Source organism: Schistocerca americana, chromosome 4 (assembly GCF_021461395.2).
Source record: "Schistocerca americana isolate TAMUIC-IGC-003095 chromosome 4, iqSchAmer2.1, whole genome shotgun sequence".
NCBI classification, from domain to species: Eukaryota; Metazoa; Arthropoda; class Insecta; order Orthoptera; family Acrididae; genus Schistocerca; species Schistocerca americana.
Genome location: NC_060122.1, coordinates 849,643,965 through 849,788,143, shown reverse-complemented (window position 1 = coordinate 849,788,143; position 144,179 = coordinate 849,643,965).

Below are 144,179 nucleotides of genomic sequence, written 5' to 3'. Positions count from 1 at the left end.
ATATAGTAACAGAGGTCGATATTTTCGCAGGCGGTTGTCTGACGACAATTTTGTTATAATGTAAGTAAATCGACGAAATATTGTTATTTGTAGCGATCTCTGAAATACTTTTTAGTACCTTCTCAGCAACCCTCTCCTGCTTGCTGTTTATTTGAGTGTCACTGCGAATGACTTTTCTGCTTCCTACCAAATATGTTGGGGTTGGCGTACTTCTCGAAACACGACAATTGCATACAACCACACACGAGGTACCTCACTAATTTTACTGTGATTACCATAAATCAATTAAGTCGAATGCTGGAATGGTTGCTCTGAAAACGAAACGTCCGATTTAGTTTTTAATTTTTTCCTATCCGCGCTGTAGGTTTGGTTCCAGTGAGCCCCTTTTTCCTCTCAGGTTTCTTGATGTTGCTGTCGTAGTCTCAAGTCAGAAAATGGATGATTATTTACGCAACTGGCTACGTCAGTCTATCACTATAGTTACTCAAGTGAACAACGGCTTGTCCTTTTTCGTTTGAGCTACCTAACTCAACAGTTGCTTTCAGAAGGCTAGTTGTCCTACCATAAAAAATATGGTTGCCTGCCATGTACGGATGTGCAAAAATGTGTTAGCTCTGGTAGTAATGCATTTACTAGCATGGTTTTGCACAAAAGAGGTAAAAGTGTACTGTGATTTTGTGTCAGCTGATTCGCTATCATAAGATACAGCGTGCTGTCTTAATTTTTCTCACGACTTACAGAATTTAATGCGTGATGTACAGTTTTGTGCTGAATGGAAATAAAGGGATGGCAGCAGAAAACACAGGAGGGCCGCACTGCCATACATGATTAAACTGTGAACGGATGAATCACAGTGTGTCGAGAATATGGGTACTTGAAACAGGCCGTAGGGGCTTAGCCATCAGGCAACATCACGAGTGAGTTTTGTATGTTGTATTTAGGTGAAATGATGAGAGGTGCAAGGAAAGGAAACAGGTTAAATCAGATTTACAGTTGAGGAGGACAGAAAATTTGTCTGCATCCAATAAATACACTCCTGGAAATAGAAAAAAGAACACATTGACACCGGTGTGTCAGACCCACCATACTTGCTCCGGACACTGCAAGAGGGCTGTACAAGCAATGATCACACGCACGGCACAGCGGACACACCAGGAACCGCGGTGTTGGCCGTCGAATGGCGCTAGCTGCGCAGCATTTGTGCACCGCCGCCGTCAGTGTCAGCCAGTTTGCCGTGGCATACGGAGCTCCATCGCAGTCTTTAACACTGGTAGCATGCCGCGACAGCGTGGACGTGAACCGTATGTGCAGTTGACGGACTTTGAGCGAGGGCGTAAAGTGGGCATGCGGGAGGCCGGGTGGACGTACCGCCGAATTGCTCAACACGTGGGGCGTGAGGTCTCCACAGTACATCGATGTTGTCGCCAGTGGTCGGCGGAAGGTGCACGTGCCCGTCGACCTGGGACCGGACCGCAGCGACGCACGGATGAACGCCAAGACCGTAGGATCCTACGCAGTGCCGTAGGGGACCGCACCGCCACTTCCCAGCAAATTAGGGACACTGTTGCTCCTGGGGTATCGGCGAGGACCATTCGCAACCGTCTCCATGAAGCTGGGCTACGGTCCCGCACACCGTTAGGCCGTCTTCCGCTCACGCCCCAACATCGTGCAGCCCGCCTCCAGTGGTGCCGCGACAGGCGTGAATGGAGGGACGAATGGAGACGTGTCGTCTTCAGCGATGAGAGTCGCTTCTGCCTTGGTGCCAATGATGGTCGTATGCGTGTTTGGCGCCGTGCAGGTGAGCGCCACAATCAGGACTGCATACGACCGAGGCACACAGGGCCAACACCCGGCATCATGGTGTGGGGAGCGATCTCCTACACTGGCCGTACACCACTGGTGATCGTCGAGGGGACACTGAATAGTGCACGGTACATCCAAACCGTCATCGAACCCATCGTTCTACCATTCCTAGATCGGCAAGGGAACTTGCTGTTCCAACAGGACAATGCACGTCCGCATGTATCCCGTGCCACCCAACGTGCTCTAGAAGGTGTAAGTCAACTACCCTGGCCAGCAAGATCTCCGGATCTGTCCCCCATTGAGCATGTTTGGGACTGGATGAAGCGTCGTCTCACGCGGTCTGCACGTCCAGCACGAACGCTGGTCCAACTGAGGCGCCAGGTGGAAATGGCATGGCAAGCCGTTCCACAGGACTACATCCAGCATCTCTACGATCGTCTCCATGGGAGAATAGCAGCCTGCATTGCTGCGAAAGGTGGATATACACTGTACTAGTGCCGACATTGTGCATGCTCTGTTGCCTGTGTCTATGTGCCTGTGGTTCTGTTAGTGTGATCATGTGATGTATCTGACCCCAGGAATGTCAATAAAGTTTCCCCTTCCTGGGACAATGAATTCACGGTGTTCTTATTTCAATTTCCAGGAGTGTATAACAAACCCTACGCACTGTTTTTATTCAAGACGATTACTCCAGTCAACAACATTTAACAGCATGTTATTTTAAGCCCGCAAGCAATGTACGTTCAAGGACAAAGAGCTGCGAACTGGCTGGTATAAACAATGCCGGAATTTGAAAGGGGTCAAATTGCGTCTTTCGAGTGTGGCGGGGGGGCGGAGGAGAGGGAATAGTCCTTTCGGCACAAACAAGGTTCTGGACGCCCACACAGCACAGACACCCGCCAGGATCGTCGAACTGTAAGGGCAGCACGCAGCACACAACCTGCTACCTCGTACAGCTACCAAAGCACATGTAAGGGACTTGCGAATCCACACGTGACAACACGAACCGGTCATTAGCAGTGGGACGGCGGGCACAGACACCTCTAGGCCGTCTTCTTCTCGTGCTGCAGCGTCGACTTGCACGTCTCGGCACGTGTCGTCAGAGGATCATTTGGAAGATGGAAAGGCGCGCCGTGGTCTTGAACGACGAAAGCAGATTCTGCATACACGCAAGCGACGGTCGTTTGCGCGTACGATGTAGACCTGGTGAACACTGTATCACAGAGTGCATTCGTGCAAGACTCACTGGCCCCAACGGAGGCCTCATGGTCTGGAGTGACATAAGCTACAATTTTCCTTCAATATTGGCGTTTTTGGAAGGGACGCTTACCGAAGATCTTTACGTGCAGAATGTTATCAGAACCTTTCTTTTGCCGTTCTTGCAACAGGAAAGTGATGTGTTGTTCCAATAGGATTGTTCCAGTAGGACAATGCTCGTCCACACACTCCCCATGAAACTCAGCGTGCTCTGTAAGACGTGCAGAAACTTTCTTGTCAAGCAAGGTCTCCAGACGTGTCTGCAGTCGAGCACGTGTGGGGTACGATGGGACGAGAAGTGACTCGTGCGACTTGTCGACCAGCAACTCTTACAGACCTACGTCCACAGGTTGAGCAGGCGAGCCATAACGCATCCCATGGCGGTATTTGCCATCTGCACCATCAACTCGATGCCAGAGGGAGCACCTGCATTGCCGCCCATGCAGGCTACACCAAGTACTAACATCGATGTTTCAGGATGGTGCCTCAGAATCACTTGCGCTATTGATGTGCAAATACAGTCATTTCGTGAACTACATATGCCCTGTGCCAACAATAAATCTTGAGTGAATCGGAAACCTCTAACAAGGCGTAAAATGTTTCTTTCCAGTAGCGTTTGCCGCCGAGAACAGATTATTATTGGTATTTAGTACAATACAGTACTGCACACCGTAATGATAAAAGTATAATTACGATCACAAACAGTAAACTTTCACCATGTAATTATTTCTGCTGCAACATTGTACTGTAGCAGTTGGCAACATTTGAACATTCGTCTGCTCTCATGAGTAAAAGAGGTGCGTCTTATAGAACACCGAACTACATTATGCCGTCTAGCAGATGTAATGAGAACTAATGTTGTGAAGTGATGGTAACATGCAGGCACCTCATGGCTAAAGTTCCAACTAATGATACTATAGATATATACAGATGTATATTTATTGATTTATTTTGTTCTGCGGCTGGTCCCGGCGGAGGTTCGAGTCCTACCTCGGGCATGGGTGTGTGTGTTTGTCCTTAGGACAATTTAGGTTAAGTAGTGGGACTGATGACCTTAGCAGTTAAGTCTCATAATATTTCACACACATTTTTGGACATTTATTTTCTTCAAAATATTATGTGATTAAGAATATTGTAAAGTTATGTATTTCTCATCATAAGGGCGCATGGCTAAACAATGTAAGGCATATTCAGAAGGGAAAGTGCTGCAGATGTATTGGTGCAGCAATATCCCGCCTTTTTCAGTAGTCAGAGGTCCAGAACAGTACAATAAAGAGAGCCAAGTTCAGAATGGCTGATATGAAGATGTAGTTGTGTTAGTGTGGTTTTAACTGAGCTAATTATCAATGAGAGCCTCGGAAGACAACGGTAGAATGGTACGTTTCTACGAGAAAAGCAGCTGCACAAATATGTGTAATTAAGTAAGAAGTAGTAGCCTATGATCCGTTAGAAAATATATGCCAGATATGTTATGGCGTGGCGGCCTCTTCAGAGCTTCAAGATACATAGTACTGGTTATGGAGGAAGCAGAATTATTCAGAGCCTCAAAGGGGTATGCTGTGAAGTGCATTTTATAGTAGCATTTTCGATAGAGCATTGGATCTAGCTTACCGCACAAGTTTATTTTTGTGTATGCTTTTGTGAAATTTGGACTTCATACGGCGAAGCCCTATCTGAGTTGTAAAAGCCATGCTCTACTCTGAATTTCAAGTTAGGTAATAAATTCTTAAATTATTCTTAAAGCAAGCGCTTTAAGAGATTGTTTTTGCCACTCATCTCCACTAACTTAGATTTTTCTACGTTTGCAGCAAGTTACCATTCATCACACCAACTAGAAATCTTGTCTCTGACATCCCGTGTCCTCCCTGCAACGGCCACTAAACGAGGACGCATTCCCGTGCGCCGCAACCTCATCAGCAAACAGCCGGAGACTACTGATCAGTGATCATCCTGTCCGTCAGGAGATTTATGTATACAGAAAACAAGAGCGACCGTGTCAGACTTCCGCGGGAGATACTCTTGTCTCCGATGTTGAGCAGATATTTTTCTACCTAAACAGCAAGACTCATATACGCTTACAGTGTTTCATTTTCTAATCTAATTCCCTCAGCACCACCTGATTTAGTTGAACTACATTCCATTACCCTTCTTTTAGTTTTGTTGATAGTCATCGTAAAACTTTCTTCCAAGAGAATGCCGGCCGGATTGGCCGTGCGGTTCTAGGCGCTACAGTCCGGAGCCGAGCGACGGCTCCGGTCGCAGGTTCGAATCCTGCCTCGGGCATGGATGTGTGTGATGTCCTTAGGTTAGTTAGGTTTAATTGGTTCTAAGTTCTAGGCGACTGATGACCTCAGAAGTTAAGTCGCATAGTGCTCAGAGCCATTTTCTTCCAAGAGAAACATCTACTGTAGCAAGAACGACAGAGTTACAACGTCATCTACAAAGCTCGAAGTTTTATTTCTTCTACCTGAACGTTAATTCAATGTCGAGGCTTAAAATTCATGGAGAAGAAATAAAAACTCGGGGGTGCGGTGTTTGAAGTCAGGTAATGGGTTTTGTTTTAACTTTTTTCTCCGTTTATACTTGGTGTGATAGGCATCAGCTGGCCCGCGTGGCATGCAGTTTCCACACGTCACAGGGAGCTGAGGGGAAATCCTTCGCCTGCTTCTCAGTCGCCTGTGATGATGGCCCTCGGCAGGGGGTCTCGCAGAGAACCAAGTTAGCGGGAAGTCGGGCGGCGGGGCAGCCGTGGCTGGCTGCCGGAGCAGCAGCACGCCGACACTACGGCGCCGCCACCGCGAGGGCGGATAGCGGCAGAAAGTTGCCGGCCGGCAGGTGCCCCGCTCCAGACCCCGAAACGTAGCGGCTACAGCCCAAACTTTCAGCAGCCCTATTGCGACCAGTCTCCAGCGCAGATGTCAAAGTCCTGATACGCAAGCGAACTTATAATCTAGAAAAATGTCTCACACTCACTGAAAACAGCCCTTGCTATTCCCCTCATATGGACTGTAAAGGAATAGTTTTGGTATTTATATCGATTTGTCTTAAACTGGGGTAATAGCTTGAAAAAGAAGGAAACACAATATCTGATCAAATGTATCCTGACACTCTATACATTGCACACACACACACACACACACACACACACACACACACACACACACACACAAACTTATCAAGTTTTCGAGGAGGAGGAGATGAGTGAATAAAATCCCATCAACAATGACATCATTTAGAGACAGAGCACAAGATCAGATTAGGAAAAGGCAATCCTTTCAAAAGAACCATCCCTGCGTTTGAGGGAAAATCAGGATGGCAAGTCCCGGGTTTGAACCGTCGCCCTGTAGAAGGCGAGTCCAATGTGCTAGCCACTGCGCCACCTCGCTGGGTTCAGTTTTTAAAAACCCAGTAATTATCTCCCACTGCGACTCATAAGCTTTAAATTCAGCTAAAATATGCGTACAGTCTTCCCCTGCATCGGTGCAGAAACATAGCTCCGCGACATCACCTCCAGCGTCGGCGAAGCTTCTGACAAGGAGGTGCAGTTGAGTGGTGTCGAATAAGGTGCGTGCACTGAGGCGTTAGAGCAGCCGCGAGGCGGCAGTCAGCTGACTGGGTGTCCATAGTGTCTCGCAGGTACATTTCTAAAGTGTTAAGCAAACATGTGTGGGTGGCACCAAGAATGTTGCTGGAGGGGTGGTCTTAGAGGTGTGATGTTACAAAATAGAAGTGATGTTGTTATTCAGTGCAAAAGTTGGAAATTGAGATTTCCCTTACTGTTTTATCAATTACAATTGGCGTAAGAATCATGGATTGACCATTGTCATAAAATATTGCATTATGAGATGTCATTAGTTTTTACTTGCAGTTTCGCGTGGCTTGAGGCAGTCACAACTAGCGTGCTATTGATTAAGAAATTGCATTATCGTCTTTCTAATTACTTCATGATCGTAGATACGATCATACCCGGTTGTGAAGTTATTGTTATGACAAAACAATTTCCTAAGGGACCAGAAAGTTCTTAAGGGCGCAAAAACAACTGTAACATCATACAAAAGGGAAATTCAATATTAAAGCTGATGCAAGAAGACGATAAAACAGTTTTTCTTTTTATCAATGTAACACGCACATTGGACTGCTGATCTTGGTGTCTGTAATATTAGCAAAATGCATAATTAAAATGAAAATAATACTGAGGAGATAATAGGAATGAGCACTGTTAAATGATTCAGTATTCCCAGAAAAAATATTTATTATAACTAAACATATATCGTACCTTAAGCTTAGTACAACAATGACGGTAGATTTTTACGTCCGTATCATGTCCATTCAGCGCTCTTTTATATAGCCATTGTCTTCTTTGAGTCGCTCGTGCGTCGTCACGGTAAGTTATAACAGTTCTTTACACTTCACTCAAACTTAGACATAACACGTTTTTATACATTTAGTAAAAAATTAGATCAGACTGCCACAGATCTGCGTCCGTCTTACTTGAGAAAAACAGTACAAGTCTTTTTTAGCGCTCAAGGCTTCATTTGTTCTCCAGCGAACAAAATAGTGAAGGATCGCATATCTATCCGTATTTTTCTGTTTGCCGCCCAAAGACGACGAATTACATTATTTAGAAAATTCCACAGTCGCCATGCGACTCCTCATTATACATTAATCATTATTTACAAACAAGTATTTGCCTTCTGGCTGAAAGTATTAACTACTCGTATTTGCTGTTTTAATGAAGTCAAAAATAGCGAATATCACAGAGGGACCCTTCCAGCCCTTGCAAATCCGCCCACGTCGACTCTCGATGAGGTAATTATGAAGTTTAAATGCAGAGGAAAAACCAGAATTGCAACAAAGCTCATGTAGTGATGGATGATACCTTACAGCATTGGGAGGGTGGTCGTAAAAATCGCATGAAGTCAGTGGAAAGAATCACTTGTGAGTTCCAAAGTGCTAGCAGCAGTCCAGCGACCAGAATGACTGTGCGTATGGAGTTAAAAAGAATGCGGCACAGTGGTCCAGCAGCTGCTCATAAGCCACCCACTTCTGTCGTTAATGGTACACGACACTTGGGACGGTACAAACAGCAACGTCGATGGACAGTGAATTATTGTATATTAGTGATTTGGGATGATGAATGACGCTGACTTCGTTGGAAAGGTTTACGTTTGGCGAATGGATGTAGAACGCTACATGCCATCACTTGCTAACAGTGAAGTGTTTAGTGCTGTTGACAAGGAATTTCAAATTGATTCCGTATTTCTGGATTTCCGGAAGGCTTTCGACACTGTACCACACAAGCGGCTTGCATTGATATTTCGTGCTTGTGGAAAATCGTCTCAGTTATGTGACTGGATTCGTGATTTCCAGTGAGGGTCACAGTTCGTAGTAACTGACGAAAAGTCATCGAGTAAAACAGAAGTGATTTCCGGCGTTCCCTAAGGTAGTGTTATAGGCCCCTTGTTGCTCCTTATCTATATCAACGTTTTAGGAGACCATCTGAGCAGTCGTCTTAGATTGTCTGCAGATGGTGCTGTCGTTTATCGTCTAGTAAAAGTCATCAGAAGAACAAAACAAATTGCAAAACGATTTATATAAGAAGCCCGTACAGTATGAAAATTGTCAGTTGACCATAAACAATGAAAAGCGTGAGGTCATCCATATGAATGCTAAAAGGAAGCCCTTGAACTTCGGTTACACGACAAACCAGTCAAATTTGGAGGCCCTAAGATCAACTGAATACCTAGGAATTACTGTTACGGGCAACTTAAACTGGAAAGAACACGTAGAAAATATTGTGGGGAAGGATAACCAAAGACTTTCTTTTATTGCCAGAACACTTAGAAAACGATCTAGTAAGGAGACTGCCCATACTACGTATGTCCGTCCTCTTTTAGACTACTCCTGGGGGGCGTGGGATCCCTACCAGATAAAATTGATGGAGTACATCGACAAAGATCAAGGAAGGACAGCACGTTTTGTATTATCGCCAAATAGGGGAGAGAGTATCCCTGAAATGATACAGGATTTGGGATGGATATAATTAGAACAAAGGCGTTTTTCGCCCTGTTCGGTTTAATTTCTTTTATTTTTAGTAGACTTTCCATCAGAAGGGTCCGTCGTACACTTTCCTCCTACTTACCGGTTGTAACCTCCCCACAATGAAATCTACTGACAATAACAATTAAACAAAAATTAGCAATCTGACTCAAATATAAGTTCTTTACAAAAAATTAAAGTCCATTCAGTGATAAGAAAATCTCAGTGATAATGATAATTCAATTAAACCGAAATATCGGTCTTTGGCCCTGTGCAAAAATCAGAATTAAATTCTTACCTCATTGTAACTGCTAGTCAAATTTCTGCTCTTACTCTTGCGCACGGCTTGGAGGAACTGCATTGCAAATAATAATATTCTTTTTTTTTTATTATTTAACTGAAAACTGAAACTTTACTTTAAGGGAAATGGAACGAAATAGTTACTTCAATAAAAAATAAAATTTTTATGTAAAATTGCTTTTGAAATCAAAATTATTATTGGGGGCACTTGTTGAAAATTAATTACAATAAATAAACTTTACATTATCCGATGATTATCTTAAGTAACAGTATACCTCATTCAGCATCTTGACCAGTGTTGCCAACAGACTACAGCACACAACCGCACTGGGCTGCTACTACTGACCGACTGCTCTGCATGACGACTACTAGCGTACTGCATGCCACTGAACAGAGCTACTGACTCGCAACGACTACTGACAGAGTACTGCTCTGCATAGCGACAACTAGCGAACTGCTCGCAACATTCGCGCGGTCAAGCGCATACTCTCTGGTCAGAGACGCTGCAATGCCTCGCCATCGCTGCTACGTTACATACGTGTTTCATAACCCTCCACTGGGGGGGCAAAAATTTGGCAACGATGGTGAGTCATTTGGACTTGCCAAGCGCGGCAAAATTTTTCTTTAATTAACAAACTTCTACAACTTACAGAATATTTAGATGTAGTACATGAATTAAATGTTGTGCACACGTACTAAGTACAAAATATATCAGACAAAGACAAAATGTGAGTACAAAACATAGTAACAAATCAGAAAAATGTATATACAAATTATTTGACAGATAACAAAGTGCACAGGCACTGAAAAAATTCTTTAGCATATTCAGAACAAATAAACAGACTGGTAAGAAAAAAAATCATGATGACAAGTGACATGAGTGCACATGCACTGGAGTTGAGAACATATCAGCAAATGATGAAATGTATATACAATTAGTAACAAATGACATAAGTGCATATGCACTGAAGTATTGAATATACAGAATGAGTACAAATCATATTGAAAAATGAGAAAAGTGCACAGGCACTGAAGTTCAGTAGAAAACATATTAACGCCTAACATAAGTGCACATGCACTGTAGAACATATCATCAAAAAATAAAAATGTATATACAATATAAAAGACAAGAGTGTACATATACTGTACTTCAGAACAAATCGAAAAAAAATGTCTTTAGCATTTTCGCAATAAATAAACATAATGGCAAAAAAAAAATCATGTCCAAAGTGCACACGCACTGAAAAAATGTCTTTAGCATTTTCACAATAAATAAACATAATGGCAAAACATCATGTCGACCAGTGACATAAGTGTACTCGCACTGGAGTTCAGCGAATCGAAAAATGTATAACCCATGAACATAAATGATGTTACCAAAAAATGATTTTCACTATGTGACAAGAATTAGGATAGGAAAGGGAAGGATTGCATCATGGTTGTAGCACTTTAGATTGCACACAGCTGTTCTGAAAGTCCATATCTTTCCACAGAAGTACAACACCAAGTGACACAACTTGAAGTTCTTTTCCCATCAGAATTTATCAGTGTAGCCAAGACACTGAACTGTCGTAGTAATGTTCCATGTTCTCATTTTGGCAGTACACTAGGTACACCAAACAGTGGGACCATAATAATGTCTTCATCGCTCACGGTGGTGGACAGCATGTCGTGTCAACACCACGCTCTTACAAGGCACACCAACGTAGAATTAGTGCAAAACCAAATATAGTGCTCCATGATCACTGGGATAAACAGGACAAATGGACATTGCAGTAATTCAGGGTAGTTAACTCATGAGGTGAAGGACATTAAGTCACATGATATTGACAATTACAGTCTTCATTAGTAGTTTGCGGCATTCATAGCCCAGTTATTGAACATTTCTGTACCAAGTATGTACTATTACAGAAAAATATTCATTAATTGTTTTACATAGAATCAGTAACCTTCTTTTCCTAGTTACAAAGTATAGCATGGTTAATTAATCATTTGTCATTCCAATAGTATTAATCATTAGCCTTTTCCTAATTACAAAGCATTATTAAACAGTAATTAAGATTCATTAGCCTTCTAATTACAAAGCATAGCATCATTTGTCATTTCAATATAGTAAGAATCATATTCTTTTCCAGTTACAAAGTATAGCATAGTTAATTAATCATTTGTCAGTTAGTTAATCATTTTTCATTCCAATAATAATCATTAGCCTTTTCCTAATTACAGTTAATTAATCATTTGTCATTCCAATATAGTAAGAATCATTAGCCTTCTCCTAATTACAAAGCATTATTAAACAATCATTCTTTTCCAATTATAAAGCATAGCATAATTAATTAATCATTTGTCTTCCAATAGTAATAATCATTAGCTTTTTCCTAATTACAAAGCATTATGAAACAATCGCATTCTTTTCCAGTTACAAAGTATGGCATAGTTAATTAATTATTTGTCATTTCAATATATAGTAAGAATCATTAGCCTTTTCCTAATTACTAAGCATTATTAAACAGTCACATTCCTTTCCAGTTACAAAGTATCAACATTGAAAACAAGAGCTAATTAATGGCATAATTAATAACAATTCATCGGGTGACATTAATTATTGGCACTCAGTGGCCAGCAAGTATTGAATAGAATAAAACATAGTCCATCATTCAGTATTATTCAGATCATTACGAAGTCATTATTAAAAATCAGTTAATTACAGTCATAGCATTAATAATCATGGGCATTATAAGTAGTCTCATTACAATAAATCATTGTTCCTCATTCAGTATTATTCAGATCATTACGAAGTCATTATTAAAAATCAGCTAATTACAATCAAAGCATTAATAATCACAGGCATTATAAGTAGTCTCATTACAATAAACAGTGGCAGTTATTAGCTAGTGACAAAGCATTATTTTAAATATATACTTTTTTTTGTCTCATTAAGGAGTCATTACTCAAGTGACATGCTATTCAGAGTTGATCAGTATTATTCAGAATTGTCATAAACCAGTGACATTATGTGGGACTGGTAATACATTTTTTTTTTGTTAGCAATGCATTGCGTTGGCATCGATAATTAATTGCTGAGGCATAACACTATTTGTTTTTGACCTATTGCTGCAAATGAGGATAGGTAACGTCATTCGTCATGAGTCAGCTGTAGCAAGGTTATGCAACAAGGCAGTATATGTGATCACATTTATAAATGATAAACACAAATGGGTAAAAAATAAAAATGCAAGTACAAGAACAGGTATAATAAGTAACAGGTTTAGTAAGTATCATGAAAAACTTCTCCTGGAAAAAATACAAAATGGATTATTGACCTGAAAGAAGAAACGCACACTATGCTGAAAAGTAGTGAACTTCGAATTAACAGGTAGTGAAATGTGTATAAAAATGTGTTCCATAGCTGTCCTTTCCAAAACTTTCCGTCATCCTACTATGCAAAATAACCCCTGCTGTCAAAACAAACTGCAACAAATACTTAAATAACTACATAGCATAAATACATAACTTCAACATTATCCTCATCTGTAAAGAAAAAAAAAAAACTTCATTATCAATCACTTCATTATCCATATTATCATAACTTCAATATTATCATCACCTGTAAAGAAAAACTTCATTATTCATAATACCATATCCTTCATCATTATTCATCAGTATTCATTATTATCTGCAAAAATATCACTTCATTACTCATTATACAACTATTCCTTATCTCTAGCATATTTCATCACTAAAACTAAGATGTGTAGTTCCGTCTGACAGCCTGCATCAATCACCTTGTATTCTGAAAGAAAAAATTAGTTAAGACTGCTATTCTATGATGAGTATAGTATATTCTTGTTAATGCCTGCCAATCCTGATCCATTTACTCTTCCCCATAAAGTTATTGCATCTTCTTTCGTTTATTCCGTAGGTGAAACTCCCATTTCTGTTGAATTTATTTCTTACACTCATCATTTCTTTCTGAAATTGATGAACAAAGATTAATGTCTTGCATTTAAATCATATACCCACTAAATAATGACTGGTTTATGGTGACACAGTTAACCATACAGCATAACATGACAGAAAACGTAATATGTCAAAGACATTGACAGTGTTCAGATGCAAAAATGTACACAGAATAATACAATGCAGCAGAAAAAAATGTAAAACAGTCACGATGTTGAGATGTCATAAGGCAAAAAAAAAAATGTCAGAGTCAACTGGTGTGTTATATCTTAACTATTTCACAGTGCATACAAACAAAACTGGAATACAATCATACATAAAAAAAGGTGGAAAATGTGCACGGTCTGATGTGTAACGACAAGAAAAGCGACCTGCTAACCTTACCTTGCCGGGCACTTGCCAAGAAAAAATACGATAATCATCAGTAATTAGTCATGTCAATATAATTGCATTAGTGAATAGCATCATAGTGTGTTGAATCATAAAGTGGTTTCATTCAATAATCGGTTTAATGTTTGAGATATGGTGATTGCCTTTCGATTTTCTGGTTCTCAAAGTTTCGACGTGTACAACATTGGGGTGCGGGATGCTGCGAATCCGATATGGACCTGCGTATAGAAGTTCAAATTTACTGCACTTACCTTTTAATTTGCTGGATAAATAGTGTGTACGTACTAATATTTTCTGTCCAACGTGAAAGTCTCGGCGTCTACAAACCTGTTTTTGCTGTCTTCTCCGGCGCTCTGCGGCACGTTCGATGTTGTTCAGCGCAATGTCAATTATTTCGTGGTGTCTTAGTCGACGACATTTGGGGAAGTTTACTAATTCTTTAATTTTGTTAGGTGGTTCTACGTTTTTCAGTATAACAGACGGAGATAGCATAGTGGATTCATTTGGAATAGAATTAATTACGTCTTGGAATGAGAGTATGTGTGTATCCCAATCAATATGTTTTTTGTGGCAGTATATTCTACACAGTTTACCAATTTCTTTCATTAATCTTTCACAGGGGTTCGAAGAAGAATGGTACTTGGATATATAGATCGGAGAAATGTTTCTAGTTCGTAATATGCGTGTCCATACGCTACTACGAAATTGAGATCCATTGTCAGAAATTACTTTCATCACATGCCCTACATGAAATAGAAAATGTTTTACAAATGCTTTCGAAACATATGAAACTTCCTGGCAGATTAAAACTGTGTGCCCGACCGAGACTCGAACTCGGGACCTTTGCCTTTCGCGGGCAAGTGCTCTACCATCTGAGCTACCGAAGCACGACTCACGCCCGGTACTCACAGCTTTACTTCTGCCAGTATCTCGTCTCCTACCTTCCAAACTTTACAGAAGCTCTCCTGCGAAACTTGCAGAACTAGCACTCCTGAAAGAAAGGATATAGCGGAGACATGGCTTAGCCACAGCCTGGGGGATGTTTCCAGAATGAGATTTTCACTCTGCAGCGGAGTGTGCGCTGATATGAAACTTCCTGGCAGATTAAAACTGTGTGCCCGACCGAGACTCGAACTCGGGACCTTTGCCTTTCGCGGGCAAGTGCTCTACCATCTGAGCTACCGAAGCACGACTCACGGCCGGTACTCACAGCTTTACTTCTGCCAGTATCTCGTCTCCTACCTTCCAAACTTTACAGAAGCTCTCCTGCGAAACTTGCAGAACTAGCACTCCTGAAAGAAAGGATATAGCGGAGACATGGCTTAGCCACAGCCTGGGGGATGTTTCCAGAATGAGATTTTCACTCTGCAGCGGAGTGTGCGCTGATATGAAACTTCCTGGCAGATTAAAACTGTGTGCCCGACTGAGACTCGAACTCGGGACCTTTGCCTTTCGCGGGCAAGTGCTCTACCATCTGAGCTACCGAAGCACGACTCACGCCCGGTACTCACAGCTTTACTTCTGCCAGTATCTCGTCTCCTACCTTCCAAACTTTACAGAAGCTCTCCTGCGAAACTTGCAGAACTAGCACTCCTGAAAGAAAGGATATAGCGGATACATGGCTTAGCCACAGCCTGGGGGATGTTTCCAGAATGAGATTTTCACTCTGCAGCGGAGTGTGCGCTGATATGAAACTTCCTGGCAGATTAAAACTGTGTGCCCGACCGAGACTCGAACTCGGGACCTTTGCCTTTCGCGGGCAAGTGCTCTACCATCTGAGCTACCGAAGCACGACTCACGCCCGGTACTCACAGCTTTACTTCTGCCAGTATCTCGTCTCCTACCTTCCAAACTTTACAGAAGCTCTCCTGCGAAACTTGCAGAACTAGCACTCCTGAAAGAAAGGATATAGCGGAGACATGGCTTAGCCACAGCCTGGGGGATGTTTCCAGAATGAGATTTTCACTCTGCAGCGGAGTGTGCGCTGATATGAAACTTCCTGGCAGATTAAAACTGTGTGCCCGACCGAGACTCGAACTCGGGACCTTTGCCTTTCGCGGGCAAGTGCTCTACCATCTGAGCTACCGAAGCACGACTCACGCCCGGTACTCACAGCTTTACTTCTGCCAGTATCTCGTCTCCTACCTTCCAAACTTTACAGAAGCTCTCCTGCGAAACTTGCAGAACTAGCACTCCTGAAAGAAAGGATATAGCGGAGACATGGCTTAGCCACAACCTGGGGGATGTTTCCAGAATGAGATTTTCACTCTGCAGCGGAGTGTGCGCTGATATGAAACTTCCTGGCAGATTAAAACTGTGTGCCCGACCGAGACACGAACTCGGGACCTTTGCCTTTCGCGGGCAAGTGCTCTACCATCTGAGCTACCGAAGCACGACTCACGCCCGCTACTCACAGCTTTACTTCTGCCAGTATCTCGTCTCCTACCTTCCAAACTTTACAGAAGCTCTCCTGCGAAACTTGCAGAACTAGCACTCCTGAAAGAAAGGATATAGCGGAGACATGGCTTAGCCACAGCCTGGGGGATGTTTCCAGAATGAGATTTTCACTCTGCAGCGGAGTGTGCGCTGATATGAAACTTCCTGGCAGATTAAAACTGTGTGCCCGACTGAGACTCGAACTCGGGACCTTTGCCTTTCGCGGGCAAGTGCTCTACCATCTGAGCTACCGAAGCACGACTCACGCCCGGTACTCACAGCTTTACTTCTGCCAGTATCTCGTCTCCTACCTTCCAAACTTTACAGAAGCTCTCCTGCGAAACTTGCAGAACTAGCACTCCTGAAAGAAAGGATATAGCGGAGACATGGCTTAGCCACAGCCTGGGGGATGTTTCCAGAATGAGATTTTCACTCTGCAGCGGAGTGTGCGCTGATATGAAACTTCCTGGCAGATTAAAACTGTGTGCCCGACCGAGACTCGAACTCGGGACCTTTGCCTTTCGCGGGCAAGTGCTCTACCATCTGAGCTACCGAAGCACGACTCACGGCCGGTACTCACAGCTTTACTTCTGCCAGTATCTCGTCTCCTACCTTCCAAACTTTACAGAAGCTCTCCTGCGAAACTTGCAGAACTAGCACTCCTGAAAGAAAGGATATAGCGGAGACATGGCTTAGCCACAGCCTGGGGGATGTTTCCAGAATGAGATTTTCACTCTGCAGCGGAGTGTGCGCTGATATGAAACTTCCTGGCAGATTAAAACTGTGTGCCCGACTGAGACTCGAACTCGGGACCTTTGCCTTTCGCGGGCAAGTGCTCTACCATCTGAGCTACCGAAGCACGACTCACGCCCGGTACTCACAGCTTTACTTCTGCCAGTATCTCGTCTCCTACCTTCCAAACTTTACAGAAGCTCTCCTGCGAAACTTGCAGAACTAGCACTCCTGAAAGAAAGGATATAGCGGATACATGGCTTAGCCACAGCCTGGGGGATGTTTCCAGAATGAGATTTTCACTCTGCAGCGGAGTGTGCGCTGATATGAAACTTCCTGGCAGATTAAAACTGTGTGCCCGACCGAGACTCGAACTCGGGACCTTTGCCTTTCGCGGGCAAGTGCTCTACCATCTGAGCTACCGAAGCACGACTCACGCCCGGTACTCACAGCTTTACTTCTGCCAGTATCTCGTCTCCTACCTTCCAAACTTTACAGAAGCTCTCCTGCGAAACTTGCAGAACTAGCACTCCTGAAAGAAAGGATATAGCGGAGACATGGCTTAGCCACAGCCTGGGGGATGTTTCCAGAATGAGATTTTCACTCTGCAGCGGAGTGTGCGCTGATATGAAACTTCCTGGCAGATTAAAACTGTGTGCCCGACCGAGACTCGAACTCGGGACCTTTGCCTTTCGCGGGCAAGTGCTCTACCATCTGAGCTACCGAAGCACGACTCACGCCCGGTACTCACAGCTTTACTTCTGCCAGTATCTCGTCTCCTACCTTCCAAACTTTACAGAAGCTCTCCTGCGAAACTTGCAGAACTAGCACTCCTGAAAGAAAGGATATAGCGGAGACATGGCTTAGCCACAACCTGGGGGATGTTTCCAGAATGAGATTTTCACTCTGCAGCGGAGTGTGCGCTGATATGAAACTTCCTGGCAGATTAAAACTGTGTGCCCGACCGAGACACGAACTCGGGACCTTTGCCTTTCGCGGGCATGTGCTCTACCATCTGAGCTACCGAAGCACGACTCACGCCCGCTACTCACAGCTTTACTTCTGCCAGTATCTCGTCTCCTACCTTCCAAACTTTACAGAAGCTCTCCTGCGAAACTTGCAGAACTAGCACTCCTGAAAGAAAGGATATAGCGGATACATGGCTTAGCCACAGCCTGGGGGATGTTTCCAGAATGAGATTTTCACTCTGCAGCGGAGTGTGCGCTGATATGAAACTTCCTGGCAGATTAAAACTGTGTGCCCGACCGAGACTCGAACTCGGGACCTTTGCCTTTCGCGGGCAAGTGCTCTACCATCTGAGCTACCGAAGCACGACTCACGCCCGCTACTCACAGCTTTACTTCTGCCAGTATCTCGTCTCCTACCTTCCAAACTTTACAGAAGCTCTCCTGCGAAACTTGCAGAACTAGCACTCCTGAAAGAAAGGATATAGCGGAGACATGGCTTAGCCACAGCCTGGGGGATGTTTCCAGAATGAGATTTTCACTCTGCAGCGGAGTGTGCGCTGATATGAAACTTCCTGGCAGATTAAAACTGTGTGCCCGACCGAGACTCGAACTCGGGACCTTTGCCTTTCGCGGGCAAGTGCTCTACCATCTGAGCTACCGAAGCACGACTCACGCCCGGTACTCACAGCTTTACTTCTGCCAGTATCTCGTCTCCTACCTTCCAAACTTTACAGAAGCTCTCCTGCGAAACTTGCAGAACTAGCACTCCTGAAAGAAAGGATATAGCGGAGACATGGCTTAGCCACAGCCTGGGGGATGTTTCCAGAATGAGATTTTCACTCTGCAGCGGAGTGTGCGCTGATATGAAACTTCCTGGCAGATTAAAACTGTGTGCCCGACCGAGACTCGAACTCGGGACCTTTGCCTTTCGCGGGCAAGTGCTCTACCATCTGAGCTACCGAAGCACGACTCACGCCCGGTACTCACAGCTTTACTTCTGCCAGTATCTCGTCTCCTACCTTCCAAACTTTACAGAAGCTCTCCTGCGAAACTTGCAGAACTAGCACTCCTGAAAGAAAGGATATAGCGGAGACATGGCTTAGCCACAGCCTGGGGGATGTTTCCAGAATGAGATTTTCACTCTGCAGCGGAGTGTGCGCTGATATGAAACTTCCTGGCAGATTAAAACTGTGTGCCCGACCGAGACTCGAACTCGGGACCTTTGCCTTTCGCGGGCAAGTGCTCTACCATCTGAGCTACCGAAGCACGACTCACGCCCGGTACTCACAGCTTTACTTCTGCCAGTATCTCGTCTCCTACCTTCCAAACTTTACAGAAGCTCTCCTGCGAAACTTGCAGAACTAGCACTCCTGAAAGAAAGGATATAGCGGAGACATGGCTTAGCCACAGCCTGGGGGATGTTTCCAGAATGAGATTTTCACTCTGCAGCGGAGTGTGCGCTGATATGAAACTTCCTGGCAGATTAAAACTGTGTGCCCGACCGAGACTCGAACTCGGGACCTTTGCCTTTCGCGGGCAAGTGCTCTACCATCTGAGCTACCAAAGCACGACTCACGCCCCGTACTCACAGCTTTACTTCTGCCAGTATCTCGTCTCCTACCTTCCAAACTTTACAGAAGCTCTCCTGCGAAACTTGCAGAACTAGCACTCCTGAAAGAAAGGATATAGCGGGGACATGGCTTAGCCACAGCCTGGGGGATGTTTCCAGAATGAGATTTTCACTCTGCAGCGGAGTGTGCGCTGATATGAAACTTCCTGGCGGATTAAAACTGTGTGCCCGACCGAGACTCGAACTCGGGACCTTTGCCTTTCGCGGGCAAGTGCTCTACCATCTGAGCTACCGAAGCACGACTCACGCCCGGTACTCACAGCTTTACTTCTGCCAGTATCTCGTCTCCTACCTTCCAAACTTTACAGAAGCTCTCCTGCGAAACTTGCAGAACTAGCACTCCTGAAAGAAAGGATATAGCGGATACATGGCTTAGCCACAGCCTGGGGGATGTTTCCAGAATGAGATTTTCACTCTGCAGCGGAGTGTGCGCTGATATGAAACTTCCTGGCAGATTAAAACTGTGTGCCCGACCGAGACTCGAACTCGGGACCTTTACCTTTCGCGGGCAAGTGCTCTACCATCTGAGCTACCGAAGCACGACTCACGCCCGGTACTCACAGCTTTACTTCTACCAGTATCTCGTCTCCTACCTTCCAAACTTTACAGAAGCTCTCCTGCGAAACTTGCAGAACTAGCACTCCTGAAAGAAAGGATATAGCGGATACATGGCTTAGCCACAGCCTGGGGGATGTTTCCAGAATGAGATTTTCACTCTGCAGCGGAGTGTGCGCTGATATGAAACTTCCTGGCAGATTAAAACTGTGTGCCCGACCGAGACTCGAACTCGGGACCTTTGCCTTTCGCGGGCAAGTGCTCTACCATCTGAGCTACCGAAGCACGACTCACGCCCGGTACTCACAGCTTTACTTCTGCCAGTATCTCGTCTCCTACCTTCCAAACTTTACAGAAGCTCTCCTGCGAAACTTGCAATACTAGCACTCCTGAAAGAAAGGATATAGCGGAGACATGGCTTAGCCACAGCCTGGGGGATGTTTCCAGAATGAGATTTTCACTCTGCAGCGGAGTGTGCGCTGATATGAAACTTCCTGGCAGATTAAAACTGTGTGCCCGATCGAGACTCGAACTCGGGACCTTTGCCTTTCGCGGGCAAGTGCTCTACCATCTGAGCTTCCGAAGCACGACTCACGCCCGGTACTCACAGCTTTACTTCTGCCAGTATCTCGTCTACTACCTTCTAAACTTTACAGAAGCTCTCCTGCGAAACTTGCAGAACTAGCACTCCTGAAAGAAAGGATATAGCGGAGACATGGCTTAGCCACAGCCTGGGGGATGTTTCCAGAATGAGATTTTCACTCTGCAGCGGAGTGTGCGCTGATATGAAACTTCCTGGCAGATTAAAACTGCGTGCCCGACCGAGACTCGAACTCGGGACCTTTGCCTTTCGCGGGCAAGTGCTCTACCATCTGAGCTACCGAAGCACGACTCACGCCCGCTACTCACAGCTTTACTTCTGCCAGTATCTCGTCTCCTACCTTCCAAACTTTACAGAAGCTCTCCTGCGAAACTTGCAGAACTAGCACTCCTGAAAGAAAGGATATAGCGGAGACATGGCTTAGCCACAGCCTGGGGGATGTTTCCAGAATGAGATTTTCACTCTGCAGCGGAGTGTGCGCTGATATGAAACTTCCTGGCAGATTAAAACTGTGTGCCCGACCGAGACTCGAACTCGGGACCTTTGCCTTTCGCGGGCAAGTGCTCTACCATCTGAGCTACCGAAGCACGACTCACGCCCGGTACTCACAGCTTTACTTCTGCCAGTATCTCGTCTCCTACCTTCCAAACTTTACAGAAGCTCTCCTGCGAAACTTGCAGAACTAGCACTCCTGAAAGAAAGGATATAGCGGAGACATGGCTTAGCCACAGCCTGGGGGATGTTTCCAGAATGAGATTTTCACTCTGCAGCGGAGTGTGCGCTGATATGAAACTTCCTGGCAGATTAAAACTGTGTGCCCGACCGAGACTCGACCTCGGGACCTTTGCCTTTCGCGGGCAAGTGCTCTACCATCTGAGCTACCGAAGCACGACTCACGCCCGGTACTCACAGCTTTACTTCTACCAGTATCTCGTCTCCTACCTTCCAAACTTTACAGAAGCTCTCCTGCGAAACTTGCAGAACTAGCACTCCTGAAAGAAAGGATATAGCGGATACATGGCTTAGCCACAGCCTGGGGGATGTTTCCAGAATGAGATTTTCACTCTGCAGCGGAGTGTGCGCTGATATAAAACTTCCTGGCAGATTAAAACTGTGTGCCCGACCGAGACTCGAACTCGGGACCTTTGCCTTTCGCGGGCAAGTGCTCTACCATCTGAGCTACCGAAGCACGACTCACGCCCGCTACTCACAGCTTTACTTCTGCCAGTATCTCGTCTCCTACCTTCCAAACTTTACAGAAGCTCTCCTGCGAAACTTGCAGAACTAGCACTCCTGAAAGAAAGGATATAGCGGAGACATGGCTTAGCCACAGCCTGGGGGATGTTTCCAGAATGAGATTTTCACTCTGCAGCGGAGTGTGCGCTGATATGAAACTTCCTGGCAGATTAAAACTGTGTGCCCGACCGAGACTCGAACTCGGGACCTTTGCCTTTCGCGGGCAAGTGCTCTACCATCTGAGCTACCGAAGCACGACTCACGCCCGGTACTCACAGCTTTACTTCTGCCAGTATCTCGTCTCCTACCTTCCAAACTTTACAGAAGCTCTCCTGCGAAACTTGCAGAACTAGCACTCCTGAAAGAAAGGATATAGCGGATACATGGCTTAGCCACAGCCTGGGGGATGTTTCCAGAATGAGATTTTCACTCTGCAGCGGAGTGTGCGCTGATATGAAACTTCCTGGCAGATTAAAACTGTGTGCCCGACCGAGACTCGAACTCGGGACCTTTGCCTTTCGCGGGCAAGTGCTCTACCATCTGAGCTACCGAAGCACGACTCACGCCCGGTACTCACAGCTTTACTTCTACCAGTATCTCGTCTCCTACCTTCCAAACTTTACAGAAGCTCTCCTGCGAAACTTGCAGAACTAGCACTCCTGAAAGAAAGGATATAGCGGATACATGGCTTAGCCACAGCCTGGGGGATGTTTCCAGAATGAGATTTTCACTCTGCAGCGGAGTGTGCGCTGATATGAAACTTCCTGGCAGATTAAAACTGTGTGCCCGACCGAGACTCGAACTCGGGACCTTTGCCTTTCGCGGGCAAGTGCTCTACCATCTGAGCTACCGAAGCACGACTCACGCCCGGTACTCACAGCTTTACTTCTGCCAGTATCTCGTCTCCTACCTTCCAAACTTTACAGAAGCTCTCCTGCGAAACTTGCAATACTAGCACTCCTGAAAGAAAGGATATAGCGGAGACATGGCTTAGCCACAGCCTGGGGGATGTTTCCAGAATGAGATTTTCACTCTGCAGCGGAGTGTGCGCTGATATGAAACTTCCTGGCAGATTAAAACTGTGTGCCCGACCGAGACTCGAACTCGGGACCTTGCCTTTCGCGGGCAAGTGCTCTACCATCTGAGCTACCGAAGCACGACTCACGCCCGGTACTCACAGCTTTACTTCTGCCAGTATCTCGTCTCCTACCTTCCAAACTTTACAGAAGCTCTCCTGCGAAACTTGCAGAACTAGCACTCCTGAAAGAAAGGATATAGCGGAGACATGGCTTAGCCACAGCCTGGGGGATGTTTCCAGAATGAGATTTTCACTCTGCAGCGGAGTGTGCGCTGATATGAAACTTCCTGGCAGATTAAAACTGTGTGCCCGACCGAGACTCGAACTCGGGACCTTTGCCTTTCGCGGGCAAGTGCTCTACCATCTGAGCTACCGAAGCACGACTCACGCCCGGTACTCACAGCTTTACTTCTGCCAGTATCTCGTCTCCTACCTTCCAAACTTTACAGAAGCTCTCCTGCGAAACTTGCAGAACTAGCACTCCTGAAAGAAAGGATATAGAGGAGACATGGCTTAGCCACAGCCTGGGGGATGTTTCCAGAATGAGATTTTCACTCTGCAGCGGAGTGTGCGCTGATATGAAACTTCCTGGCAGATTAAAACTGTGTGCCCGACCGAGACTCGAACTCGGGACCTTTGCCTTTCGCAGGCAAGTGCTCTACCATCTGAGCTACCGAAGCACGACTCACGCCCCGTACTCACAGCTTTACTTCTGCCAGTATCTCGTCTCCTACCTTCCAAACTTTACAGAAGCTCTCCTGCGAAACTTGCAGAACTAGCACTCCTGAAAGAAAGGATATAGCGGAGACATGGCTTAGCCACAGCCTGGGGGATGTTTCCAGAATGAGATTTTCACTCTGCAGCGGAGTGTGCGCTGATATGAAACTTCCTGGCAGATTAAAACTGTGTGCCCGACCGAGACTCGAACTCGGGACCTTTGCCTTTCGCGGGCAAGTGCTCTACCATCTGAGCTACCGAAGCACGACTCACGCCCGGTACTCACAGCTTTACTTCTGCCAGTATCTCGTCTCCTACCTTCCAAACTTTACAGAAGCTCTCCTGCGAAACTTGCAGAACTAGCACTCCTGAAAGAAAGGATATAGCGGAGACATGGCTTAGCCACAGCCTGGGGAATGTTTCCAGAATGAGATTTTCACTCTGCAGCGGAGTGTGCGCTGATATGAAACTTCCTGGCAGATTAAAACTGTGCGCCCGACCGAGACTCGAACTCGGGACCCTTGCTTTCGCGGGCAAGTGCTCTACCATCTGAGCTACCGAAGCACGACTCACGCCCGGTACTCACAGCTTTACTTCCGCCAGTATCTCGTCTCCTACCTTCCAAACTTTACAGAAGCTCTCCTGCGAAACTTGCAGAACTAGCACTCCTGAAAGAAAGGATATAGCGGAGACATGGCGTAGCCACAGCCTGGGGAATGTTTCCAGAATGAGATTTTCACTCTGCAGCGGAGTGTGCGCTGATATGAAACTTCCTGGCAGATTAAAACTGTGTGCCCGACCGAGACTCGAACTCGGGACCTTTGCCTTTCGCGGGCAAGTGCTCTACCATCTGAGCTACCGAAGCACGACTCACGCCCGGTACTCACAGCTTGCCCGCGAAAGGCAAAGGTCCCGAGTTCGAGTCTCGGTCGGGCACACAGTTTTAATCTGCCAGGAAGTTTCATATCAGCGCACACTCCGCTGCAGAGTGAAAATCTCATTCTGGAAACATCCCCCAGGCTGTGGCTAAGCCATGTCTCCGCTATATCCTTTCTTTCAGGAGTGCTAGTTCTGCAAGTTTCGCAGGAGAGCTTCTGTAAAGTTTGGAAGGTAGGAGACGAGATACTGGCAGAAGTAAAGCTGTGAGTACCGGGCGTGAGTCGTGCTTCGGTAGCTCAGATGGTAGAGCACTTGCCCGCGAAAGGCAAAGGTCCCGAGTTCGAGTCTCGGTCGGGCACACAGTTTTAATCTGCCAGGAAGTTTCATATCAGCGCACACTCCGCTGCAGAGTGAAAATCTCATTCTGGAAACATCCCCCAGGCTGTGGCTAAGCCATGTCTCCGCTATATCCTTTCTTTCAGGAGTGCTAGTTCTGCAAGTTTCGCAGGAGAGCTTCTGTAAAGTTTGGAAGGTAGGAGACGAGATACTGGCAGAAGTAAAGCTGTGAGTACCGGGCGTGAGTCGTGCTTCGGTAGCTCAGATGGTAGAGCACTTGCCCGCGAAAGGCAAAGGTCCCGAGTTCGAGTCTCGGTCGGGCACACAGTTTTAATCTGCCAGGAAGTTTCATATCAGCGCACACTCCGCTGCAGAGTGAAAATCTCATTCTGGAAACATCCCCCAGGCTGTGGCTAAGCCATGTCTCCGCTATATCCTTTCTTTCAGGAGTGCTAGTTCTGCAAGTTTCGCAGGAGAGCTTCTGTAAAGTTTGGAAGGTAGGAGACGAGATACTGGCAGAAGTAAAGCTGTGAGTACCGGGCGTGAGTCGTGCTTCGGTAGCTCAGATGGTAGAGCACTTGCCCGCGAAAGGCAAAGGTCCCGAGTTCGAGTCTCGGTCGGGCACACAGTTTTAATCTGCCAGGAAGTTTCATATCAGCGCACACTCCGCTGCAGAGTGAAAATCTCATTCTGGAAACATCCCCCAGGCTGTGGCTAAGCCATGTCTCCGCTATATCCTTTCTTTCAGGAGTGCTAGTTCTGCAAGTTTCGCAGGAGAGCTTCTGTAAAGTTTGGAAGGTAGGAGACGAGATACTGGCAGAAGTAAAGCTGTGAGTACCGGGCGTGAGTCGTGCTTCGGTAGCTCAGATGGTAGAGCACTTGCCCGCGAAAGGCAAAGGTCCCGAGTTCGAGTCTCGGTCGGGCACACAGTTTTAATCTGCCAGGAAGTTACATATCAGCGCGCACTCGGTTGCAGAGTGAAAATCTCATTCTGGAAACATCCCCCAGGCTGTGGCTAAGCCATGTCTCCGCTATATCCTTTCTTTCAGGAGTGCTAATTCTGCAAGTTTCGCAGGACAGCTTCTGTAAAGTTTGGAAGGTAGGAGACGAGATACTGGCAGAAGTAAAGCTGTGAGCACCGGGCGTGAGTCGTGCTTCGGTAGCTCAGATGGTAGAGCACTTGCCTGCGAAAGGCAAAGGTCCCGAGTTCGAGTCTCGGTCGGGCACACAGTTTTAATCTGCCAGGAAGTTTCATATCAGCGCACACTCCGCTGCAGAGTGAAAATCTCATTCTGGAAACATCCCCCAGGCTGTGGCTAAGCCATGTCTCCGCTATATCCTTTCTTTCAGGAGTGCTAGTTCTGCAAGTTTCGCAGGAGAGCTTCTGTAAAGTTTGGAAGGTAGGAGACGAGATACTGGCAGAAGTAAAGCTGTGAGTACGGGGCGTGAGTCGTGCTTCGGTAGCTCAGATGGTAGAGCACTTGCCCGCGAAAGGCAAAGGTCCCGAGTTCGAGTCTCGGTCGGGCACACAGTTTTAATCTGCCAGGAAGTTTCATATCAGCGCACACTCCGCTGCAGAGTGAAAATCTCATTCTGGAAACATCCCCCAGGCTGTGGCTAAGCCATGTCTCCGCTATATCCTTTCTTTCAGGAGTGCTAGTTCTGCAAGTTTCGCAGGAGAGCTTCTGTAAAGTTTGGAAGGTAGGAGACGAGATACTGGCAGAAGTAAGCTGTGAGTACGGGGCGTGAGTCGTGCTTCGGTAGCTCAGATGGTAGAGCACTTGCCCGCGAAAGGCAAAGGTCCCGAGTTCGAGTCTCGGTCGGGCACACAGTTTTAATCTGCCAGGAAGTTTCATATCAGCGCGCACTCGGTTGCAGAGTGAAAATCTCATTCTGGAAACATCCCCCAGGCTGTGGCTAAGCCATGTCTCCGCTATATCCTTTCTTTCAGGAGTGCTAATTCTGCAAGTTTCGCAGGAGAGCTTCTGTAAAGTTTGGAAGGTAGGAGACGAGATACTGGCAGAAGTAAAGCTGTGAGTACCGGGCGTGAGTCGTGCTTCGGTAGCTCAGATGGTAGAGCACTTGCCCGCGAAAGGCAAAGGTCCCGAGTTCGAGTCTCGGTCGGGCACACAGTTTTAATCTGCCAGGAAGTTCCATTTCAGCGCACACTCCGCTGCAGAGAGAAAATCTCATTCTGGAAACATCCCCCAGGCTGTGGCTAAGCCATGTCTCCGCTATATCCTTTCTTTCAGGAGTGCTAGTTCTGCAAGTTTCGCAGGAGAGCTTCTGTAAAGTTTGGAAGGTAGGAGACGAGATACTGGCAGAAGTAAAGCTGTGAGTACCGGGCGTGAGTCGTGCTTCGGTAGCTCAGATGGTAGAGCACTTGCCCGCGAAAGGCAAAGGTCCCGAGTTCGAGTCTCGGTCGGGCATACAGTTTTAATCTGCCAGGAAGTTTCATATCAGCGCACACTCCGCTGCAGAGTGAAAAATCTCATTCTGGAAACATCCCCCAGGCTGTGGCTAAGCCATGTCTCCGCTATATCCTTTCTTTCAGGAGTGCTAGTTCTGCAAGTTTCGCAGGAGAGCTTCTGTAAAGTTTGGAAGGTAGGAGACGAGATACTGGCAGAAGTAAAGCTGTGAGTACCGGGCGTGAGTCGTGCTTCGGTAGCTCAGATGGTAGAGCACTTGCCCGCGAAAGGCAAAGGTCCCGAGTTCGAGTCTCGGTCGGGCACACAGTTTTAATCTGCCAGGAAGTTTCATATCAGCGCACACTCCGCTGCAGAGTGAAAATCTCATTCTGGAAACATCCCCCAGGCTGTGGCTAACCCATGTCTCCGCTATATCCTTTCTTTCAGGAGTGCTAGTTCTGCAAGTTTCGCAGGAGAGCTTCTGTAAAGTTTGGAAGGTAGGAGACGAGATACTGGCAGAAGTAAAGCTGTGAGTAGCGGGCATGAGTCGTGCTTCGGTAGCTCAGATGGTAGAGCACTTGCCCGCGAAAGGCAAAGGTCCCGAGTTCGAGTCTCGGTCGGGCACACAGTTTTAATCTGCCAGGAAGTTTCATATCAGCGCACACTCCGCTGCAGAGTGAAAATCTCATTCTGGAAACATCCCCCAGGCTGTGGCTAAGCCATGTCTCCGCTATATCCTTTCTTTCAGGAGTGCTAGTTCTGCAAGTTTCGCAGGAGAGCTTCTGTAAAGTTTGGAAGGTAGGAGACGAGATACTGGCAGAAGTAAAGCTGTGAGTACCGGGCGTGAGTCGTGCTTCGGTAGCTCAGATGGTAGAGCACTTGCCCGCGAAAGGCAAAGGTCCCGAGTTCGAGTCTCGGTCGGGCACACAGTTTTAATCTGCCAGGAAGTTTCATATCAGCGCGCACTCGGTTGCAGAGTGAAAATCTCATTCTGGAAACATCCCCCAGGCTGTGGCTAAGCCATGTCTCCGCTATATCCTTTCTTTCAGGAGTGCTAATTCTGCAAGTTTCGCAGGAGAGCTTCTGTAAAGTTTGGAAGGTAGGAGACGAGATACTGGCAGAAGTAAAGCTGTGAGTACCGGGCGTGAGTCGTGCTTCGGTAGCTCAGATGGTAGAGCACTTGCCCGCGAAAGGCAAAGGTCCCGAGTTCGAGTCTCGGTCGGGCACACAGTTTTAATCTGCCAGGAAGTTTCATATCAGCGCACACTCCGCTGCAGAGTGAAAATCTCATTCTGGAAACATCCCCCAGGCTGTGGCTAAGCCATGTCTCCGCTATATCCTTTCTTTCAGGAGTGCTAGTTCTTCAAGTTTCGCAGGAGAGCTTCTGTAAAGTTTGGAAGGTAGGAGACGAGATACTGGCAGAAGTAAAGCTGTGAGTACCGGGCGTGAGTCGTGCTTCGGTAGCTCAGATGGTAGAGCACTTGCCCGCGAAAGGCAAAGGTCCCGAGTTCGAGTCTCGGTCGGGCACACAGTTTTAATCTGCCAGGAAGTTTCATATCAGCGCACACTCCGCTGCAGAGTGAAAATCTCATTCTGGAAACATCCCCCAGGCTGTGGCTAAGCCATGCCTCCGCTATATCCTTTCTTTCAGGAGTGCTAGTTCTGCAAGTTTCGCAGGAGAGCTTCTGTAAAGTTTGGAAGGTAGGAGACGAGATACTGGCAGAAGTAAAGCTGTGAGTACCGGGCGTGAGTCGTGCTTCGGTAGCTCAGATGGTAGAGCACTTGCCCGCGAAAGGCAATGGTCCCGATTTCGAGTCTCGGTCGGGCACACAGTTTTAATCTGCCAGGAAGTTTCATATCAGCGCACACTCCGCTGCAGAGTGAAAATCTCATTCTGGAAACATCCCCCAGGCTGTGGCTAAGCCATGTCTCCGCTATATCCTTTCTTTCAGGAGTGCTAGTTCTGCAAGTTTCGCAGGAGAGCTTCTGTAAAGTTTGGAAGGTAGGAGACGAGATACTGGCAGAAGTAAGCTGTGAGTACGGGGCGTGAGTCGTGCTTCGGTAGCTCAGATGGTAGAGCACTTGCCCGCGAAAGGCAAAGGTCCCGAATTCGAGTCTCGGTCGGGCACACAGTTTTAATCTGCCAGGAAGTTTCATATCAGCGCGCACTCGGTTGCAGAGTGAAAATCTCATTCTGGAAACATCCCCCAGGCTGTGGCTAAGCCATGTCTCCGCTATATCCTTTCTTTCAGGAGTGCTAATTCTGCAAGTTTCGCAGGAGAGCTTCTGTAAAGTTTGGAAGGTAGGAGACGAGATACTGGCAGAAGTAAAGCTGTGAGTACCGGGCGTGAGTCGTGCTTCGGTAGCTCAGATGGTAGAGCACTTGCCCGCGAAAGGCAAAGGTCCCGAGTTCGAGTCTCGGTCGGGCACACAGTTTTAATCTGCCAGGAAGTTCCATATCAGCGCACACTCCGCTGCAGAGTGAAAATCTCATTCTGGAAACATCCCCCAGGCTGTGGCTAAGCCATGTCTCCGCTATATCCTTTCTTTCAGGAGTGCTAGTTCTGCAAGTTTCGCAGGAGAGCTTCTGTAAAGTTTGGAAGGTAGGAGACGAGATACTGGCAGAAGTAAAGCTGTGAGTACCGGGCGTGAGTCGTGCTTCGGTAGCTCAGATGGTAGAGCACTTGCCCGCGAAAGGCAAAGGTCCCGAGTTCGAGTCTCGGTCGGGCATACAGTTTTAATCTGCCAGGAAGATTCATATCAGCACACACTCCGCTGCAGAGTGAAAAATCTCATTCTGGAAACATCCCCCAGGCTGTGGCTAAGCCATGTCTCCGCTATATCCTTTCTTTCAGGAGTGCTAGTTCTGCAAGTTTCGCAGGAGAGCTTCTGTAAAGTTTGGAAGGTAGGAGACGAGATACTGGCCGAAGTAAAGCTGTGAGTACCGGGCGTGAGTCGTGCTTCGGTAGCTCAGATGGTAGAGCTCTTGCCTGCGAAAGGCAAAGGTCCCGAGTTCGAGTCTCGGTCGGGCACACAGTTTTAATCTGCCAGGAAGTTTCATATCAGCGCACACTCCGCTGCAGAGTGAAAATCTCATTCTGGAAACATCCCCCAGGCTGTGGCTAAGCCATGTCTCCGCTATATCCTTTCTTTCAGGAGTGCTAGTTCTGCAAGTTTCGCAGGAGAGCTTCTGTAAAGTTTGGAAGGTAGGAGACGAGATACTGGCAGAAGTAAAGCTGTGAGTACCGGGCATGAGTCGTGCTTTGGTAGCTCAGATGGTAGAGCAGTTGCCCGCGAAAGGCAAAGGTCCCGAGTTCGAGTCTCGGTCGGGCACACAGTTTTAATCTGCCAGGAAGTTTCATATCAGCGCACACTCCGCTGCAGAGTGAAAATCTCATTCTGGAAACATCCCCCAGGCTGTGGCTAAGCCATGTCTCCGCTATATCCTTTCTTTCAGGAGTGCTAGTTCTGCAAGTTTCGCAGGAGAGCTTCTGTAAAGTTTGGAAGGTAGGAGACGAGATACTGGCAGAAGTAAAGCTGTGAGTACCGGGCATGAGTCGTGCTTCGGTAGCTCAGATGGTAGAGCACTTGCCCGCGAAAGGCAAACGTCCCGAGTTCGAGTCTCGGTCGGGCACACAGTTTTAATCTGCCAGGAAGTTTCATATCAGCGCGCACTCGGTTGCAGAGTGAAAATCTCATTCTGGAAACATCCCCCAGACTGTGGCTAAGCCATGTCTCCGCTATATCCTTTCTTTCAGGAGTGCTAATTCTGCAAGTTTCGCAGGAGAGCTTCTGTAAAGTTTGGAAGGTAGGAGACGAGATACTGGCAGAAGTAAAGCTGTGAGTACCGGGCGTGAGTCGTGCTTCGGTAGCTCAGATGGTAGAGCACTTGCCCGCGAAAGGCAAAGGTCCCGAGTTCGAGTCTCGGTCGGGCACACAGTTTTAATCTGCCAGGAAGTTTCATATCAGCGCACACTCCGCTGCAGAGTGAAAATCTCATTCTGGAAACATCCCCCAGGCTGTGGCTAAGCCATGTCTCCGCTATATCCTTTCTTTCAGGAGTGCTAGTTCTGCAAGTTTCGCAGGAGAGCTTCTGTAAAGTTTGGAAGGTAGGAGACGAGATACTGGCAGAAGTAAAGCTGTGAGTACCGGGCGTGAGTCGTGCTTCGGTAGCTCAGATGGTAGAGCACTTGCCCGCGAAAGGCAAAGGTCCCGAGTTCGAGTCTCGGTCGGGCACACAGTTTTAATCTGCCAGGAAGTTTCATATCAGCGCACACTCCGCTGCAGAGTGAAAATCTCATTCTGGAAACATCCCCCAGGCTGTGGCTAAGCCATGTCTCCGCTATATCCTTTCTTTCAGGAGTGCTAGTTCTGCAAGTTTCGCAGGAGAGCTTCTGTAAAGTTTGGAAGGTAGGAGACGAGATACTGGCAGAAGTAAAGCTGTGAGTACCGGGCGTGAGTCGTGCTTCGGTAGCTCAGATGGTAGAGCACTTGCCCGCGAAAGGCAATGCTCCCGAGTTCGAGTCTCGGTCGGGCACACAGTTTTAATCTGCCAGGAAGTTTCATATCAGCGCACACTCCGCTGCAGAGTGAAAATCTCATTCTGGAAACATCCCCCAGGCTGTGGCTAAGCCATGTCTCCGCTATATCCTTTCTTTCAGGAGTGCTAGTTCTGCAAGTTTCGCAGGAGAGCTTCTGTAAACTTTGGAAGGTAGGAGACGAGATACTGGCAGAAGTAAAGCTGTGAGTACCGGGCGTGAGTCGTGCTTCGGTAGCTCAGATGGTAGAGCACTTGCCCGCGAAAGGCAAAGGTCCCGAGTTCGAGTCTCGGTCGGGCACACAGTTTTAATCTGCCAGGAAGTTTCATATCAGCGCGCACTCGGTTGCAGAGTGAAAATCTCATTCTGGAAACATCCCCCAGGCTGTGGCTAAGCCATGTCTCCGCTATATCCTTTCTTTCAGGAGTGCTAATTCTGCAAGTTTCGCAGGACAGCTTCTGTAAAGTTTGGAAGGTAGGAGACGAGATACTGGCAGAAGTAAAGCTGTGAGTACCGGGCGTGAGTCGTGCTTCGGTAGCTCAGATGGTAGAGCACTTGCCTGCGAAAGGCAAAGGTCCCGAGTTCGAGTCTCGGTCGGGCACACAGTTTTAATCTGCCAGGAAGTTTCATATCAGCGCACACTCCGCTGCAGAGTGAAAATCTCATTCTGGAAACATCCCCCAGGCTGTGGCTAAGCCATGTCTCCGCTATATCCTTTCTTTCAGGAGTGCTAGTTCTGCAAGTTTCGCAGGAGAGCTTCTGTAAAGTTTGGAAGGTAGGAGACGAGATACTGGCAGAAGTAAAGCTGTGAGTACCGGGCGTGAGTCGTGCTTCGGTAGCTCAGATGGTAGAGCACTTGCCCGCGAAAGGCAAAGGTCCCGAGTTCGAGTCTCGGTCGGGCACACAGTTTTAATCTGCCAGGAAGTTTCATATCAGCGCACACTCCGCTGCAGAGTGAAAATCTCATTCTGGAAACATCCCCCAGGCTGTGGCTAAGCCATGTCTCCGCTATATCCTTTCTTTCAGGAGTGCTAGTTCTGCAAGTTTCGCAGGAGAGCTTCTGTAATGTTTGGAAGGTAGGAGACGAGATACTGGCAGAAGTAAAGCTGTGAGTACCGGGCATGAGTCGTGCTTCGGTAGCTCAGATGGTAGAGCACTTGCCCGCGAAAGGCAAAGGTCCCGAGTTCGAGTCTCGGTCGGGCACACAGTTTTAATCTGCCAGGAAGTTTCATATCAGCGCACACTCCGCTGCAGAGTGAAAATCTCATTCTGGAAACATCCCCCAGGCTGTGGCTAAGCCATGTCTCCGCTATATCCTTTCTTTCAGGAGTGCTAGTTCTGCAAGTTTCGCAGGAGAGCTTCTGTAAAGTTTGGAAGGTAGGAGACGAGATACTGGCAGAAGTAAAGCTGTGAGTACCGGGCGTGAGTCGTGCTTCGTTAGCTCAGATGGTAGAGCACTTGCCCGCGAAAGGCAAAGGTCCCGAGTTCGAGTCTCGGTCGGGCACACAGTTTTAATCTGCCAGGAAGTTTCATATCAGCGCGCACTCGGTTGCAGAGTGAAAATCTCATTCTGGAAACATCCCCCAGGCTGTGGCTAAGCCATGTCTCCGCTATATCCTTTCTTTCAGGAGTGCTAATTCTGCAAGTTTCGCAGGAGAGCTTCTGTAAAGTTTGGAAGGTAGGAGACGAGATACTGGCAGAAGTAAAGCTGTGAGTACCGGGCGTGAGTCGTGCTTCGGTAGCTCAGATGGTAGAGCACTTGCCCGCGAAAGGCAAAGGTCCCGAGTTCGAGTCTCGGTCGGGCACACAGTTTTAATCTGCCAGGAAGTTTCATATCAGCGCACACTCCGCTGCAGAGTGAAAATCTCATTCTGGAAACATCCCCCAGGCTGTGGCTAAGCCATGTCTCCGCTATATCCTTTCTTTCAGGAGTGCTAGTTCTGCAAGTTTCGCAGGAGAGCTTCTGTAAAGTTTGGAAGGTAGGAGACGAGATACTGGCAGAAGTAAAGCTGTGAGTACCGGGCGTGAGTCGTGCTTCGGTAGCTCAGATGGTAGAGCACTTGCCCGCGAAAGGCAAAGGTCCCGAGTTCGAGTCTCGGTCGGGCACACAGTTTTAATCTGCCAGGAAGTTTCATATCAGCGCACACACCGCTGCAGAGTGAAAATCTCATTCTGGAAACATCCCCCAGGCTGTGGCTAAGCCATGTCTCCGCTATATCCTTTCTTTCAGGAGTGCTAGTTCTGCAAGTTTCGCAGGAGAGCTTCTGTAAAGTTTGGAAGGTAGGAGACGAGATACTGGCAGAAGTAAAGCTGTGAGTACCGGGCGTGAGTCGTGCTTCGGTAGCTCAGATGGTAGAGCACTTGCCCGCGAAAGGCAATGGTCCCGAGTTCGAGTCTCGGTCGGGCACACAGTTTTAATCTGCCAGGAAGTTTCATATCAGCGCACACTCCGCTGCAGAGTGAAAATCTCATTCTGGAAACATCCCCCAGGCTGTGGCTAAGCCATGTCTCCGCTATATCCTTTCTTTCAGGAGTGCTAGTTCTGCAAGTTTCGCAGGAGAGCTTCTGTAAAGTTTGGAAGGTAGGAGACGAGATACTGGCAGAAGTAAAGCTGTGAGTACGGGGCGTGAGTCGTGCTTCGGTAGCTCAGATGGTAGAGCACTTGCCCGCGAAAGGCAAAGGTCCCGAGTTCGAGTCTCGGTCGGGCACACAGTTTTAATCTGCCAGGAAGTTTCATATCAGCGCGCACTCGGTTGCAGAGTGAAAATCTCATTCTGGAAACATCCCCCAGGCTGTGGCTAAGCCATGTCTCCGCTATATCCTTTCCTTCAGGAGTGCTAATTCTGCAAGTTTCGCAGGACAGCTTCTGTAAAGTTTGGAAGGTAGGAGACGAGATACTGGCAGAAGTAAAGCTGTGAGTACCGGGCGTGAGTCGTGCTTCGGTAGCTCAGATGGTAGAGCACTTGCCTGCGAAAGGCAAAGGTCCCGAGTTCGAGTCTCGGTCGGGCACACAGTTTTAATCTGCCAGGAAGTTTCATATCAGCGCACACTCCGCTGCAGAGTGAAAATCTCATTCTGGAAACATCCCCCAGGCTGTGGCTAAGCCATGTCTCCGCTATATCCTTTCTTTCAGGAGTGCTAGTTCTGCAAGTTTCGCAGGAGAGCTTCTGTAAAGTTTGGAAGGTAGGAGACGAGATACTGGCAGAAGTAAAGCTGTGAGTACCGGGCGTGAGTCGTGCTTCGGTAGCTCAGATGGTAGAGCACTTGCCCGCGAAAGGCAAAGGTCCCGAGTTCGAGTCTCGGTCGGGCACACAGTTTTAATCTGCCAGGAAGTTTCATATCAGCGCACACTCCGCTGCAGAGTGAAAATCTCATTCTGGAAACATCCCCCAGGCTGTGGCTAAGCCATGTCTCCGCTATATCCTTTCTTTCAGGAGTGCTAGTTCTGCAAGTTTCGCAGGAGAGCTTCTGTAAAGTTTGGAAGGTAGGAGACGAGATACTGGCAGAAGTAAGCTGTGAGTACGGGGCGTGAGTCGTGCTTCGGTAGCTCAGATGGTAGAGCACTTGCCCGCGAAAGGCAAAGGTCCCGAGTTCGAGTCTCGGTCGGGCACATAGTTTTAATCTGCCAGGAAGTTTCATATCAGCGCGCACTCGGTTGCAGAGTGAAAATCTCATTCTGGAAACATCCCCCAGGCTGTGGCTAAGCCATGTCTCCGCTATATCCTTTCTTTCAGGAGTGCTAATTCTGCAAGTTTCGCAGGAGAGCTTCTGTAAAGTTTGGAAGGTAGGAGACGAGATACTGGCAGAAGTAAAGCTGTGAGTACCGGGCGTGAGTCGTGCTTCGGTAGCTCAGATGGTAGAGCACTTGCCCGCGAAAGGCAAAGGTCCCGAGTTCGAGTCTCGGTCGGGCACACAGTTTTAATCTGCCAGGAAGTTCCATATCAGCGCACACTCCGCTGCAGAGTGAAAATCTCATTCTGGAAACATCCCCCAGGCTGTGGCTAAGCCATGTCTCCGCTATATCCTTTCTTTCAGGAGTGCTAGTTCTGCAAGTTTCGCAGGAGAGCTTCTGTAAAGTTTGGAAGGTAGGAGACGAGATACTGGCAGAAGTAAAGCTGTGAGTACCGGGCGTGAGTCGTGCTTCGGTAGCTCAGATGGTGTCGGCTTTTGGCGGCCGTGGTGTGCGGACCTCCGGCGTGTGCTGTGCGCTGCGGTCTGCTGCGCTCCGCTCGGTAAGTCAAGCGCCTGTTGCAGTAGTTACTGCGTTATTTGAGACTCTTGATGGATTCGTATTAGAAGGAGAGATGGATCAGCCTAATAGGAGAGACACATTGAAATTTGTTTTTGACCAGAAAGGGCAGAGACCGAATTCGTTCGAAATTGAGACGTGGTTAGAAGAAGTTGTGAAAATTTCGTTTGAGGATATTATAGGTATTCACCTTTCAATTGTGAGTAGTATTGTGTATGTCAAGCTTAAAAACACGGAATTGTGTGACAAAATTGTTGAATCTAGTGGCGGAACATTTAAGTTCAAACATCACGATGGCAATGTTAGTGAAGTTCGTGTTACGCATGCTGGCTTTGGATTAAGAACTGTCCGTATCTTTGAGCTACCATTTGAAATCACCGCTGAGCAGATCAATTCCGTGATAGCTCCTTATGGGAGAATAATTAGCAATTTTGCAGAAAAGTGGTCTGCTGCTCACAAGTTCCCCGTCTTGAATGGTATCAGGCAACTGCGAGTGGATTTACACAAGCACATACCCTCGTATATAAATGTTTGTGGTTATCGGGCTATAGTGATATATGATGGGCAGCCAAGAACCTGCGCGTCTTGCGGCGGCACAGGCCATGTCCGCTCGCAGTGTATACAACGCCGAGTGGCCCAGCTACCTGCGGGCGAAGCAGTGAGACCCCCGGCCATGTCAACGTTGCCTTTAACTTACGCAGCGGCAGCCGCTGGACAACTCCATACGCGTGACGCTCCTGACGCTACTCGGGACGCTACCCAGGATGATGCAGCTCGCGACAATGAAGTGATAATGGAAGTTAGCGACTCGATGGGGACAACACAGCCAAAGAGTCAAGAAAACGAACCAAATATCTCTGTTCAAATAGAACAAACTCCTGAACCGGTTATAGTCCTTCAGAATGAGCAGTCTCCAGAAAACCACAAGGAAATCAACCCATCACTTGCCAGAGAACAAGACCGAGCGCAAGAAACCCAAGATGTAATGGAAAACGATGAAACCTCCCCAAGAGTCAGTCCTCCAAGGAAACATAAAAAGAGGAGACTAGCTCATAAGGGAGCTGAACAACTGGGACCCCCTTTGCGAGAAAAAGCAAAGCAGATTAGCAACAAACTGCATGAAGAACAACATCGTAATCCGGTTCTGAGTATGCAAGCACCTGACCTCTTGCACGCCAAATCAAATACACCATGCCCCATGTCAACGGAGCAGTCGTCAAACGAGAGGTTGAAGCTGATAGTAAATTTCGATGAAGACAAGGTTTTCCCTGATACTAGAAATGCAGAAAAAGAGACATCGAAAGCTAATCAACACAAAACCTGGGCTGATGAATCGGATGAAATGCATCACGATGAAGAATTGAACGAAACTGGAGGAACGGAACAGACTTCTGCCCCAAGAGATCAACTGAAGGCGATGAATACATCATTGCCGGAACATACATGTGAAAAAGGATTTTCCTCCGACAGCACTTCGTATGACGAATACTGACTTCGGTAATGAATAGGACAATATGAACGCAGCGCAAGCCTACAAAATCGCTACGTTGAACATTAATAAGATACGCTCCTCCCTGCATTTACAACATCTGCAAGACTTTCTATACGCTGCTGACGTTGATATACTACTGTTACAGGAAGTAACAGATATTAAATTAGAGAAGATACGTGGATACAACGCCACAATAAACCCCGGTTACGGTGCAGAGCTGGGAACCGCAATTCTCACGAAAGAAGGCATCCGTGTCACACAAATAGCAAAACTTGAAAACAGCAGAGGGGTTGCAGTGACTGTTAACAATGCCCGCATCATCAACGTTTATGCACCGTCAGGCAACAATAACAGGCGTGCTAGAGCGGATTTTTTTAGAAGGGAAATCGTTCATCTCTTCGGTACACGTCAAGATTATATAATCCTAGCCGGCGATTTTAATTCTGTACTTAGCCCGAAAGACCAGACACCGAATTTCAACAAGTCCGTAGAACTGGAAAGAATAGTCCACCAAATGCAGTTAACCGATACCTGGGAACATACCCATGGCGCACAGGCCGGTTTCACATATTTTAACAGTCACTCAGCAAGCAGGCTAGACAGAATTTACGTGTCGTCCAACCTTAAGAACCATGTACTCCAGTCTGAGGTCTGGCCCACTATGTTTTCTGACCATGCCGCGTACATCACCACAGTAAATTTGGAAAAACAAGAGACTTACCGAGCGAGGGGCATATGGAAACTCAACATTACACATCTCCAAGATGAGGAATGTCGCGTAGCATTTACTAATGTGTGGCAAGAATGCGAGAAACGATTCCCGCGATACAGTTCTGCCATAGCTTGGTGGTTACAATGTGCGAAGCCTAAAATAAGAAGAATGCTGATGGATTACTCGCGACAGAAAAGTTTCTGGATTAAAAAGACGACTGAATTTTATTTTAGCTGCCTTAGAGACCTGTACACCTTGGACACACGATTAATGGAGAACTTTAGCCGGATTCAGAAAGTCAAAGCAAAACTTTTGGCGCTGAAGCGGCGACAGTCAGAAGGTTTTAAAGTCAGAGCGAGACTACACAACATTGTAGAAGGGGAAGAAACGGCTATGTACCATGTAATGCGCGAGAATAAGAGAGGAAACAGAAAAATACTGACAGAAGTTAAGTTACCTGATGGGACCAGGCACACAAAACAGCATGAAATTCAAAACGCTGTTCATAAATATATCTCAGATATGATGTCCACCAAACCTACCGTCGACGAGGCGCGGCGTGATCTTGTTAGAAACGTATCAGGACGAATTAGTACAGAGCAAGTAGAAAATCTCATGGCCGAAATAGAAGAGGACGAATTGAAAGACGCAATAGCACAGAGTCCTAAAAATAAGTCTCCAGGACCTGACGGTATCCCCGTGGAATTCTACCAAGTGTTCTGGCCACAAATGAAAAGCAAGTTGCTATGTATGTACAACGAAATCATGAGTGGCACTGTTGCCGCTCCCAAAGAATTTCCTGAAGGGATCATAGTTCTAATTCCTAAAAACTCACTTAGCAAAGCGATTGAAAACCTTCGCCCAGTAACATTACTCAACAGTGATTACAAAATTATGGCCCGCGTATTAGCAAGAAGAATAAAAATGGTTATTAACTCTGTAACTGGCACGTACCAAACATGTGTAGGCAAAGACAGAAACATTTATCAGAATATATGCGAATATAGGGATATAATATCAACCGCAAATGTATGCCGAATAAAATGTGCTTTAGTGTCATTAGACTTCGAGAAGGCGTTTGATAGGGTCGATCATAAGTATCTTCTTGGTATCATGGAAGTAATGGGATTCCCACCACGATTCGTGAGGATTATTCAACAAATTCTGAAAAACAGTGCAGCACGAATAATGATAAACGGACAACTAAGTAGAGAGATTGAATTGACTGGATCCGTACGTCAAGGTTGCCCAATGTCAATGGCCCTTTTCGCAATAGCAATAGAACCTCTCCTCGCGACACTCACGCATCACCTGCAAGGACTGCATATACACGGCAAGAAAATAGTGTGCAACGCCTACGCAGATGATGTGGGCGTCCTGGTTATAAATGAAGATGAAGTGGCGAAAGCTCTTCAGATTGTACACACATATGAACTTGCTTCTGGCGCCAAACTAAATAAAAGGAAGTCAGGCATCATGAACCTAGGCAGAGGAATATCCATGCAAAATCGGGGACAATTGACGGAAGTATCCACATTGAAATGTTTGGGTATTGAATTTAGGAGCAACATCCAACACACTATTGCCGTCAATTATAAAAAACTACTTGCAAGCATACGAGCATCTGTACAAGGAAACAGTATGAGGCAACTGGACGAGATACAGAAAATCAAACTAGTAAATGTGTATATAACATCCCAACTTAACTATGTTGTCCAAGCTTTTCCGATGCCATTAGAAACAGCCAGAAGAATTTTATCCGCGATAGGAAGCTTTGTATGCCAAGGCAACATTTTCAAAGTGAAGTTCAATACACTAACACTCCCAACAAGGAAAGGAGGTTTAAACCTTGTTGATGTCAGTTACAGGTCACGAGCGTTATATGTGTGTCGAATGTGCAAGCAATGGAAACAGATGCCCGACAGCTTAACGGCCCACTTGCTGAATGAAATTGCTCCAACAAGCATGCAGCCGCCTATAGATGTGAAGCATATACCAGCTGGTCTTTGTCACCTGAAAACTTTTCTCGTTGAGTACAGTTATATCTCCTCGAGGCTCTCAGAACAGCAGTTGAAGAGAGTAAAGGACATCTATACATATTTGATGGAAGCTAAGGACGGAAATATTATTGAAAGAAAATACCCCAACAACGACTGGTCTGCAATTTGGAAAAATATCGACGATCGGAACTTACCCTCTAAGGTGAAAGCAACTTGGTATAATGCAGTCAACAGGAAAATTTCAACTAATTCCAAATTGCACGCTATACATCTCACAAATTCGCCCTTGTGCGCGTCATGTAACCTTCTTGACACTGAAGAACACCGATTCGTGTGTGAAAGAGTAAGAGACATATGGCATATAGTTAAGCAGAAATTAGCGACCGTTAACAGAACATCTCCAACCGTTTTCACCGCCGCAGATTTTCTGACTCCAGACGCAGTGCCATACCTACGAAAAGAAATGCTGTTAACTGGCTAAAAGGGCACACTGTGCACTATATCTTGAAGGCAGAAAATAAAAGCAAAGAAGATTATTGGGAGTATCTAACAACTCAGCACCATCATCTCATGCGGACAAAAGACTACAAAAAAAATTACGCATGCTTCCTAAATAGAATCATGGAATAAAATTAAACAGAGAACAATAGACAGATTAAGATTGGTACGGAATTCAGAGATGTCAGCCTTGCACGATTACAGATACCTGGAACCGGAATGTCTTCGATCCTTTCACGAGACACAGCAGAAAAGAAATCAAGTCCGTGGCAAGACGCACAGGACTATATCCTCATGAAGAAATTAGACATCAAGTTTTATGTATTGTAATTTTTTTTTTTTTTTTTTTTTTAATTATCTTATGCCATACACGGAGAAGTTTTAAGTTCTAAAAAAAAACGTTCTTCAAGGGGTTGCAAGATTTTATGTTTTCCTTATGAAGATGAGAGACTTCACGTATCAGTTTATTTTAATATACTTATCTTTCCATTAGCAAGAGGAAGATTCATTACCTTTAATTAATATTAAGAAGAAACATTTATTTCTCATTGCTGTTAGCTAAGGTAATTTAGACATCCAGCTTACAGAAAAAAAAAATTAAGAAGCCGAAATAAAAATAAAAAAAAAATAAAAAAATAAAAAATAAAAAAAATACAAAAATAAAAAAAAACAAAAAAATACAAAACAAGAAAAAGTGGCCGAGCACTCGCAAAAAGTAAGAAAAATGAGGACTTGGCATCAAAAACATAAAAAAGTACATACAATAAAAAAAGTAAAAAAAAAGTTGGTAGAAGGATGGACTCATAATAACAATGATAAAAAAAAAAAAAAAAAAAAAAAAAAAAGATGGTAGAGCACTTGCCCGCGAAAGGCAAAGGTCCCGAGTTCGAGTCTCGGTCGGGCATACAGTTTTAATCTGCCAGGAAGTTTCATATCAGCGCACACTCCGCTGCAGAGTGAAAAATCTCATTCTGGAAACATCCCCCAGGCTGTGGCTAAGCCATGTCTCCGCTATATCCTTTCTTTCAGGAGTGCTAGTTCTGCAAGTTTCGCAGGAGAGCTTCTGTAAAGTTTGGAAGGTAGGAGACGAGATACTGGCAGAAGTAAAGCTGTGAGTACCGGGCGTGAGTCGTGCTTCGGTAGCTCAGATGGTAGAGCACTTGCCCGCGAAAGGCAAAGGTCCCGAGTTCGAGTCTCGGTCGGGCACACAGTTTTAATCTGCCAGGAAGTTTCATATCAGCGCACACTCCGCTGCAGAGTGAAAATCTCATTCTGGAAACATCCCCCAGGCTGTGGCTAAGCCATGTCTCCGCTATATCCTTTCTTTCAGGAGTGCTAGTTCTGCAAGTTTCGCAGGAGAGCTTCTGTAAAGTTTGGAAGGTAGGAGACGAGATACTGGCAGAAGTAAAGCTGTGAGTACCGGGCATGAGTCGTGCTTCGGTAGCTCAGATGGTAGAGCACTTGCCCGCGAAAGGCAAAGGTCCCGAGTTCGAGTCTCGGTCGGGCACACAGTTTTAATCTGCCAGGAAGTTTCATATCAGCGCACACTCCGCTGCAGAGTGAAAATCTCATTCTGGAAACATCCCCCAGGCTGTGGCTAAGCCATGTCTCCGCTATATCCTTTCTTTCAGGAGTGCTAGTTCTGCAAGTTTCGCAGGAGAGCTTCTGTAAAGTTTGGAAGGTAGGAGACGAGATACTGGCAGAAGTAAAGCTGTGAGTACCGGGCGTGAGTCGTGCTTCGGTAGCTCAGATGGTAGAGCACTTGCCCGCGAAAGGCAAAGGTCCCGAGTTCGAGTCTCGGTCGGGCACACAGTTTTAATCTGCCAGGAAGTTTCATATCAGCGCGCACTCGGTTGCAGAGTGAAAATCTCATTCTGGAAACATCCCCCAGGCTGTGGCTAAGCCATGTCTCCGCTATATCCTTTCTTTCAGGAGTGCTAATTCTGCAAGTTTCGCAGGAGAGCTTCTGTAAAGTTTGGAAGGTAGGAGACGAGATACTGGCAGAAGTAAAGCTGTGAGTACCGGGCGTGAGTCGTGCTTCGGTAGCTCAGATGGTAGAGCACTTGCCCGCGAAAGGCAAAGGTCCCGAGTTCGAGTCTCGGTCGGGCACACAGTTTTAATCTGCCAGGAAGTTTCATATCAGCGCACACTCCGCTGCAGAGTGAAAATCTCATTCTGGAAACATCCCCCAGGCTGTGGCTAAGCCATGTCTCCGCTATATCCTTTCTTTCAGGAGTGCTAGTTCTGCAAGTTTCGCAGGAGAGCTTCTGTAAAGTTTGGAAGGTAGGAGACGAGATACTGGCAGAAGTAAAGCTGTGAGTACCGGGCATGAGTCGTGCTTCGGTAGCTCAGATGGTAGAGCACTTGCCCGCGAAAGGCAAAGGTCCCGAGTTCGAGTCTCGGTCGGGCACACAGTTTTAATCTGCCAGGAAGTTTCATATCAGCGCACACTCCGCTGCAGAGTGAAAATCTCATTCTGGAAACATCCCCCAGGCTGTGGCTAAGCCATGTCTCCGCTATATCCTTTCTTTCAGGAGTGCTAGTTCTGCAAGTTTCGCAGGAGAGCTTCTGTAAAGTTTGGAAGGTAGGAGACGAGATACTGGCAGAAGTAAAGCTGTGAGTACCGGGCGTGAGTCGTGCTTCGGTAGCTCAGATGGTAGAGCACTTGCCCGCGAAAGGCAAAGGTCCCGAGTTCGAGTCTCGGTCGGGCACACAGTTTTAATCTGCCAGGAAGTTTCATATCAGCGCACACTCCGCTGCAGAGTGAAAATCTCATTCTGGAAACATCCCCCAGGCTGTGGCTAAGCCATGTCTCCGCTATATCCTTTCTTTCAGGAGTGCTAGTTCTGCAAGTTTCGCAGGAGAGCTTCTGTAAAGTTTGGAAGGTAGGAGACGAGATACTGGCAGAAGTAAAGCTGTGAGTACCGGGCGTGAGTCGTGCTTCGGTAGCTCAGATGGTAGAGCACTTGCCCGCGAAAGGCAATGGTCCCGAGTTCGAGTCTCGGTCGGGCACACAGTTTTAATCTGCCAGGAAGTTTCATATCAGCGCACACTCCGCTGCAGAGTGAAAATCTCATTCTGGAAACATCCCCCAGGCTGTGGCTAAGCCATGTCTCCGCTATATCCTTTCTTTCAGGAGTGCTAGTTCTGCAAGTTTCGCAGGAGAGCTTCTGTAAAGTTTGGAAGGTAGGAGACGAGATACTGGCAGAAGTAAAGCTGTGAGTACCGGGCGTGAGTCGTGCTTCGGTAGCTCAGATGGTAGAGCACTTGCCCGCGAAAGGCAAAGGTCCCGAGTTCGAGTCTCGGTCGGGCACACAGTTTTAATCTGCCAGGAAGTTTCATATCAGCGCACACTCCGCTGCAGAGTGAAAATCTCATTCTGGCTTTCGAAACAGTTTTAGCAGTAGCTTTGCGTAATGGAGTGAAAGTAACAAATTTTGAAGTGAGCTCAACAGCGACAAAGATGTAGCAAAAACCTCTGTTAGTTCTGGGAATCGGACCAAAAATATCTACTGCGGCCGTATGTCTTAATTTAACAGGTACAATGGGATATAAAGGAGGAATATGTGAAGTGGTGTCTGATTTAGCTTTCTGGCAAATTTTACAAGACGCTAAAACTCGTCGTATACGTTTCTCCATGTTGGTAAAATAACAGTTCTGTCTCAGTATAAGAAAACATTTTCGTGCTCCGTAATGTGCGTAACTTAAATGAGTGTACCAGATTAATTTGTTGACCAGTTCGTCAGGAATGCATAATAACCAATTGTTGATGTCAGGATGAGAGCGGCGAAACAGAATGTCATTGCGCACAGTGTAATGGTTTCTAATCGTAACATTATTCCTATCTTGCCAAAGGTGTTTAATTTCTTTCCACACATTGTCTTTATTTTGCTCTTGTGCTATGTCCTGTAATGATGATGAAATAAAATTTTCAAATGCAACTTGCTGAATGTACATGACACTGAAATTTGTTTTGCAGAAGTTGGTTGCAACGTCTTGCTGATTGTTGCCGAGAGAACGCGATAGTGCGTCTGCTGTAACATTTTGTGTACCGGGAATGTGAACAATCGTAAAATTAAATTCCTGTAAATATAGTTTCCATCTGCTTAATCTGTCGTGAGTGAACTTAGCCGAAAGTAAAAATTGTATCGCTCTGTGGTCTGTGTAAACGGTGGTATGTCTGCCATAAAGAAAGTGCCTAAATCTCGTAAAAGCCCATACAACACATAATGTTTCAAGTTCTGTAACAGAATAATTTCGTTCAGCAGGTGACAAAATGCGGCTTGCAAATGCGATGTTTTTGATTACTATTGAACCATCTTCTTCAATTTCCTGGAAAACATGCACGCCCAAAGCGGTGTTCGAACTGTCAGTGGCAATGGAAAAATTTCTAGTAAGATCTGGGTGCGATAAAAGTGGAGCATTCAACAAAGCATGTTTCAGGATCATGAATTCAGAGTGTGCTTGCTTATCCCAAGACCAAATAGTGTTTTTACCTGTTAATTGGCATAGTCTAGGCGTGTCTAAAGCGGAGTGACGAATAAATTTACGAAAAAAGTTAATTAAGCCCAAAAAACTGCGTAATTGTTTCTTCGTCGTAGGAACACTAATGTCACGTAGAGCCTGAAGTTTTTCCGGATCAGGCGCAATGCCTTCTGCTGAAATTACGTGTCCAAGAAATTTTATAGAAGTTTTGCCAAAGTGCGATTTACTAAGATTAACTGTAAGTCCTTGTGCATGAAAAGTTTGTAACAGTTGTTCAAGAATCATATTGTGTTCAGACCAGTTAGCTTCTGCGATAAGAATGTCGTCTACATACGTCGTAATTCTGTCCTTAAGTTCTGTCGGAAGTATAGTGTTCAAACCGCGAATAAAAGCTGCAGAAGAAATAGTTAAGCCGAACGGTAATTTGCAAAATTGATAACAGTCGCCGAAACAAAGAAATGCTGTGTATTTTCTACAATTCGGATGAAGTTGAATTTGCCAAAATCCCGATTTCAAATCTAGTGTAGAATAAATAGCTGTACCGTGAAATTTCTGTAGAAGTTCCTCTAATGTCTGTGGTCGATCAGTTTCATTAATAATAATGTCATTAATGTGACGTGAATCAAGTACAAGGCGAAGTGAGCCATCTTTTTTCTTAACAATATGTAGCGGGTTTATGTACGGACTAAATGCTGGTTCTATAATTCCTTGGTCAAGCATATCCTGCAATTCTTTTTTAACCTGTTCTCTGTGGATATATGGAATAGGATAATGCTTTGCTTTAAACGTGTCGTGCGGTTTGACTTGAAATTCATACATAAAGCCGGACATAGTACCAGGAATGTTGTCAAAAACTGGAGCTTGCTGTAAAAGAATTTTGTGTAATTGCGTTCGTTCGTCGTCTGTAGTTGCACTGCTCTCTTTAACCTTATCAGAAATCAATTGCATTACGTCGTAGTCAGCTTCGTCTGGAGTATTATAGTTGTGTACGTACGTATCCGTGAACAATGTGGGATTACAGTCTATGTTACGTGATACGGAAATGACCTCTGTGCGGTTAATTGTTTGTTCTTCCGCAGATAAAGAGTGCTGAAATTCTAAAGCAAATTGTATATTTTCATCCTTTAACATTAAATAAGAATTTTGAAAATCGAAAACTGCGTCGTGTTGTACCAGAAAATTCGTACCTAAAATTACGTCTGTTGTCAATAAAGGAACAATCCAAAAATTTGACTGGAAAGTATGACCTCCAATACAAAATGATAAATGCGTCTGTAATTTAACGTCTACCCCTTTACTCGGTACTGCTCCTTTCACTTTTGTTTTGCCTAAAGGTAATGTCGGATAGGTATTCTCTTTGTTGCACTCGTTAAAAGTTTCTTCATTTATTACTGATATAGGTGATCCGGAATCGATTACTGCTGAGAATTTCGATGAACCAATTTTAATTTCGATGACAGGATGTGAAATAGTTTTCTCAACAAATGGTCTTTCCTGTAAGAGAGTGTCTCTGATATCGTCAAAAGTAATTACATTTTCACGAACAACATTTTGCGTGTCAAAGGTAGTGCTTGTATTATTGGAAGATGCGATCTGTACAGTATCTAGTCAGATTCTATCTGACGTGTTATTATTATTAGGAGGATTCTGTGGCATTTCTACTATTTGAACCGTTCTATTACTTCTTCCAGACGTATTACGTTCTGGATGGTATCTACTGTCGGGTTCATTCATGAGAATATGTTCTTGTGAATAATTTTGCTGTTGGTGAGACCGACTGTTATTACACTCCTGGAAATGGAAAAAAGAACACATTGACACCGGTGTGTAAGACCCACCATACTTGCTCCGGACACTGCGAGAGGGCTGTACAAGCAATGATCACACGCACGGCACAGCGGACACACCAGGAACCGCGGTGTTGGCCGTCGAATGGCGCTAGCTGCGCAGCATTTGTGCACCGCCGCCGTCAGTGTCAGCCAGTTTGCCGTGGCATACGGAGCTCCATCGCAGTCTTTAACACTGGTAGCATGCCGCGACAGCGTGGACGTGAACCGTATGTGCAGTTGACGGACTTTGAGCGAGGGCGTATAGTGGGCATGCGGGAGGCCGGGTGGACGTACCGCCGAATTGCTCAACACGTGGGGCGTGAGGTCTCCACAGTACATCGATGTTGTCGCCAGTGGTCGGCGGAAGGTGCACGTGCCCGTCGACCTGGGACCGGACCGCAGCGACGCACGGATGCACGCCAAGACCGTAGGATCCTACGCAGTGCCGTAGGGGACCGCACCGCCACTTCCCAGCAAATTAGGGACACTGTTGCTCCTGGTGTATCGGCGAGGACCATTCGCGACCGTCTCCATGAAGCTGGGCTACGGTCCCGCACACCGTTAGGCCGTCTTCCGCTCACGCCCCAACATCGTGCAGCCCGCCTCCAGTGGTGTCGCGACAGGCGTGAATGGAGGGGCGAATGGAGACGTGTCGTCTTCAGCGATGAGAGTCGCTTCTGCCTTTGTGCCAATGATGGCCGTATGCGTGTTTGGCGCCGTGCAGGTGAGCGCCACAATCAGGACTGCATACGACCGAGGCACACAGGGCCAACACCCGGCATCATGGTGTGGGGAGCGATCCCCTACACTGGCCGTACACCACTGGTGATCGTCGAGGGGACACTGAATAGTGCACGGTACATCCAAACCGTCATCGAACCCATCGTTCTACCATTCCTAGACCGGCAAGGGAACTTGCTGTTCCAACAGGACAATGCACGTCCGCATGTATCCCGTGCCACCCAACGTGCTCTAGAAGGTGTAAGTCAACTACCCTGGCCAGCAAGATCTCCGGATCTGTCCCCCATTGAGCATGTTTGGGACTGGATGAAGCGTCGTCTCACGCGGTCTGCACGTCCAGCACGAACGCTGGTCCAACTGAGGCGCCAGGTGGAAATGGCATGGCAAGCCGTTCCACAGGACTACATCCAGCATCTCTACGATCGTTTCCATGGGAGAATAGCAGCCTGCATCGCTGCGAAAGGTGGATATCCACTGTACTAGTGCCGACATTGTGCATGCTCTGTTGCCTGTGTCTATGTGCCTGTGGTTCTGTCAGTGTGATCATGTGATGCATCTGACCCCAGGAATGTGTCAATAAAGTTTCCCCTTCCTGGGACAATGAATTCACGGTGTTCTTATTTCAATTTCCAGGAGTGTATATGTACGCTGATAATTGTGCTCGTCGTTTTTACGTCTGTCGTAATAGTCATTCCTATACGGTGCATTACGATAGGAATTGAAATACTGTCTTCTTTGTACGTAGTTGTTTCCTTGCTGCCGTACGTTACTATTTCTTGTATCAGGGACTATACGTGCACGCGGCGAAACATTAAAGCCTGGTTGACCTTGTGCATTCCATTGTTGGTTAGGTATGCTAACCGGCTGGTTTTGATGTTGTTGTTGTGAAACACCTCTATTGTTACTAAAGTGTGGTTCCTGTTGCTGAAAATTTTGACGATATTGATAATTAGAATTTTGGCTGTTATTAGAGATTTGATAGTTGTCGTTCCTAAAGCGTCTGTTATCTTTCCTATTGAAATTACGTGTCTGATCATAATTGCTGTACTGTTGTTGACCTTGCTTATTATAAGAAAAATTTTTGTTTACAAAAGAATAATCAGATTGTTGTACTTCCAAGAGCTGTAAAAGATCTCTGAATGCTGAAATGTTTTCCTTTTGCTGCCCCGTTAGAAGTGACACTCGTAATGACCGTGGTAATTTGGAAATGCATAATTGTATAAGTGCGGATTCACTGTACGGTTCACTTAGGTACTGGTTTTGTTGCACCATGTGCTCAAAAAATTGCGTGACACTGGGAAAATTTGTGTTCTCATAATTTGGTAAGCTAATTAACTGGTCTTTAATTCCGCGCTGTGTCGTCTTCGACCAATACGCTGACAGAAAAGCATTCTGAAACTCTTCTACTGAATAGCATTGCCTCGCGATCGGTCTCATACGAGTTGCCGGTTCGCCTTCCAAAAAACTGCAAATAAATTCAAGTTTGTGTGTTACAGGCCAAGTCGGTGGAAGAGCAAAGCTAAATTGTTGAATCCAATCCAGTGGGTGAATCTGCGTTCTATCGTTTTTGAAAACCTTAAACTTTCTCACTGACAGAAAATGTTTGTAGTCGAAATTATCATCTCTGTGTGATGGAACAGGTTCAGGATCGTAAGAGAATCTATTGAACTGTGGTTGATCAGGATTTAAGTCCCGTACTCTCTGTAGATTACCCAAATTATACGCGCTGCGTGAGTCTGACAAATGTTCATAAAGTGGCGTCTGTTGTGGTATGTTATTAACTGAAATACTTTTCATCTCTGTTACTTCTTGTTGTAAACTCGATAACTTTCTACGCAACGTGTTATTAGACGAATCGATCTCATTAATTGTCTGCTGTAAATTTTGAAATTCAGGTGTTTGGTTAAATGAAACCGGTGCAGTATCGTCTGATTTATTGTCATTAGTATTTTCGATAACATCAATACGACTGGCCAATTCATCACATTTTTCAGTCAGTATTTTAACCTGATCATCGGTTTTAGAATCAGACGCATTAATCTGTTTTTGCAACTTACGCGTAGTTTCGCTCAGTTTTTTAACATCAGCTTTGATGACATCGCAATCCTGTGTTAGTTCTAATTGTTCGAATCTGTCTGTCACTGTTTGAATATTTACTGTGTGTGTATCTGTTTTTGATTTAAGATCAAAAATTTCATCCCGTAATTCCGCGTTCAATTGTTCTATGGTATTAATTTTGTCGGACACTGTAGTAATATTATTGTCTACATACATCTTCGCTTTCGCGAACATTTTACGTTTGTCCTCTTGTCTTTGTGCAGTGATTGTTTCCATGACTTGTCGTTTTACTTTGTTTTGATCTTGAATAAATCTGCGGAAACGCGTATCACTGTTTTGTATGTGCTGATTAAAGCGCTCGTTTATCTGAGTGTTCTGCTGTTCGAATTTCGCGTCTATCTTTGCGTCCACTGTGCGCGAAAGTTCTACCGTCATTGCTTTAAACTCGTCCCGTAATTGTGTAGCTTTTTCAGAGCATTGTTTAGCGGCTCCGCTAATTTCGTCTCTGAGTGTTTCTGTTGCGGCTGTTTGCATTTCCCTTAATTCTTGCGCAACAGACTTAATTTCTTCGCTATTTTTTTGTGAACAACCCTCAATTTCCACGCGCAACTGTTCCTTAGTGTCATGGCACTGCACGGCAACGGCTCTAATTTGTTCACAAAGCTGTCTGGAATTGTCGTCTAATTTTTCATTAAGCTGTTTGTTCTGTTCCCTAAGTTGTTTGAGATCTTCGGCATTATTGTCAAGTTTTTCGTTCTGTTGTTTGACCTGTTCACTAAGTTTGTCTTGTTTTTCGTTCTGTTGTTTGACCTGTTCACTGAGTTGTTTAAAATCTTCACTTTGTTTGTCTAATTTTTTGTTCTGTTCACTAAATTGTTGTTGTAGCAATCTTGCCATAATTTGTTCAAAGCCAAAGTTAGCGTTTATACTCTCTGTGCTGTTTAGTGGTGGATCTGGAACTTTCTCGCTTACTGTAACCATTTGGTTATTCTGAGATTTAGAAAAAGGTTTGTCAGTCGGATGTACACTGTCAGACATTATTTCGGAATTAAATGGATCCGTCGTACTCTCACTACACTGACCATTTTCATTCGAAAAATTTGTTTGTATGTTACTTGAATTTTCCAAACCGGTTGTATTAAGCTGGGTAGCGCTCATTACAATAGAGCGTCCCGCGTCATCAATTGTCGTCAAATTAACAGAAGAGACAATTGAGTTCTTTTGTTCATCATTAAGATAAAAGTCATCATTAGTGGTTGGAATGCACTGATTGTTAGTGAACGCAGGATTGTCATCATTACACTGCGTGTCACATGTCCTATCGGTAAAGTTGTTTGAGTCGGTAATTTCATTCATAATACCTCGCGATACACTATTCACAGTCTTTCGCGGCATTTTTACAATAGTCAAAATTTTTCACAAAATAAATAAGCACAATGCAAAAACAACACACAAATACAACAGAGCAAAGAATTGCCGTTGACCTGTAGAAAGACAGTCACAATATTAGTAAAAGCGTTGCGCCAAAACCTAATTATATCTAAGCAATAAGAGCAGATATCTGACTGTTTTTCAAAAGACTCTCAACGAAATTCTATCCTGGACTGGGTGTCGCCAAGTGTAACCTCCCCACAATGAAATCTACTGACAATGACAATTAAACAAAAATTAGCAATCTGACTCAAATATAAGTTCTTTACAAAAAATTAAAGTCCATTCAGTGATAAGAAAATCTCAGTGATAATGATAATTCAATTAAACCGAAATATCGGTCTTTGGCCCTGTGCAAAAATCAGAATTAAATTCTTACCTCATTGTAACTGCTAGTCAAATTTCTGCTCTTACTCTTGCGCACGGCTTGGAGGAACTGCATTGCAAATAATAATATTCTTTTTTTTATTATTTAACTGAAAACTGAAACTTTACTTTAAGGGAAATGGAACGAAATAGTTACTTCAATAAAAAATAAAATTTTTATGTAAAATTGCTTTTGAAATCAAAATTATTATTGGGGGCACTTGTTGAAAATTAATTACAATAAATAAACTTTACATTATCCGATGATTATCTTAAGTAACAGTATACCTCATTCAGCATCTTGACCAGTGTTGCCGACAGACTACATCACACAACCGCACTGGGCTGCTACTACTGACCGACTGATCTGCATGACGACTACTAGCGTACTGCATGCCACTGAACAGAGCTACTGACTCGCAACGACTACTGACAGAGTACTGCTCTGCATAGCGACAACTAGCGAACTGCTCGCAACATTCGCGCGGTGAAGCGCATACTCTCTGGTCAGAGACGCTGCAATGCCTCGCCATCGCTGCTACGTTACATACGTGTTTCACGGTATCACTTCTTCGGGAAAGATAGCCGCATTCAACTAGAAAAAATCCATTAGGCATACACGCTGTCCACGGTAATACTTTATATCGCAAGCAGGATAGGCCGATTGATAAGAGGGAGGTTACAGGTTCCTTTGAGAGGGCACAGCAAATTTCCTTCCCTATCTTTGCCTAATCGGACAAGACAGAGGATCTCTCTATTTGAGCCCCTCGCCCAAATGAACCAACCAACCAACAGCCTCTACATTTATGTAATTTAACGTGTAATCGAAATTTAACACAGTGCTTTTAGTACTCACGCGGATGACCTTAGAGTTTCCATTAATTTGAGGCACTTGCCACTTGAATTGCTTAGAATTTTTTTTCTGTTGGCAATAACATTTTGGCGAAGTTTTGCTAGTGGTATTCATCGAAATGTTGCGTCATTTACACGGGTGCTCTCAGGTGGAAGCATAAGAACTGTATATTATTTCAACTTGCTGGGGAAGATAACGACGTCTCATAGCACGATATCACACCGATTGGGCTTACAGCGTGTGCATCTGGAAACAGGCCAGGCTACTGCCGGTACTGACGGGAATTGGCTGAAGGCTCGTGTTTTTCCCAGAGCAGCAGTCGTTCAAGGCGAACCGGCGCTCAGATGTCTGGCTCTCGCGAGAGAGGCAACTTGGGTAACAAGCCGAGGCGCACCAGTGGTGTCATATGTGCCGCCTTCTGGCGCTTCTCGGAAGATGATGACCCACTAACTGATTCCAGAGTCTGCGTCAAATGAGAAATTCTTCGAAGAGGTAGCTCTGGCAATGTTAAAGGTTCGTCACTATATGTTATATTCTGTAAACTCAAAGACAGCGGACAAAAAAGCAGGTACAGATTGTCCTTAAGAGAAGGAATTTTGCGAAAACATGCCAATTGCGGGGCAGTTTGAAATGAAACAGTGCAGTAAATGTCAGTCTTTGCATTCCAGCAGCGTATCTACAATTCTTTTTCAGTTTTTACCGCTGTGCTTAAAAAAGTGAATGGAAATAAGCGAAGAACATTTGGCACTATATTCACCAGCTTTTTCCCCTAGAATCTCGACTCGTATTCTGTCGTTGGCAGGGCATTGTCTGCACACGAATTATAGTAAGTTGACTTGCGATGAGTTTTCTTCTAATGTTACAGAGTGTCAAGCGAGACATTGGCAGTGTCTTGAGAGTTGTCTTCATCCGAGTGGGCTCTATGTGCGAGATAGAGGGCCTGCTAAGAGGAAGACTCGTCTCAACGAGAAGTTGTGGGCTCTCTTATTTCTTAATTCTTTTATTCCTTTAAAATAGGATATTAACTGTTATTCTTTCTGTACATTCCTGTTAGTTGATCGTGACTGGAGGAAGTAACTCTAGCCGTGGCATTTGTCTGCCACCTATGATTTATTTATATACTCGTGTCAGAAGCCTACCTATGCAGTACACACCTGTACGAAAACATCTACTGACAAACAGTCGGCACGGATTCAGAATAGAGAAGGGAAACTCGTTCATCCTTGGGAATTAGTTCACTGGTGATCGCTCTTTTTTGGTAACCGTTCATTTTTACTCGTTCACCGTTCTTTTGCGCTTGGTATATGGTTCTTATGAAAAATTTAAAATTAGTAGCATAGTTGACTGAAGATGGAAGGTGCCAAGAGGGGGGACTTGTCTCCCTCCGGGAGTACAGAGTTTTTATTCATAACAGAATTCTCAGACACGTGTGATTTTTGTGATTCCACAAAACTTCTCGTTTGGCCAACATTAGCGTTAGGTGGGTGATCGCAGTGAAATAATATGAGGTGCCGCACGAAAAATCGGCCCCGAGTGCAGACTGCTCCCCAATTACGCACGAGTTGTTGACCGCTACGAGCAGAATAGATAAACATGTAGTAATTAGACAGTGAAGAAATAACAAATAAGCTAATGCAAACAACAGCTTCGATCGGTGGTCGACAATGAGCAGTCTAGTACTAGGGGCCGATTTTCTGTGCGCCACCCTGTACCACTGAAATAATATTGTAGGAGTTATCATATTCTCTTTACAAAATACGACATCAGACACTCGATTATGGAGCACGGGCTTCATTCGTTTGTAAGTCGGTCTGCCTTCCATAACAATGAACATGTTCTTTTACCTTGGTTCAAAAAAAGACGGAAAATGGCTACTCGTGTGTGCCGTGCCGACTTCATTTGCATGTGTAATAACAAAAAAATCTTGCCTTTTTACAAGTATTTCTTCTGCTGTTTATCGAAATAGTGAAGTAAGCTGATATGCCGTTTTTTTGAAGAGATGTATGTATTACATACTAGGTAATTTTATGTAATTCACGTAATTATAAAATACACTTTAATTACAGGTCGTGGACGTTGAATAGAATACGAAGAGAACCAGAAGTTCAGGTACCAAAAAATATTTGAAACAGATCTACAATGGGCGTGCGAAGCGAACGAAACGAACAGCAACTCGGTACTGAACTAACTAGGGGCAGTCGGCAGTGGAACTGCGACGAGTGGCCAAGTGCAGAAGGGCGAGTGCGGCCGAGAGAGACCGAGACAGGGGGGAACGGGACCGAGGCTGGCACGAGACCGGCCTAAGTGCAGTCGCGGGAACGAGACCGACCGTTTCCCGTTTCCGGGAATTATAAGTAGAAAGCCGCGACCGAAGTGAACTACGAAAGACCTCTCCTTAGAATTCGTTCCTCGCTCGTTCCGTTCACCTTGGTGAACCGTTCCTTTGGACCCGTCAGTTCCCGAACGACCCATCTCTAATTCAGAACACACCACTCTTTCGAAACACAACGATCTCTTTGTTCACACGAGCTAATGACTGCAATTCACCGGTCAGTTCAAGTTGACTCCACATTTGAAGATATACAGAGGATTTTTGACACCGTTCCTCACAAGCGACTTCTAATGAAATAAAGCGCTTATGGAGTGCCGTCTCAGTTGTGAGCCTGAATTCGCGATTTCCTGTCGCAAAGGTCACAATTCGTAGTTACTGACGGAAAGTCGTCGAGAGAAACAGAAATGATATCTGGCGTTCCCCAGAGAAGTTTTATAGATCCTCTCTGCTGTACCTAACCTTCATGATCGATTTAAGAGACCATCTGAGTAGCTTTCTTAGACTGTTTGGAGATTATGATGTTATTTACCGTTTCGTAAAGTCATCAGACTATCGAAATCAGTTGCAAAATCATTTAGACAAGATAACTGTACGGTACGAAGAATGGCATTTGACTCTAAATAATGAAGAGTGTGAGGTTATCCGCATGAGTACTAAAAAGAAACGCTTATACTTCGGTTACAAGATAAATCACATAAATCTAAAGGTCGTCAATTCAACTAAATACTTAGAGATTACAATTACGGACAATTTGAATTGGAACAATCACCTACATGACGCTGCGGGGAAAGCAAACGAAAGACTATGCCAAGTTGGCAGAACTATTTCTAGGTGCAACAGGTCTGACTGACCGCACTACACTTGTCCAGCCTCTTCTGGAGCGTTGCTGTGCGCTGTGGGATCCGTATCAGGTACGGCTGAAGGAGGACATCGAGAAAGTCCAATGAAAGGCAGGTCGTTTTGTATCATCTCGTAGTAGGGGAGAGAGTGTCACGGATGTGTTACGCGAATTGGGGTGGCAGGCGTTAAAACAAATGCAGTTTACATTGTGGTGAGATATTTTCACGAAATTTCAATCACAAATTTTCCCATGAATGCGAAGATAACTGTTTGGTGCCCACTTACTTATGGAGAAAAGATCATCATAATAAAATAAGAAAAACCATAACTTGCCAGGAAACATTCAAGTGTTAAAATAAGAGAAATCAAGTGTTAAAATAAGAGAAATTATAACTTTCCATGAAACATTCAAGTGTTTGTTTTTCCCGCGCTCTGTTAAAAAGCGGTACGATAAAGAAACAGGGCAAAACTATTTCGATAAACACTCTGGCAGGCACTTAATTGTGAATAGCAGAATAGTGATGTAGCTGTCGATGTAGATATACACGGTATATACTTGTTAAATTTTTTTAAAAACATAAAATTGAGTAGTGTCGTCAACCCAATTTGTAAATCAGATGATATTTGTCTGAGCCACAGCTAGGGCACTACCATCTGCAAGCGTTGAACAACTAAATGGGCGAAGAGGCCACGGTCACAAGTCAGTGCTTCTCCACGATCACACTTGGTGGTATCCTCCGATGTGAAACCCCCTAGATTAAGGGAGGATTCCACGCTACCACGCCAGCACTAAGAGACCTCCAAACTCCGCACTCTGTATTGTGGTCTGGTCGGAAGATCCTTGTCTGAAAGGAGTTTCGTTCTCAGTGTGCAGCCGTTCGTGATCGGCGACAATTTCTTGACGAATACTTGAGGTTACGATACTGAAAAGACAGTAAATCTCGACAGAAGTAGGTTTCAGGGGCCCTGTTTTGAGCACGAATGCAGGGGCGCGCGGAGGAAACCTCCTGGTGTGCAGCTGACAGCGTTCAGCCGAGCAAATAAATTCATATAAAGTGACTGACTGAAGGCACAACCCTCGTTAACGGTAGAGAGTGCACATATCTACCTGCTGATTCTTCCAGTCCAGAAGCACTTACTGGAAATATCAAAATAAGACTTTCTCAAGGCCTAGATTTACATTTATGCGTAAATCCTGCGAAGAGGAGTTGCTGAGTCAACTAAGTGTGGAGCACAATGTCGAACGCTGACAGAAACGTTGTGAAAATCGGAGTATAGCTAGGATCTCCAGTCTAAATGTCTGATTATTGCTCTCTAATTTCTGTTTCTCAGTTAAACATTTTGATTTCTGTCTCCATTCGAGGTATTCCAGTCGTTCGTCGTTTTTGTTATGATGGTTGTTGCTTTCGGCTTCTTTTGGTGGTGAACATCGCTTGTTAAATTGTTGACAGTTACTGAGCCTGAAGGTCGAAGAGTGTAGTGCGCTTTCATAACTAGGTGATTATTCCAACACTATGGGCCACGATGGGCGACCAATGGATGCGGGCCTGATTTTATATTGCCACCTTGTGTGATATTGTAGCCCCTTGTGGAAGGGTGTGGGACTGTGCCAGAAGATGTGTACGTAGGGCAATGTCGAGATTAGCATCGGTAACGTCTCTATACTTTTCTGCCGCTTTTGCTATTTCTATATATTGGAAAGCTGTGTTGAGATTTTTTTGCGAGCCAACTCCTGTCGAATAGCACAATACATTTTCGATCGTAAAACTTGGAAGTAAGAAAAACGATTCACTTTTCTTCTGACTATAAAGCTTACGAGGGTTATTCGGAAGGTAGGGAACGATCGGTCGCGAAATGGAAACCACAGTGAAAATCCGATGAAGTTTTGCACAGGTGTGTTGGGTCGTTCTTTTTAGTTCTGAGCACAGAGGGAGCACATAAAGATACCTCTCCCGCCAAGTACGAGGGCCTGGTGAGAAATTTCGCCTGAAGCTAGGCAGCCAACATTATATAGCTGTCGTGCACTTTCTTCATCAACATAATTCACAGCCGCATTTCTTTCAATTACAAATGTCTGATTGCCGAAAATACAGCCCGTAATTGTCTCCCTCTGAGTTTCATCTCTGGTAACATGAACCGCTGGCTATGAAGACATTTTGATACAGACAACGAACTGTAGGCCAGCGTAGAGAATCGACGGAAAACTCTACCTTCTATAACGAGGGTATTAGGAAGTTGGGACAAACGTCTAAGTCGGATCGGCGGCTATGGAGATAAGTAGCTGGAAGTTGTAGCTAACTGTTGCAAATAAAACGGTTTTGATTTTCGCTGTCGTTTCCATTTCGCGACCTGTCTTTCCTTACTTTCTGAATTGCTCTCGTACATTAGAGAAGGTGTGATCCTCAGCAACGCAATCCCATGTTGGGCACAAGGCTGGTAGGGAGTTCTTGTGTTAGGGTATTCCATTTCTCCAGCAGTGCGGTTGTCAATAGTGGGAGACCGTTGTTGGATGTGGACGTGCTGCAATAATCACAAACATACACGGTGCGATTTACGTACCCCAAGATGGAAACATGTAATGTACGTCGAAAATGATCGTTTACATGGTCCAGATGTTACGGTGCGGGGAGTCATAGTGTTTCGTGGGTGTACTGACCTACAAACCTCTGAACACTGTACCCTCACCAGTCAACATCATCACTGATCACTCACGCTATTAAGAACCATGTCTCGCCTTCTGCAACGTTCCGGGGAGCATCATACATTATTCTACGAGGTTTCGGGACTGCAGCCGGATCATGTTGACCTCTTGCCATAATATTTCGTCTGGCAACCCTCCAGCCATCTTCGAGTGATTGTCCGCCATTGGACACTATTAGTTCACTGTGTCGGGTAGTTCACGACACTGTGAACTAACAGGTCCAGTGGCAGACACTCATCTGAAGATGGCTGGACGGCTGTCAACCGAAATATTGTGGCCAGAAGTCAACATGATTCGGCTGCAATCCCGAAACCTCGTAGAATATTTAGCATGCCGGGAAAACTTCAAGAACCAGCATCATACAGCACAGTGACTTTGGTGTAATTATTGCCACTGAATAATATTATTGCACATTTCTTTCAGCTACCTCCTGCACTATACCGCAACTGTTCTATGTGTGGACTACGTTTCATCGAGTTATGTTACTTGGCAGTGGCACATCACGAGGCAGTGAGTTGCTTCATTTCGCTTTGCACACTAGTGTGTAAGTGAACCTGCATTTGATCCCATAAAAATAATACTGCAGCTAAAGTTTGATTGTACAAAGAAGTAGTATTCAATTATAATATGCTTGTTGAGCAACATCTTTGTGTACTCATTCTACTTCAACTAAAATAATATTCAAGCCTAAAAATTGGTGTTTATAACACAGTCTATTATAATCTGCCTTTGATGTGACAATACTATCATCTCCCTTAAAACGAAAGCTCATGCTCTTTCTCACTTTGTGTTCAACGTTAGTTTAGTGAGTATCACGCAGTTACAGGCGTGATAGTTTCATTAACTTTCCTTACGAGTGATTCTGTTGTTATGTCTATAATTAAAGTGTTCCTATCGACAAAAAAGACAATTTTTTCTCAGCATCTTTAACTGGATAGTCTCCATCACAAACATAAAGACAGCAATGTGCTCCTCGAGGAATTCTTGTATCCTGACGTCCGTAGTATCTTTCCCTTCTCTAACCTGTTTTACAGGTGTGATCATAACCCTTTATTTGTAGTTTTTATTATCCCTAACGACTTTTGCTGCTTCACTAGAATTATGTGGTTGGCAGCGTCAATCGCCTTGAATAGGTCTATCAATATGCGTACTGCTTAGCGCAGCATGTATTACTTCCGTAAATTTCACTGTAGCTGTTCTGTACCACTACGTGAACTTAACTGCCTTTCTCTAAGGAGACTATACATTTTCAGGTACAGTATTTCACACTTAATCTCATAATTTCTTGCATAAGGAACAAATGGGTTTTAGGATAGGACGCTCCACAATAGATGCAGTTTTTATTCTACAGCAAAGAATATAAAAACGGAGAGAGTATAATAAAGACACCCACATTGGTTTTGTTGACTTTAAAAACTCTTTCGACAATGTCAATAGACAGAAACTTTGGGAAATAATGACGAATCGCGGATATGAAAATCATCTAGTAAATGCGGTAAAAAGTTTATATCGGGACACAAATATCACTCTAGATCTCAGTGATAAAACAACTAAGGAGATACCAACTAACAAAGGCTGCTGCATCTCTGCAACTTTGTTCAACATCTGCATTAATTAAATAATACATATATGGAAATCAGAATTTCACAAAGGCATCTACCTAGACAGGAACATTCTCTTAAATAATTTACTATATGCTGATGATGCAGTGATCCTAGCAGATAAGGAAGCTGACCTTCAGAACGGAATATACTTGGTAAAACAAGTAAGTTCAAAATTTAAGATGGAAACTGCAAAAGAAAAAATTAAGACAACGGCCTCCATGGAGAAGGAACCAAACAGAACCAAAGAGTGAAAGGACAGAAAATTTTAGAGCAAGTAAACCATTTCAATTACCTAGGATGTGAAATGGCATATGGCTAAAGCAGAGATATTGAATTTAAGCTTAGTAAATTCAGCCGGGTATGTGGAACAATTAACAGAAACCTAAAAAACAAAACCAGGAGAGACACTCAAATTAAATTTTACAGAACTGTTGCAGTTCCCACACTGCTCTATGGAAGTAAGACCTGGATGATTACCAAGAAGCAAGAAAACCGCTGCCAACCGACCGCGTGGTGAAGAATGCCGGGCTGGACATAATTTTAGTAGTTTTAATTTGTCTTGGTACCACGGTACTATAGTTTTAACTTTAATGTTGACTGTGCCTTACTGTGGCATGTTATAGTAATTTTATGCTTCTGAAGAAGACTAGATTTATTTAGCCGAAACCTGGTGAAGACCAGAAAATTTGCGCAAGTGAGGCTAATTCTTCAAAATATTAGTCTATCACAGTTGTTGACGAGGCTGCAATATGATAAAAATTCTTACGAGAAATGAATTTCCTTAGAGGTGTTAAAAGTTGCACAAGAGAAGACAGGCTAAGAAATCAAGACATCAGAGAAGAACTGCAGGTCTTTAGCCTCAATGATAAAATTCGAGATTACAGAAGAAAATGGAACGACTATCTACAAAGAATGGAGAGAGAAAGAGACTTCCCTTAGATGATGACAATGATGAATATCACATAACTTATGAGAAGGATTACAGCAGGGAGACAGGCTTGTAATTTTCTGTCTTTTCCATTACTTTTCTTTAGCAGAGATACAGCTTTCACTTGTTTTAGATAGTTCGGAAAGTGCCTCAAATTAAGGTATCTTTTACTATGTTGCTGTATGCTATTTATTCATTCATTCAGCGGACAGCGTGACACTTCATCTGTGCTTTCTTTTCATTTTTGTGCTGTGTTATTGACATTAACTTTTGTTGATGGTTAAGTATGTGTTGTATTAGCCGTGTCTCCATCTGAAGATGCCAATCCTGAAGAAAATATTTATTTGTGAATTTTAATGCTTTCCATTGATCATTTATTGGCCTATCATAGTCCTTTGCTTCAAGTATTATGTTTCATTCTATTTACACCTTTATTGTTTTACTGATTTTTCACTTTTATTTTCAGCATTAAAATATTGTTCTACCGTATGAAAAGTTTTACTTCCCTTCTGTAGTTCGATATATGGATCAATATTAATTGCAGATATCGGGAAAATTATTGTCTCCATTCCGCATGGCAAAAAGGATTCTCGACATAAAGATATGATGGAATATGATGCATACTGACACATTACAGCCGGTCGTTAAAGCTCGCTCCATATGCGAGTGGAGTTAGACAGGGAATTCCAATCCATTGTACCCTTTGACGTATCTGTATCGTGAACTGTGCGTTTATACGTAGGTGATATACAGTGATAAGACACAAGACGCCTACTACCGGCCGTTGCTATTCCTACACGAATTCCGGGCAGCAGGTGCGTTGTAGGATCCATAATTAATTATACGCTCCATGTGTTTGTTATAAGATTCAATTGATCTTGGAGCGTTTTCACTAAGATGGCAATTGGCAAGAAACCTTAGCAGAATTTTCCGGTCGGTACTGTCGTATAAGGAGGGAGGGAGAGGTGTAACGAACCTAAAGGACCGCGCGCAGGACCAGCTCTGCGACAATATGCAGTGCACCGTCAGCAGCCCTCCCTACGAGAGGAAATTTAATGTGGCTTCGTTGATAGGCGGCGATACAGGACTAATCAAATCCGAGGAAGTTAGTTCCGCGAGCTTAACGTCGTTAGCCCCGAGACGTGGCCCGGTGAGGCTAAATCAATGGCGACGCGACGCGGCGGCACGCGGCGGACGAGTGCGCGTCAGCCGCGCCGCAGCTCCAGCTGCCAGGCACTCAGTCGCTGAGGCCTGCCGGGGACTGAAGGAGGCGACACTGGGGGTGGCGCCAGGGAGCACTCCAACAAGCACACGGCTTAGCGGGCGCGTGCACCTCCAAGGCACGACATATGCTCGTGTTAAATGGCAGTTTTCGCAGATTCTCACCATAAATACCAGCAACAGCTACGTAAAAGTAATTCTGTTTTGTAAAATTGTTGTGAGTGTCTCTTCGCAATGACGCCTCGAAATGAGTGCACTCACTTTTCGTTATGAACCTCTGGGCCGTTACATATTCATATGGTGGTATAAATATCCCAAAACCCAGGCGATCATTGTAGGCAAAACCACCCCTTCCTTCCGCCTCCTCGATTTCTATATCACCATCCATGGCCGTCCTATCGCCCTCACCCCCACCCTTAAGTCCCTTGGCGTCACCCTCCACCGTCGCCTCTCCTGGACTCCCCATCTCCGGACGATCGAAGCCGAGGCACGCTCCCGACTCCGTCTCCTCGAGCTTTCTGGCCGTACGTGGGGTCTGGACCCGTCCACCATCCTCCACACCTATAAATCCCTCATTCGCCCTATCCTCTGCTACGCCCACCCTGCCTGGATCTCTGCCCCTCCTACCTTTTACAAATCTCTTCAAATCGTTGAACGCCATGCTCTCCGCCTCACCTCTTGTATCCGTCTCCACTCCCCCACGCGGATCCTGTACGACCTCATTCCATTCCCCAACTCCTCCCCTTCCTCGAACTTATACAAATCCTATACACCTCCCGTAAACTAGATCCCCCTCACCCGCTTGTCTCTCACATCCTCTCCCTCCACCGTCCGCTGCCCTGCCTGTATTTCCACGTCCCACCTGCTCTCCATCTCTCCATACCCTCTCCTAAGGTGGCTTCCGCCAGCTCCCCCTCCCTGATGATGTCCTCCTCCCCTCCATCTACCCCTCCTACCAACTTTGATCCTCCCTCCTCATTCCTGTGTTTGTTCCTATTGGCACCCTCTCTCCCTTCTCTCCCCCTTCCCTCCCTTCTCCCTTTCTCCCCACTATTCCCCAGGGCTTCCCCTACCCCCATACCTCCATTCCTCCTACCATCTCCTCTAACATTGGCATCTTTGATCTCCCCTCTCCCCCCTCCCCCCCACCTTCTTCTTCCCCTCTCAGCTGGTTCCCGGACTCGCACACATTAAGTGGACATTCATGTGCCGCAGATCATCGCCATCAGTTTCTCGTGTGTGTGCCATCGTGTTTGTGGTTTAGTGTACCGTCTACGTCGTCAGAGTTTGTGCGCAGTGCCGGCAGTTTTTTTTAGTGTGTTTTTCGTCGAGTGTGAATGGCCTTGTGTTATTTGCTTCTGTGTCTACTGTTTTTTTGCCCGCCACTTTGTTCAGTATTTTATGTGTCTTCTTTGTATTTTCATTGTCATACCTGTGGCTGAAGAGCAGCGTAGTATGCTGCTGCCAGCCCACCTTATGTAAAGATGTTTAAATAACAATAAAGGGAAAAAAAGATAAATCTCCCATCCGCCCCATTCTCTATTATGCCCGTCCCTCCTGGATCTCCACCCCTCCTACCTTCTACAAGTCCTTTCAAATCCTGGAACGCCATGCACTCCGCCTCGCCTATTGCATCCGCCTCACCTCTCCCATGTGGCTCCTCTATGACTTTATTCCTTTCCCACACCTCCTCCTCTTCCTTGAACATACACAGATCCTTTAAACCTCCCGTATGCTTGATCCCCCTCACCCGCTTGTCTCTCTCATCCTTTCACACCCCAATTTGCTGCCGTGCCTGTACTCCTGCATCCCACCCGCTCTCCATATCCTTGCCCAAGGTGACTTGCTCCAACTCTCCCTCCCGGATGATGTCCTCGTCCCCTCCATCTACCCCTCCTACCAGATTTGATCCTCCCCTCCCTCCTCCTGAGCTTTCCCTCCAGGGCTCCCTCTTACCCTTCTCTCCCTCCTAAATTCCTTCCTCTCTCCCTCTCCTCCCCCGCACTTCCACACCCAACCTCCCCTCTCCCCTCCCCCTCACTTCCCCTCTCCCACTGGCGTCCTGCCCACCTCCCCCCTACCGTCCCCTATTCCCTGTGGCAGGCCCCATCCTTTTTTCGTGCAATATTGGATGCAGTGCGCCGAAGATGGTCGTCAGTGTTTTCTGTGCAGTGTTTCTCCGTTACAGTGCAATTGTGTCTCTTCAGCGTCCTCCACCGTTCTACAGTGTACTCATTGTGCCTTCGTGTACGTTTGCACTTGCTTATGCAGTTCAGTGTCTTCGGTTCGAACGTCTTCGTTTTTATCGTTATGTGTGTCACCTGTTGTTTCATATTCATATTTCCTGTATCTCTGTGTACATGTTATCTGTTCTATGGCTTTCTGTGGCCGAAGAGCGCCGTAGATAGGCCGCTGCCGGCCTACCTTTAGTAAAAGGTATTAAAATAACAACAAAGGAAAAAAAAGGTAAATATCCTAAGTCAACGTAGCAAAAAGTCTTTTATTGGCACCTAGCTTCCGTTCATTGATGAGCCATCTCCAGATATAAAATGCAGAGGACTGCATGAGAGAGGTGTACAATACCATAATGCTTTTACCGTTCACCTTTCACTATTTTATGAATACAAATAAAGTTTTTATTTAATTCAGTGTGTATGAACCACTTTATTGGTATGTTTCATATACTGGAAGTTGAAATATGAACCGTAGTTCGCTGTTGTTCGACCCTGAAACACTCCCTCATTAACCTACCGTTATTGACTAGTGGAATATGACATAACAGTTTAAAATAGTTTGACCGTGTGCAACTGATAAAGACTGATCGATTAATATTTGCACGGGAGTTGTTTCGTCCCCAATCCTACAAAGCTAATTAGGCTTTCAGGTAGCAATAATCGGTACATACGTTGTGGTTAATGTCCTATATCTTTTGTCTAAGAGCACGAATAAGGTAGTTACTCCCTTTGTCTGACTAAGTAAAGCGGTTAAGAATTTTTAACATTGTACAGCCCTGTCAGCAACTGTGATAATTGAACATGCAACACGTCAGCCTCAGTTGCAAATAGAAACGAAACAAAATAGAAACAAAACGAGTGACACTCGCTTGTGAAGAAGGTCAAATTATTTTGGCTGAAACCTGGATAAAGTTTGGTTTCTATTTGCAACTGAGGCTGACGTGTTCCACGTTTAATAGCGGTCAACTCACCGCAGGCCACCTACTAATGTCGACACACGCTAATATTCTTCACGTAACACTGAATGCACAATCCTGACTGCAGTCCAAATCGTGGGTATCCGGCGCGGTTGTCGCGTAACCACGGTGCACAAATGAACTCTTAAATACATCAAACAAATCACTCAATTAAAGCCATTTCTGTATTTGCTGGAGGTCAGGCCCAAGGCGTTGGGTGAAACACACAGCCGTTAAACAACTGTAAACTCGGTCGGCTGTCCTGCCGAGATCCCCCCTGCTGTCTTGGCAGCCAACAGATTACTTGCTCAGTCTCAACACTGACCACTCTCTGGCGCACCGCGTGCTCGACTATCGATAGTAACTACTCCGAGCCGCGTGAGGCAAAGATATATTGTTCTCATTACGTAAGGGGCGGTTGACCCCTTACAACCATTATATGCAATTTTCTGTATTTTAAATCTGAACATGGGTCGTCAATAAACTCAAAGCGATATTGACTTAGGTAACAGATCACCTGTCTCCAATAACGTCGAAAAAATTATATATGCTTTAACTTAATGTTGTAATACATCTAAAATAATTCGTAGTTCGTTATCTAGAGCGACCGTATCCGGCTGTAGCTCACGCTTTCATTCTTCTTTGTATCTCTTCTTTAGTATGTTATAGTTTTTCTATCGAGCTGTATTCTTAAATAAAACACACTATTTGTTTCTTGTACGAAACAAGTTTGCACTTTTATTTCAACTTGAACATTTTTTCTCGCATCAGTTTTTTTAAGTGTACTTCTCCTTAATACGTGTTAACAGAAACAGATTCAAATATCTTGCTTAAAATTCTTTTGGGAGTCCAGGCGTGTCACTATAACAACTACTTATCCGGTTTTTCTTTCCGTCATCAGTCCTGTGACTGCTTCGGTGCGGATCGCCACGAATTCCTCTCCTGTGCCAACCTGTTCATCTCAGAGTAGCACTTGTAACCTACATCCTCAATTATTTGCTGGATATATTCCAGTCTCTGCCTTCATCTACAGCTCCCTCTGGTACCCTGGAAGTCAGTCCCTGATTTCTTAACAGATGCCCTGTCATCCCGCCGCTTCTCTTCGTCAGTGTTTTACACATATTCCTTTCCTCTCCGATTCTGCGTAGAACCTCCTCATTCCTTACCTTACCAGCCCACCTAATTTTCAACATACATCTGCAGCCCCACATCTCAATTGCTTCGATTCTCTTCTGTTCCGGTTTTCTTACTGTCCATGTTTCACAACCATACAATGCTGTGGGAATAGGGGACAGAATGTCACTGAAATGATACGGGATTTGGTATGGACATGATTAAAACGAAGTATCAAATTCACTATGGAGACTGAAGCGGAGGGTAAGTTACCTTTCCTTGATGTCTTGGTCAAGAGAAGGGCTCACGGCACCCTAGGTCATGGGGTGTATCGGAAAACAACGCACAATGATCTGTATTTGCACGCAGACAGCTGCCACCACCCTTCACAGAGGAATGGGGTACTTAAAACTCTAGTACATAGGGCGCGCGTTATCTCTGACGCAGAGAGTCTACCCCAGGAATTGGAACATCTGAGAACTGTATTTCGAAAAAATGGGTACTCAGAGTGGCAGATTCAACGTGCTCTCCGCCCAACCAGTACAGCACAACCTGTGGAGATGGATGAAGTCACGAGGGAGGAGGTAGGCACTGCGTTTATCCCATATACAGGCGCACTCTCGGGGAAAATAGCCCGCATTTTGAAGAAACACCGGGTCAGAACTGTGTTTTGTTCTCCGAATAAAACTCGTGCACTGGTGGGGAGCTCCAAAGATGACCTCGGTTTGAGGAAGGCCGGCGTGTACCAGATTCCGTGTCAATGTGGCAAGTCGTATACTGGTCAAACGATGCGTACCGTCGAGCCACACTCGACTGATTTATCCGAGCAAGTCAGCGGTCGCTGAACATTGTTTGTCGGAAAATCACGCTATGGAGTATGAACGCACGAGGATTCTGGTACAGACGTCGAGATACTGGGACAGCGTTGTTAGAGAGGCCATCGAAATTCGCACCAATGACGACCTCATAAATCGTGATTGTGGCTATAATCTTAGCAAGGCTTGGGAACCAGCGGTTGGGTTAATCAAGAGTAAACCGAGCAAACGTATAGTTGTGACGACGACGGCGGACAGAGCCATCACTCCAACGTCATCTCAGACGCCGTCGCAATCTGTTCCACCGTGCGACCGTGGGGCGGGGCGCGGACGGCGGAGGGAGAGCGCCGCGGGCGGAGGGTATTTAAGTCGGCCGCCGCCGCGACCGATCCCAGTTCCCTCTGAGCAGCCATAGCGTTCGGATCTCCGTGCCGGCACGTTCACAGGAGCTCAGTCCGTCAGTTCACCTGATGATGGCGACATGTATGATCGCCGAAATATTGTGCCCGTTGGACACTGTAGACCGGCAGTACACCCGTGGATATTTTGCTTACCAAATACGCCGGGAGAAACTCAAGAATCACATTGTGAAGGTTGTTCGATGAACCCTTTGCCAGGCAATTAAATGTTATTTGCAGAGTATCTGGGTAGATGTAGAAGTGCGGTAGCAGGAAGGACTTGGCCAGGTGGGGTCAGGGCTATAGACACGAAATAAAATAACGATAAAGCCTGAGTTGGTCGAGTCTTGAATAAGAAAAATCACGACAGCAGTACAAGAATACGCGCCTTGTGATGATGAGATTGAACGAGTGTATAACGAGATGAAAGAAATTATTCATATCTTTAAGTGAGCGGAAAATTTAATTGTAATTGGGAATGGAATTCGAAAATGGCAAAAGGAAGAGAAAGAAAAATAGTAGAACACGGATTGAGGGAAAAGCATGGAAGTGGGAGCCTTCTGGTACAGTGCTGCACAGAGCTTAATGAAATCAACGCCAATACTCAGTTTGAGATTCATAAAAGAACGTCTTATATAAGGAAGAGACCTGGGGACGTCAGAAGATTTTAGATTGATTTCGAAACCATGTGGAGGACATTTCCAGGGGTGGATGTGAACTGTGACCGTAGTTTATTAGCTATAAAATGCAATTTAAAAGCCAAGAAACTGGAAAAAAGGCAAGGAATTACGAAAATGGGACTTGGATATGTTGAAAGAACCAGAGATTACTGATATTTTCAGAGCATCATTAGGCAACGTTAGACTGAAGTAGGGATAAAAGTTTAGTATGCGACAGTGCACCGAATTTCCGGTCCACGTCGCGTATCGACATGGAGGAGAAGTCAGAGGTGGTCGGGCTACGCCGCGTCCCCAGACAGCCGCCTGCATGAGGGGACACCGCATCCACCGCTGCTGGCGTGTCACGTGCTGTCCTACACTGACGCTAGAGCGCCAGTAAATACGGCGGCCACGCACTTTCCGGTCGGACTCGCTAGTCCACTGAAGCCTCAGGTAGCAGAGTGTCTGACCTCGCCAGTATTACGATTTCGATTGTCGTTGCTCCCTGCAGTTGGTGTGTACGCTTACCACGACATTGCACTTGTTTTAGATTGGCCTTTCATTTTGTCAGCACCACCATCGTCGATCTCAGGAACCCCCTGTTTGTTTCACAAGCCTCTGCGATACCGACTTTGCGACTGTCCATCAACTATGTTCTAATAACGCAGACTAGGAGACAGTAAAATGAATACAGTAGAAAATGGGTGGGTAGCTTTGAGAGGTAAAATAGTGAAGGCAGCTGAGGATCAAATATTCGTAAAAAGACAAGCCCTAACAGAGACCCTTCTCTTTCTGTTTTGAGGTACTGAATTTCATTGACGAAAGGAGAGAACACAAAAATTCAGCAGACGAAAGGGAGTACAGATGTCTAAGAAATGGAAGCAGGAGGAAGTGCAAAATGTCTAGAACACAAATGCAGGGCTGTAGGAGTATGAGGATACATTAAAGAGATCTTTGGAGGAAAGAGAAGCAACCATATGAATATCAAGAGCTCAGGTAGAAAGCCAATACTACGCAAAAAAGAGAGAGTTGAAAGGTGGAAGGTATGTATTGGGGGCCCCTTCAAGGGAAATGACTTGTAAACAACATTGTTGAAAGGGGAGAGAAGTAGATCAATATGAGACGGCAGATATGGTAATGCGAGACATATTTGACAGAGCAGTCAAAGACGCAAGTCGAAACAAGGCTTCTGGTGTAGACGAAATTACCTCAGAACTTTTGAGATGCGTGGAGAGTCCAGCCATGGCAGAACTTCAAAAATGGTTCAAATGGCTCCGAGCACTATGGGACTTAACTGCTGTGGTCATCAGTCCCCTAGAACTTAGAACTACTTAAACCTAACTAACCTAAGGACATCACACACCCGAGGCAGGATTCGAACCTGCGACCGTAGCGGTCGCGCGGTTCCAGACTGTAGCGCCTAGAACCGCTCGGCTACTCCGACCGGCATGGAAGAACTATTCCGCCTGGTGTGCATGGTGTATGAGACAGGCGAAGTATCATCAGACTTAAAGAAGAATGTAATGAATAATTCCAATTCCAAAGAAAGCAGGTGCTGACAGGTGTGAATATTACCGAACTGTCTTATTAAGAAGTCACGCTTGCAAAATGCTGACACAAAGTATTTACGGAAGAGGGGGAAAATTGGTATAAGCCGACGTCGGGGAATATTATTTTGGGTTCCAATTATACGAACACTTGATTCAATACTGACGTTACGACTTATCTTAAAATATTCATTAAAGAAAGACAAACCTAAGAATTTGTATAGAGAAACCTTTGGACATTGTTGACTAGAGTACACTCTATGAAATTCTGAAAGTAGCGGGGATAAAATGTACGGAGCGAAAGGTTATATACAACTTTCACAGAAACCTGGCAGTAGAAGAATAGGAAATGGATGCAATAATTGGGAAGGGGGTTAGACAGGGTTGTAGCCTATTCTTGATGATTTTCAATCTGTACATTTACCGGGTAACAAAGAAGCCGAAAGAAAAATTTGGAGAAGGCATTAAAGTTCAAGGGGAAGAAATAAAAGCTTTGAGGCGTGCCAGTGCCACTGTAATTCTTTCAGAGATAGGAAAGAACTCGGAAGAGCAGTTGAAGGGAATGAATAATGTCTTCAACAGTGACTATAAGATGAGGATCAACGAAAGTGAAATAGTGGTAGCTGAATGCAGTCGAATTAGATCAAGAGTGGGAAATAGATTAGGAAACGAGACACTAAAAGTAGTAGATGAGTTTTGGTGTTTTGGCAGCAAAGTAACTGCTGAGACCTGAAGAAGACAGAATGCAAAATGTAGACTGGAATTGACAAGGAAAAGCATATCGGTAAAACCGGAATTTCCTACCCTGTAACTGAAATCTGTTAGGAAGTGTTTTCTGGAAGTCTGGAATGTAGCCTTGTAAGGACGTGAAAACTGGACGAAAGGCAGTTCACACAGAAAGAGAACAGAAGCTTTTGAAATCCCATAGGTCTGCTACAGAAGAGTGCTGAAGATTAGGTAGACAGATAGAGTAAGTGATGAGGAGGTAGACCAACTTAATCGAAATGAAGAGGAAAGAAACTTGTGTCAGAACCTGGTTAGAAGAAGAAAACGGTTGGTATGATAAATTGTGGAATCAACGGATCACCAACTTAGTACTGGAGGAAAGTGTAGGGGGTAAAAATTGTAGAAGGATATCAAGACGTGAATATATTAAGCAGGTTCAAGTGTATGCAGTTTACAGTAGTTACCCGGAGATGAAGGATCTTGAAGAGCTAGCTGTCCTGCGGAATTCCATCAAACCTATTTTTGGACTGAAGATCACAACAACTACTCCACCGCGTATGCTTTTTCCAGAGTTCTTGATTGAGTACCAGCAATGCTGTGCTCCAAATGTATACTCTGAGAAATTTTTTTCTCGAAGTCAAGGCCCATGTTTGACACCTTTTACGGTTCATTTTTTCTTTCTGGATGAGGTATCGAACATATTGCTTCTCCCTACTTACACCTCCCGAGGAGATCACGAATGTAAAATTAGAGAGATTCGAGCGGGCACGGAGGCTTTCAGACAGTCGTTCTTCCCGCGAACCGCACGCGACTGGAACAGGAAAGGGAGGTAATGACAGTGTACGTAAAGTGCCCGCCACCACACACCGTTGGGTGGCTTGCGGAGTATAAATGTAGATGTAGATGTAAATAGATAATCTACAAATTCCGGAACGGGTTGGCTTTTTGCGTCGATGGCTTAACTGAAGGTGACTATTCCATTATGAATATTACGACTACCTATTGGCTGAAAAACAAGTTAGTGCGGTTACTATCCGACGGCAGTGCAGTGATGGATGACAACTGAAGGTCTACAATCCATTTCTGACAGGAAGAATGGAACAATGGCTAGCTACTGCTGTGTCCAGAAAATTTTGCAGCGTAATACCACTAAGACACTCTATTTGCACGGTATATTGCTGGGATGATTCGGAAGAGTTCAAATACTGACTGCAGACGTCGATGTGTACAATATATAATTTGGGTTCGATTTCGAGACAACGACAAACGTTGTTCGCCATCTAGAGCTACTCCTGCAAAATTAGAGTGACATTTGATGTTTCGTGACATGAAACAGGAAGCGGCAGAATGTTTTGTTACGTATTGTTTTTGTTATGAATGCGAGCACCATACTGCGAACACAAGCTGTGTCTCTCTCTCTCTCTCGCGTACCATCTGGTTAGCGACCCCTGGAGGCGATGGTCTTCCTGCTCGGAAAAATAAATTGTGAATGGGGACGGAATGAGGATGTGGGGAGAAGGTAATAAGATATTGGGATGCCGAAACAACAGGAGGCGCTAGCCCTAAGGCTCCTAAGCGGATCTTTCTTTCTTTTTCCTTCTTGCAACCCTTGTTTTGAGAAGAATAGCCGAGGGCTAAAGTTTCTTGTTATAAAACTCGCTGTTCAGATGCGAGATAAAAAAACGATTTTTAACACGAAAATTTCTTAAATTAAGTTTTTGTCTATCCATCCAAATGCACCATGACTCAAGAAGGTTTCGTTATTCGCTTGAACAGCTAAGCGAATATTCATTACAAGCATTTTTCTCTCACATACTACACATCCGGTTTATTGCTTTCAAGTTTCTCTAATGTATGTATTTTTCATTGAGTATGCAGACACAGTGACCAAAACACGACTGACGTTCGGAAGTCGTAGACTCCCTACGTCCACCCTTGGTTTTGTGCGGCTTGCCTTTATCATCCAAGTTTAAATGTACAACTTTCTAATGCCTAGAAAATTAATAGGATGTAAAGCTCTGAACTTTTTCAGATGCGCCGATTACAGAGAAATGACAACTTTTATTTACTTTTTGTGTAATTTAGGTTGTATTACATAGCCTTCCTTGAATTCCGTTATGCTATTTAAAATTGTTACAAGACTCTGAACCCACCATTTAAACGTTTCTATGGTCGTAGCTTATTTTCGGCCAGAGCCTATTACAAGATGAATACACATCAGTGTACGTCGCTCCTTTATTGTCTTTGAGTGTTGGTAACTAACGTTAATACTGTGTGGAAATAAAACATAGAACCTACTTCTCCGCTGTGTCACCACGACCTACATATCCTCTGTGTCACATGTGGAACTTTACATCAAACGATAAATATGTTTAATACTTGGATTTGCTCGCTTCATCTACATCTAAGTAGTTCTATGTAGTTCTAAGTTCTAGGGTACTGATGACTTCAAAAGTTAAGTCCGATAGTGCTCAGAGCCATTTGAACCATTTGAGACAGTTGGTGGACGAATGTGTCACCACTACCGACACAGAGGAGTCCACTTGAGCAGCGAGGTGTGAGACTCTGGTCCCTCGATAACCTCGAATGAGAGTGTCCACACGTCCCAACACTGTTACATATCTACATGGATGCTCTGAAAATCACATTTAAGTGCCTGGCACAGGGTTCATCGAACCACCTTCATAATAATCTATTATTCCAGTCTCTTATAGCGCGCGGAAGAAACAAACACCTATATCTTTCCATGTGGGCTCTGATTTCCCTTGTTTTGTGATCGTTTCTCCCTATATAGGTCGGCGTTCCTCCGCAACGAAAAACGCCTATGGTTTTAATGTGCCCTCCCCAAAATATGTATCATTTCAATGACACTCTCTCGCCTATTTCGCGATAGTACAAAACGTGGTGCGTTTCTTTGAACTTTTTCGATGTAGTCCGTCAATCCCATCTAGTAAAGATCTCACAAAGCGCAGCAGTATTCTAAAAGAGGATGGACAAGCATAATGTAGGCACTCTCTTCAGTAGATCTGTTGCATCTTCTTAGTGTCCTGCCAATAAAACGCTTTCCCCACAACATATTCTATATGTCCCTTCCAATTTAAGTTGTTCGTAATTGTAATTCCTAGCTATTTGGATGAATTTACAGCGTTTAGAGTACATTGATGTAACATGTAATGGAAGTTTAAAGATACCTTTTAGCACTCACGTCTGTGACCTCACATTTTTCCTTATTTAGCGTCAATTGATAATTTTTGGACCATACAGACTTCCAGAGGCTGTAACTATCTTTACCCATCCCCCCAACAGTACTCTTATCAACTGCAACATCACCATACATTGCACACAAAACTTTATGGGTGTTCACCAACGGTTTGTTTTTGTCCATAAAATAATTCAATAACAGCAAGCTGCTTGTAACCTGAGTCGTGTGTAGACACCATTTTGCACTGTACTACGGCTCTGCCATCTGCCAGAACGGTTCGAAACTTCACCTGCGCACAGAACAAACATCAAATGTGAAGCACCAACAACGACTTTTGTCTATGTGTATTAATGGCTTTTTTTTTTTAAATTGGGGCATTACTTATTGAACGACCCTCGTAATAGCCCGCAGGACTATAGAAGATCCGGAGAAGAGGCATTTTCGTTAAGAAGATCAAAACTTTTCGTAAGAAAACGCTTTTGGAATCTGCTTCACTTTGGCTTCTAGCAGCTAAAAGTGAAAATACGTATCAGTGATTTCACTTTCCCTACTGTGCTCTAAAGAGTGGTAATTTTCTTAACTGAGTTCCTCATACATGTTGGAGCCTACACAAAACAATGGCTGGTTAAGTTCGTTACGGACATTCTCCAAGTGGGTAACATTCCTCCCTCACTTCAAAGAGCAAAGATCATCGCAGTCCTGAAAACTGGTAAACCAGGCGATGGACCAGAGAGTTACCGCCCCATTGCCCTTCTCAGTATGGTCTATACATTACTAGAAAGACTGCTCCTCAACAGAATGGGCGAAACTATACTCAAAAAAATCCCTATCGAACAAGCAGGATTCCGTCCCAATCGCTGCTGTACAGATCGAGTCCTATCACTGACAACATATATAGAGGTGGGGTTCCAGAAGAAACTTAAAGTAGCTGCAGCATTCATAGACCTAACAGCAGCCTATGATACAGTTTGGAAACAGGGACTCATGTACAAATTAATCTGTGCCGTCCCCTGCAAAAAGATAACCAACCTCATTGACGATATGTTGTGAAATAGAACCTTCCAAGTAATGATGGGGAATGAGAGAAGTAAACAGATGAAACTCAATAATGGACTCCCACAAGGCTCTGTCCTTGCGCCCCTTCTTTTCAGCCTTTACATCGCTGTCATGCCTGCAACCAGATCGCGCAAATTTGGTTATTCTGACGACTGGGCTCTGGCAACAGCCCACAGAAATATAGAAACTGCCGAAGATATCCTTACAAGCGACCTAGGCGACCTAGGGATTCTCAGCGATTATTTTAGAAAATGGAGGCTACAACCTAGTGCTACAAAGACAGAAGTATCTGCCTTCCATTTGAACAACAAAATGGCCAACAGAGAACTACATGTATATCTAGACGGGAAAATACTAAATCACAACAAACACCCAAAGTACCTTGGGGTTACCCTAGATAGGACACTAACATTCAAAGAACACCTGACGGAAACTGCAGCGAAACTTAAAACACGCAACAACATATTGCAGAAGCTCTGTGGTACCACTTGGGGCTCCATAGCATCTACCTTAAGAACATCCGCACTTGGCTCGGTGTATCCAGTGGCAGAATACTGTGCCCCAGTGTGGCTCAACAGCAAACACACACACACACACACATGGTAGACAGCCAACTTAATGCAACAATGCGTATTACATCAGGCACAATCAGGCCAACTCCTACAGTGTGGCTGCCCGTTCTCAGTAACATAGCCCCTCCTAACCTACGCCGAGAACACGCTCTGGTTAGAGAATTTCAAAAAATCATGACCAACCCTCAATTACAAATCCACGAAGATACTCACGACATCCAAGGAAACCGACTCCGGTCTAGGCATCCTCCACTAAAGACCGCACAGGCGCTGCACCAAACCAACTTTAAAATAAATGACCGACGGAAAATGAAATGGGACAGCAGAACAGCACTAAACTGCCACAGTATGCCATGCACCTTTAGTAAACCAAAAGGATTTGACTGCCCTCGCAAAGTTTGGTCAATTCTCAATCGCATCAGAACCAACTGTGGGAGATGCGCCGACTCCTTACACAGATGGGGTAAACTCCCTTCGGCCGCTTGCGACTGTGGTGCTGAGAGACAGACGGTCAAACACATCGTGCAGGAATGCCCACTAAGGGCATATGAGGGTGACCCACAGAATTTCCTAATGGCGACCCGGGAGGCAATCGGCTGTATGTTATCGAAGCTGGAAGTTTGTTTGTGAATGCTCTTCTGTGAGTGTAAATTTACAATTGGTGGCGTCCTTATACAGGGTGTTACAAAAAGGTACGGCCAAACTTTCAGGAAACATTCCTTACACACAAATAAAGAAAAGATGTTATGTGGACATGTGTCCGGAAACGCTCAATTTCTATGTTAGAGCTCACTTTAGTTTCGTCAGTATGTACTGTACTTCCTCGATTCACCGCCAGTTGGCCCAATTGAAGGAAGGTAATGTTGACTTCGGTGCTTGTGTTGACATGCGACTCATTGCTCTACAGTACTAGCATCAAGCACATCAGTACGTAGCATCAACAGGTTAATGTTCATCACGAACGTGGTTTTGCAGTCAGTGCAATGTTTACAAATGCGGAGTTGGCAGACGCCCATTTGATGTATGGATTAGCACGGGGCAATAGCCCTGGCGCGGTTCATTTGTATCGAGGCAGATTTCCAGAACGAAGGTGTCCCGACAGGAAGACGTTCGAAGCAATTGATCGACGTCTTAGGGAGCACGGAACATTCCAGCCTATGACTCGGGACTGGGGAAGACCTAGAACGACGAGGACACCTGCAATGGACGAGGCAATTCTTAGTGCAGTTGACGATAACCCTAATGTCAGCGTCAGAGAAGTTGCTGCTGTACAAGGTAACGTTGACCACGTCACTGTATGGAGAGTGCTACGGGAGAACCAGTTGTTTCCGTACCATGTACAGCGTGTGCAGGCACTATCAGCAGCTGATTGGCCTCCACGGGTACACTTCTGCGAATGGTTCATCCAACAATGTGTCAATCCTCATTTCAGTGCAAATGTTCTCTTTACGGATGAGGCTTCATTCCAACGTGATCAAATTGCAAATTTTCACTATCAACACGTGTGGGCTGAGAGAATCCGCACGCAATTGTACAATCACGCCATCAACAGAGATTTTCTGTGAACGTTTGGGCAGGCATTGTTGGTGATGTCTCGATTGGGCCCCATGTTCTTCCACCTACGCTCAATGGAGCACGTTATCATGATTTCATATGGGATACTCTACCTGTGCTGCTAGAACATGTGCCTTTACAAGTACGACACAACATGTGGTTCATGCACGATGGAACTCCTGCGCATTTCAGTCGAAGTATTCATACGCTTTTCAACAACGGATTTGGTGACCGATGGATTGGTAGAGGCGGACCAATTCCATGGCCTCCACGCTCTCCTGACCTCAACCCTCTCGACTTTCATTTACGGCCCCATTTGAAAGCTCTTGTCTACGCAACCCCAGTACCAAATGTAGAGACTCTTCGTGCTCGTATTGTGGACGACTGTGATACAATAGCCGGCCGCTGGTGGCCGAGCGGTTCTGGCGCTACAGTCTGGAACCGCGCGACCGCTACGGTCGCAGGTTCGAATCCTGCCTCGGGCATGGATGTGTGTGTTGTCCTTAGGTTAGTTAGGTTTAAGTAGTTCTAAGTTCTAGGGGACATATGACCTCAGCAGTTGAGTCCCATAGTGCTCAGAGCCATTTGAACCATTTTGTGATACAATACGCCATTCTCCAGGGCTGCATCAGCGCATCAGGGATTCCATGCGACGGAGGGTGGATGCGTGTATCCTCGCTAACGGAGGACATTTTGAACATTTCCTGTAAGAAAGTGTTTGAAGTCACGCTGGTACGTTCTGTTGCTGTGTGTTTCCATTCCATGATTAATGTGATTTGAAGAGAAATAATAAAATGAGCTCTAACATGGAAAGTAAGCGTTTCCAGACACATGTCCACATAACATATTTTCTTTCTTTGTGTGTGAGGAATGTTTGCTGAAAGTTTGGCCGTACCTTTTTGTAACAACCTGTATAAAAACTGTCATTTATTGTTGTTTGTACATATGTGATTTTTTTTTTAAATCGTGTTGTTTCTGTAATTTCTACTGTGATGTTATGAGCCATACGCTAAATAAATTAATAAATTCTTAAGTCCTTGTTTAATGCACGGAAAACCCGCTTGTAGTGTAAACAAAGGCAGCGGGCTGCCTCGTTACAGAAAGCAGGCACTCTTTTTCTCACAGAGAGCAGGTAGCGCCGTGTGTGGTGGGGGTGGCGCTCACGGCTCGCAGTAAACAGCGGCGTCGCGCAAGGCTACGCCCCCTCAGGACGCGGTGCAGCCGCGCCCCCTGGACATCCGTCAGCCGGGAGCTGTAGGACGCCGCCGCTGCTTCCTCTGTGGCGGCCCTCTGCTGGCCGGCCGCCGCGTGTTTTGCATAATCCCCGCTCCCAGATATGAGCCGGCCGTGGCAGGGGGAGGGGCCGCCGTGGGGCGAGCCGACACGGCGAGTCTGCACACAGCGCGGCCAGCTGCCAAGTAGACGTGGCCGCCGTGTCTGGCGGTGCAGTCTGCAGCACAGTGTGGTGTGCCAACACGAACTTTTCCTCGTTGTAAATATTCCATTGTCCTTTTCCAACTCACAGAGTCTGCAACAATACCTTTTTCACGTTTCCGTAATGTTTCACGGTGTGCCCAAATGGATTTATTCACTTCACTTTCCCTCTCTGTTTATATTACGTATTAATAGTTCTCATGAATACCAGTTCTTTTATCTTTTATACTGCAGGCAGCTTTTTGCTTTCTCATTTTTATGGCCTAATAGCCTTTTCCCTGCAGATTCGCCCATGTAACAGTTCGCCACATCTATTTTCCTTCTCCTCCTTCCTCTCTCTGTCCACCTCCCATGACTGTCTGTCTTCTCCTTCCCAGTATTCTTTGCCATCACTCTATCCATATCCGCTGCACCCTCTCTCTGACCATTTTTTCGCCCATTCCCTATGAACATATCCTCCTCTCCCTCTCTTTTTCCACCTGCGCCTCTTCCTTTTCCACTTTCCCACCTCTTTACGTTTTCCACTCCCTAATGCATCACCCCCCCTCTCTCTGGCCGTATCATCCTACTCCCTATTCTGCCCATCTCTTGTCTCAACCTGTCCAAAGCTATGCTCATCGGCACGTGTAATCCCTGCAATACACTTCAATAAACTAGCTCTGTGCTAACCTCACAACAAGCCTGTCATGCAGGACAGACCACACCTCAAGGATCTGAAAATCATGACAAACAGGCTGCCTCGCAAATCAGGTGGGCAAAGCAGGCTGATACTGCTACAGCACAACTTACCTATCGTGCAGAACAACCGTTTCTTGCTTTTGACATGTATGCTGCCTTGCAAAACATGTTCGTCTGGCAGGCCAATACTGTTCCCAAACAACATGCTTGTCATGTAGGGTGGCCAAGGACTGAAAAAGAAAACGTTTTTGGCCATATCTCCGACTCCTACTGGAGATGGGAGTCTATGAAACCAACAGTGCTGAAACATGTGGTGCCAGCTTTTTCTGTGCTGAATTTGGTTGAAAGCGAATAAAAAGGGTTTCGGAGAATATCCTGGACATACATGCACACACATACACTCCACGTATATAAAAAATCAGCATAAAGACAGCAGCAGTATGATTGATTAACAATAACAAAGAATACGAGTTTCCGAATGCCTATCCGCTGGACCAGTTTGCTATAGACTATCTGATAAGATTAGATGATGATCATCATCTCATCATCACCTGATAAGATAAGAATCACAAAATAGAAGCGCTAGGAGTTAAAACCACAAATAAACGGATGAATGAGTATAGGCATAAAAGGACACATCATGTCACAAGACTTAATCAAAATAACATGCCTAAAATAATAAATTATCGACTTATAGCAAAAATATCAACAGGTAGACCAAGCAAGTGGTGTAGAGGTCAGATAGATACTAAACAGGAATAACAGAGGTACCGAGAAAGAGGGCGTCAAAGAACAGCAACATCATAAAAATACAAATATATTTTCTGAAAATACGTGAGCACTAAACTTCGAATCATAAAAAACAGCTCTGTCGATGGTCGATATGGCTTCGCCAGTAAGAACTCCCGACAGAGAGCATACAGGGCAGGTTACTTTACATGTACATGAGATGTGTGCAGTGTATAATTCTGTGTCTTAAAACCAGACTAGGTAATTTATCGACAGTGTTGCATTGTAATTAATTTCTTAAAAAGATTCCAGTAGCAACCACTGACAATTTGAAAACAATGGCAATAAGCTAAAGAATGAATAACTGGCTAAAAATGCCCTTGACCGTTTGTGAATCAGCCTCATCCTAGCAGGTAAAAGAGCTCACTGCGCTCCTACGATAATCTCCGGACACTTACCGAGCAAATTGAATGTGTTTGTAAAAGTGAAAGTAACTTAAAGCCCCTTTAAATCACCACTGGTTGTCGTAATCTGTACACTTGTGGTACAGGCGTCATTTACTTCCATGCATAGATCTAAGAACTATCACCTACGAGTGGGTATGTAAGTGACATCTTAATTCTATTAATGGACTTTGTAAGAGTTGACAAGAAACTAGCATCGTTCCATTCTAAACGTGTTTATGTTCCGCGCAAGAAATTCTATTTAGACACTAACATGTTGTGCAACATTTTATGGTATCAACACTCTTTTATATGCTTTGTACTTCAGTACCGCAATCTCACTATAATTCTTTCAAAATGGTTCAAATGGTTCTGAGCACTACGCGACTTAACATCTGAGGTCATCAGTCCCCTAGAACTTAGAACTACTTACACTTAACTAACTTAAGGAAATCACACACATCCATGCCCGAGGCAGGATTCGAACCTGCAACCGTAGCGGTCGCGCGGTTCCAGACCAAAGCGCCTAGTACCGCTCGGTCACAACGGCCAGCTATAATTCTTTGATCCAGAAACATTACATAAAATGAACATAAATAGTTCTGCATCTACATCTACATCGATACTCCTCTACGTGGATACTCTGAAAATCACTTAAATGCCTGGCAGAGAGTTCATCCAACCGCCTTTAGAATAATTCTCTATTATATCAATCTCGAACAGCGCGTGGAGAAACCGAACATATATGTTTTTCCGTGCGAGCTCTGATTTCCCTTATTTTATTATGATGATCGTTTCTATCTGTGTAGGTCGGCATCAAAAAAATAATTTCGCATTCGGAGGAGAAAGGTGGTGATTGAAATTTCGTGAAAAGATCCCGCAGCAACGAAAACCGTCTTTGTTTTATTGGTGTCCACTGCAAATCCTGTATCATGCCTGTGGCACTCTCTCCCCTATTTCGCAATAACACAAAACGTGCTGTCCTTCTTTGAACTATCTCGATGTGCTCCGTCAATCCTACCTGGTAAGCATCACAGACCGAGCGGCACTACTCCAGAACAGGACGGACAAGCGTAGTGTAGGCAGTCTCTTTGATAGTTCTGTTACTTCTTCTAAGTGTTCTGATTAAATTATAAATGAACCCCATTTGTCTTCCATTAAATTTTTTCAGCGTTCTGTTGCACTGTTTCGTATCTACATATGCTTTATATGTTACCTTCATCGAAATTAACCTTGTGTTATGTGCCTTTTACTCCGTAAGCTAAAACAAGTTTGTGACAAATTGTCGCAGAAGTTTTACATCATTATATTTCTCTGATAAATGTAATTTTTCTTTATACAATCATTAATACACGCAGAGGTTAATTTAATAAGCAAAACGTTGTCTCATAAACTAGTTCAATCGAGATAGCACAGAATAGCTCGTCACTCCAAAAGAAATGCACACTACTTTTTTAAAATTGATCTTTTATTCTACATGTTTGAAAGTTTTACAGTGTGTAGATACATCCCTTAGGAACAATATTTTCATTTCTCCACATAATTTCCATCCCTCTCAACTGTCTTACGCCACCTTGTAACCAGCGCCTGTATACGCGCACGGTAAAATTCTGGACCTACCTGTTGGAGCCACTGTTTGACAGCGTGCGCAAGGGAGTCATCATCTTCAAATCTTGTTCCACGAAGAGAGTCTTTCAGCTTCCCAAAGAGATGATAGTCTCATGGAGCCAGGTCACGACTGTAATGCGGGTGTTTTCAGTGTTGTCCATCAGAGTTTTCTGATCGCTTCCATGGTTTTGTGACTGACATGTGGCCGTGCATTGTCGTGCAACAGCAAAATGTCCTGCTTTTGCCGATGTGGTCGAACACGACTCAGTCGAGCTTGAAGTTGCTTCAGTGTAGTCACATATGCATCAGAATTTAAGGTGGTTCCACTTGGCATGATGTCCACAAGCAAGAGTCCTTCGGAATCGAAAAACACCGTAGCCATAACTTTTCCAGCAGAAGGTGTGGTCTTGAATTTTTTTTCTTGGGTGAATTTGCATGATGCCACTCCATTGATTGCCTCTTCGTCTCTGGTGAAAAATGATGGAGCAATGTTTCATCACCTGTCACAATTCTTCCAAGAACTTCATCTTCACCATACTCGTACTGTTCCAAAAGTTCGCTGCTTACCGTTTTTCTTGTTTCTTTGTGAGCCACTGTCAACATCCTGGGAAGCCAAATGGCACAAACCTTTTCTAACCCCAACGCTTTCAGTATTCTGCAAACTCTTCCTTCCCCTATCCCAACGTAGAGTGACAATTCGTTCACTGTGATGCGTCTGTAAACAGTCACCAATTCGTGAACTCTCTGCACATTGTCTGGAGTGTGTGCAGTACGAGGCCTTCCGCCGCGAGGACACTCCTCAATATTGCCGTGCCCGCTTTCATCACGTAACCTACTGGCCCACCGACTAACTGTACTGCGATCGACAGCAGCATCTCCATACACCTTTTACAACCTCTTGTGGATGTTTCCCACTGTCTTTTTTTCACAGCACAGGAATTCTATGACAGCACGTTGCTTCTGACGAACGTCAAGTGTAGCAGCCATCTTGAAGACATGCTGTGACGGCGCCACTCACTGGAACAGGTTGAAAAAAAAATGGCTCTGAGCACTATGGGGCTTAACATCTATGGTCATCAGTCCCCTAGAACTTAGAACTACTTAAACCTAACTAACCTAAGGACGTCACACAACACCCAGTCATCACGAGGCAGAGAAAATCCCTGACCCCGCCGGGAATCGAACCTGGGAACCCGGGCGTGGGAAGCGAGAAGGAACAGGTTGAACTAAGTTTGAAAACAAGCGGGAAGGATGTATCTACATACTGTAAAACTTCCACACATGCAGAATGAAAACTGTATTTTTACAAAAATAGTGTGCATTTCTTTTGGAGTGACCCTCGTATTACTTATGTTTACGAAACAGTATAATACAGAATACATTCACTAAATGCCAACCTTTTTTTTCACGGCCATGAGTCTGTGCCTCAGCGGTAACCTTCATCGCCTTCATTTATCTATACTGAAAATCTTCGCTTCATGTTTTTCAACAAGATGCGTATTCACTTCATAAACACCATGAGAATTTCTAAAATAGCATTCTAACAGGATTAGCACACCACCAGCGTGAAGCGCCTAGCTTTCTTCCTAAATGAGAGCTGAAGCAACGAATTATTGTATGAATAGTGCTCGTTACCCTCTCCGCGAAATGCTTCATTTTTACTCGAAGTACTGTAGCCTATCTGTCACATCTGTAGTCTTCGCCATTCCACCAGTGATTACCAAAATTCCTAGCTGCAGCAGAGTGTAACCCCTCGTAGGGCCTTTTCCAGACCTTAATATCGAACGTTGATAAGTGACAATATCTACATCTACATCACGCTCCGCAAGCCACCTAATTGTATGTGACGGAGGGTACTTTTCGTAACACTAACTGAGCCCTCCAACTCTGTTCCACTCGCGAATAGCGAATGGGACCAATGATTGTCTGTAAGCCTCCGTATTGCCTCTCGGCAATTTCTCCTCGTGGTCATTACGTGAGACGAATGTGGGGGGAGGTATCATGTTGGCCTACCCTTCCCGGAGAGTGCTCTCTCGAAATTTCAATAGTAACTCTCTCCGTGATGCACAACGCCTCTCTTGTAACGTCTGCCAGTGGAGTTTGTTCAGCATCTCCGTAACGCTCTCTCGCCAGCTAAACGATCTACTAGATCTACCGTAAACAGTAACGGCGCTGCGACACTTCCTTGGGGTACACCGGAAATTGCCTTCAAATCTGTCTTCCGTTAACAGCGACGAGTTGAGTTCTATCTGCAAGGAAGTTTTGAATCCAATCACAAATCTGTTCCGCTACCCAATAAGCTCGTTTTTTTTTTTTTCACTATACGGCAATGTGGTCCGTGTCAAATGCCTTCCTGGAGTGAATGAACACAGCATCAACGTGAGTACCACTATCTACGACGCTATGCATCTCCTGGAGGAACAGACCGAGATGAGTTTCGCAGGATCTCAGTTTGCGGAATCCGTGAGGTAATTTTCCTTCCCCAAGAACGTCATAAGTTTTGAGCATAAAACATGTTCCATAACTCCACAACAGATTGACGTCAACGATATAGAATTGTAATTGTGTACATCTGTCTTATGGCCCTTCTAAAAAACTGGAAGGTTTTTCACTATGTACCCTTGGTTGCTCAAGCGATCTACTGTAAACTACTGCTAGGAGGAGAGCAAGTTCCTTCACATAGTCTTTGTAGGATCTTAGAGGTGTCTCATCCGGTCCTGCCGTCTTTCCACTACTAAGCGACTGTAGCTGCTTCTCTATTCCGCGATCGCTTATCTCAGTATCTGCCATTTCGACGTTCGTACAACGATTGAAAGAAGGGACCGTGTTACGTTCTTCCGCGGTGAAACAATTTCGGAAGACCGAATTCAGTATTTCGGCCTTCTCTCTGATACTTTCCGTTTCGGTGGCAGTATGGTCACTGAGTGAATAAATAGATGATTTTGACACACTGATTTTGGTCAAAACCTCTTAGGGTTTTCACTCAGATCGGTTGACAAAGTTTTACTATCAAAACCACTGAACGCTTCTCTCATTGCTCTATCTGCGCTAATTTTCTCTTCGTTCAGCTTTTGTTTGTCAGGCAGGTTTTTACTCCTCTTGAATCTGAAATGAAGTTCCATTTGCTTATATAGCAGTTTTCTGACACGGCAATTAAACCATGATGGGTCTTTCCCATCCCTTAAGAACTTGAAAGGTCTCTGTTGGATTCCTTTCATGTTAATTGCTTAAATCTGTTGTCATTTATGGCATAAAATCCTCTTCTAAATTTACTGTGGTGTTTCTGACTATCTGGGAGGAGACTCAGCAGTGGAACGTGTTGCTTTTACACATAAACAAGAACGATCTGACACACTACTACACTTTAAAACATAGTTTATATGTAATTCATGTCACACAGTCTCATACGGAACCTACATCCGCTTTCTTTTATATACTGTATATGACAAGATACTGTCATCCCCCTTCCCTTCTGTGTGAGAGGATGAATGAGCAAATGTATTTCTAGTTATATGCTGGATGGTAGCAGACAAGCCTGTCTGCTAGAGAACAGTAGGACCAACGTCGGAACAGGTAGCTACGCTTTCTAAAAGCAAAGAGGTTTCTATCCTTATTATGGCCCAGTCCGTCCCTTGTCATGTTGGTATAGGAAGCTGCCTCTCTGGTCACTTCCGTTTTGTGTACGGAAGCACCCTTGGTAGGAGCGCAGGTCAGTCTGTCCGCGGCGAGCGTCTGAAGTGGTAAGATCTCCGGCTAAGCGCGTGTCGGCTAAGTCCGTAGGACAATGGATTTCTTAAGTTCAGCCTAACTGAAAATTTAATCACCTTTATTTCAGGTTTAGGTCTAAAATATCTAATGTTATCTTAAATTGCAACGCAGTGTAATTCGAGTGTGAAGTTCAGAATATATTCCGGTAGTTGCTTTGTCACTACTTTGTCAGTAAAGTGGAACCACGCGTTGATCAGTAACTCTAACTAAGATCATCAATCTTAAATGCAAATGTGCGTGAGATTATAACGTCTCGTCTTGACAATATTTTTCAATATAGCAACTTTTCTTTATGTTCAACCCACGTGGGGTGTACTTTGTGAGACCAGTACCACGTGCTTATACAATTGTTTGACCCATCAGGTTAATAGTAAGACGATAGTAACCAGTTCGAGGTTTTTCGTTTGTAAATTGCTTTTCGATCTAATTTATTTTAATTATCAAAATTATTGTGGAGTTACACTCTTTGTGTAAACCAAGTTGAACACGTGAAGCATGTGGTGTAATCATCAAAGTAGCCCTCAGCTGTTCTTTTCGGGAAGATTTCACAGAGAGTTAGTATGAATTTAGTACACCAGTGTGTGGTAATTACATGATGGACAGGATTGCGCTACGAACGTAACTTCTTTGGGTGAAAATTGAATCGGTTGGTTGTGGTTAATTTCCTCTTGCATATGTTTCAACGTTCTTCGTGTGTTATTCTATGAATGCAGTGTTGTATGCAGTCTCCCAATCTTGGCTCCATATTTGATGTGTTCTGTAAGACTACAAACTCACATTTTCACAGTCGTAAATAAGCCACCAGCTTAATTATGACCCAAGTTTAATATGCTGAAATTTCAATGATCAATGTTGAAATAAATTTCCAAATATAAAGCGATTTATTTCTTTTTATTTAAATTCTCTTATATATATATATATATATATATATATATATATATATATATATATATATATATATATATATCACCGGTTGTCGTATGACTATTAAAAGATTATAATTAATGTTAGTCTGGTTGGGAATTTGGTAAGCTAGACTGGATACCTGGTGAAACAGTTGCTCACTAATGCAAGGTTAACTTCCCCAGACAACTCACAGCTTTTAACCCGCTTTTATTGTCTATCAGCACCGCTTTCGTAGCAAATTAAAGCAACAACGTTACAAAGTACTCAGAACATATTTGTCTAGGGCATATTGCACGCTTCCTTTGAGTTTTTTTCCATTTGTTTCCACATCTCCCTCCTGATCATCTTGATGCTGACTGCTCAGATAGTCTGAAATGTGTATCCTGTCACTCTTGCTAAACAAAAATATCTTCCTACCTGTCTTAGCATCCTTTGTAATACCCATCGTCATAGATGCTATCGCAGCCTTATGATCACTTATACCTTCGCCTATGTTAACTTATTCGATAACTTCAGGTCTGTTTGTCGCCAGGAGGTCCAAGGCGTTACCCTCACTTGTTGGTTTTCTAACAATCTGCTCAAAAAAATTTTCGGACAAGACATCGTGTACAATGTCACACGAATCCCTGTCTCTGGCACCAGTTTTAATAGCATGACACTCCTAAACTACAACAGGCAAGTTGAAATTACTCATTATTCAAAGGCATGATGAGGAAAATTACTAACAACATTCTGCAAGTTCTGTCTGAAACGCTCTACTACTACAGCTCGTGACCCAGGTTGCCTATAAAAACATACGACTACCATATTTTACCGAATTATAATACTTAACTTCACCCAGATTATCTGACAAATCCCCGATAACCTCGCTAGATTTTATCGAATTCGCTATAGCAATAACACGCCGCCACAATTTGCGGCTAACCTCTTCTTACGATAAATATTCCAATCAGGGCTTAGGATTTCGTTGTCATTAACGTCTGGTTTGAACCAACTTTCTGTTCGTAATACTATCTGAGACGCCCGCTAAACCCGCAGGGCAGAGCAGGTGATTAGGATTGTGAAAAGGGCCAAATAAGGTGTCTGTCAGATTGACTCAAAATTGTGATTTATTGTAATTTAATAACACCTTTAAATCAAAACAGCACGTAGCCGAAACTTTAGAACTACGAGTTTCAAAAAAGGCAATTATTTCACGGCTGATGGTCTCCAAACAAGAAATCTTAAAAGTCAACAAAATAAAAACGCAGTTAAAAAAAAACAAATAAAATAATTGAAGTATATGTGGTATCACAGCTAGGCTGGAAATCCTCAAGGCAAAAGTAGATAGAACAAACATACGCAAGGTACAATACAAGCGGCTGAGGGCCACAATTAAATCTAAAAATTTTAAAATATATTACCATAATCTTTTAAGGCAGAGGGCCGCAATATTTTTGCTTAAAGGGTAATTTCAAGAATAAGGTTCTAAGCGGCTAAAGGCCCGCTATTGATTTTCCAAAATTCAAAAGTACATAAAGTTCAATAAAAACAAGAATCTTTAAATCATTGGCTATGATAGGTTATAAACAGAGAATTAAACACTGGTGAGAAGGACAATAAAGAGAACGGCACCTGGAAGCCTCCAGGGAGGTCGGTTTGCCCTCGTTCTCTTAGGTGAGACAGGTGGTGAGCCCAACTGCACTTGATCCGTCGGAACCCAACCAGGAGACAGCCACGGGCCGACCGACACAACGACTTGTTTGCCACCAATCAGTACATGAGAACTCAAACACCAAAGGTTACAAACGTGACTATCCACAATGAAATATGTATCAGCAGCCAACTCCACACCATGTTGGACAGTGACAACAGGTGAGGAAAGGTCGCTGCCTGAAATTACGTTAGGTGGCCAGAGCAGGTAACAGGAACACTAACAGCCACAAGGTAGAAAATTACGCTGGTACACTTGAATTTGAAATACGGTAATATAGTTAACTTTACGCCAATGGAACACTGCCTGGACATACGCCAGTGACCAGGGCAGGTAACCAGAACACTAACGGCCACGAGGCAGAAAATTCCGCTGGTGCACTCGAATTTTAGTCAACCAAAATAGTTAACTGCACCGCATGGCGGCTAAATTTCAGCAATAGAAACACTCAGTGTTGCTCACAGGAAAACCTCCCCAACAGCGAACCACTGAAAGGAACCACACAACATGAATGGATGGTTGAAACCACTACTCTACTTTGACGTCCTGGGTCGGTGAACCACGAAGCTCGTAGTGATCGGACAGCTCCACACACGCTCCGACACTGCGCAGGGGCTGCCAGCGTACCCAGCCGACTGAACAGCGCGGAGATAACTTCCCTGGTCCGCCGCAACCGACCGACTCACTGCAGACCCACTAGCCAGAAAATATATGCACAAAACCAAAGATGATATACGGTGCGAATATCGATACACATCGCTGCTGCCACACGTAGAAGGAACCACGACGTAACCGCAACAAGGGCGGAAAACCAAACACACATAGACAGCGAAGTACACGAAAGCGCATAGTTGGGAGTGAGTGCGGCTCACTATCTGGGCATTATAACCTTCAGTAAACAATACTAACTCTGAGACCTTTTCTTGGATGGTCATGCAGTGTATTAAAATCATATTAACTCTGATCTGCGGCGACGAACGTTCTCTGAGGTCCCTGTGGCTAATTTATCAGACAAATCTCTAACCTAAAAAAGCCGCATGTGCACGCCACACGTACTCCGCTACCCTAGTAGCCGCTTCCTGCGTGTAGTGCAGGCCTGACATAGTAAAGGGAACCCTACAATTCTGTACCCGATAGCGGGGGTCGGGAAATTCGCACCGGATACCGTCGAAGAGTCGTCTGCGCTTCTGATTTAGACCTTCCACTCTGCTCCAAACCAGAGGACTGCAATCAACCGTGGGTACGATGGTACGAGTAGACAGCTTAGCCTGCACTCCGCGTGCGTTGCTAGTTGCCTTCACGAAATCAGCCAGCCGCCGAAAGGAGCCGAGGATGCCCTCAGAACCCAAGCGACAGGCGTCATTCGTGTCGATATGTGCCACAGTTGGATTATAATTTCCCCATGTTCAGTACCTACAGAGCCAACAGTATGACGTTTCATGTGTGAACAGTTCGATTCAGTTGTCAATCAAAGCACCTTTCCCGTGAGTACTGCATACTTATAAACCTCTTTTTCTTGACACTGTTAGTACGATGTTTTCACTTGTCTGTGTATTCTCTTTCAAAAAGCGGTGCTTCGCTAATATCTTGTATCGGTAAGTACATCAAAACAAGATTTCACGCGTTATCTGCATTCGATTCTGTTACTTACCACCAGTTTACTCATGCATTTTCGGCGTTGTCTAAACAGACAGAAAGAGCATCTTAAGATTACGAAACGGTAGACGGTCTCGAAAATAGACAGTGTGCTCGAAACATTTAGGAAACTATCCTTGTAATTCTTTCACGGCCACAGTGAATTCTCCACACATCACGTTTTATTTAACGGCTGTGAGCTTCGGGAACAATACTGTGGCAGAATATGTCTCTTGTGGGACGCGATTTTCTTTTTAGATGCATCCCCATCAAAACAGAAAGAAGTTGTTTCTCTCCTTGCAGTGTCTTGCTGTGAGCAGTGTGCAGTCATGTCCACTTCAAATGCGACGTCTCTAATTATTGTTCCTGCACTCGTTTTTCCTTCATAAATTCAAAGAAATTAAATCGAAAATTCGTTCCAGCCTTGACCATTGATTTAACCAACATACTTTTCAGTGACATACGAAGTCTCCACAGTCTTTGTTCACTTCAATAGGAAACTGTTACAACTGGCAGTGGAATAATCCGTGCGACGTCTGAAATGTTACTGTTCGTAGCAAGAGTTTCCTGAAGTGCTCGATACCTGCACCTATAGCACAAGGTGCTACTTGATGTATTGAACAACGTACCACGTCTGTCGATCGTTGCAATATTTTGATACTTCATTGTTAAATAAATCTCTGAATTATTTCTGCATGGTACTGTAATATCGTTTCATAACAAATTCGCAGTACCGTTGCTTATTTTACTGCATAACGTATGTTGGGGTGTTCTCATCCCTCTCTTTTGTCGTTACCATTCATTTTAAAGGGTTGTGACAGTAGATCGCTAAACTGCCTCTTTTTATGCAAACGTCCTCTGGATTTATGAGTGTCCTTCATATCACGAACATACAATGAAGGGAGAACCGCGATGACATCGGGATTCCGCCGAACTGGAGAGAGTTTGTAACGGAACTGAAATGATGGTGGGCTGACAGTAATTTGGAGCCCGCGCGTCGGAAACGGGCGCGCTGGTGTGAGACTACCAGGGAGTGCACCCTGATGCCATCTATTGGCGAAACTGGGAATTAGCGCTGCCTGTCAGGCAATGCACTAAGCTCTCGGAGTCAAATGTATTCTTTTTCTTGGTAATTATAAGTTATTACTGTATAATTTAATGTTGTAAAGCGCTAGTAGTAAATCATTATGACTGGTATGAACTCCAGGGTAATAAATATAAATATTCTTAAATACTAAATGATTTCGGTAAAAAGGTGGTAGGGGAACGCCCCCACTCTTGGTGATACGAGCGTAGCTAGGGGTAGCTGGAGACACGGGGACTGAACAATGGAATGACCTGGGGATTGTTGACGTGATCGGACGTGCGTAACTGTGCTCACGCAAAAGTGATTGTGCAACAGCGAAGAGGCGAATATCGTCGCCGTTTGTGGAGTAGAACGCGACGAATGGTTGTCGAAGCCGTCTCTATGTCACTGGGGCTGATTGTAAGAGTTCCTGCGCCCAGATTTTATGGCGGACGTGCAGTAGCTTATACGAGTGCTACAGCTCGTAGTTCCAGCCGCCATTGAGGGCATGAGGCGTGAAGAGCTGCGTTAGCCACATGCATCTCACCACCAGCACCGACACGTCTACCCAAGGCAAGACTGCTTGCAATTGTTAAGTCGAACTTTGTATACATGTAAAAGGAGAACACCAGTTTTCTTTTATGCAAGTGCAGAGGACAGAATATAGTAATGGGTAAAATTACGACACATGTTGTTCATTGTAAAGTGTAGTAACCTCAAACAAAGTATAGTGAAATCAGACTGAGGCCACCATCGCCTCTTTCATTTACAATTCTTTTGGTTGTCCAATACTTTAGCGTATAAGAATGTTGAAAAGAGCAATGGTCACACCAGAATGAGTCGCCTATTTATAGTTACTTAAAATTTTCTGAGTAACCTTTCAAGTAAAGTCACTTAACTAATTCTATATCAATGGTCCAAAGAGTAATAGCCAAAATCATTATATAAGTTGAAGGATAGAATTTTGTTAACCTAAGTTGCATAAATTGTCTTGGTAGTAATCAGGAGAAAGGAAACTGGCATTCTACGGATCGGAGCGTGGAATGTCAGATCCCTTAAACGGGCAGGAAGGTTAGAAAATTTAAAAAGGGAAATGGACAGGTTAAAGTTAGATATAGTGGGAACTAGTGAAGTTCGGTGGCAGCAGGAACAAGACTTTTGGTCAGGTGATTACAGGGTTATAGATACAAAATCAAGTAGGGGTAATGCAGGAGTAGGTTTAATAATGAATAAAAATTGGAGTACGGGTTAGCTACGACAAACAGCATAGTGAACGCATTATTGTGGCCAAGATAGACACAAAGCCCATGTCTACTACAGTAGTACAAGTTTATATGCCAACTAGCTCTGCAGATGATGAAGAAATTGATGAAATGTATGACGAGATAAAAGAAATTATTCAGGTAGTGAAGGGAGACGAAAATTTAATAGTCATGGGTGACTGGAATTCGTCAGTAGGAAAAGGGAGAGAAGGAAACATAGTAGGTGAATATGGATTGGGGGGGGAAGAAATGAAAGAGGAAGCCGCCTGGTAGAATTTTGCACAGAGCATAACTTAATCATAGCTAACACTTGGTTCAAGAATCATAAAAGAAGGTTGTATACCTGGAAGAATCCTGGAGATACTAAAAGGTATCAGATTGATTATATAATGGTAAGACAGAGATTTAGGAACCAGGTTTTAAATTGTAAGACATTTCCAGGGGCAGATGTGGATTCTGACCACAATCTATTAGTTATGAACTGCAGATTGAAACTGAAGAAACTGCAAAAAGGTGGGAATTTAAGGAGATGGGACCTGGATAAACTGAAAGAACCAGAGGTTGTACAGAGTTTCAGGGAGAGCATAAGGGAACAATTGACAGGAATGGGGGAAAGAAATACAGTAGAAGAAGAATGAGTAGCTCTGAGGGATGAAGTAGTGAAAGCAGCAGAGGATCAAGTAGGTAAAAAGACGAGGGCTAATAGAAATCCTTGGGTAACAGAAGAAATATTGAATTTAATTGATGAAAGGAGAAAATATAAAAATGCAGTAAATGAAGCAGGCAAAAAGGAATACAAACGTCTCAAAAATGAGATCGACAGGAAGTGCAAAATGGCTAAGCAGGGATGGCTAGAGGACAAATGTAAGGATGTAGAGGCTTGTCTCACTAGGGGTAAAATAGATACTGCCTACAGGAAAATTAAAGAGACCTTTGGAGAGAAGAGAACCACTTGTATGAATATCAAGAGCTCAGATGGCAACCCAGTTCTAAGCAAAGAAGGGAAGGTAGAAAGGTGGAAGGAGTATATAGAGGGTTTATACAAGGGTGATGTACTTGAGGACAATATTATGGAAATGGAAGAGGATGTAGATGAAGATGAAATGGGAGATAAGATACTGTGTGAAGAGTTTGACAGAGCACTGAAAGACCTGAGTCGAAACAAGGCCCCGGGAGTAGACAACATTCCATTAGAACAACTGATGGCCTTGGGAGAGCCAGTCATGACAAAACTCTACCATCTGGTGCGCAAGATGTATGAGACAGGCGAAATACCCTCAGACTTCAAGAAGAATATAATAATTCCAATCCCAAAGAAAGCAGGTGTTGACAGATGTGAAAATTACCGAACGATCAGTTTAATAAGTCACAGCTGCAAAATACTAACGCGAATTCTTTACAGACGAATGGAAAAACTGGTAGAAGCGGACCTCGGGGAAGATCAGTTTGGATTCCGTAGAAATGTTGGAACACGTGAGGCAATACTAACCTTACGACTTATCTTAGAAGAAAGATTAAGAAAAGGCAAACCTACGTTTCTAGCATTTGTAGACTTAGAGAAAGCTTTTGACAACGTTAACTGGAATACTCTCTTTCTAATTCTGAAGGTGGCAGGGGTAAAATACAGGGAGCGAAAGGCTATTTACAATTTGTACAGAAACCAGATGGCAGTTATAAGAGTCGAGGGGCATGAAAGGGAAGCAGTGGTTGGGAAAGGAGTGAGACAGGGTTGTAGCCTCTCCCCGATGTTATTCAATCTGTATATTGAGCAAGCAGTAAAGGAAACAAAAGAAAAATTCGGAGTAGGTATTAAAATTCATGGACAATAAGTAAAAACTTTGAGGTTCGCCGATGACATTGTAATTCTGTCAGAGACAGCAAAGGACTTGGAATAGCAGTTGAATGGAATGGACAGTGTCTTGAAAGGAGGATATAAGATGAACATCAACAAAAGCAAAACGAGGATAATGGAATGTAGTCAAATTAAATCGGGTGATGCTGAGGGGATTAGATTAGGAAATGAGACGCTTAAAGTAGTAAAGGAGTTTTGCTATTTAGGGAGTAAAATAACTGATGATGGTCGAAGTAGAGAGAATATAAAATGTAGAATGGCAATGGCAAGGAAATCGTTTCTGAAGAAGAGAAATTTGTTAACATCGAGTATAGATTTATGTGTCAGTAAGTCGTTTCTGAAAGTATTTGTATGGAGTGTAGCCATGTATGGAAGTGAAACATGGACGATAACCAGTTTGTACAAGAAGAGAATAGAAGCTTTCGAAATGTGGTGCTACAGAAGAATGCTGAAGATAAGGTGGGTAGATCACGTAACTAATGAGGAGGTATGAATAGGATTGGGGAGAAGAGAAGTTTGTGCCACAACTTGACTGGAAGAAGGGATCGGTTGGTAGGACATGTTTTGAGGCATCAAGGGATCACAAATTTAGCATTGGAGGGCAGCGTGGAGGGTAAAAATCGTAGAGGGAGACCAAGAGATCAATACACTAAGCAGATTCAGAAGGATGTAGGTTGCAGTCGGTACTGTGAGATGAAGAAGCTTGCACAGGATAGAGTAGCATGGAGAGCTGCATCAAACCAGTCTCAGGACTGAAGACCACAACAACAACAACAACAGTAATTACCAAGCCAACTCACAGAAATTGAGAGAGTATTTGCTTTGTAGAATCACCTAGCATGATCAGAAATAGTAATATTGAGAATTAAGTTTAAATTCAACTCAAGCCGTTTCACTTTGAAACGAGCCAAAAAATTGATTTATTCTTTTGCTCCTTCAGAGCTGGCGACCGTAGTTATAAGTATTTTCAGGAGGATTCGACGGTAAGTCTGCTGCTCTCGTCGTGCTGATAGGATTATCCACTGCTGCTAGCAGTGGTGAGTGGATACATAAGCTCACTACCAAGTTAAGTGGGTCAGGTAGGCAGTGTTACCGTGTGAACTGTAGGGCACTGTAGGCCGTGGATCGAACCCGTTCAATCATCACAGCTCTTTGGGAAATAGTCCTGTTAGGAGTGTACTAATCATTAGGTAAATACTGGCGAGTAACGGTCAAAAATGTATACGCAAGTGAATTTAGCAAGGTCCATGTAGCACCTAGTTAATGTGGTGCAATGGCGAGGGTAGGAGTGGAGTACAAGTGAGCTGAGCTTGTGGCAGCTGTGCTGTCTTCAAAGATTAATAACGTGAATTCACTACTACCTCTTACCATTAGGACTGAGGTATTTACGGTTAAAATACATAGCAGTAAGCGCAAAGGCGTGACAGCTACAAGTCCGTATTGGCTTTATACATACGGAATTAGGAAGCGGGTCATTCCGTCAGTGGAGGGGGTTAAAACAACCGAGTCAGTTGAGAATATACCCCATTTACTGATGGAAAGATTCGGCGGTTCGGTCGCAAGTTGCACGGACCGATAAACGCCACACTGCGATACTGAATGAAATGTCTCGCTGTGGCGACTACTCAGGCAGTGGAACGAGCAAAGTCGAAACGGGCCGAACCGTGACCCTCTCAGAGGGCCCACGTGAAATTTCGCAAGCCGTGGCCGGCCCTGTTTTTCTGCATGTTCTCTGGTGTTGCTGCAATTGACAACATCGTGCCGCCGAAAGAAGAAAGTCCGGTGGAATTAAGTTGGGAGGCCAAGCAGATAAATCCACCCCTCCTCCACGACAGTCCATCTGAAAGGATGCCTTCCCTGCAGAACACGACGTGCAGGCAACGTAGTGTGTATTGGACATCCAGCGTGTTTGTACGACATAAGTAATCTGGTTCATAGCGGCACTTCACCTGTGCTGGAGTGTGGGTTCATTACAACAGAAGTGAAAATAATTAGTTGGCACCATGCGTGCCAGCTCTACGAAGATTGTGTTTTCTTGGATTGGAGCTTCCTGTTTCCTGAAGCGTCACAATAAGATGAGCAAAATTCTGTCGGAGAGGAGGGCTCCTGTCAGGATATCGCTCCCTGTAAAGTTGCTCTACCTGAGTAGCATTATAAACTCCTTCCACCTTAACAGAAAAGTAATTATGGTGCTGATTTTAATCAAGGACTACCTTTACTGTACACAACATATCGTTTAAAGGTACTACAGCGCTGTACTGTATGTGCCCGAATTGTAAACAAGAAAACATTACAGCTGTTAAAGCAATACAAGCTAATTATAACACATAAAAACTTTTTTGCCGTTACAAAACTGCAGTCACAATCTGTCAAAAACCTCAGGAACTACCATAGGGATTTTGCTTTAGTTCCCTGTCATAGGAAGAGCGATTCACGAGGGAGGTTAGTGTATGTAATTAACAAATATTTCCTGTTAATTGGCTGATCTACGATCAAATGCATTCCCCTCTCGCTGTGAAAACGATGTTTTGCCACGCTTATAAAATTACCCCAGCTTTTCATGAATAATATGTATTTTATAACAGCATCCAAGCAAAACGAGCAGATTTGAATGTAGTCGAATTGAGTCGGGTGATGCTGAGGGAATTAGATTAGGAAATGAGACACTTAAAGTAGTAAAGGAGTTTTGCTATTTGGGGAGCAAAATAACTGATGATGGTCGAAGTAGAGAGGATATCAAATGTAGACTGGCAATGGCAAGGAAAGCGTTTCTGAAGAAGAGAAATTTGTTAACATCGAGCATAGATTTAAGTGTCAGGAAGTCGTTTCTGAAAGTATTTGTATGGAGTATAGCCTTGTATGGAATTGAAACATGGACGATAAATAGTTTGGACAAGAAGAGAATAGAAGCTTTCGAAATGTGGTGCTACAGAAGAATGCTGAAGATTAGATGGGTAGATCACATAACTAATGAAGAGGTATTGAATAGAATTGGGGAGAAGAGGAGTTTGTGGAACAACTTGACAAGATGAAGGGACCGGTTGGTAGGACACGTTCTGAGGCATCAAGGGATCACAAATTTAGCATTGGAGGGTAGCGTGGAGGGTAAAAATCGTAGAGGGAGACCAAGAGATGAATCCACTAAGCAGATTCAGAAGGATGTAGGCTGCTGTAGGTACTGGGAGATGAAGAAGCTTGCACAGGATAGAGTAGCAGGGAGAGCTGTATCAAACCAGTCTCAGGACTGAAGACAACAACAACAACAACAACAACATCCGTGTGATTCTGATACACATGTGGCCTAGGGTGAATAACACGATAAAACTCTGGCCCCACCCATTCCAACTCACCAGGGCTTCCTCTCCTTCCCCCTACCCCCCCCCCCCCCTCCCTCCCAACACACACACGTCCGTGCCACCCTTCTTCCTATCTGCCATTCTTTCCCCACTTCCCTTTTCCCCACAATTAATAGCATCACAAAACAGCCTTCTCTTCTGTCCCAACAGCTACTCATATCCTACTGCTGCTAAGCTTCAGTTCTCCATCCTCATACCACGACATTCCTACCTTCCTCACTGGGTAACCTTTTACCCTTCAACAAAAACTTCCTGTCCCAGAACAGGCCTGCCGTTTCATAGGAAAGTGCTTCTTTTAAATGTCAGTGTTTCAACATCAAATTTTACATGTATTTAAGTGTGGGCTTATTTTTTATTGTTATTTTTTATTGTTACTGTTTTTAACCATCAGTGCAAGAGATCATACCTCTCCTATATCTAGAAACTTCCATTTTATTTTTCACTTCCAAGAAATTTTAATTTCAACGTAAATATCTCTCCTATTTCATTCCTTGCTCCTTTTCCATATCGTTTAATTTTTATTGTCAATTGACTAAAGAGCAGGTTGCCTGTACCGCTGGCTGACCACACCCCTTCTGCCCATATTGGGCGTGAGGGATGGAATAACAATAAAGAAAAAATTTAACTCTGTACAAATTAGACTGTAAATACGGGACTGTCGCGAAAACGTTTTCGAATTTCTGTGTGTTAATTTAACATTTAACAGCCACAGTTCTCGTGTTTCCGTTTGTGTTCAAAAGTAAATCGATTGTGCGATATATTACAAGTTCGTAAAGGGAGCGAATTATATAGTCTTACCTGTGGTGGTTTAGTATTTGAATCTTTGCATGTTAATCTAATTTGTTGGACACACTTCTAGGGTTTTCGTCAATGTCTACAACAGAGTTTCATAGCAAGTGTTGACAGTGGTTTGTTTGTGTAGTGTAGTTTTACACCATCGTTCTTATGGATACAGACTGTGTATGCTGTGTGCGGAAGCGAGTCTAATTGGTGACACTTTACTGTCAGTTCCAGGCTGCACTGGCTTCGGTACCCAGTTTGAGGCTGCAGTGGATGGGCATCAGTGTTGCGAGTCGGCCATAGGGATCCAATGAACGTCCAGCATGACTCACGAGTCCGCCTATCAGTCTGTACTGGTGGCCAGCCCGGTTACTACTCCCATTGGAGTTGACCCCTCACCTGTGTTCCAGTGGGAGGCCGCCTCGAGGCATGGTAAGCTGCGAAACATTTCCCCGGTTAGTTCGACAAATGCGTTCTTCCAGGTGCTGCGTGTGGCTGACACTGTCCCTCAGCCAGATGTAGTCGTCCTCTTTAAGACGATGGCTCTCAACCTGCAGGATCTAGGCAGTCACAAAGGTTGGGATTATTCGTGGTTGGGGGCTCCAACATCAGGTGCGTTATGGGCCCCCTAGGGACATGGTTGCCAAGAAGGGGAAGAAATCCAGCGTGCACCCCATGTGCATACCGGGTGGGGTCATTCCAGATGTGAAATGGGGCCTTCTGGATGCCATGAAGAGCACAGGATGCAGCCAACTGCAGGTGGTGGCTCACGTCGGTACCAGAGTGACCTGTGTCGCTTTGGATCAGAAGAGATTCTCTCTGGTTTAAAGCGGTTAACAGAAGTGGTAAAGACAGCCAGTCTTGCTTGCGAGATGAAAGCACAGCTGACAATTTGCAGCATAGTCGACAGGACCGATTGTGTACCGTTGGACCAGAGCCGAGTGGAGGGTCGGAATCAAAGGATCGGACGGTTCTACGACTATGTAGGCTACAGAATCCTCGACTTAGGGTGATGGGGTTTCGGTTTCCACCAAATAGGTCAGGAATGCATTACACGCAGAAGGCAGCTACACGGGTATGAGGGGCTGTGTGGCGTGGACTGGTTTTTTAGGCTAGAGGACCTCGTGGAAACCAAACAGGGCTCCAGTTTGAAAGGGCGCAGGTCGAACACAGGAAGAACGTAGATCCAGGTACCATCGGTATAACATTTGTAAATTGTAGCTGTGTTGGGAAAGTACCAGTGCTCCAAGCGCTAATAGAAAGCACTGATGTTCAAATAGTTATTGGCATTGAGAGCTGGCTAAAGCCGGAGATAAGTTCAGCCGAAATTTTTGCGAAGGACCTAACAATGTTAATAGATTATAGGCGGTAGCCAAGCGTATTTCTTGCTGTTAAAAGTATTTTATTTTGATGCGAAATTGAAGTAGGTAATTCCTGCGAGTTAGTATGGGTACAGGACGTTCTTGGCAACCGGACTGAAATAATAATTGGATCCTTTTACCGACCTCCCAACTAAAATGATACAATTGCTGAAGGGTACAAAAAAAAACTTGAGTCTAATTTCAAACTAGTAGCCAACCCATAAAATTATAATTGGTGGCCACTTTAATTTACCCACTACATGCTGGAGAAAATACATGTTTTAAATCGGAGGTACACGTAAAACATCATCCTAAATTGTGCTAAACGTAATCTTTGAAAATATTTCGAGCAATTAGTTCATGAGCCTACTCGAATAGTAAACGGCTATGAAAACGCACTTGACCTCTTCATAACAAAAAATCCTGAGCTAGTAACGAGCATCAAAACGAATATGGGGTTAGTGACCACAGGGCTGCCATAGCGAAACTGAATACCCTAGCTCCCAAACCCTCCAAAAAAGTAAATATTCCAGGATTCGAACCAAGATCAGCTTCTTACATGAGTAACTTAGAAGTAGATATTCTTGGAGTAGTGAAGCAACTTGAATCATATAGTAAAATGAAGTCTCCTGGATCAGACTTAATACCAATTAGGTTCCTTTCCGAGTATGCTGATGCAATAGCTCCACACTTAACAATCATATTCAACCTCTGGCTCGAACAAAACATTTGTACCCAAAGACTGGAAAGTTGCACAGGTGACCCCAATATTCAAGAAAGGCAGTAGAAGTAATCCAATAAATTACAGGCCTATATCATTAACGTCGATGTCCAGCAGGAGTTGGAACGTTTATTGTGTTCGAACACTATAATTACCTCGAAGAGGACGGTCTATTGACACACAGTCAACACGGAACTAGGAAACATCGTTCTTGTGAAACAACTAACTCTTACTCACATGGAATCTTGAGTGCTATTGACAAGGTGTTACAAATTCATTCCGTATTTCTAGATTCCCAGCAGGCTTTGGACGCTATAACACGCAAGCTGTTTGTAAGGAAATTGCGTGCTTATGGAATATCGTTATGTGACTGGATTCTTGACTTCCTGCCAAAGAGGTCACAGTTCGTAGTAACTTGTGGAAAGTCATCGAGTGAAACAGATTTCTCTCGTTCGTGTTATAGGCCCTTTGACGTTCCTTGTCTATATAAACGATTTAGGAGACAATCTGGGCAGCCTTCTTAGATTGTTTATAGATGATGCTGTCGTTTATCGACCAGTAAAGTAATCACAAGATCAAAACCAATTGCAAAATTATTTAGAAAAGGTATCTGTATGGTGTTACAATTGGCAGTTGACCCTGAAGAATGATAAGTGTGAGGTCATCCACATGTGTGCTAAAAGGAATCCGTTAAACTTATGTCACACGATAAATCAATCAAATCTGAAGGCCGTAAATTCAACTAAATACCTAGGAATTACAATTACGAACAAATTAAATTGGATAGAACACACATAAAATGTTGTGGCGAAGGCTAACCAAAGACTGCGTTATATTGGCAGAACGCTTAGCATATGGAACAGACCTATTGAAGAGACTGCCTACACAATGTTTGTCCGTCCTCTTTTAGAATACTGCTGCGCGGTGTAGGATCCTTACGAGATAGGACACATCGAGAAAATTCAAAGAACAGCAGCACATTCTGCATCATCGAGAAATTGGGGACAGAGTGTCACAGACATGATACCGGATTTGGAGTGAACATCTTAAAAAAAAAAAAAAAAAAAAAAAAAAAAAAGGCGTTCGCCGTTCGGGGGGGGGGGGGGGGGGGGGAGGGAATCTTCTCACGAAATTTAAATTACGAATTTCTTCGTCCGAAAGCGAAAATATTTTGTTGGCATAGAATGTTTTGTTGACGGAGAAACGATCATCATAATAAAATAAGGGAAATTAGAGATCGCAAGGGAAGATACAGGCGCTCGTTTTTTCCGCGCGGTGTTCAAGAGTGGAGTAAAGAGAATTATTCTGAAAGTGGTTCGACAAACCCTGTGCCAGACAGGTAAGTGTGATTCGCAGAGTAGCCATGTAGATGTAGATGTAGGTGAAAAATTACAATAGCGAATGCGAAATTACGCGAATAATTTAAAATTAAAACTCAAATATTCTCGAAAATCCTGGAATTCCCGGAACTTATGTCTTGGCAGTATCGATGTCGATAAAAGGCAAAAGTGGTCGAGATTATCGATTTTCATGACGGATGAACCGTCTGTTAAGTTTGCACTGAAACCTGGGTGCACTAGCTAGAATTTGTTTATGCGCTAACATACAACATATTCAGTCTTAGTTTCGTAGTAACTTTACTTGATACCTCCACAACTATAATAATAATAATAATAATGATAATGATAATGATAATAGTAATGAAATAGAAACACAAAGAAAAACCAAAATTTTATGATACGCTGATAACTGAACCATTTATTTAATTTCCATTCGCGAAAGAGATATAAAGCGCGTTTGCGCTTAAGAGGAGTGCAATTAAAGAGGTAATGAAACATTTAGCTGTTTTAATTTCTGGTACACTATGTGATGAAAGGTATCCGGACGCCTGGCTGAAAATGACTAACAAGTTCGTGGCCCCTCCATCGGTAATGCTGGAATTCAATATGGTGTTGGCCCCCCTTAGCCATGATGACAGCTTCCAATCTCGCAGGCATACATTTATTCAGGTGTTGGAAGGTTTTTTGGGGAATGGCAGCCCATTCTTCACGGAGTGCTGCACTGAGGAGAGGTATCGATGTCGGTCGGTGAGGCCTGGCAAGAAGTTGGTGTTCCAAAACATCCGAAATGTATTCCATAGGATTGAGGTCAGGACTCTGTGCTGGCCAGTCCATTACAGGGATGTTATTGTTCTGTAACCACTCCGCCACATGCCGTGCATTATGATCAGGTGCTTTGTCGTGTTGAAAGATGCAACCACCATCCCCAAATTGCTCTTCAACTGTGGGAAACAAGAAGGTGCCTAAAGCATCAGTGTAGTCCTGTGCTGTGATAGTGCCATGTAAAACAACAAGGGGTGCAAGTCCCCTCCATGAAAAACACGACAACACCATTGCCTCCGAATTTTACTGTTGGCACTACACAAGCTGTCGAATGACGTTCACCGGGCATTCGCCATACCCACGCCCTGCCGTCGGATCGCCACACTGTGTACCGTGAATCTTCATTCCAGACAACGTTCTTCCACTGTTCAGTCGTCCAGTGTTCGCTCTCCTTACACCAAGCGAGGCGTCGTTTGGCTTTTACCGGCGTGATGTGTGGCTTACGAACAGCCGCTCGAGCATGAAATCCTAGTTTTGTCGCCTCCCGCCTAACTGTCGTAGTACTTGCAGTGGATTCTGTTGCAGTTTGGAATTTCTGTGCGATGGTCTGGATAGATGTCTGCCTGTTACACATTACGACCCTCTTCAACTGTCTGCAGTCTCTTTCAGTCAACAGACGACGTCGGCCTGTAGACTTTAGTGCTGTACGTGTCTCTTCACGTCCCAACTTCACTAGCGCATCGGAAACACAGGACCTAGGGATGTTTAGAAGTGCGTAAATCTCACATACAGACGTATGACACAAGTGACACCCAATCACCAGAGCACGTTCGAAGTCCGTGAGTTCCGCCGATGCCCCATTCTCCCCTCTGAGGATGTCTAATGACTACTGAGGTTGCTGATATGGAGTACCTGGCAGTAGGTGGCAGCACAATGCACCTAATATGAAAAACGTATGTTTTTGGGGGTGTCCGGATATTTTTTATCAAATAGTGTATAATATCCTTTCTTAACTTAGATATTTAGTACTTGGTTATTTTAAATATTTTAAATCGCATTATCGTTCAATTCTGTCACTTTTTAATGAAGAGCTAGTGTAATATCGTCAGTATTCGTTCATTTACTTAAACGTTTCCAAAGTCAGAAACACGAAACATATACCTTCCCACATCTTTTGACTCGTGTGTGCTTTCACAGGCTATAGTAAATTATGGAAAAGATAAAGGGAATGTATTCACGCTTCCTCTTAACTGATCAGGTATTTTGAATACAGAAGAGGGACAAGGGGCCTGGTTACGGTGGAGGTTTGAGCGAGTACCGCCAGCCGTGAACGACCGTCTGCCGGGATATCCCGCGGCCGATCGCAGTGTGTGAGGTTGGTAGAGTGTGATGACGTCACTCCCGCACCTCCCGGCCACCTGGGCAGAGCAGGGCTACCAGCTCCCTGCTTATGCTAATAGGCTAGCCGACTCGCCGCAGCAGCGACCGGGGAACAAGGAAAGCCACTCGTTATCCGGGGAAATCAAGGGTCTGTCGGAACCCCCGGAGTCACAAATTGGAAACCCGCTACCATAAACTTTTTGGCATCTTAATACATATCCATACCACAGGTGGCCACACGGATTCTTCTAATGATCTTGAGTTATACAGTTGTATCTGCTCTTAACGAATTAACGGACAGTAACGGAATTATTCCGGCACCATATCGATCGAAAAATCAGTAGCCTAATCACGTAACATTTATCCGCCTCCATTTATCTATATTAACACCAGGAATACGATCGTAATTAGTGTTTTTTTTCTACAGAAATTATTGCCCAAACTACAAATTATATCCATGTTCTAACCGTAGAAAGAAGATATAACGTACGGAGCATGTGCAAAATAGAAATAGATATGAGATTTCAGCTACTTGTACTTTTTCGGAAGTGAATAAGAAATGTTAATAGTTGGTCTTTGCTCTGTAGATTTCAACAGCGAACAAATGTTACGGATGATACGAGAGACATTCAATAAGTAATTCAACACGTTTTTTCTAAAGCAAGTTGGTTTTATTCAGGATTCCAATACAGCATATACTCATTTGGCCACAAAACCATATTTTTCAACATAATCTCTGTTCAATGGAACGACCTTACGCCACCTTACCGGCAGGGTCTGTGTTCCCGCGTCCTACCACTACTGGTCGACGTCGGGGCCAACGTCTTGATGCATCAACAACCTCCCCTTCGCGCACATACTGCTTCTCGTGGAGTGCTTGGCTTCTTTGAAAAATTAAATGATAATATTTGAGAGAAGTTACTGGTGACATAGATATTTTTTTACGTATGTGGACTGAAGCAGTAAGGGAAAATTTGCAAATGGTTCAAATGGCTCTGAGCACTATGGGACTTAACATCTGAGGTCATCAGTCCCCTAGAACTTAGAACTACTGAAACCTAACTAACCTAAGGACATCACACACATCCAGGCCCGAGGCAGGATTCGAACCTGCGACCGTAGCAGTCCCACGGTTCCGGACTATAGCGCCTAGAACCGCTCGGCCACAATGGCCGGCGAAAAATTTGCACCAAGGCCGGGAATCGATCCCAGGTCTCCTGCTTACCACGAAGTCACCTTGGCACAGTGCTTCACACAACTGCCGCTTCCGTCTGTAAACATAAAATCGTATCTGTATGAGACCAGTGAAGTCTCTCGAATTGTCTAATTTTATTTGTATAAGTACCTGCGACTGAGTTTCAGTCTGGATCCTCCATTTACGTCCGATGCTGAAGTGCTGTTCCACAACATGGAGAGCGTCGCCAGTTCTGTTTGAGTGTGAGGGGGCCTTTAAGGTAGACTGGGACGGCAGTGAGAGTTTGGACCGAGGAGCGAGGTGTGTCAGGGTAATCTGTGCAGCTGTGTGAACCGGTGTGCCGAGGCGGCTTAGTGGCCATCGTACCTGCCTACTAAGCAGGGGACCCGACTTCGATTCCCAGCCTTGCTACGAACTTCCACTTACTGTTTCATTCTATATACACATAAATTTGCATCATTGTGTCAGACAGATGGAAGACGGTAGGAGTGAGTTACAGGCTGTAGGGTACACGAGGAAGGAACTTGTAACTGAGTGGCGTTTACTTGTGTGTGTGTGTGTTATCGTAAATACTAACATGAGAAAGTGAACTGACAACCAAAGTGAGCTACTGAACTCAAAGCCACATCAATTATATGAAACTGAAAAGAATCTTGTGTCTGTGGAAACTGATCTCATTCATAAGCAAATAAACAAGTAAACCAGTAATTTCATGCTCAGTAGACATGGTAAGTACATAAAAAACTGTAATTTCGATCTGTATAAGAATGTAACGTAAAACACACGAAAATTTCTGCACCGACATATGGCACTAAAGAAACTGACAGAACCTACATTGAGCAAAGGAAACGAAACAATCACGTATTATGAATCTTACCCTTAAAATGAAGTACTGGCAGAAACAGCAACACAGCAAGACAACGCAACAGCTAAAAAAATACTTCAAAAAACTAGTTACAGTTGGTCAAGCGAAATTGGGTTCATAATCTTCAAAATGAGAAACATGATTCAACCTTTAAGTTCTGAAATTTCAGTTAGGAAGGAACTTATCAAAGAAAACAGTTATAGACTCTAATATGAAAATTGTCCACCCCCGGTAGCTGAGTGGTCAGCGCGACAGAACGTCAAACCTACGGGTCCGATTTCGATTCCCGGCTGGGTCGGAGATTTTCTTCGCTCATAGACTGGGTGTTGTGTTGTCCTAATCATCATTATTTCATCCCCGTCGACGCGCAAGTCGCCGAAGTGGCTTCAGATCGAAAGACTTGCGCCCGGCGAACGGTCTACCCGACGGGAGGCCCTAGTCACACGACAAAACAGAAAATTCATTTAATTTAATGACTTCCATGGTACAGTAAATTAACTCAAAAGATGAGCCAACAGAATAATGATCAAAAACTCGATTGTGACAAGGGTTAAGTGGTCTAACAATATAAGTCTATAAAAATAAAACTAAACATTTTACGTCATCATATAATACCTTGTCCTTCATTTCAAAACCTTTTTTATGCCTGTATGCTATCCGACCATTGTTCTGAGTCATCATTCCTCCTCGTAATAAATCTGCAACTCACATCGTTCTAAAAATTCGTCCAAGCATCACACTGCACACTCAAAGAAAAATCCTCCTGCTGCACACTGCAGCTATCCCCTACTGTCTGTCAAAGATTCAACGACTCCACAGTGCTGCCATCGCAGACACAGATACTGTTACCTAACAACTGTTTCTCTTAACACAATTCTGGAAATATATCACTCTCCTTTACAAATATTAACAGGTACAATAACATTATCAAAAAACATCCATCTTGCAGCGTCGAATGGCGTTCTGTGAGTTCCTTTCGGCTACACAAACGTCTGTGACGCTTTTTGTTGTCATGGACAAGGAAAAGTTCGTTTACATTTTTGAGGTGACGAGCATGCTGAAGCTTTTTCTTCAGTTTCGTAAGGGTAGCAAAACACATTTAAGAATTGATCGTTTCACCATGAGGGAGGACATCAAGCAGAATAAACTCTTCAGAGTCCCAGAAGATCATCGACATGACTTTACGGTTGAATGTGCGGCTCTGAACTTTTTCTTCGGGGGAGAGGTGGTACGCTGCCACTCCCTGGACAGCAGTTTGGTTTCCGGTTCGAAGTCATAACCCATTTTTCACCGCCGGTGACGATTTTTCGATAGCAAATTGTCACCACCAGCCTCGTAACGAGCAGGCAATTCCGCTGTGATGGTCCTTCTTTGCTCTTTGTGGTCTTCTGTTAGACAACGAGCAACCAGCGGGCACACACCTTTCAGTGTCCCAGTTGGTGGACGAATGTGACAGCACTACCGACAGAGAGCCGTCCACTTGATCAGCGAGGTGTGAGACTGTGGCCCTGGATCACCTCGAATGAGAGTGTCCACACGTTCCAACACCGCAGGAGTTACAGCTGTGTGCGGTCGACCAGCTAGCGGGAGCTCGTACAGGTCTGCGCGACCTTGTTACGACGACAGAGGCTCACCGTGCTTTTGTTTACTGCCAGGTCTCTACAGACATTCTGCAAGTGGCTGTGAATATTTCTGATTCTCCGGTTTTCCGCCAAAAGAAGGTCAATGAGAGCTCTCTGTTTGGGACGTACCTCCGCTACTGAAGCCCGCTTAACTGCTATACATAGCGCCGCCACAGATAGAATCTTCATGAAACTATAGGCGCTGAAGCGGGAATATTACACCATGTTCCACGCAAATTCCGCATTTTTTCAATTAAAACTGCTCGGGAGAAAATATGTTGAATTACTTATTGAACTAGGAGCTGTAGATGTAAAAGACTACAGTAAACACAACAAATAATTGACATTATTTGATGCGAGTGCTACTCTGAGAAGAAGAGGGTGGCAGAGGAGAAGAATTCGTGGAGAGGCACGTCAGACCGGTCAGAGGACTGAAAAAAGAAAAAAAAACGTTGAGGCATCTGATGTGGAACCGTCTCTGTGACTCGTTTAACGGTTGCACCGCGAATATCTGGACGGATATACTATGATGTATCTGTGCATATCCGCAACAACAGTTACTTTCTGGTGCTGCGTTAAGGACAGCGTCATTTTTCCAATTACAATTACTGACCACTGGGAACAGAGTATCGTAATATTGGCTTGAATGGGCAGTGTCCTGGACAGGATAGGCGTACTGATGACACCCCCGCGCTGACCTCTTCTGCCTGGCTTCCCACGTTCTCTTGTTTCGAATGAAGTGACATTGCTTGCTTATACAACAATCGAAAGCCGACCGCGATCGCCGAGCGGTTCTAGGCGCTGCAGTCCTGAACCGCGCGACTGCTACGGTCGCAAGTTCGAATCTTGCCTCGGGCATGGATGTGTGTTAGGTTCAAGTAGTTCTAAGTTCTAGGGGACTGATGACCTCAGATGTTAAGTCCCATAGTGCTCAGAGCCATATGAACCATTTGAACAATCGAAATCTGCGGCCGAGTGACACGGCAGCTGTTCTAGGACACTACTTTAGACTCTCGGATCCATAGTTGGGCTCCTTGTCTGTTTTTGGTATAAAACCAGAGCTTGTATTAGTAAAGTTTCTCTTAAGTATATTTAAAAGTGCACCAAGCATTGCCCGTTATACTGAACGGTCTAGGACGTTTTGATTTAATGTTGTAATGAATGAACGTCTACTAGATAAGCGAACTGTTCGATTAACACTTAACCGTATAAACCACTAACAACAGTATGCCAGATATGACAATTGTTTCTACACGACTTCAGTTTGGTTGCTAAAAAGGTCCTTGGAGAATAACCAAAAACCCTTTTCACTAATCACCACAGAAAATTCTAATTTCTGTAATGTTACAGTCTTCTTGCACAAGGCGCGACGCTTAAATCCGGACATATTTCAATTTGAACTTCCCACGATATCGTAGTTCCGCCGGAGGTTGCGATTGGCGTTCTAGAAAGCCATACGCATCTAGTAAACAGTCAGAACCTCAAAATGGCCGAGATGTTACGGAAAAGTGCAAAGTAAAGCCCAAGAACCGGAATTATCGAAAGTCCTCGCCCTGGGCGTTCGATTCTTCGGGCACCCGAGAACAACTGTTTATTGTGGCCAAGTATAATGCTTTGGAGAAGTCTGGGGAAGGTTCCGCTAATCCGGCGAGGAAACCTCATACGGGGAAACGCGTATCACGAACTGCAGCAGTCATGGAATAGGCTCAGCAGCTGATTTCGGAGGACCCGGAGCAATCGCTGAGGAAATCGGCATCAGTATTGAATGGCAGCGAGCGAAAAATGCGTCGGATGGCAGAGGAGGACCCCATACGAACCATTTAGTCCAAAACTGGCTCTCGGATAACGCTGACGTGTTCTGGTCAGAGGAGTTCTGGCCCCCGAAAAGCCGGGATTTGAGTCGCCTCGACTACTAAGTTTGGAGTGTAGTCGAAAGAGTTACCAATAAGACGAGGTACCCTAATGGTGCATATCTACGCACAGCTATCGAAGCAGCATTCGCTAATATGGACCATGCTTTTTTGAGTGCATGCGATCGCTTCAGGACAAGATTGGAGGCGGTCACTGCGGCTGAAGGAGGTTACATCGAGTAATGTTGCTCTTGAAAATACCATTAATAATAAATAAAACGATTTTTGTTTTCATTTGTATTTCGTTTTAAGAAATTTGCTTTAAAAATAGAGTTTCATTTGCCAGGATTTAAGCACCTCGCTTTGTATGTAAATGACTTCGTTCTTTGAATTTGTTATAGCTGTGGAACCCAAACAAAGTCTACGTTTACATTCTATGGCATGTGAATTACCAGATTCGATTACAGCAGAGGAAAATCTGCGTCTGGCGCGAGCGAACCGTCACAGCTTCGGTATGCATAACGGATTAAAAAGGTTTACATTTGTGTCTGCGGCTTCCTACGCGCACGAGTAAGTCGCATACATTTCAAACAAGCCGATGTTTCGCATTTATTAAAAATGTTTCGCACGTATTTGCACAAATTTTTCATCTGATTCTCCGCTGTTTTATAACATGCGAAACGAGAGGGGTCTCGGACGTATCTCTGGTATTCCACTGTGTCCCGAAACTCTACGACAAAATTAAGTCACCCTGCAGTTCTTGCGGCCTGGCTGACGCACTAAACAACACAGACATGTGACTGATTGGGCTTCACACTTTTAAATTACTCCTTGTTAACTAAATACAGGAAAAAGTTCCAGCAGGTCGTTGTCGAACACTTTTACCTGTCACTTCGTCTTCCCCCCACTCCTACACCTAGAGGCACGAGGGATATCTTACCCCACATTACTTTTATATAAATAATGAACCGAGTACATACAAAATATGATTGAATTTGTTTCTGACTCTCCTGAGATAAGCTCTTGTGTCACCCCATTTTCACTCCCTCCTACACTCTAACGGGAGACAGGGTATTCTTGCCCTTACAGTGCTGGTTTTCAGATGGTAAGTAACGTGTGTACGAAGTTTTGTTGAAATTTATTCATTGGTTTAGTCGGAGATGTGGAACGTACATACTTACATACGTTATGTTAAAAAATGACGAAATTCCTCCAGATGTATTAAGGTGTTGGTTTTATTGGCAACTAGTTTCGATGTTGTTACAACATCATCTTCAGGCCCATACTTGTTGACAGTAACCGTATGTGTCTAACACTAGTAGTGAATGGTGAGATAGGCGTGTTCCATGCGGAAGGCAAGTATGGGCCTGAAGATGATGATGTAACAACATCGAAACTAGTTGCCGATAAAACCAACACCTTAATACAGCTGGAGGAATTTCGTAATTTTTTAACATATATTAATATTATACTAGCTGACGTCCCAGGTCATCCGTTGCAATTATGGATATACGAAGATACTTACATACAGTGACGCATGTGATTGCAGCAAATCCGCGTTTGATGCGAATGCGGCTAGCATTTCTCTTAGCGCTCAGGCTTCTAACAATACCATTTCTCCCATTTCACGCTGGACAAAAACAACTGACGGGCGGCCATGCTAGCCATACCCACAGACTAGGTTCACTTTACAGATGCCACCGCCCCAGACGTCTGGCCCACTGCAGAGATTAGAATGGACGCATGGACACACAAACTGGATGCTAGAACATGTAAATACGTTGTTCGTCTATAAATCTCCGCAGACGATCTAGACGTTCAGAAAAGCAATACACTCCTGATTGCCGTCGAAATGGCGTGAGAATCGGCGCACGTATATGACAGTAATTATGTACCCACCCAGGACCTGAAATCATTCCTGTCTGCACAACTGTCACACTACCGAGTGAAAGTTCTGCGACTTAGACACAGCTTCGAACAATCTTCGCTAATTTGGGGTGGATGCCCCATGGTGACCTCAGTATGTGTTGGAATTGCCAACGAGTCGCCATAATCATAGTACAATGTTAGTGTCCGTCCCAGTTGATCAGGCGAACATAGAGGTATGCATAACTTGAGGCGGCGCATCCTAACCCTAAAATCGTCATATACAATTTCTCTCTGTTGAACAATGCCTTAACAGCAGTACAAACAACTTTGCTCTGCTAGGAAGAAGGTTATTGTGCCTCTTGGAATGAAATACTGACACTCTATTGCCCAGTAATTGTCTTAACTAACTGCCAGCTGGTCGTCTGCGTACCTTTCCTGCATATATGGTTTAGCTCCATATTTGCGTAAAAGTTAATTCTTACAAGGTACAAACAGTAATGCAGCTGAACTAAGTTAAGCGAAAGTTGAAGCGACTGTGATCAGTTAATCGCGTTGTAGAAGTTGTGCACTTTAAGAGAAGCCGCTAATGAACCTCTATAGACTGACAAACAGGAATTCATGTAAGTTGTCGTTGACTCTACTCTAGAAGATTGTATCCTTTAAAAAAATATATACATAAGTAAATAGGAGATATAAAATAGAAATTGTCTGCGAAATTCGATTTATCCATCACTTGTAGTTTATCCGACTGTGGAAGTGAGTAACAATAACTATAGGTCTGTGTTTATTTACAACATCGGGTAAACAACATATTCCCTGCGACCGTCGTGTGTATACACGGAAACTGGGGTGGTCTCACATCAAGAGGTCCAGACATGGAAAACGACTCCCGCTTGTGCTGGCTGAAATGGTTCACTGTATGACGTAATCGTAGTAAGTCTTTTAGTATCTTTTCTTTAAAATAAAATATATTTATTATTATTAATACACCGAGCGAGGTGGCGCAGTGGTTAGCATGCTGGACTCGCATTCGGGAGGACGACGGTTCAATCCCGCGTCCGGCCATCCTGATTTAGGTTTTCCGTAATGTCGCTAAATCGCTTGAGGCAAATGGCACAATGGTACCTTTGGAAGGTCGCGGTCGACTTCCTACCCTATGACTTCACTGTTTGGTCCCCTCCCCAAAATCAACCAACGAAGCAATTATTACTATTGTTAATCAATATCTTTAAACGACTATATGATAATCCACGGATTAAATGTCACTGTGCATTTATTACCACAGCTTATGCAACAGACTGTAAGTGCCGATAGATCCGTAACAAAAGTTTCAGTAGTAAAACAAATTCAATGCTTTTCTTGTGAGCTACATCAAACATATTCTTGCGTACAGATTTTTTCTGGAGTCTTCAGCCTCTTATTCCCAGATCCTCCTTATGGCTCAGTGTGAAAATGAAAGCTCTGAACCATACCTGCTGTGACTCTGCTGACTAACTTCAAACGCTGCACGCCGACCAAGGAGCACCTCAGACAGAGGAAACGCAGCAAAACAAACAATACGTACTAATACGTAACACTGTTCCCCAAAACATGGATCTGTGCGCCCACACATCTGTCAATAAACAGCACGATTACTCATTTATGTAAGACGACGAGGGTGCAGAAAACTTTGCACTTCTGAATTACAAAAGGAAAAAAAATTCTGAGTATAATTGTGAACAGTTCTGTACCGTCGCAAGGTCGTAGTTGTTAGTATCACTGATCATGTTTTCTCACTTATCCAATTCTTCGTTACCTAGGTTAGGCTGTGTATGTATTAATTTTTTTACGACTGTCACGTACAGCTTTCCAAAACTGTAATTTGAAAGCGTCGTAGAAAAAAAGTTAGAAAACTTTTGATTCCATCTGACGCGATTACAACGGAATGAGATTTCGTAATTGAAACAAAAAATGTGGTCTGGTAGTAGTATTTCGCCGCCGTGGGTGCAGAGAAGACGAGGGCTCTGGTGACAGAGCGCGTGGCTGCGTGACTGTGCCCAGTTGGGTACGCTGGCGACGTGGACACGGTCGGGTGTGAGGGACCTTTGCATCGGAGTTCACCTGCTGTTTCTCTGATAAACTGCAAGTTAAGTTGGTTAAAGGTTTAGATGTTAATTGAAGAATTTTGGTTTGTGCAACCAGCGTCTTTTCTGCCTTGTGGCCTCCTGCTTTCGGATTTCCTGTCCCTGTCGCCGGTGTAATTATAGACTGTGATCTTTTGACTTCTTATTAGTACTGTCTGGGAGGAAGTGTATTTTTGGGCAGGGATTATGGTTCCTGATTTGATTCCTCCTCCTCCCCTGGCCTCGCGTGAGGTCGATGTGATTGCTGAATGTGAGGCGTTGTGGGTCTGTTAGTCCGCTTCTAGTCTGAGCATCCTTCGGGAGACAATTGTGGCTGCCCTTACTTTCGGTCGGTTAATTGTTTCTGTCCCAGGACATTTTGGTGGCAGAACATGGTATTGAAGTTGTTAGTTATTGTAAAATGTTAAATGGTGGTATTTTACTGATTGTTTTTGGCCACTGTTTAAAAAGGTTAAGTTTGCCTTTCATTGGTGGGTTTTTTAAAATTACGTGGCTTTACAATTGTTAGTTATTGTAAAAGGTGAATGACTGTATCTTTACTTTGATTGTTTTAATGTACTTGGCATCCTAGTTCTGCCTCCCTGTTAGCGAGCCCTTGTAATTTCATATCTTGTTGTGCCAAAATTTAAAAGAAGTGGCTCCCTACATGTTCGGTAGCAAAATTGTATGCAAATTGTTTTTGTTTAATTACTTGGAAAGTTTTAATTTTGTTATTAAATGATTTATCAAAGTCTGTTTTAAGTAAAATGGCTTGGCTATTAACGGTAAAGTAAAGGTTTTAATTTCATTACTTGGAAAATTTTGATTTGTTATCAAATGTCTTATGAAAACGGGTTTTAAGTAAAATGGCTTCGCCGTTAACTATAAACTAAGTTGTTTGGAAGAGGCACTCATGGCTGCTACCTTTTCGGATCTGTTCCTGGTCCAATGGTACAGAAATGACTGTTAATGGTTGAAGTAATCAATAAAAAATTGTAAGTTGCAACTCGACAGTAACCAACTAATTTTGGCCCTGTTTCCCAACTGGGGGTTTTCCTTGATTAATCGTAACAGCCGTCTCAATATTAAATCGTATTGAAACCCGTTGTCACAGCTTTAGCTCAAATGTGCTTAGTCTCTTCTTTAGGTTTTAATCTGATAGTTTTCGTTTCCTTAGCTCTGTCGGAGACTGTCGGATTCTGCATAACTGTGAGGAAACAGACTGTTTCCCTGACACTACGGACCGCTTGAGATACGTGCTAAGGTGAAACGTAAAACACACTCCTTGAACGTCAGCGTTTCCGATTTCACACTCTTAACTCTATAAGGTCTCGTTGGAAGTTGCATACGTGTGTGAAATTTAATACCTTCTTGTGGTTTCCACTGTCTCGCGCGGCGTATAGATCCTTGTTAAGAGGCCTGAGTCATTAGGAAATAACATCGAAAAACAGCTGGATGCTTTCGCTTTTCGCTATCGGGCCAATTAATGTTGCAGCCAATTACGGTCCCTCCAGCGGGCCTGCGAGCTGGAGCGGCAGTAGTTTTCACTTTCTTCCTTTTTTTTCGCCGACACCGACTGCCGGATGACGACAGATAAGCCGGCAACAGATGAGATTGTCTTCTCGTTTATCTGGAAAGAAATTCGCCTCTTCGTGGCCCAGGTGTTCGTGCTGGCTGCCTAATTAAGATGATAATGAAACGTCCAAAATAAACGTATAATTCGGTCGCAAATTTTGTTCACACAGTCGGAGAAAAGTCCGACAATTAAGTAAGAATTATTGTCTGCGCAGCAGATAAATTTCTCTGGGAGGCACCGTAGCTACTGGGATGCTGTGGCTTCGACGCAAGCAAGACAGTATCTTCGTCACCCAAAGCAGTAAGAAGCTTTGTCGCTCGTTGTACCTACTGCAGTGTCACTTCCACAGCTATCAAATTTACAGCAGAATAGCCCACGCAGAGTAATCGTTTAAACTGTCCCCGCGACGGTTGTGGATTACACGCAGTTACAGGGCCCTGTGTTTTTACAGTAATTGTTTTGAAGCAGATATAAAAGACGACTCATTTTTGAGGTCACCATCTTTCCAGATAAAATGATTTTAAAGTTTTTTGTAACAACCCAATACATCTTAAAGTGCCCAACAGGCTCAGCGCATTAGTACACATAAAAAATCATTCACGAAATATGGAGCGCTAACAAAATGTGGATACGTCACTTAAATAAGTAAACAGAGTTTCGTACTAGTATTTCGCAAGGCGGTAGCGATAGTCCATGGCAGTTACTAATCGCCAATACTAGTCCAAATACAATTAATTATTTTAGTGACATTGGAACTAATAGAGTCGTTTTTGCCTTAGAGACATCTCAGAGTAGTTCAAACAATCTATTCAGCAGTATTATTTAACTATTATTTTTTAATTTACCTTGTTAGTTGGTGTTTTAATGGCCACCATAAAGTTACAGTCATAATTACCGTTGTTCTCGGTTTTTACTTTAAGCTACACTTTTTCCATCGATGCACTTTGTCTAGCATGTTGTTCATCTGACTACCTGACAACAGTTGTTCGTTTCTCGCCGTGAAATGTGACTACAGCTGTTTGTAAGATGTCTGCTTTTTGTGCGTCTTCGGTTGTACACCCATTTCTTCCAGATCTTTCTTGATATTTATTTAGCGCGTTATTCTAGCTTTCGGTTTTGAGTTAAAAAGTTCAAGGCAGATTTCTTTCATTTGCATTCCTTGATTCTACTTCCATCGCCATATAACCAAACTCCAAATTGGCACATTTTGTCCTCTTCTATTTTAGATTATGTTTCTTGCTTCGATTTCTGTTGTGTAGACCCATTTTTTTATAATCTTGACCTTCCTTTTCACCGGGATTCCACTTGTAAACATTTCTCAGAGAGGATGAGATATGTAACATTATGTGATTGCCTTATCATTTTAAATCATCAGTCGCTCGGCAACGGCTACAGTTAGCAAATAATGTTGCGAGAATGAAAAAGGTGAACGACCTGTGACGTAACTTTTTTATTGTTGGAGCGCCGTCAAGAGATGCAGTGAGTTATTGACTTTGAAAACCGCGGCGTGAAACCGGACAGAAGAAGAACACTTTTACACATTTTTTTTGATGTACGAGATATTCTCGATGAAAAGTACTCATTCTTCTCTTGTCTCTTGTAACTTGTGTCGGACGCGCATGTCTTGCCGCCGTATTATTAGCGTTAAAAATATTATTTTAGTGTAAAGTAAAAGTGCAATACTAAAAGTGCAATACTGCATAGCAGTAGATTTATTGTGCGACGTGTATGTGAAAACGTCAAAGGAATTGTTTTCATTACGAGAAGTGCCAGTCAAAACGGCATCCATGTTAAATTCTTCATTGTAGTGTAAGTTCACTATTAATTGCCATAAATTCGGAGCTAAATGGAACTATTCATTTAGTGTAGAATCTATGTCCCACCTTCATGAAGTTATTTAATTTTCTTTATGTTTCTGCCAAATAGAGAGTTCAGTCACGAATTCTTTCATCGAGTTCGGACGGAAATTGCATGCGGCGAAATATTTTCTCCGCGCCATATTCTACTGGTAAATGCATGATAAACTAGGGCCCCTTAGGAAATTCATGTTGAGCTATCCAAAAATAATTATCTTTTGAATAGGCATTTACTCTCCTATGCACTGCAACTTCCGACTGATCAGACGATCCAACAAGAAACAGCTGCACACGGTCGGCGTTCGCAAATATATTTCCACCGCTGATTATAGCTATATGTTACAGCACAAAAGTAAACATATTGTTATAATTAGCGACTACGAACGGGGACATTTATAACTGTATGTTTATGTATACACATTACGTAAACATATCGTTATAGACAACTGATTGTATATCAACACACAGGTTTTGTTACTAAGTTGAAATGAATTTCAGATATTATTATTATTGTCCTTTAAGCTTAATTTCAGAGAGTTTTGAATGCCTAGGAAAGTGGTCTGAATAGGAGCGTCCTGAAAACCTGTAATCTGGCCTGGTTAAATAGATACGTACAAGAAATATTTCATCTAGAAAATGTACTCGTAGAATTGAAAGGAAAGTACAGATTTCTAATTCTTAGCTTTTGTGATTATATACTGCACAAAACGACGATAGAAATCGTATTTATTTCTGTCATTACATATCTTCACCTTCATTGCTTTGAAATACGTCTTATTCCTATGTGCGAGGTCTCTTCTTTTGGCAGCAGAGATACAGAAATGGAAAATGAGAATAGCTCCTCTCTCCTCGTGTACACCGCTGGCATCTCCCCCGGGGTGAAGTGTAATCAAACTTGAGATTTCAGTAAGCGAAGGTTATCCCCCTCAGTCATGGAACGACACTCCAGGGCGATAGTCCTAACCATCAATTACTACAACTAATGTCCGCACGGCAGAAACTTTGTGTGATAACCCTAACGCTTACAACGCCTCGTAAATAAACAGTTGTTACTTAGCTCCAGGGAAATCTCTAGCGCCATGTTGCATTCCCATTGGGTTGGAATGGGGATGCATGTAGTATCGCCTAACTAGAACGGTAGGTAAGGCAGCAAATGTTTTGAAACGTTCCAGCGCCCAGCTTTAAAACTAATTAGATACATTACGCAGTACAGTAGAACTATCTATACATTTTCGTCCGGAGTATTCACGTGCATCTCCTAAACAGCTTCTTCATGTTTCGATGTAAAACGCGCCTGTGTAAGAAAACTGCGCACTTTATCGTTTGATGTAAATAATTAGAATTGAGTAAAACGTACTGTAGCATCAAGAGGTTAAAACGGTGCTAACTGTGAAATTACTTTCTTCTACAAATTTTTATTTGTGGACATCCACAAGTCTTCTGCTACATGTTCATGGTAAACAAATTCGGCGTAGATGTAAAATACTTTTGTTGATGGAAGTGTTGCACAGTAGAAGTCGCCATACACTACCACACTTTCTGTGTCTCATCCCCTCATCGGGTCAATCTGAAATAAAAAAAAAACCTGTTGTAACCTACTCCATTAATGTTCGTGGTAAACAACATGAAAAGGATGTCTAACATGGTACGGAGAGGAACTGATGTACAACCGCATAAGAATGCCGAAAAAATGCAGAACCAATATAGGTAATAAAAAAAACTAACGGCAGTCCAATGCGGGAGATGTTCACCTTAACAAGGAATTAAGAAAAAGCTGCATGACTAATAACAGAATAGGTAGAACAAAGCAAGACACACATGACATAGAATGCTATCATAAATAATAGCATAAGGCAAGGACCGAAAGACACAAAATCGCCATAAACTATATCCAACAGCAGAAAAGTCAAACATAACAAATGACAGGTTGTGAACCAGTGAAAATAAAAGGTACAACATCTGAATGATAAAAAAATTAAAACATTTTAAGAAATTAAAAAGTAAAGAGGTTTTTAAAGTAATAAACCATTTGATGTTATTGCAATAAAAGAGATCCAGAACGCAGATGAAGGGCCCTTGGCAGGGTTGTGAAAAAGGAGCGTAGAAGACAGTAAGCTGACTCCGAAACTGGTTACTGAAGGCTTTGTACAGTTATTCGGGATATTATTATGGTTGAGCTCAACTTGTTCGTTAACGTCACTGTCAGGATTGTTAATCGTACATTTGAAAAATCGATCTCTTCCAAAACATTTAAAGGTAGGCCCTTATCATATGAGTAACACAAAGATTCTCCTCAGTATTCCGTATTTTATGATTACTTAAAACTAAATCCACAGACATTGCTGATTTGGACTTGTGAAGGATACAATGGTCCTTAAAACTAGTCTGGAAAGACCTGCCAGTTTGTCCAACCTAGCGCAAGTCTCATTGCTGACACATAATACAATAAATCACTGTTCCACTAAACGGTTTAGGTTCCCCGTATTCATTGCAGATAAGACATTGGCCATTATTACGAAGAATAAACAAATCCGGAAAAATATTTGAATCCCTCAACTATTTTCCCTCTTTCTCCAAAATCGTGCTCCCACAGGGAATGCTGACATACTTCCCTCCAGAATCCTGTGCAATCAGTGTGCTGCCCGCCACGAATTCCTCTGCTGTGCCAACCTTTTTATCTCTGAGAAGCACTTGCAGCCTTTATCCTGAAATATTTTGTGCACGTATTTGAACCCCTGTCTTCCTCACAGTTTTTCCCCCTTACAGCCCCTCTACTACCGTCGAAGTTATTCCCTGATGTCTTAACATTTGTCCTGTCATCCTGGCTCTTCTTGTCAGTCTCTTCCATATGTTCGTTCCCTAACAGATTCTGCGGAGAACCTCCTCATTTCTTACCATGAAAATCGACCTAATTTTCAGCATTCTTCAGTAAAACCACATTTCGAAGGCTTCAGTTCTGTTCTGTTCCTGTTTTCCCAATGGCATGTCTTATTACCATGCAATTCAATGCTCCAATCGTATATTCTCATCAATTTTTTCCTCAAACTAAGACCTGTTTTTGACACTAGCAGACGTCCCTTGACCAAAAGTGCCAATTTTGCCAGTGCTAGTTGCTTTTTATGTCCTCCTTGCACCGTCCGTCGTAGATACTGTGGTACCTAGGTAGCAGAGTCCCTTAACTTCGTCTGCTCCGTGATCTCCAGTTCTGATGCTAAGTTTTAGCTGTTCTCATTTCTGTTACTTCTCATTACTTTCGCCTTTCTTTAGTTTACTCTCAATCCATATTCTGTACTCATTACACTGTTCATACCATTCAACACAAGCTGTGATTATTGTTCACATTCACTAAAGATAGCAACGTCATCAGAGAATCGTATCATTGAAATCCTTTCACCCTGAACTGTAATCCCACTCTTGAATCTTTCTTCAGTTTCTCTCTTTGCTTCATCGATACATAGACTGAACAATAGTGGCGAAAGACTACGCCCTTGCCTTACAACATCTTTAATCCGAGCACTTCGTTCTTGATGTAGTCTTATTGTTCCATCTCGACTCTTGTACATGTTGTATATTACCCGTCTCTCCCTACAGCTTACCGCTATTTATCTCAGAATTTCGAAGAACATCTTGCACCATTTTTCCAGGTCGACAGATCCAATGAACGTGTCTCGATTTTTCTCCAATGTTGCTTCCATTAGCAACGGCAACGTCGGCACTGCCTCTCCGTTGCCTTTACCTTTTCTAGAGCCAAACTGATCGTCGCCTAACACTTCCTCAGTCTCCTTTCCATTCTCCTCTATATTATTCTTGTAAGCAACTTGAATGCATGAGCTGTTAACTGTGCGATACTTCTCTCACTTGTCAACTCTTTCTATCTTCGGAATTCTGTGGACGATGTTTCTCCGAAAGTATGATGGTATATGGCCAGTCTCTTACATTCTATAAACGAACTAAACAGTCGCTTTGTTGCCACTTTCTCCAATGATTTCAGAAACTCCGATAGAATGTTACATATAGCTCCTAGCTTATTTGACCATAATTCTTCCGAAAATCTTTTAAATTATGATTCTAATACTTGATCCCCTATCTCTTCAGAGGTTTTCAGTGTTCTCTTTCCACTTATCCGCTCTCTCGTCTGAATTTAACAATGGAATCCACCTTGTATTCTTAATGTTACTGACCTTTCTTTTAAATTCGCAAGTGGTTGTTTTGAGTTTTCTCTATGCTGAGTTCGTCGTTCCGACAATCATTTCTTTTTCGATGTCATCAAATTTTCATGCAGCCGTTTTGTCTTAACTTCCCGGCACTTCTTATCTATTTTGTTCCCAAGTGACCTGAATTTTCGTATCCTTGTATTTCCCTGAACATTATAGCACTTCCTCCTTTCGTCGATCAGCTAAGTATTTCCCCTGTTATCCATAGTTTCTTCGCAGTTGCCTTCTTGTAGCTAAGATTTTCTTTCCTACTACTGAGATTGCAATTTTTAGATATTTCCATTCCTCTTCAACTGTACTGCCTACTGAGCTATACATTTTCTCAGTACCTATAGCGTTAGAGAACTTCAAGAGTGTCTCTTCATTCCTTAGGGCTTCCGCATCCCACTTCTTTGTGCATTGATTCCTTCTGTCCAGTCTCCTAAACAGCAGCCTAATCTTCATCACTACTAAATCGTCATCTGAGGCTACACCTACTCCTGAGTACGTTCTACAGTCCAATGTTTCATTTAGGAATCTCTGCCTGATCATGACGTAATGTAACTATAATCTTTCCGTATCTTCCAGGCTTTTCCCGGTATGCCCTCTCCTCTGGTGATTCTTGAACGGAGTATTCGCTATTACTAACTGATATTTATTTTGAACTGAATTAGTCTTCCTCCTCTCTCGTTCCTACTATCAACCCCATATTCTCCCATAATCTGTTCTTCTACTCCCTCCCCTACAGCCGCATTCCAGCCAGATTCTCATCTCCCTCTACGTACTGAATTACTCGTTCAATATCCTCATAGACTCTCTCTTTCATCCTCTTCTCACGACTTCTGCGTGTATACCTAAACTACGAGAATTTTTGTATTTTTGTCGGTGTTGGTTTGCTGTCGATTCTGATGAGAAAGACTCTATGACTAAGCTATTCGCTCTCTGCTCCGCCTTTCTATCCATGACGAGTCCTACTCCAGTTACACCATTTTCTACTGCTGCTGATATTACCCTATATTCGTGTGACAAGAAATATTTGTCTTAGCTCCATTTCACTTTACTGAATTCCTCTACATCCACAGTGAGCCTTTGTGTTTCCCTTTTCAGATTTTCTATCAGACTTCTGACATCCCAATCCCAGCCTCGTAGAATGTTATTTTTTCGTTGATTATTCAACGTGTTTCTCGTGGTCACCTCCCCCTTGGCAGGCCACTCCCACAGATCCATATGAGGGACTAGTAGGGAATCTTTTACCAATGGAGTGATTATCACGACACTTTTCTCAACACATATTATGTGTTTTTAATGGACTGGTTTTCATTGCCTTTTGCATCCCCATGACGTTCATCATTGCTGATTCTTCCGCCGTTTAGGTGTAGTTTCCCACCCCAAGGGTTAGAGAGGAGAGTGCCCTGAACCTCTGCCCGCTCCTCCGCTCTCTTTGACAAGGCCGTTGCCAGAATGAGGGCGATTTCTCGTGCCGGATGTCACTGGCCATCATTTATGATGATTTTCATTCAAAATTTAAACGGTGGCGGCGTTCGATAGGATGTTTTGCTTACTAGTCAAATACGCTACAACTTTTTGCTGGTGTGTGTGATTCAAGAATGTATAAACATAAGATATTTCAAGAACCTTCCAGAACTATGAAGTACAGTCTAACAAATAACTGCAGTTGGTCGGATTTGAACTGACGACACGCAGTATGCTAGTCAACGACGCTTATCCCTTTTTTCTTTTCTTTATGACAGATAGGAAAGGAATCTCGGCTGACGAATCAAGTGTCGTGGTCTTTTTTTATCCTTTTTCTTACGATACAGAAGATACTTGTACCGGCAGGAAAGGAAGGACTCCGTCAGCTCTAGGTTGGTTGAAGACGAGCTGGGCAGTGGGCAGGCCATGGCGCCCTCCACCCCCTCTCCCCCCTCCCACCTCCCCCCCCCCCCCCCCACCTCTGCCTGTCACTGTGCTGGTCCTACACATGGGACTGGCCTTTTTGTGTAATTTCTCGGTTTTTAATTTTTTAATAATTTTTTGAATCCTTGCTATGCACTTTCTATACAAAAGTAAAAAGAAATGAAACAGAATCTGAGTTCATCCTACGTGGCTTCCGCCACTTAAAAAAAGGAAAAAAATTCTTTTCCAGTCGTTGCCTGCAACAATTTTGTTTTCTTTTTGTTAATTAAAGAAGAAAAACAAGACAAAGAGATGTCACAAAAATGAAATAAAATACCTAACAATAATAATGAATGGGACCATGACGAGCATACCACAAGGACCGGTTAACTCAACCGATAACTTGACGACGAAATACAGGGTCCCACAAACTGGCAAAGAAGTCGCGACGCTGTGGCATGCGCAAACGCTTCCGATATGCAGTGGCACTGTACTGGTGGAAGGCGAGTGGGTTCCTATAGCCTCCTCCATCTGCAGTGTAATAAACACAGAGCCCTAAGAGCCATGCAGTTGTACACTGCTGTCCAAAACTAAAGCAAGAAACCACTTGTTTCAGTTGTTAATTCTCAGCATACCTTGCTACATGGACTGTACCTTTTTGGAATGGTTGTTGCATATTCGACTCGCTGTGACAAATCAAACCAGCTAATGGGAAGTGACAGTAAATTTTTCCTTTTAGAGACGTAGAAAGAAATTTATTTAACTTAGCAAAACTACTGAAGGCCAATGTTAGTCTCTCCCTCACGAGCCTCTTGTTCTCTACAAGAGTCGTCAGAATCAAGCCTCATCGATGGGTTATGATACTGCATTATCAATTATGCCAATCAGCGGTAATATGATTGTATTTCCATTTTATGTAATTGATTTTTCATTCCTACTTTCAAACTTGCTGGATCAAGTTCTTTCATTCGTCTCCACTGCGGGCAAACCCTACAGTACATTTTATCGTCGTCATCATGAAAACGAATGTGGTTAAAATATGATCCATTATTTCTTCTTCGTTTTCTCACTTCAGAGACCTGTATTCGTATCGTGGGACTGCTGAGAATATGGATTATCATTGCCTGATTCGTCTGTTAAATCTGAATTCACAACTATTTTGTCAGTGTATATTCCATTTGAAGCACTGACGTATAGGTTGGATCATTGCCTCATTCGTCATGGGCAGTTTCTACAGGTTTGGTTGGTACTGTGTGAAGTTTTCTTAAAAACTGTGAATCCCAGACGAATTGGTATTTTGTACTCACGGTTCTGTTCCATGATTTCGCTCATTGCTTATTCAGTGGTCCATTCTCCTGTATTCAGATATATTTGTTTAATTACACTACTGGCCATTAAAATTGCTACACCAAGAAGAAATGCAGATGATAAACGGCTATTCATTGGACAAATGAATTATTGTAGAACTGACATGTGATTACATTTTCACACAATCTGGGTGCATAGATCCTGAGAAATCAGTACCCAGAACAACCACCTCTGCCCGTAATAACGGCCTTGATACGCCTGGGCATTGAGTCAAACAGAACTTGGATGGCGTCTACAGGTACAGCTGCCCATGCAGCTTCAACACGATACCACAGTTGATCAAGAGTAGTGACTGGCGTATTGTGACGAGTCAGTTGCTCGGCCACCATTGACCAGACGTTTTCAATTGGTGAGAGATATGGGGAATGTGCTGGCTAGGGCAGCAGTCGAACATTTTCTGTATCCAGAAAGGGCCGTACTGGACATGCAACATGGAGTCGTGCATTATCCTGCTGAAATATAGGGTTTCGCAGGGATCGAATGAAGGGTAGAACCACGAGTCGTAACACATCTGAAATGTAACGTCCACTGTTCCAAGTGCCGTCAATGCGAACGAGAGGTGACCGAGACGTGTAACCAATGGCACCCCATACCATCCCGCCGGGTGGTACGCCAATATGGTGATGACAAATACACGCTTCGAATGTGCGTTCACCGCGATGTCGCCAAACACGAATGCGACCATCATGATGCTGTAAACAGAACCTGGATTCATCGGAAAAAATGAAGTTTTGCCTTTCGTGCTCCCAGGATCGTCGTTGAGTACACCATCTCAGACGCTCCTGTCTGTGATGCAGCGTCAAAGGTAACCGTAGTCATGGTCTCCGTGCTGATAGTCCATGCTGCTGCAAACGTCATCCAACTGTTTGTGCAGATGGTTGTTGTCTTTGCAAACGTCCCCATCTGTTGAATCAGGGATCGAGACGTGGCTGCACGATCCGTTACAGCCATCCGGATAAGATGCCTGTCATCTCGACTGCTAGTGATACGAGGCCGTTGGGATCCAGCACGGCGTTCCGTATTACGCTCCTGAACCCAACGATTCCATGTTCTGCTATCAGTCATTGGATCTCGACCAACGCGAGCAGCAGTGTCGCGATACGATAAACTGCAGTCGCGGTAGGCTACAATCCAACCTTACACGATGTCCTTACACGAGGAATCACAACAACGTTTCACCAGGCAACGACGGTCAACTGCTGTTTGTATATGAGAAATCGGTTGGAAACTTTCGTCGTGTCAGCACGTTGTAGGTGTTGCTGCCGGCGCCAACCTTGTGTGAATGCTCTGAAAAGCTAATCATTTACATATCACAGCATCTTCTTCGTGTCGGTTAAATTTCGCGTCTGTAGCACGTCATCTTCGTGGTGGAGCAATTTTAATGGCCAGTGGTGTAATATCCATTGTTTTCCTATGTCTTTGTTGGTTAATCTTTGTGAATATTTTGTACATTACCAGCTCAGTTTGATACATCTTCAATTGAAATATTATTTTTTCATACGTAAGGTGTTTCACTGATTCATTCGATTTCACAGTATCTTTTACATAAATGACAATAATATGCAGGCATAAATTTCACCTTCTGCATCAAAACTAAGCGTTTTCTTTTAGCTCCAGCTGTTAAGTTGCCGGTTCATGTGGTTTCTCCCTGGTGATGATAGCTAACTCGCTCGCTCTCCCATTACCTAATGCAAGTGGAGTCAACTTGGCGATAGTACAGCAGAATACGACTTTAAGCACTCCAGTTTCAACAAGTACAACTGAGTTTGTGCCGCGTGATTTTTGTCGACAGTGCGTCAGTACAGCTCCTGCAGCTCATAGTACTCGACCATGACAGCAGTGGTTTGAGGATACTGTTTTTTATGTGAGGGGGAACTCACAGGCTGCCCGCGTGTGCTCGTTCTAAACCCCTTTGCACTGGACCCTCAGAGGTCTTCTGCCCTCATGGTGTCGTTTGTGTTTCAAACCATACAGTATTCGATTGATACACGTCCTTCATGAGGGTGATGTACGTGTTGAGACTTGTGAATTTCTTTGGGGCGTGGAAATGGGAGATAACAATTTCCTTGCACGTCTAATGTTCAGTGATTGGCTACGTTCCGCTCAAGTCTGTAGTACCTACCCACCACCTTTTACACATTACAATAACAGAAATTTTTCAACTGGATGGAAAGAGTTGTCAATTAGGAACTTTTTCAGTTCGTTTTCAAATTTTAGTTTGCTGTTAAACATCTCATATTCTGGGGAATGTGATCAAACATTTTAAGTGCAATATCATACATCCATTTTCTGTGCCAAGCGCAACCATAATGGGGAGTAGTGAGTGTCATTTTCCATCTGGTACTGTAATTATGTACATCATCGTCATTTTTAGCTGCGGTGGATTACTTACGAAAGATTCATGAGGGAATGAATTTGCTGTGAAGCAGTAGTCGCAATGTCCAACTTCTTAAACGGATGTCTACAAGATGATGGTGGGTGAGCATCATACATTTTCCTCACAGCACGTTTTTGAGCTGTGAAGACTTTCATACTTAAAGATGAATTACAACAAAACATAATTTCACATGACATTATTCAACAAAAATCTACAAATAACAATCGCAATACGAGGAATAGTTAATGTAGAGTAAAAAAAAATGCAGAAATACATTTGTTTAGGTTACATATTTAAGTGATCAAAATTAGAAGATCACAGGTTAATGAAATCGCGAGGTAAGTCACTGCATATGTGAAATGCTGGTAAATTAATAACCGGCGTAAACCCCAGAACGTTGAATGCAAGCTCGCTAATGTGCACGCATTGTAAAGGTGCCTGATGTCAGTTTGTGAGACGGAGTTCCAAGCTGTTGTACTCGGTCGGTCACTGCTGTTTGTGGATGATGGCGCAGTTGCCACACGATGAGGTCCCACATGTGCTCAACTGGACACAGACCTGGTTATGGAGCAGGCCAAGGCAACATGATGATGATGATGATGTTGATGTTTGCTTTGTGGGGTGCTCAACTGCGCGGTCATCAGCGACCGTACAAAGTCCCAAGCATTACCCAGTCTAAACTAGCCACTGTCACGAATGATGATGATGATGAAAGGACAACACAAACACCCAGCCCCGGACACAGGAAATCCCCAACCCGGCCGGGAATCTAACCCGGGACCCGGCGATCCAGAGGCAGCAACGGAAGCCACTAGCCCACGAGCTCCGGACCCAAGGCAACACGTCGACACTGTGTACAGCATGTTGGGTTACAACAGCCGTACTATGAGGAGCGTTATCCTGATGGAAAACATCCCCTGGAATGCTGGTGGTGGTGGTTTGGGGTCAGTGGAACGCACGCTACAGGGCTCTGGACTGTCCTTGAAGTAATCGATTTTGAACAGTTCTTTGTGACACAGTGGTGCCAACCGCTGCTGCAGATGCAGTGCGATGCGCCCGAGCAATATGCCGAACACAGTGGTCTTCCCTCCCGGTAGAACCATGTGGTCGTCCAAAGACGTTCTTCTTGCGAACGTACATTTCGTGACCACCGTTGCTAGTAATCATGTAGAGTTGCAACATTTCTGCCAAGTCTTTCTGCAGTATCGCAGAAGGAACATCCGGCTTCTAGTGTCCTATTACATGACATCTTTAAAATTCAATGAGGTGTTTATAATGGCGTTTTTGTCGCCGTAACTAAGCTCACGACCGTTACAGAGTGTATTTAAAGTAAACCTGATCTGTATCCTCATAGTCGCACACTCTTATGCGACAGGCGTGAAATGTGAATTTACATCATCTCTCAGATGCAGAAACACTTCATTTACGTCGCACAACTCCTTCTTGGTGCTGTAATTTTTTTTTCCGTTCAGTGTATGTCTAAATACTGATTTGTCTGTCCCCACGATTTTCAAATGTGGCTGTACTAAGTCGTTGTATGACTTACGACATGTGCTTTCTCCAGTTTAAATTCTCATCAATATGGACACCTAAAATTTTGAATTTTTCAGTCTATTTATTATGTCATTTTCCATGTGTTAGTGGAACAGTGAAACGCCACAGCATTAGAACACGGCGCACTCAGCAGTCACGTACCGTATTAGAACACTAGACACTCTCTCCAAATATCATGTGTTTTACGCCGTTTCCCGGGCAAAGAGTTGAGGTCCCTTCTTTTTTTGTCGGAACATGTTTACACGTGTCTTATACATTAATATTTTGCAGATATAGTTGTTTCCAAGACTGTAAGAACATGCCGAAAACTTCATTTTTTAGTGGTAAGGAACAAAGACATACCGGCACGTTCATGTAAAAGAACACTTCTTTTAGCAGACGATGACTGGTTGTTGTGTGATGTCCTTAGGTTAGTTAGGTTTAAGTAGTTCTAAGTTCTAGGGGACTGATGACCATAGATGTTAAGTCCCATAGTGCTCAGAGCCAGGTGTGTTCGGATCTCTCGTTGCGCCAATGGCCTTAAAAACCTATTAATCCCAGGGAATGTACTGGAAAGGAAAATAGGAAGGAAGGAAGGAAGATAACGCTTTCACGCCCCGTAGACCGCACAGTGCTTCGAAACGAGCACAAACTTGGATTACGAAAGGATGGGGAAGTATATGTGCCGTGGCCGTTTCAGAGCAACCACCTCGACACTCTCCTGGAGCGATTTAGGGTGCTCACCCACGATCATCTTGTACACGTCTGTTTAAGTAGTCGGGCTATCTGACCATTCCTCATGAAGTTTATTGTAAGTAATCCACCACAGTTCAAAAGTAACAATGACGCACAACATTACAATACCGGACGAAAAATGACATTCATTCCTCCACATTAAGGTTGCTTTAGCACAAAAAGTGGTGCACTATGCTGCAACAAAAATTTTTTTGATCACTTACCCAGTAGTATAAAATGTCTGACAGAGCCGGCCGGTGTAGCCGAGCGGTTCTAGGCGCTTCAGTCTGGAGCCTCGCGACCTCTACGGCCGCAGGTTCGAATCCTGCCTCGGGCATGGATGTCTGTGTTGTCCTTAGTTAGGTTTAAGTAGTTCTAGGGGACTGATGACCTCAGATGTTAAGTCCCATAGTGCTCAGAGCCATGTGAACCAATTTTTTGTCTGACAGACAGCAAAGAAAAATTTGATAAACTGAGAAAGTTTCTCCTAGACAACTCCTTCTATTCTGTAGAAGAATTTCTCTTGCCGTAATATGTAAAAGCTGGTGGGTACGAATTACTAATGTCTGTATATTTTTTTTCTTTTAGTTAAAGAAGAACGCAATTTGAAACTTTTAGAATGTACAAATTAATTAGCATGTGAATGTAAAATGACTCGTTGCAAATAATTACGGTCTATCGTGGAAAATGATCCATGGAACATGTAACTAACTAATTAACTAACTGGAAACCTAAATGTGGATCGTCGGACGGGGATCTGAACAGTATGCGAGTCTAGTGTGCCAACCACTGTGGCTCCTCGCACAATGGAATTCGTTAAAGCCCATCTCAGTACGGCTCCCACTGCAACAGCTTGGAGTGCACTGCGGTAGCCGGCCGGGGTGGCCGAGCGGTTCTAGGCGCTACAGTCTGGAGCCGCCAGACCGCTACGGTCGCAGTATCGAAACCTGCGTCGGGGATGGATGTGTGTGATGTCCTTAGGTTAGTTAGGTTTAAGTAGTTCTAAGTTCTAGGGGACTGATGACTTTAGAAGTTAAGTACCATAGTGCTCAGAGCCATTTGAACCATTTTTTTTTTGAACTGCGGTGCCGCTATATCGCCAGCAGTAAACACAGTAATTCCAGACAAGTGTGGAACAATACTGACTTTAGTCGGGGTATATTTCGTGCATCCGGTGGAGGCCACATTGAACATCTATGAAAAGTGAATGAAGACTTTGGTTCTAAACGGAACTATCGAAAGTGTCCCAAGTTCTATGAGTATACTTGTGAAGCATGTACCCCTGCAAAATCCGATGGTTCTTTTAAAAATAAAAGGTTTGTGGTTCTCCGAGGAATTTCAAACTTATCGCAGGAGTTTGTAGTGTTGTAAAATTGGAAGACGTGTGCATGTACGATTTTATAGTAGAGGATGCCAAGGAAGAATACTGAGGGGCGAGTTTGCTGTTTTGTGTCTGTAGAAGTGCTCGCAGACAGACGTCCCTTCCACTGGACGGGGTGGGTGAGTGGGGCCACGAGGGGGCCTAACCGATCGCCACGGCTACACGGCTGCCCATTTCCGGCGCGGCCTGCTCCATAACCCGGCCTGTACTCCCGCGGGGGAGGGGGTGCCCGGCCGCCGGCTCTGGTAGTAGGAAATTGCATTAGAATGCAAAATGCTCTCCCGGAAACAACCTCTCTCTCCTGACCCTTATGATTAATGTTCATTAGGTTCACGGCAAGGTTGGGGGAGCAGTACGGTTCGGTTTACGCGTGCGTGCGGGTCAGCTGCGAACGAAATGCGTGGAAGGGACGTTCAGAAGCTGGCCGACTCTGCGGCGTAAGTGTTTACCGATAACTGACGCATTAGCGAGCATTACTTCCTGCTGCCGAGTGGGAGGGTAACTGCGCCAGTAACAGCACGTGAAATGCTGGAACAGAATGTCAGACCGTTGCAGTGCGAAAATAACTACACGATCCCTCATAAAATTCGGCGCTCTTTATCGAAGTGGAACGAAAAAACGGAAGTTACTATTTTACCTGGAACAGCACGGCGCAAAATACTTCAGTTTTACCATCTGGCCGCATCACGTGGATGTCTTAACTCTGCCGCTACAGGAATTGTATTAACAATGTGGTTGTTAGTAGAAATATAGTCTTTTTCATAAAGCAGGAACATAATTTATAAATGTGCTGTGTCTAAGCCTGCCTACAGCAAATTAGTGAACAAGCCTCCTATGTTGAACTTGTTGTAACTGCAGGAAGGTGTGTCGATTGAGTTGCAGCTTCTTGTTTTATGGACACTTGGAGATATAGGAGCCACGTTGCGAGTACTCACATATAGTTACATCTACAGGACGCAGTTTAAAACGTAACAAGTCTCCACAACCTATGCGTTATCTTCTCTAAAATATTGTTTCTGACTTTCTGCTCCTCATGCCATAATGAATGGATACACGAAATGGTCAGTCTGCCTGTAATGCGGTTCTAATTAAAATAAAAGTTCACATGTTAAATATCTATCCAGAATACCGAAAGGACACACTATGAACATACATCAAGAACTGGAGTGGCGAATGAAAATTTGTACCAAAGCTCGGAATCAAATTCGGATCTCCTGCTTCCCAGACAGGTGCACAAGCCGCTAAGGTATCTTGATACAGATATTCCAAAACATGGACAGCCTCGGCAATTGTCTTCGTGTGTAAGCGGGAATTTACAGTAGACTGGATCGAGGAAGGAGGCGTGCCAAGGTAATCCGTGCAGTTACCTGAATCGCTGTGCAAAGGTGGGCTAGTGGCTTAGGCCCCTGCCTCGTAAGCAGGAGACCAACGTTCGATTCCCGACCTCAGTACAAATTTTCTCCGCCGTTTCAGTCTATGTACACGAAACCATATGTATGAGACTAGTAAAGTCTCTGAAGTTGTCACTTCAACGTAAATATTATATGGAAAACTTCATTGACATATTGGAGCACAAAAAGATGATATTGTAAGTAGGCTGTTTAGGTTTTTTTATTGGTAACGCCACCTCTGTATAAAAATCACTGGCTGTGCTGTGTGCAGTCTGTGTCTAGTTTGCATTGTTGTCTGCCATTGTAGTGTTGGGCAGCGGCAGCTGGATGTGAGCAGCGCGTAGCGTTGCGCAGTTGGAGGTGAGCCGCCAGCAGTGGTGGATGTGGGGAGAGAAATGGCGGAGTTTTGAAATTTGTCATGAACTGCTATATATATTATGACTATTAAGGTAAATACATTGTTTGTTCTCTATTAAAATCTTTAATTTGCTAACTATGCCTATCAGTAGTTAGTGCCTTCCGTAGTTTGAATCTTTTATTTAGCTGGCAGTAGTGGCGCTCGCTGTATTGCAGTAGTTCGAGTAACCAAGATTTTTGTGAGGTAAGTGATTTGTGAAACGTATAGTTTAATGTTACTCAGGGCCATTCTTTTGCAGGGTTCTTTGATAGTCAGATTGCGTTGCGCTAAAAATATTGTGTGTCAGTTTAAGCACAGTCATGTATAAATTGTTCTAAGGGGACGTTTCAAGGTCACCGACGATAGAATCTGTAGCATCTCAGTGATATGCTGAATTGATCAACCGACACCTCACAGTGTTTAAAATTGCTCTACAACCGTTTTCAAGAGGGTTTGAAGAGTTCTAAAAGTGTGAGATACAAATAACAGTTTCACGAAAATTGTGCAGTTTCGATGATCATTTCCTCCAACTCTTCACATTCTTGCAGTAACGATTTCATTTTACCTTCCCTACAGTTCCTGCTGATTTCGTTCCTAATTGACATATAATTCTGTATTACTTTCTTTTTCTGACTATTCCTACATTTCTTTCTTTTATCCACCAATTTGTCTCTTCTGTTACTCAGAGTTTCTTCCAAGTCAGTCAAATTTTGTAATTATGCTTTTTAGGGATGTTCATTCTTCTTAAACAACATTTCCTACCATGATATTCATTATTACGGAGCCTCAGTCCTCAGAGAACATCAAATGCAAATCGTAATTCCTCAGTACTTCAGAAATCCCCTTCTTTATAAGTTGACTCGTCCTGACGATTTTCTTAAAACTCAGTCTTCTCTTCATCATTACTAACTTGTGCTCCTGGACACGTCTAAGAATCCATTACCTGATTTGGCTTTCCCTGTCTTACCAGCTTGTGTCCTTCCGTGTCTGCAAGTCTTTTCTAACTTGACCTCCTCAATTATTGATTCCTGAACGATACATCTGATGCTACCAGCTGGTATTGTGTATGTCAATAAGTCTTTCTCCTCTCACTCTCTGTTCCTTCCCCTCATATTGGATTCCTGTACCCCATGATATATCTTTGTTTCCCCATACGCAAGGAAATACCCGTTTAGTGTGTTCGTATACACTGGCTCTTCATCTTCTGGTTGTGGGATTAGCGTGGCTACCTGGACCGTTGTTATTGGCACTGGTTTTCTGTCGATTCTGATTAGACTAACCCTATCTCTGAACAGTTCGCGCTAACCCTAACTTCGTTCTACTTTCCTATCCATAACAAATCGTTCTCCTGTTTTATCACTTATCTGCTTATGTTGACATTACCCTATATCAGTATTATCACAATCGTCATCTTTCTGGAGCCGAAATGACACAGGCTGTGGAAGTCCTGCGAACTTACATCTCCTTTCTGTTCCACTTCACTGATCTCTGCTGTATCTAGACTGAGCATTTGCACTTAAGTTTTAAGATTTTAGTTTTACTACCATGTTCACACCTCTGATACTTTACGTGACTGATAGTATATTACACTTTCGTGGTTGTTTTTTTTTTTTTTTTTTTTTTTTTTTTTTTTTTTTTTTTTTTTTTTGTCACCTCCATCTTGGCAGACCCTTCCTCCTAAAGAGGGGCTAATCGAGATTCTCTTTCAATGGACAGACCTCAGTGACAGACTGCACATCTCGGAGAAATGGACGGCTCACGGCGGAGCGTGAGAGAGACCCCCTTGGATCGATTGGGGAACGAATGTGTAGAAATGGAGAACGATGCGATGGAACGATTCACGAATAGGACTGATGACCGAGCACTGAGCTGGTGTAGACAAATCCGATAGACGGAGGAACAAGAGTGGTCGCAGTGTTTGCACAACTTGTCCTTGCCAGGAAAAAGGAGCCGAGGGAAGCCGAGGGCGTCGTGGAAGGGAACGACAGCCAAACACATGGGAAGCAAGGCTCTATCGGAAGGAGATTGGTAGGAAAGAAGTTTCTGTCTTCTGAGAGCATGCTCCTGCCTGTAAGTGGAAACACCTGCTAATGTAAGTAAGTATACCTTCCAGATGTGTCTTTAATGCAGTCGCTTCCGTTGCCTTCTACATCCTTTTGCCGGAGGTGATTGCTCATTGTTTTGGCCCTTAGAGCTAATTAACCACCCCAAGAATTAGAAAGTGCTCTGGCCCTCTATGCGTTCCTTCTGCCCTCTTTGACAACACCATCGGCCTACTGCGAGAAATTTTCAATTTCCTTTGAAGCTGATTTCTGTTCAAAATCAAATCCGACACTCAGCACGTATTGAGTGACGCTATCCCTAGACTAAAGTTCAGTGGCTCTTTATCCATGCACGAATCAGTACGATTTTCCATCAATTTCCGTCAACAACTTTGCATAACAGAACTAAATGGACTTAAAATATTTATGCAAGGATTAAAATGTTTTACGAAGAAACACTTCACCTTGGCTTACAAAATTTGCTGTTTGTCTCTAACTGCCAAGAATTCAAGAGGAAAGGTGTCAGGCAAATCCAACACCTTCCATGAAAACCCTGACATGACAAGCAAATCCGGCAGTATGTCACAAAGCTCCGAATAAATCCTGATATTAAATTAACCAAAGTAATACGATCAACGAGTGAGCAAACGGAATACCACAGACTAACACAAGAACGCCTAGATGCATGTCAAACCTTCCCTCCGTGAAACAGACGCAGTTCCGAGGGAAGAAACAAGAACAGAAGTTGAGAGCCGAACCGTGTTAAGCTAGAAGGCCCTACGATAAGGGACGGACACCCACGTTGCCAGCCAACCACCAGGACCACCCCCGAGCCCATGTTAAAAGATAGAGCCCTCCAGAAGAACAGTGTAGATCTTACGATAACACTAAAATGGCCACACCAGTTGCAAGTTTTAGCGTGAGACTCTTTCGCGTCTGTGTTACGTTGCAAACGTTAAAAACATTGCCCCACCACGAAAAGTATAACGTTTCTCATTGGATAGACAGAAATTTTGTAGGCGGAGCTTAAGGTTAACACTGAGACCCTGATTGGTCAGATGAAAACACAGCCAGATAGTTCTTTTTAAACCAACTTCGGTAAAATGTAGTAAGGAGAGTTGCTTCCGAGAAGGCGAGGTGAGTGGAGCTGTGCCGTCCGCCGCCCCCTGACGAACACCGACAAGGTAAGGAACGCACGCGATGCCGCATTTTTGAGCGCATAAGGCTTCACTCAGAACTGCAGAAGTCTCATTTTGCGTAATACTAGTGTCGATCGCCAATTAAAGCTCATGGTATTCACATTTGCTACGTAACTTAAAATCTGAAATGCAATGATTTTTCTGTTATATAATTATTGAGAAGCCACATCAGCCACTGTAATTTACAACAAGTTAGATAAGTAATTAAAGATAATTGAGGGTCACTGTAGACCATTTCGATAGTTTCTCTTTTGTGAAACTTAATTTAAACCTAGATTATAGATGTGATATGGCATAGGTCATCCTTCGATCCATTGTAGAACTTGGAAACCCACTCAGGGAATATTCGTTCACATTTTTGTTGAACGCAGTTGGTTTTTATCATCCTGTATTAAAACATTTCCTTCTATCAATAGTGCAATTTATAAACAATGTTTTGTGAGTAGAATAAAATTTACAATGATAAACTTAACTGATTTTTCGACGTTATTTTACCAGCTTACTAAAAATAGGAAAGCCTTGAACCCCTTCCACTAAATTTAGTTAGCATTAAGATTCTTTTACAGGGAGTGCAGTGGACCTGACGCTGAAATCATTAAGTATTTGGTTATATCATCGCTAGTCTCACTGAACTCTTCTGAACTCTACATGTCATGTGTGGTCTGGCGTCTCCTTACCAACAACAGGTCCCAGGTTTAAACTAGTCAATTCCCTAAAAAACACGCTCAGAGCGTCGTTGCGCGAAAGTGGTAGGGAGACACGACTTAGAACAAACAGACACCACGCGGAATGTTAGAAAGATACTGATAACGTATGCTGCAAAGTGGATTTGTAAACCAGAGACTTTAGGAAGACGTTTAGAACTATGGACTTACCGACAATTACTTTTATATGGTAATTCCATTTTAAACTACTACTAATGCCTACTACCAGACAATTTACGGAATTTACTGCTTCCAGTTTTTGACATGCTATATTGTACTTAAATGATAAGGGATCTATCTTTCTATGTATTCGCAGCACATTACACTTGTCTACATTGAGATTCAATTGCCAATCCCTGCACCTTGCGTCAATTCGCTGCAGATCCTCCTGCATTTCAGTACAATTTTCCATTGTTACAACCTCTCGATACACCACAGCGTCAACCGCAAAAAGCCTCAGTGAACTTCCGATGTTATCCACAACGTCATTTATATATATTGTGAATAGTAACGGTCCTACGACACTCCCCTGCGGCACACCTGAAATCACTCTTACTTCGGAAGACTTCTCTCCATTGAGAATGACATGCTGCGTTCTGTTATCTTGGAACTCTTCAATCCAATCACACAATAGGTCTGATAGTCCATATGCTCTTACTTTGTTCATTAAACGACTGTGGGGAACTGTATCGAACGTCTTGCGGAAGTGAAGAAACACGGCATCTACCTGGGAACCCGTGTCTATGGCCCTCTCAGTCTCGTGGACGAATAGCGCAAGCTGGGTTTCACACGATCGTCTTTTTCGAATCCCATGCTGATTTCTACAGAGTTGATTTCTAGTGTCCAGGAAAGTCATTATGTTGTTGTTGTTGTTGTGTTCTTTAGTCCTGAGACTGGTTTGATGCAGCTCTCCATGCTACTCTATCCTGTGCAAGCTTCATCTCCCAGTACTTTCTGCAACCTACATCCTTCTGAATCTCCTTACTGTTTTCATTTCTTGGTCTCCCTCTACGATTTTTACCCTCCACGCTGCCCTCCAATGCTACCTTTGTGACCCCTTGATGCCTCAGAACATGTCCTACCAACCGTTCCCTTCTTCTTGTCAAGTTGTGCCACAAACTCCTCTTCTCCCCAATTCTATTCAATAACTTCTCATTAGTTATGTGATTTACCCATGTAATCTTCAGCATTCCCCTGTAGCACATATTTCGAAAGCTTCTATTCTCTTCTTGTCCAAACTATTTATCGTCCGTGTTTCACTTCCATACATTGCCACACTCAATACAAATACTTTCAGAAACGACTTCCTCACACTTAAATCTATACTCGATGTTAACAAATTTCTCTTTTTCAGAAACGCTTTCCTTGCCATTGACAGTCTACATTTTATATCTTCTTTACTTCGACCATCATCAGTTATTTTGCTCCCGAAATAGCAAAACATCTTCACTACTTTAAGTGTCTCATTCTCTAATCTAATTCCCTCAGCATCACCCGAGTTAACTCGACTAAATTCCATTATCCCCGTTTTGCTTTTGTTAATGTTCATCTTATATCCTCCCTTCAAGACACTATCCATTCCGTTCAACTGCTCTTCCTAGTCCTTTGCTGTCTCTGACAGAATTACAATGTCATCGGCGAACCTTAAAGTTTTTATTTCTTCTCCACGGATTTTAATACATACTCCGAATTTTTCTTTTGTTTCCTTTACTGCTTGCTCAATATACAGATTGAATAACATCGGGGATATGCTACAACCCTGTCTCACTCCCTTCCCAACCACTGCTTCCTTTTCATGCCGCTCGACTCTTATAACTGCCATCTGGTTTCTGTACAAATTGTAAATAGCCTTTCGCTCCCTGTAGTTTACCCATGCCACCCTTAGAATTTGAAAGAGAGTATTCCAGTCAACATTGTCAAAAGCTTTCTCTACGTCTACAAATGCTAGAAATGTAGGTTTGCCTTTCCTTAATCTTTCTTCTAAGGTAAGTCATAAGGTCAGCATTGCTCCACGTGTTCCAACATTTCTACCGAATCCGAACTGATCTTCCCCGAAGTCGGCTTCTACCAGTTTTTCTATTCGTCTGTAAAGCATTCGTGGTAGTATTTTGCAGCTGTGACTTATTAAACTGATAGTTCGGTACTTTTCACATCTGTCAACCCTGCTTTCTTTGGGATTGGAATTATTATATTCTTGTTGAAGTCTGAGGTTATTTCGCCTGTCTCATACATCTTGCCCACCACATGGTAGAGTTTTGTCAGGACTGGCTCTCCCAAGGCCATCAGTAGTTCTAATGGAATGTTGTCTACTCCCGGGGTCTTGTTTCGTCTCAGGTCTTCCAGTGCTCTTCACGCAGTATCGTATCACCCATTTTATGTTCATCTACATCCTCTTCCATTTCCATAACATTATACTCGAACATAATACGTGTTACAAAATTCTACAACTGATCGACGTTATAGATATACATCTATAGTTCTGCACATCTGTTCGTCGTCCCTTCTTGAAAACGGGGATGACCTGTGCCCTTTTCCAATCCTTTGGAACCCTACGCTCTTCTAGAGACCTACGGTACACAAGTTCCTTCACTTACTCTGTGTAAAATCGAAGTGTGTCCCATCAGGTCCTGCGGCCTTTCCTCTTTTGAGCGATTTTAATTTATTTTTTTTATCTCTCTGGCATGTATTTAGATATCTAACATTTTTTCATCTGTGCGACAATCTAGAGAAGGAACTACAGTGCAGTCTTCCTCTGTGAAACAGCTTTGGAAAAAGACATTTAGTATTTCGGCCTTTAGTCTGTCATCCTCTGTTTCAGTACCATTTTGGTCACAGAGTGTCTGGACATTTTGTTTTGATACACCTACCGCTTTGACATAGGACCAAAATTTCCTAGGATTTTCTGCCAAGTCAGCACATAGAAATTTACTTTCGAATTCGTTGAACGCCTCTCGCATAGCCCTCCTCACGCTACATTTCGCTTCGTGTAGTTTTTGTTTGTCTCTAAGGCTTTGGCCATGCTCTTGTTCGCTGTTTAGTTCCCTTTGCTTCCGTAGCAGCTTTCCAACTCGGTTGTTGTACCACGGTGGCTCTTTTCCATCTATACGACCTTGCTTGGCACATACTCATCTAATACATACTGTACGATGGTTCTGAACTTTGTCCACTGATCCTCAACACTATCTGTGCTTGACATAAAACTTTTGTGTTGAGCCGTCAAGTACTCTGAAATCTGCTTTTTATCACTGTTGCTAAACAGAAAAATCCTCCTATATTTTTTAATATTTCTATTTACGGCTGGTATCACCGATGCTGTAATCGCTTATTGATCGCTGGTTTCCTGTTCTGCGTTAACTGTTACACATAGTTCGCGTCTGTTCGTCACCAGAAGGTCTAACTTTTTATCGCCACGAGTCGGTTCTCTGTTTAACTGCACAAGGTATTTTTCAGATAATGCACTTCAAAAAATTTCACTGGATTCTTTGTCCCTGCCACCCGTTATAAACGTTTGAGTCTCCCAGTCTATATCTGATAAATTAAAATCTCCACCCAATACTATAACATGGTCAGGAAATATACTCGAAATATTTTCCAAATTTTGCTTCAGGTGTTCTGCCACAACAGCTGCTGAGCCAGGGGGCCTATAGAGACATCCAATTACCATGTTTCAGCTTACTTTAACCGTGACCTTCACCCAAATTATTTCACATTTCGGATCTCCGTTAATTTCCTTCGATACTATTGCACTTTTTGTCGCTTCACTGTCCAGCTTGTCTCTGCGGTATACATTCTAGTCTGAGTTTAGAATTTCGTTACTGTTTGCATCTGATTTCAGCCAACTTTCCGTCCCTAGTACACAGTGGGCATTGTCGCCGTTTATTAAGTTCTGGGACCTTTCTATAGACGCTCCTGCAGTCTACTATTACCACATTAATATTGTCATTGCCGGTTACGTTTTGCCTACTGCTACCCTGTCGCGTCTCAGGAGGCGTCATATCGGGCCTAGGGAGGGAATTCTCTAACCTAAAAAATCCCCACATGTGCACTCCAGAAGTACTCAGCTACCCTTGTAGCTTCAGTGCAAATACCTCTCTGTATGTATCTGTAATTTTACTACCGGGTGTAAGACGCGCTTGCATAGCTCAGACTTAAGACTTTTGCCTGCTGATGGCAAAGTTCCTAGGCTCGAGTCCCGGTCCAGCATACGTTTTTAAAGTTTTGATCTATCAGGAAGTTTCAGGTCAGCGCAGAGTACGCTGCAAAGTGGAATTTCATTCCGGAAACAGCCGGGTAGCTTTTGGTACCGAGATACCATTACTCTGCTCCGTGTGGCGTAAACGGTCGTAGCCGAGAAATGTAAAATTCATTGCTTGTCCATTGGATCGTTGCTGTCACTTGCTGTAGTGGTGGGAAGGCATCTGCAGCTACACAATAGGAATATAATTTCTCACATGTTTCTTCCTCCGCGGTAAGACAAAAGTTGTATGATATTGTCACACAACACTCAACCGTTAAATGTTTTTATAAAAGTTCGATAAATCGCGAAAAATAAGATTGTAAAGTAGAGGATAATAACGGGCGAAGAAGTTGGTGTTTATGTTACGGCCGGAGCTACTCCGCTGATGTATCGGTTTCGCAGAACTTCCCTACGCTGCAGTTTTCAAAGCACTGGCCCCACAGGAGAAGTAGTGTGGTGAAGACATTACCGCGGATAGATAGTGTTCCGCTTAGCATAAAATACTGCCGCCCAGTAGCGCGGAGCCGTTATGCAAAGCGGCCGGCAACTCATAACTTGAGATACGCCACTGCGCGGAAGATTTACGGCGCGCTGCCCGTGTTCCTGCCGGCAAGTTGTCACTAATGTCCTTCCTGAGGGAAAGCCGAGCGCTGGTGGGGGGAGCCGACGCCACATCCCACCACCACCCACCCGCGGGCAGGCCGTGTCCTCGCTTCAGTGTCCACGGGGAGGCAGCGCTCGAGATACACAGCTATCTGCAGTCTCCACAACAAAAACATTACAACTTCTTACTCCTCAACCCATTCTGTACAATCTCTGGATCGATTAGTGCAGGAGTGTCTGTCTAGCAATTCTTTTGGTAGATTAGCCCATCTGGCCCGTGGGGGAGGGACAGGGAGGTGACAGGGGGGCTCGACGGTCGGACAGGGGGAGAGGTTGTACTGTCATTGTTACGAAGAGACCTCAGCCATACGTTTTCTATTTGCCGCGGCTGTCCGTTTCTTCGCGACTAAATTGTCACTGTAACGTAATTTCTAGCATTTTCCTCGTAGCTCTTTGTTGTTATTGAACCGTGAATTTAGTTTCAATTTTTTTAATACACTTTATTTACTAGCGATTCATCAAGAACATTAACACATTTAATCACACTAGGTGAACGTGGAAGTAGTTTCCAGGAAGTAACTGATGGAAAATGAAATTACTCTTAACAAATGTGAATTTTATTCCTAAAAGCTTTTTCAAAAGTAGATTTAAAATTATAAGCAGAAAATCGCCATCGAAATATCAACTTACAGTTTTATTTAGACGCAGACGGTACAATATTAACAATAGGAGCCTTCGGGCTGAGAAGCTTGCCTGCTCCCTTTCAACACGGCCCTAGTCATGACCGCTCACAACAACCTCTGAAAGAGTACACTGGCGCAAATCTGCAACACACCAGATTACTATAAACAAAAAAATTTTAACAACTCACACAAACACGTAAACTATGTACCCCGTGAGAGCGATGGAAATGGTACAATACTCAAATTATTTGCCACCGACGGTGGAATTTTTTTTTAAGGACTCTTACGGTGGAAGGGTGGCCACCTTATAACCTAAAATGACTATTTAAATAAAACCCATAAAATGCAGACTTACGTAAAATGTACTACATGCTCTACATTACATATATACCACCTCGCAAGATGATAGGCAAAATAAAAACATATTTCAAGAATTCGGCCTTTATGCAATAAATTCGTTAACACCGAATCCGACAAACATGACAGAGGCAGCTACTAATGTATGGCAGATTGACAGGGGTGGGGGGGTACTAAACAACCGGAACTGCAGATTGCTCTAAACCTCCCGTACTCTACAAGGGAAAAACGGACCACCCAATTCACAAATAACCACCTTCCCTCGGGAGGACAAACGGAGAAGAATGGTGGGACGACCCCAAAAGAAAGCGGCTGGTGACCTCACCAAGAAAACAAGTAGAATTTAACAAGTAAGTGAAACAACATATCTCCAATCACTTCTAATAAACCGCGATTTCTGGAGAAACGTCCGCTGCCAGCCGCTTCAACGGACACAGGAAGGCGCGCTGACCTCCCGTCTCATGGCGTCGCAGCTCGCACCGGCCAGCCCGATGTCGTGGGTTGACTCCTGTTGCTCTCGCGTCGACCGCGAAGCCACTACCCCTCCTTATACCGCGCGGCCCACTGGACTCACGTGGCGACCTCACATGCGCCGACGCTCAAGGCGGACAAGTCATCTCGTGTCTCAGTGCGCGACCGACCAACCGATCGATCCAACCGCCAATGACCGTTGCCCGAGCAACTCGAGCAGACTGGCGGCCTAACGCACAGACTCAGATGCAGGAACTAAGCTCCGACCGGGTGACCACTAGCTGAGTTCTATTACTGGCGGAGTGGCAAAACTCTCATTTTCTGGCTTTAAAGTTTGATCCAAACGACAGACATACTAACACCCCAACGACAGACAGACACTAACTGCCGCACAGATGCAAACGAGAGACAGACCAGCAACTGGTGACGCGAGACTGACCTAGCCTCACTCCGACTGACCCCCTGGCGAGCTGATAGCGCCCCTTAAATTCACGTGAACAGGCTACCTTTCCCCTTTTTCACCAGAGGGAGGCACCAAAGCTGCGATTGCCACAGCGGCGCCACCGCCAGAAACGGAGGGCGACTGCTTCACACAACGCGTTGCGGCGCCCTCTTCAAAACAGCAAATTTTTACCACGGTTCAGTTATGAATGCCACTTCTGTTACAGATGTTTTTATCTATGCTTTGAATACATATAGTCATTGCTTACTACGGCACGTTCTTCTTCTTCTTTTTCTTAGCGCCGTCCCGTTGAAGCGGGGTTGACTTTTTGGGTCAATGCAAGGCATTTCTCACGGTTTAACTCATCCTGTCGATTTAGGCTTCTTGGTCTTACAGGGTGACAATAATTGAACTAAATGAAAAAACCGTAAATTAGTTGCAAGCTATGGCGGGCACACGCTGTATTCACGGCGTAAACTCGCTACTGATACTCTGATTTAGGTTATGGCATGTTGGATGTGCCGGCCATCATTGGCGACGATGTTACGCAGACGAATAGCGAAATTCTGCAACAACCGCTGAAGTGTCGGAACATCCCAGCTGTCGATGACCTCCTGAATGGCTGTTTTCAGTTCAGCAGTTGTTTTGAGGCTACTGCTCTGCACCTCGTCTTTAATATAGCCCCACAAAAAGGAGTCGCACGTGTTCAGATCCGGAGAATATGGCGGCCAATCGTGGCCCACGCCAGTGGCCTGTGTGTACCCCAGGGCCCGAACGCGTTCCTCAAAGCTCTCCTCCAGGACATCAAACAATCTCCTGCTTCCATGAATCACATATTGTCAAAATGAGGGTCGCTTTGGATAATGCGACTTCTCGATCGCGAATTGCTGACTCTGTCCCCAAATGCACCAATTTTGCTTATTGACAAATCCATCCAAATGAAAGTGGGCTTCGTCGCTAAACCAAACCATGAGTAAATGAGTGTTGTAAAATATTCCTTTCATATAGTGTTTACTTAAAAACAGAAAAAAAGCGATCGTTCCACTTGGGACCTCTGGAAGGTACATTAGCTTATTTTGTTTAGTTGTAAATATTTGTGATGTATTATTGTTTTCCTGACATGTTCCACGTCCTGGAGGACCTCCTCGCTACGGATCAATTGGAATGAAAGTAAATTTAATCTAATCTAAACTTCACATCAAAATCCTGTGTGTCAATTTTGTAGACAATAGTGTTGATGAAACGCAACCACTGTTCCGTAGCCCTTGGCCTTAATGGCTGATGGGTTTGAATTTTGAACGGGAAGAGATGCAGGTCTTCAACAAGAATTTGTCACAGTGTCTCCCGGTTGACTCCCACCTGTTGTACAGCTCGTCTGATAGATTTCCTGGGCTTTGTTTGAGAAACAGCGCGTGTCTTCTCGATG